This window comes from Sphaeramia orbicularis, chromosome 4, assembly GCF_902148855.1.
Source record: "Sphaeramia orbicularis chromosome 4, fSphaOr1.1, whole genome shotgun sequence".
Classification (NCBI taxonomy): domain Eukaryota; kingdom Metazoa; phylum Chordata; class Actinopteri; order Kurtiformes; family Apogonidae; genus Sphaeramia; species Sphaeramia orbicularis.
The window spans coordinates 21,795,825-21,940,003 of NC_043960.1; the positions used below are offsets into that span (position 1 = coordinate 21,795,825).

The window sequence follows — 144,179 nt, forward strand, 5'->3', positions numbered from 1 at the left end:
TCGGTGTTCTTCCAGCACATTATAAAAACCCATCTGAGATAAATGACAAACTCTGAGTTGCAGCGGCAGGGAGGCTGAGGCTACATCGGCTTATGCTTGAGCGAGCATGTAGGCCATACGCCATGGATGCACCGCACACCCTGAGGTGAGTGGAGAGGAGCATTCATTTTTTCATTTTTTTTTTTTTATATATATACACGTCAAGCAAGCTTCACTGCATCCTTGTGACACAACCCCTGCCTCACGGAGGAGTCAGGCCTGGGCTGAATAAAATAGGCCTTATATCAGCACGGAATATGGTAAACTAAAAAGGTTGTGGAGGTTTTTGGATCGGTATGATATTATCGAAATGGATTGAAATAAGTCTGGATGGCAAATTGGAAATAATTATATAAGATGTTGGAAGATGAAAAATCGTGTACGCAGGTACTATTTGTACCCTACAGCAGATGAGACTTAGCATGAGGTTAAATGAGATGTAAACCAACATGCACTGTGCAAATTAGAGACAGACCTGAATACATACATAACAATGTGTTTTTAATTGGAAAGTGCCTGAAAACTAAGAAAGAAAGCAAAAAAGAAGAAAGAAAGAAGGAAAGCAAAAAAGAAAGAAAGCAAAAAAGAAAGAAAGAGAGAAAGAAAGCAAAAAAGAAGAAAGAAAGCAAAAAAATAAATAGACAGAAAGAAAGACAAAGAAAGAAAGCAAAAAATAAATAAAGGCAGAAAGAAAGACAAAGAAAGAAAGCAAAAAATGAAAGAAAGAAAGAAAGAAAGAAAGAAAGAAAGAAAGAAATGTGTTTTTAATTGGAAGTGCCTGAAAACTAAAAAAGAAAGCAAGAAAGACAGACAGACAGACAGATAGACAGATAGATAGATAGATAGATAGATAGATAGATAGATAGATAGATAGATAGATAGATAGATAGATAGATAGATAGATAGATAGATAGATAGATAGATAGATAGATAGATACTTTATTGATCCCTGGGGGGAAATTCAAGTAAGAAAAGAAAGCAAACAAGAAAGAAAGAAAGAAAGGAAAAAATGAATAAAGAAAGAAAGAAAGAAAGAAAGAAAGAAAGAAAGAAAGAAAGAGGAATGTTAAAGATGCTTTTCCACAGATACAGAATCCCCAGCTTTGACACATGATTGACATATTTGTGATGTCTGTTTTTGTCTGTTGCTAGGTGATGTGACCTATCACATCTCTTGATTGGAATGGGCGATCCAATCCTGTTTCCTTGTTGGAAATCCGTGGTGAGATTAGATGTGAAATTTGAATATGAATGAGGATATCTGGGCTAATTATAACCCCTCATCCTGCTGCCTCGTCAGCACCCGGCGACATTCAATGGAATCAAAAAAACTCCGGGATGGAGAGAAGAAGAGGAGGGAGGAAGAGGAGAGAGGAAGAAAGGAGGAGTCTAGAGATCAATCCCTAGTTTGGGATTATGTGTGCTCAGATAACATCCTACACCCCACCCACCCCTACAGAGATCTACTTCCTTTCAGGGCGAGCGTTTCAAGGCTGCACTGAGTGATTCTTTAACCCGTCAACACACACATACAGTCGATACACACTCAGGCACCTTCACTTATACCATGCACCCCCTGATCCGCATAATGCCGCCGGCCAAGTTTACACCTAGCTCTGCCGCCACGGTCTCCAAATGCGATTAGCGCTTATCTGAAGGAAGACCAAACTACCTTCATCACCGGGTTCATCATCGTCACATACATATTCATGCTGTTCAAATCCCCTCTGGAGTAAAACTAAAGGGATTCAAGCACCTGAGAACATGCGGCGCTTAGCAGAGGAGGAAGGATTCCAGATTTTTCTATTGAGGTCACAGCTCGTTATAAAGGAGGTATTTGAAGAGTTTTGTGCCACAGAGAGATATCAACCACAGTCAGAAAGTGACAGGAATTCTCATACGGTGATTGATTGCACATAATGAGAGCAAGTTATACAGTATTACCTAATAACATGACAAGAAGTGATGTAAAACCCTGTCTGACAACATAATGATCACATGAGAGACTGTGTTATCTATATTTTTGAAACATTTAAGGATGACTTGAAAATTAATACGTTTTTGGAGGCGGCTATCTTCCTGGCAGGGTTTAATAGTTTTCTTTTATAACGCATATTTCCTTTGAATAGTGACTTAAATGACTTTTTTCTGATAAAGTGACAGTTTTATTTTCCGGTACAATTCTGGCAGTTGAAATGTTGCCTTTGTATTTTAACTCATAATTTTACCTGAAAGAGGAAAAGTGCTCTGATTTTGTAAATGACATATGGCGATTTGGTCAATATAAAAACCAGATTAGGTTTTTCTGGTACAACTTCACCTACATAAATACAAATGGGGGTGGGGGTGGGGGGGTTACTGTCAAATACCACATTAGCCTTGATTTTCTGATGCAACAAGATGTTCTAAGCACTCCTGTGTAATTTTTTTTTTAAATTTTCATCCAAATACGTCCCCCCTACCCTGAAAGTTACTTTTTTTAACTCTGAAAATTCATGTTTTTCGCAACTTTCACAGCTTCTCCACTCTATTGTCCAGTGCAATGTATAAATATGATCATGATGGGCCATTTAATGATCTTGTAAGTGCCATATTCTATCGTAAGAGTACTTTATACTATGAAAAGTCTAATGTCAAGGTCATGTTGTAGGTTAAAAGTCACCAAAATGCCTAGTTTTTTTCAAAAATTCATACATTCTGACATTTTATCAAATATGTCCTAAGTTCTCTTCCCTCTGGTTTCCTGGTGGGATCCCCCAAGGCCTTTGGCCCTTTTCAAAGCCACATTAGAGACAAAATATTGCAACATGTACATTCCATTAGAATTTGCCACCATTAGTGTGGCAGGAAGCACAAGCACACATTTTGGCGGGAATCACCAACACTTCATTCATTCATTTTCTGAACCCACTTTATCCTCACTAGGGTCACGGGGGTCACTTGGAGCCTATCCCAGCTACTTATGGGCAAAAGCGGGGTACACCCTGGACATGTCTCCAGTTCATCACAGGGCTGAACATATAGAGAAAAACAATCACTCTGACATTCACACCAATGGGCAATTTATATTAATCAATTAACCTATCAGTGCATGTGTTTGGATGGTGGGAGGAGCCAGAGTATGTGGAGAGAACCCACACAGACACAGGGAGAACATGCAAACTCCACACAGAAAGGTCCCACCCCCATCAACAGGTATTGGAATCGAACCCAGTACCTTCTGTCTGTGAGGCACAACTGTTATCCACTGCACCACCGTGTCGCCCTGGGACATGTTCATGTAAATTGTAAAGCCATGTGAAACTACTACTTGTTATTTTTGACATGTCTATATGGAAAATACATTGTGTAAAGAGTTCTGTTTAATGTGTCTTATTGAATGGAAGTTGTTTGTGGTCAACAGATGTGTTAAGAGGAGAGAACCTGAGCCCAACATTTGGAAGAACCCACATTAACAGCTTAATTCCATGAAATATTCATTTTTGACCATTTGGGTGACCTTTGACCTATAATTTGACCGTGACACTACACCTTTTGTTGTGCAAAGCACTCGTAATACATGACATGTCTCACAAAAAAACATTAAGGGCCCAGCATGAGCATATTGCTACACTGTACTTTATCAAAAGTGAAGAAAGTTTGAAAGTTGCCAAAAAACCCACATTTTCAGGGTTGAAAAAATAATTTTTGGAGTGGGGGGAGGGGAGGGGTTGGGCTTAATTTGAAATTTTTTTTCACATTTTTGTATTCCCAAGACATGGGAGCATTAGAAAATCTGGGATAATGTTGAATCTAAAAAATTTCCTGAAATAACCCCCCCCCCCAAATACAAAAGGATCAGCATTACATTTTATATTAAAGGAGCGATATTTTGCTTTTTTTTAGATGGAATTATACTTTTTGAAACATTTCCCTGTGGTCTACATAAACTGTAAATGCGATGCTTGGGTCTGAATTCTTCATTAGTTCAACTCCACTGGTCTATCTTCAAACCTATTTCTGAGTAATGACACCAGAAAGGTCGTTTTGAGCGCTGGCCCTTTAAATGCAAATGAGACACTTCACACCCTCCTCATTCAACCAACAACTGAACATTTTAAGTAATCGGTTCAAAGTTTGGACATATTTTCAGTATGGACTACAATCGCTGCTGCTGACAAACAATTATGTCGTACTTGGAGAAATGTTCATCGGAAGTCTTGACCTTATATGTGCAAATGTCTTGATGTAACTAGTTATAAAACGTAACGAATTAAGAAGGAATTAAAACGGGTTGTAGAAATCTCTTTGCCACAATGAATATAAAGATAGCTTTGCAGCACCTGGAGGGTTCAAATTCAAACTTTATGAACTATTAGGGTCCAAATACACAAATAAATGTACCAAAGACTAATAAAAATGGGTTTAGCCAAATATGACCCCTTTAACTTCAGCGACCAATGGCATTTACTTTGTTCTATCAGTCTAGGGAGTACTTTTGCAGAAAAATTGACAAGATGTCACATGTATTTTTGTCACAGTGTGCCACAACTGGCTGTTGAAATGTATTGTTTCATAAAAGGTGAGTTTAGTTAAAGGAACACGAGTAAAAGATGTTAACAGTAAATTCAACCCCAGCTGTACAACTGAGTATTGATGTGAATGTTTAGTGACAAATTGCACAAGGGAAATTGATTATTATGATTATTAGAGGAAATAATAAATGTTAGCCTAATAAATGTTGAAATTCAAGCTGAGCTGAAAGGTATATATTTTATGCCCCTTAACCCTTAAAGACCTAGGGAATAATCCTTTCTCTTCATTTAACTTCTCTTAAGTAACCTATCACCATTTATACTGTTACCCATAAAGATGGAATCATTTTTTTTTCAGGCACATTCCTCTTTTTTTCCCAATTTCCTCAGAATCCTCAGTAATCATCTTTGACCGTGTACAATGATTACATACTGAGTCCCAGTCACAGTGAATCTATCAAGAATAAATTATATTGTCACAATAATTTCATGAGAAGAGGTAAAAAATATCTTATTCCAACTTTATGGAAAACAGTGTATTATATTATCTGCATTTTGCATTTTTCAGTGGAATTAAGGTATTTTCAGGTTTAATTTACTGATCATGTACATTTTCATAAAACTCAGAGTAAAGTCAAGGTTATTATTCCAAAACAGAGGAAGCATAAAGAAAAACAAATGACTTTTTCAGCTAAATATATCATTAACAGAATACAAAAACAAACATCTACAACCATTGCCATTTGTCAGGATGCATGGATGCTATTAGTGAATTGATGTCACAGAAGATGATACTTCCACACTGACTACAAAACCTCTAAACGTACAAATGCGTCATATCTGATACCGCTGAAAAGCTGAGAAACTGTATTTTACCTGAACTATTTACTTGTATTGTTAGGACTAGTGGTTCAAAAGTTAGAAAACATTTTAGATCAGTGGATGCTTTTGGTCTGTGGCAGCTGTTTAAGTCACTGAGGGTCAGAACAAGTCAGAAAGTACAGTAGGTAGTAAAAATAAATATTTCCCTCTGCCCTTGATCAGTGTATTGCTCCATTGTTGCGTCTTCCTTTGTCATAGAGTGCTTCTACCCCACTGTAACGAATGTTTCCCATCATCAGCCACATAGGCCTACCTTCAAAACCACGGCCTCAACGGTTTCTTACCGCTTCCACCTCCTTATTCATTTGGTGAACGTGTGTGTGTGTGTGTGTGTGTGTAGCTGTGAAGGCACCGCGCAGCTGTCGAAAACGCAGTCGAAACCTTGATAGCATCGTCACACAGGAAAGAAGCCTGTAAACTCTAGACACTAGCTGGCCCTACTAAAATTACAGAAAGGGAGAAAGAAGGGTTAAGTGCTAATCTGTCTCTTTGTGGATAAAACAGATGTTTAGCAGGCATGGGAACTCTTTAGACCTCTTCGCTGTGGCTTCTTTGTGGAGGTCACAGCATGCCCTTATCCAAAGTTTGTTACCACTACTAATTAGCCAAGTTAGATGCATAGTATGTGTAACCAACTATTCACGCACAGCTTCCAAAAGAAACAATGAAGTTGCAGCCAGAGTCTAGACTTCAGCTTGTCTTGAAGCATCTTTAAAATAGATCTTGGTGGTAAATCTTATATTTCTACCATAATTTGATAAATTCTTCTGTTCTTGGAGTTAAACATATTTTTTGTACAAGAAAATAGCATCAGTAATATCGTAGGTTCATTAAGGTTCTAAATGGAGCCTTTTTTTTCCCCCTCAAAAAACAATCCCTTAGGTACTAGGATAATATTAGTATCATCTAAGGGTCTGAGTATATATCAACCTACAGAACCCTAAATGTTCTATGTAGTGCTTGTGCATGCTTAATAAATGGTGTGAAGATGATGATGTTCCTTGTTCTCAAACTTGGATAGTTTATTTGTGCAGCTTAGCTTTTAACTGACGTGTGTCTGTTGAGATATATGAAAGTGTGCAATGGACAAGTGTATAAATGTTATTTGGAACAGGAGTTAGCAAGCCAGATTTTGAAGCAGGTGGTTATGCCAAAATGAAAATTAATAAAACCTACTCACTGTATAAACAAGTCTAAATTAAATGCTTTCTTCCAAATAAATACCTACTCTGGGATTAGAAAGTATAAACTCAGTAAAATCGTCTATTTTATCTCCAGCGGTCCATGTGGCACCTACTTCCACGGCTCAGTGAGTTTTGAGGCTTTGCATTGTGCATCAGTGTAGAAAGTACAATACAGTTGTTCTACACTGTAAATGAATGTTTGCAGTTCAGTTAAACAACTATGATCAACTGATTCTGCACTCCATAGTACATTTAATAGTTCATCCTTGATATCATTAAACATTAATTCCACATTAATGCCGAAACATGTTTAAGTGTTTTTTAAGATCTATATATGACCATGCCGTGAGAATAAAGGCATTTTAATGCTTAAAGAGAGTGCCTTGGAGTTTTGTTCCTGTTTGTCATTAATTCCACATTATTCAAGCCTCAGAAAGTCAAGGAGTTGAAGAAAAAACAAGAGACAGCTATAAAGAGTGAGTGAGGAGTGAGTTCACATATAATTAATACCAGCTTTCGGCAAACATCAGACATGTGCCCAACCATTTGGATATTCACTAATTCATATTCAAGCATCCAGCACAGGCACACTATGGTGCCGTTTGCTTTGCAGCGTAGCCTCAGGTGAATTTTACCTTTTATAGATGTTTTGTGGATCTAGCTATTAGTCCTTTAAAATAAAAACACTTTAGACAAATATCTGTCGAGTGAGGGTGCATGTAACTGTAATTATCAAATGTAAAGCTTTGTGAGCCAAAAGACCTTTATCACCAGCATTTGATTGTTCCATGTCTATATTTCCTGGTACTGATAATATGCAAATATATGCTATAGTATTCTGTAAATACTGCTGCTGGTTTCATGGTGTTTTTCATTTAAGTACATAGTGAAAATGTCCTTCTGAGCCAAAGTCATCCTGACTTCTATGAAAGTTTTAATATTTTTTCCCAGGGCAATACAGATGCATATCTGTCTAAATCTAGTTTAGCAATCAGCTTATCTAATATGCTGCAAGTGAACTTTGTTCATACACCGCATGTTTTATCCCTGTCCCCACCACCAGACCCCTCCCTGTTCTCTCGGTTCCCTTGCTCCACTCCTTTCATCACTCCACATCCACAGGGGAGATGTAAAGCTTTTGGAGTAAATCAGGGCTTTCTCCTTCATAAACGCCTGTGCAATTAACTTAGCTCTTTCTCCCACTGATTTACGGTGGCCATGTTGGAGACTGGAGTCAGCCAGGCCCTCTGGGTTTGAAAAGAGAGGGCTAGTTGGATAACTTCCTTCTAGCTCATGCTCATTCCCTCCCTCTCTCTCTCTCTCTCTCTCTCTCTCTCTCTCTCTCTCTCTCTCTCTCTCATACACACACACACACACACACACACACACACACACCAACAGCACTCTCTTTTATCCACAGACACAGTATGCACACACAGGCTCATTCACATCTGCTTTTCTGAAAAGAAAATGATGAGTGAAAAGGAAGAAAAAAAAAGCAGTGAGTGACACGATGAGGCATGATGGCAGAAAAGTGGTTGATTGGAGGCAGCAGCTCACATTCGTCTGATATCAGCCGTCTTACAAATGGGAAAATTCAAAGATATAATGCATGAGAAGTTGTGACTTAACATTCTATTTTTTTTTTTTTTTTTTTACCATAAATATACAACAGTTAAAAGTTATTTACAGTGAAGGATTCTGTCTGGTCAGTTTGCACTTGAAACTTAAACCCTTTCAAATGCCAAACTGCCAAACTGCTCGCGCTACAATGTGCCATATGTGAGTGATGTTACATACTATTTGGAAAAAACAACCACGTCTCCCTCCAAGTGGTTTGAACAAGTTGGAAAATCAGGATTTAATGGCTGAACCAGAATTTTCCCACACATGCAGACCTGGCCCCTCCCTATGACAAAACAACAGACTTCCAGAAACTTTGTGTGTCGTTGTTTCTATGAAAATCTCACTGTGACTATGAAATACCATCACAGGTCTTGACAAAACACAACTTGTTCGCAGTAAATGTGTAGAAATACATGCTTGGATTTAAATTGCTGCGTCTAATTGAATGAATGCTGCACAACATGTCCACCATAGACAAAAACGACACCTACAGTTTTAGTGGTACTTTCTGTATCTGGGCATTCAAGGCTTCATTTTTGCTTATGCTTGAGACTTTGTTTCATGAAAACCCAACAAGCAACCATATTCATAGTTGTTTTTGTACACTGTAAAACATGTATGCACTAAGTAAGAATTCATAATGTGGAAAAATATAAAAGGAATAAAAATATAACAGATGGGTGCTTCTATGAAACTGGGATCATTTTGACAGCTTTTTAGACCCAGTAATAAAAGGCAAATTAAAACATATTTCCCCCCAGGATGTACCTAATGATGACCTCAGATAAATACAAAAAAATATATGTACTCTTGCTGTGAGCCATTCCAAAATTAATGATTTTTTAAATAAAATATTGGGGCCAAAAATAGGACCAAAATTGGGACAGGAAAAGCTACCTAGGTGTCAGTGCATTTTATCTTGAAAACATGGCTGTAAATGGTCTTATATACCTCTATAAATAAAGACACTGTGCTAAATTTGATGATCCTAGTGGTTTTTCTAATCCAGACATGCAGGTTTTTCATGAATCAGCAGACTCATTCCAGGTTTCGCGTGTAACCCATCGTGTCCACTTACATTACATGCGGAACCTGCCCATTTAAACACATATAAATTGCGAGTGATTTTGCAACAGCGGTCATTTTTGTGAAACACTCAGCCTTACCTAACTGGTTCAATTCCCAAAATGTACCTGGGAGAGAATAAAAAAGATATTCAAAAAACGAGTAGTGCGTAATTTTCATGTCCTTTTTACCATGTTACATGTGGATCCATGTATAAAAATAATATAAAAATGTGTTTTATCTGAAAAATAGTTTCTCTTTCATCTCAGTAAATGTTTATTTTTAAAATAGACCCAAAGTGCTTCCAATGTTGCTTCATTACATTAGTCTACATCTGGTTTGAATTTTTTGCTCCCATGTCCTGTTTTTAGGGACCAGTTTCATAGAAGCACCCAATAAGGGGATGGACAGCCTAAATTCCACATAAAAATCCTTCATTGAGCGTTAACTTTAAAAAATCTGTTGTCAAAATATTGAAGCTGAGGGGCTCACTCAGTGTAAGTTGCTTTGGGAATGTATCAAATATAAGTTAATATTTTTCTTAGTGTTTGATCTTCTCATCCACATGCAAATGTTTGCATGTAGATGGTTTGTAAATGGAGAGATTAGACAAGTATCACACTTTTGCACATATCTGTTATGGTTTTTTTTATTATGAACCTGCACCTGAAATGTCAAATCGAGGTGTATTAAATCAGTGTATGACCTGGAGTAGATCAAGGTCAGCTCAGATACCTTTGGGAAATAGACCACATCAGTGTTGTGGTGAAACCCACACAGTGTAAAGAATACACTTCAACAACCCGAACTGACACTGAAGGTACCTTGAGTTTATAACTTAACTTGTTGCTGCTGACCTTCATGACAGAACAAAGCCTCTGGGTCTGATATGTCCAGTATTATCCACAGTGCCCACAGTTGGAACTCCCCCACAAGCAACGGTTTATGTAAGCATTTGTACCAGTTCATAATTGTTTTTGTATTCGTGCACCGATGTAGATATTTGCAGGGCATCAATCTCATAGTCTTAATCATTTAAATTTTGGAATAGAAGTAAAACTGCCAAAATAGGAGCCTGCTTTCACTGTGACTTCAAAGCAGCTACCTCAAAATAACCACTGAAATTATACTGTAATATTAACTCTGGTGGAGTTATGTTTGGAAAACTAAAACACAATATCTTGCGCCTTTTTGTACTAGAATTAACAGCTTTGTGTTTTATAGCTGTCATAGAAGCCCTGCCTTTGCTTTTTGCATGTCTCCACAGGCTGCAGATGTTTCCAAACAAATTTGCAGTGTGAGACTAGAAAGCCACTAATCCTATACATTTCCCAAGGCTGAGACAGACCTATGGGCATTAACTTGCTGTCTTTGCCAGTTCTGCGAACATCAGAGGAGTTTCAGTTGACAAGAAGGTGAGCAGACAATGACAGATTTTTCATTCTGCACTCAGTACGTCTTTAAAGGCAGTTTTCCGCTCAAATCCTTTGAGTTCTGCTTTTAGACAGGCTTCTAAATTTAGCATGGAAACATCCATGATTTGAATTATTCCAAAACTGGCCTATAAGGTTCAACTCTCACATCCTTCCAGGGCTTTGTAGATTCAACCACAGATCTCCCAGTTTCTCATATTATGACTCCCAAAATGTCTCAGATTCTATTTGTGACTCTGTCTATTTGCTTAAATGCATTTCAGACATATATTCCAAGGCCCCTCCCAAAACCTACCCACATTTCTGAGCCCTCTGCACCCCAAATACACACACACACACACACACACAGTCACACACACATGCCCCTGCAAAACCCTGGCCCTGCCCTTGTCTGCTCGCTGCCTCACTGCACACTGGCTCCATTCTTCCAGGCCACGGATTGAGAAGGGCTGATGTGTCTGTGTGTATTAATGTGTGTGTTTAAGTACAGTATAAGTGTATTGGTGCATGAGAGTACTGGGAAGCTATAGTGTATATGGGTGCTTCATGCATCAAAGACTACATTTTGCGTGTTCTGTGTTTTTGTGGCAGGCTAATGTGCACATGTGTGTTGCATGTGATAGCAAGGGATAGACACCTACAGAGACAGACAGATATAGCATGTTAGGATGTGCACAGGAGTACTCAGACAGATGACCCTGCATGATTCCTAAACTCCTATCTGCCATTTCTGCAGCCAGGACCCCCCCCCCCCCACCACCACCCAAACCCTCCCCCCGATGGTCACACTAGTACACAGTGTTCTCACGGAGGTTGGTCCGTCATCATAGTAGAGGAGGTCAAAATGGATGTGACTGTTCAGGGTCACATTTGAGAAATAGCCTAATAATTACACGGGACATCACTTTTATTAGTTGTGAGGTGATCTGTGTTCAGATGGATGGGTAGAAATTTTCTTATGTAACTTTAAAATGACATGATTTTACAGTATACAGCATTGATAAACACAAATGCAACTTTTTTTCATATTTATATCCGATCACTAGTGATAAAAAATATAGGAAAAGCAACATTTATTAGCACAGGGTTCATTATAGAAAAGTAATGCAACATTTTTACTCTTCAAACTCCTATTTCTGTGTCTCTCATCTACTTATTTCGCTTTTGACTAGTTAGTTGAATGACAACACACTGTTACAGGGCCAAAACTTTATTTGACAGTGTAAACTAAATGGAGTTTCTGTTGAAGTGTTGCCCTACATGTTTTGCACTTGAGTTTTGCAGATTTCCAATGAAACAGATCCAGTATCCCACGAAAAGTGCAGCAACGGGAGCCTTTTTCCTGTTGACTGTGCATGTGGGTCATATGGGTCATGGTAGACACAACCTGCTTATTACATTCCGCAGTTGCATGCAGTTGTTTGACAAATCTAGTGGCTGTTCCCGAGGTTGTTATATTGTTCTATGTAGTGACAAAACAGAGCAAACTGGGTTTTATCCTCTTGTACAGTGCATGTTGGGAAGAGGCGATCAGGGTGATGGGGTTTTAACAAAGCTGTTGTTACGTCTAATCTAACTTTAACTGTGTACCTTCAAGCAACATATGACTTTCATCACAAATTTTTTTTCAAATTTGTAAAACCCAAGTGACAGCCTAATGACGCGTTTACACTACATGGAACTGGCTCGACTCGATTTGGGTACCAGGTACTATACCTGGAAACCATTTCAATTACAGAATACTACCGACTTTACAGTACCTGGACGTCATAGTGATGTGGTGCGTTACTTCCTTGTTGTCTGCTCAGAGAGTTGCTGAAAAACTCGCTCGTTGCATGTTGTCTCGTCAAGCTCAAGCTGAATTTTTACGACAGCCACCAAAGACTGAATCTCCTCAACTGACCATGGTGTAGTTTTACGGGCTGTCATCATGTGGATTAACCTACCGCTATATTTACTGGCAACTTCCGCATCTGTTTTTTGTAAAAGAAAAGACAACTCTCTGACCAATCAGTGGTCTGCAGTCTTTACACATCACGTTTTAGTATCTATTTCCCAGTCTTGGAACCTCAGCGGCGGTGATCCCAAAAAACTAGTACCGGGTACCAGATTCCAGGTCCTTTTTCATAATGGAAACGCAAAAAGCCTGAGTTGAGTCGAGCCGGTATCACGTGGTGGAAATGTGGCATAATTATTATTAATTAATTAGTCTTTCCATGCTTACACGCCTGAATCACTTCCATCACGGTGAATAACTTTGAAGATGACTCCATCATAAACACAGTCTGCTTGTTTACATGACAAACCAAAACGTCACTCGGGCCTTTTCGGAAATTTTGTCGTGTAGTGTATTGCGGGAAGCGAAAGCGGTTTCTCACAGATTCAGCAAGAAAACAAGCCAGATCACTACAAAGTAAAATTACACAGTCCACCAGGGTTGTTTTAAACAATAAGTATAGTTGGTGGAGGGCGGTAAAGGTGGCATTTGGGTTCAGCGCTCAGGAAGAGAGTGAAATTGCTGCTGCGTGGAATTCCCATTCCCACACTGCACTTTACGACAAAATTTCTGAAAAGGCCAGAGTGTCGTTTCAGTTTGTTATGTAAACAAGCAGACTGTGTTTATGATGGAGTCATCTGAAGTTGTTCACTGTGAGGGAAGTGATTCAGGTGCATAAGCACAGAAAGACTAATGTATTAGTGATAATTAGGATGTCACTCGGGTTTTACAAATATAAAAAACAATTTGTGATGAAAGTCATACGGTGCATTAAACTTAATATTTATTTATTTATTAACCTTATTTAGTTCTCATTAAAAACCTTAGTTATATTTTCCTACAACACACGCCACTTCTATGCTGCTATGGGTTGTATCATGGGGCAGGTACCAATACTATATATAGAAGAATAGTCAGGTTTTGGTGGTGGTTAATTGTTTTTCATGCTTTTTATATTAATAAGATTCAAGAGGTGAGAAAGACAAAATAAAAACTCTGTATGGTGTGTTTTTTTTTAGTGAATGGGATTAAATACAAATTTGGCAACAGATTTTGACTGCTTAATGACATGGCCACCTAAGTAAATTAGTGGCACCAATATGAAAGAACACAGTCCGGCGTGGCAGCAGGTTGTGAAACCTTGAACCAGAAAGCTTCATTTTGCTTTCCACTTCTTGCACCACGTGGGCACTAAATCACAGAGACAGAAACATAACAGCAGCTTACCTTTGTGTCAGCCCAAGGCACTGAGCTCTTTCTCCCTGCCTACATCTTCACTTTGTAGCCCTTGCCAAACACTGTCACCCCAAATCTCCTTCTAACCTGCCTCCTTATGGCAGCAGTGCTCAGAAGGCGACTGCAGTGGCATGGCGGAGCCACACGGCACCATCTGCTTCAGTATGGCACGTGGTGGAAGAGAGGGATGGGCTTTCTCCCAACCTCATACTCTTTTTCCTCCACTACATTCTTCTAAAAATTCTTCATCCTGTGTCCCATAGATCACCCCTTTCTATATCTACCACCAACCCCAGTCCACACACACACCCCCCCCCCGGAATAAAAATCCTCCTGATAATTTTCAAGGGATGAAGAGTCCCTCTACGTTGGGATTTATGAGCTCCTGTGGTAACTATGGCAACCATGGGCAACTTTGTATTTGAGGAGGGGAATCAGGGGAGTGGGAGGGGTGTTTGGGTGGGGAGGGTAGTAGCAAGATGTGTGTTGGGGGATCTTGCTGAGAGAGAAGAGGCATTGTTGTATTGGTATTCAGGGTGTCAGCAAACCAGAGTAATTGCTGGGTTTTTATAAAAAGGGACGAGGTAAAAGCTTGTCTGGGGGGTGCGACTCTCTAAATACTCCCAGCGCACGGAAGGAATAAACGCTCACTCTGTTTACACGGCCTGTTGACTAGTCGACTCAGAAATTATTTGTAATTTTTCTACAGGCACAAAACTGATTGAAGGGTCAATTCAATTTGTCTGGAGGCAAAATGAGACATGACATGGCATCTTTTTCGGTCCCCTTTTTCCTTTACACTCCGGACCACCACAACACACTTTCAGGTGCAGAGATGCAAGTTAGTCAGCCTCACACAATCACCCTATGCTAACACCACAGTATCATATGCCACATGTAAATCCTGGAAACATAATGTATGTGATCTGTTTGCTGTCTCTCTGACTGTGTATCTGCAGCTCACTCCAGGATGTATATATCTGCTTTCAGCTTCTTATCAGCAGCTCACAGTGTTCCCTGTAAAGCACAGACTCAACCACTATAGAGACATATTCGCATTGAAAAGAGAGGGAGAGAGAAAGAGAGATAGAGAGGAACTGAGAAAGTAAGAGAGAGAGAGCGAGGGGGGGATGGAAAAAAAAAAAAAAAAAAAAAAAACTCCTGACACCTCAGACTCCACTTCACAGCCAGTGAAGGAAGAAAGTGAGCAAGCCGCTAAGCCTTCCCTCCCTGCAGCCGCCTGCAAGGTGGAGATATTACCGTTCACATTTGGACAGATGCAAGGATCCCACTGTGGTGTGTGTGTTTGTGTGTGTATATATATATATGTGTGTGTGTGTGTGCAAGGTTAAGGTCTTTACTGATGCAGAGATTTTCATAAGCAGTAAACATGAGTCAATTTATACTCACAATTTAAGACAAAGGTGAGTTTAGCTTTGACTTTAAGATACACTATTTGCGAAAATGTCCATTGTCTTTAACTTTGGGAAGCATGTCAAAATCCACGCGGTTGTGGTTGAGGTAACTGCTTGTATGTACTCCCGGGCGAATTGGATGCTCGCTGAGAACAGTGGACGGATGCTGGGTTTTATGTATCCCAAATGGTCAATTTAGGGACGCCTGTAAATGGTTTTGTTATGGTCATATTTCTAAATGCACAGCAGGATTACTTCTGAGTGTAATCTTTGAAAGGATTTATGATTGAGCTGCTAGGGGGAAAGAAAACAAACATATTCTAAGAGACAGTGACCCTGATGAGTCTAATACTGTGTACTTAGAGAACAGTGAGACAATAATAGCATGATCAAACATGACATGATCTCATTGCCCTCCGAATGTCAACTGCTGGTAGCAAATATTCAAGACCACGTACTCAGCGAGTGGCTGAGCAGTAGGAAAAAACAAATCTTTGCTCTGTGTAAATGGCTGCAAAAGCCTGTAAAATAAACACCCAAAAATAAAAACAGCTCCAGTCAGCATATGAACTGACACAAAATGGATAACTAGGAGGAAGTCTGAGTGACTTGTCGAAACCCTCGTCTCATGTCTTATGCACTTTCATGTTGCATTATATTTAATTATAGATCATACCGGGGTAGCCCTTAACAGGGTCTGCTTGCCTCACAGGTACAAACAGTTGAATAATTCAGTAGTCAGCGTGTAGGATAGGATGTGGTGTGAGTGCAGTCAGAGAATAAGCGTACTGTTATTCAAGCCTTCGCTCCATCTTACTACAAGACAAAATACAAATTCATAAAGGTTAAATTACAGATTTTTACAAGCTTGTGGAGGCATGAACCAGTGAGGGTGTCTTTCAGGTATCCAGTATAAATATACTAATGTTAAACTTGAGCTGTTTTATTTTTAATGGCAGAACTAGAATCAGTCACCACACAGAACAAGCTATGAGGCATTAGACCATGTCCACATATTTAATATTTAGTCTGCGTGGTTTGAGAATGACAGTTGAATTTTTTAGCTGAAGCCATTTGGTGTTTTATCTCACATACACAATAACTTCAGCATAAAGCAAGTTTTGTTTTTTGTTTTTTTTATATAATTCAGTTTAGCTGTGGCCTCTGACCTGAAAGTAATGGAAAACCAGGTGGGACACAGGAGTGATTAAATCCTTTCATTTGCTTCATGAATCCTGTTTGTGTGCTTTTGCATGGGCAGAGCTCAGAATATTTTGTAACAATTTGTCTAAAATTTTATGCGCGGTATGAAAACATCATGATAGAACATATACAGCGCGTACAGCATAAAGGCCCAGTTTTTTCCTCTGCACAAGCTGACATAGTAAAAACCCAGTCAACACTGTACTTTTGTGTTAAATAACTTCATAGTACAGGCACTATTTGAAAAAAAAAAAAAAATACAGTTAAGGCATGATATCAGAATAAAGAGGATGCTTGTAGTAGCAATTCAATGTTTCCAGCTGCTGTCTCAGCTGACAGTGTTGAAAGAAATCTTTGGATACACAGCAGGAGTCTGGAGCAGTGGGAATGCTTTGAGTTAAAAAAAAAAAAAAAAAAGAGAGAAAGAAAAACTTTGGAATTTGGGCCATCATCTTTCCCAATAATACTGCTCGTCTCTTCAAGCTGCAGAGACAGTGGAGGCGTTGCATTGTCTTCACATACTATGGTATGTGAAATGAAGCTCCACTACAGGTGTTTAAATCAAGGTCAGACATCAATACTTGAATCGATACCACAGGAAGTCTTCAAAATGTTGACACCCTGAGCTTTTTCTGTTTATTCACACATAATTAAATAAAATATGTGTCAAATAAGAAAAGAGAAAACTCTGAATCGGGACACATCAGAGCGGTATATTTAGTTCTGAGCCTGATTTGAATACGTTTGAATGTTGTCTTTAAATGGATATTTAAATTTGGCTGGGTTTGTCCTCCAGTAAACTCCACACAAAGACAAATAATTTATATATCAAACTGGATTTTAACAGATATATTATCCTGTGAAAATAGAGATTATGAGATAGGGATTATGCACAGGCAGCTAACTGAAAGACGTGGAGATATGGGATTGTGGGGGTGGAGTGACAGATAGAGAAAGAAGAAAGAGAGAGAGAGAGAGAGAGGAGTGGATGCAATGAACAGGAAGCATCCGGAATGAATTCCCAGAGATGGCCACGCATGGCTGGGCTGAACTGGCCTGGATCCGGGAGGTGGAGGCTGTGGTGGATGGGTGGGTGGGTGGAGGGGTTTAGAGGCTCTTGCATGTCCAGCTGGACAGAAGGAGAGAGACAGAAAGACGACCGAGAGAGGGAAAAAGAGAGAGAGAGGCCCCCGGGTGCTGACAGGTGTAGCCCTCCACTCCAGCTGAGGCCTCACAGCTGACCTGGATCTCTGGATATTTCTCTCCATGTCTCTGTGTATGTCACTCTCTTTCTCTACCTCACTTTTCCCTTGTCAAAACACATGCTTGAACTCTGACTTGTCACAAACACGACAAGCTTTGCACGCTCCGCTTTTTTTTTCTTCATTTTTGTCATTAGACTGCATATGGAGACCAACCTGGCTGCAACAGAATTGATGGTATTAATTAAGCACTAGCTGTCTTTATTTGTCAAAAGATATGCAATAAAAACATGCAGATAAAAACGGTATTTACATGTCAGCAAGTGCTCCTCTAGAAGTCAGTGAGCAAATGTGTTTCCCAGGTAGATCAAACAAACTGTTTCCCCAAGTATGCAAAATAATGTATTAATGTGTCAGTGTTTCAGAGTTAAACTTTCACACCTACTTCATGATAGGCAGGGACAACATTTTCCATGTCGCGTTAAAGGAGCTATATATAGTATTTCTACTTTCAGATTTAAAAAAACTAGAAAAGCACTTGGAGAGCACAGACCTCCGCCAAGGCAGACCCCCCACCTACCTACCCAATCACCACCAAAATTTAATCATTTGCTAATTGTGCCAGTATCAACATTTGCTGAAAATTTCATCCAAATCCATCCATAATTGTTTGAGATCTTGCTAACAGTCAAATAAACAGACAAACAAACCTCAATGAAAACATAACCTCTGCTGTTCCTTGGCTGAGGTATAAATGACATTACATTATCATTGTGTTTAGCATTGAGAGTACCGACGTACTTTCAAAGAAGCCAATGTATAGTAGAGTTATGAACTGAATCTATTCATACTGATATTCCGGGGATTTATGTGACCTGTAGAGGGAGTAGTGAGCCACTCTGCAGGTCTCCCACGATGAAGAAAGCAAACACCAAAGGCCATTTGACCAAACTGTCAGAAAGTGATGAGATAAGATAAGAACCATTAAAATACTTTTATAGTCAAAGAAAAGGACAACATGATAAACGCTAGAAACACTGTGGTTATTCTCACCACTGGACACACCTTTAAATCAAAAGAAAGGAATTTGATGCTGAAATCACAGCGTTTCTTCTATACAGGTGAGTTTGATTATGAGGCTTATGAAGGTATAAAGATATTATGGGATGTTATTTCTATGCTTGCCACTTGCTGATCCACATTTCATGCTAAATTGCAACAGTTTTGACCTCTGACCTTGATTTTGGTCAACTGACCGATCAGTGGACTCTGCCCTAGCACGGTCCTCATCCAATCCTACATTAGCAACCGTTACTAGGGAGAAGAACCTGCAACAAACAATTAGTATTGAGCAAGATAGTGAAGTGGCGAGTCTATGGAATCTATAATTCCAACAGCAGATATTCTGAAGGTTTGGAAGGAGGTGTTCTCTTCCACCTGTTCCCAAAGCCTAAAACTCAACCTCTGCGGATTAAACATTGTGGCAGACCCCACTATCAACCTCTTTGAACCATGTTACTTACAGCTAGCGTAGTGGCTACCAATTAGCTTATCATCCTTAGCTTAGCTAGTATTTATTGCCATTTGTACTATAATGAGGGACTGATCTGATGAAATCATGTTGTACGTCATGCTAGTTCTTATGGCATTTGGCATGCAATACATATGCATTTTCAACCTTTTGCGTGTTTTCAACGCCATTTGATCGCATGTCAATTTTTGCCAAGACCTCCTGTTCACGTTACCCTAACCCTCAGCGCGTGGTATTAGACGCGGCGTGAACATACATGCGGAAAGCTTATAATACATACAGATAACACATCAATTTAAAGTGGTGGGTCTCTCATGGAGTCATGATATCATGTTATCTAATGAGGATGCTACAGCTTTTCAATTAGAACAAACATAATTATGATTTACAGAAAATCTTACCCAGCAGTGCAAGAGCATGACTGGTCCAGAAGGGTTTGCTGATTGCATTTGATACACAAATCATGGGGCTTCTCCTGTTTTGATTAGGACCTGTATGCTTTTGCCTTGATCAGAGTTATGTCCCCATCCTTTCTGAAACTGATGTTGTGGATGTAGCTCTCGACAGCATATTGCAGTTGCTTCTCTCTCAATCTTGATGAAATCTTGGAGCTATTACTCCTAAAAGCATCACTGACACTTAGATACAGAAGAAACAGCTGCCCAAGCCATGACAATCAACTTTCATGGGAGTTTCAGAGAACGTGCAACAATAAATAAGAATTGTGGATTTCAATGACTAGTTCATTAACGTTCCTCTATAGAATGCATGGTTTAGTTTTAAGATACGTCATTATTTCACAGAGTGGCAGACATTTTTTTTCATCAATGCGTTGCAATTTCAATGTAAATCTGTGGAGAGATTATGAAAGCTTGGCCCCGCTGATCGGTTGATTGCAAACAGATCTTTAGTGCAGCTATTGACACAGAAAACAGAAGGGATTTGTAGTTTTACTGTGGCCGTTTTCTGCCAAAAAACAGAGTTAGGCTATCAGGGTTAAAATGTAAAGTATTTGCTAATACACCTGTGTGGAGATTACAAGTTACACTGTTTTTTGATAAAATAACTGAGTTTTTATTTGAAGAAAACTTGAAATTACCATAGTACATGTAACTTTATACTTTATTCAGTGAGTGATACAGTCTGTGGACAAAGTGTTGATTCGTAGGTGGTTTTGGTCCCGCCTTCCCCCTGCTGTTGAGAGTTTGAAATATCAATACTACATATAACTCCTTTAAAGGTCCAGCTTTCAAGTCAAAACCAATTTTTTTTTTTTTTTTTTTTTTTTAGTCTCTGCATCTGGCCCCAGACAGGGTGAGTCCAAACCAAACAGGGTCCAGCTCTCCACAGCTGACTCCACAGCACAGAACAAAATGTTAATTATCTACGTAATTTCCTCTCTGAGGATCTGGAATATGGAGGTTTCTGTGAATCACCTCACATTGTTTGACTCTAAAGTTTCCTGCCATTTCTTCTTCCACCTACTCCCTCTGTCTTCTTCCTCTAACATCAGGTCTTTGTCCAAAAAACAATGACTCATGCTTTTTTTTTTTTTTTTTTTAATCTGTCTGTCCATGTATGAATTTCTGTGTAAACAATTTAGATTTAATGGTTCCACTGTGTGATCATTGTATCTGAGTTCTGATGACCTGAGTCAAAACTTTTCAGTGGCAGTTCTTTATAAATACGAATATGTTGTAGACAGCAGTAAATGAAGTGCATGTGTGTAGAGTTTTGTACCAAGGGTTTAACAAATTTGATTTAAGTGTGAAAACGGGGAAAGTATTTAATAATTAATAACATTTTTTTTTTGGTGGATGAAGTTTGGTTTGGAATTTTTAGTGAGAGTGGTGATTAGCAGTTTTTCTGCATCAGAATATAAAAAAAAAGTCTGAATGTGAATGAGTCGTGAGTTACTCGGCCAATGATGAAAACTACCGACTTTGATCAAAGCTTCAGAAAGTGACAAGATGCAAAGCGAATGACTGAGAAATAACTTTTAGTGTCACAGAAAGTGACAAAATGATAAAAGCTGGAACCGCTGTTGATGTTGAAATAAAAAAAGAATTAAAAGAACAAAGTTTGATCCTGAAACAGTGGCGTTTCTTCTGTACAGGTGAATCTGATCATGAAGCTTATGAAAATATGACGTTACTTTATGTTGTTATTATGTTTACTAAGTTTGCTGTTTAATGATCCATGATTCTGACTAAACTGTGACAGTTCTGACTTTGTTTGGATGATTGAAAACAGATCTTTAGAGCAGCCATCAAGCTAGCTAACACAAACTGCATAAAAAAGAAAGTGATTTGTGGTTTCACTGTGACTGTTTACTGTCTAAAAACAAAGCTAAGCTAACAGAGCTATAATGTAAATAATCAGAAGATGATCAGCACATGAAGATTATAAGACACAGTAACCACGTTTACACAGACATCCCGGGAAAAAAGGTGAGATGTGATCCCACCTTTTTGCCGCCATTGACCAATTTACACAACCAAGCCAAAGGAGTAACAGAGGTGAGACAGCCTAAACTTTTACACAGCGGACCTACGTTCCAGAATCAAAAGGGTGGTGACACAGTGCAGCATAGAGTGTGATGTATAACTTGCGAATCGGAAATACCCACAGCATAGTGGTGTTGCTAACCTCTCCAGTCGGCCTGTCTTTCACCATTCCACACGTTAGCATGGATAGAGTCCTCCTCGCGAATCTCGGCATCTCCCCAGTTTGATATCTTTGCGGTTGTGTTGATATGTTTATTTACTGTACATGCTCATTTTTTAAATCCCCCTGGTGCGGGGGTTACGTCATCAAAACGTCACACCTTGGTTGCGCAACAAGAGGTGTTCCTTTTTATATATATATATATTTTATATATTTTTTCCGGAATCAAGATTCCACCTTCATCACGGCTCTGTTATGACCTCTAAAGGCATTACAAAGCCGTGACAGAAGTGGGAAAAAAAAAAAAAATCCCACCATTTCATTTACACAGACGTTCCGGAATAAAGGTGAAATATTCCCATAACAGAAATGCTGTGTAGAAGGGGCTAATCTTACTTTGACCGACTGTCAAAATAAGTGGCTATGAGTTTCTGTGTGAGGAAGCAAACTTAATGATATCAACAAACAGACGTGAGTAAACAATGAGGTTTATATTTTTATTGAGTGACACAGTCTGTAGATATATAGCATTGATTTGCTGGTTTTGGTAATCTTAAATGTGTTCTGGTATGTGACTTTCCCCTGGAATTGAGAGATTGAAATACTAATACTACATATAACCCCCTTCAGCAGAACATGGAATATTATTGTAGATAATCCATTTATCAAGTCAGGAGTAGTTTTTTGTTTACCTGCTTTACTAGTTTCAGCTACTTCCTGTAGCCTTCATTAGAAGTGTCACAATGATGAACTACCCATCTTGATAAATGAATTATCTACAATAACTGTATGTGGAAGACAGTGTGAAACTATACAGAACATGGAATATTGTTTAAGCCGTTGAGAAAAACTGTGATATCCTCTTAAACTAAGACTGGACAAAACAAATTCTGGCTGTGACGGGATTCCATTTGTGGCCACTGTAGGGGAGGATGATGCAACTTCACTAAATGTCACTTAATATCCCACACTGAAACTTTAATCACAGTAATACACTGTTTCACTTCCAAAAGCATATTATTTTTGGGCAGATATTACTGCAACAAATCTAAACCATCACTAGTGCAGTTTTGAAATGTAATAAATCCTGATTCACAGTTGTTTTAATCTACTAAATCTAACGCTAAATCTAATCTTTCAATAACACATGTGGAATTTTAACAGTAATTAGAACTTAATGTTTCAGGCACTGAGAGCAATTTCCATATGAATGTAAATGCATAGTTTGGATCTCCCTGTCAACATGATGAAAGGAAACATAGACATTTTAAATGCTTATACTGTGAAGCCTACGGTGACCCTTGAACTTACTCTCAGTAAAAACGCTCAAGATTTGCTGGTTTCAGTCTTTCACAAACTCCAAACCACACTTCTCTTAAATTCTCCTGCTTCCTACCACAAAGAGAAAAGACCATCACCAGTCAACTTTTCTCTCTTTGGTTTTACTATGGGAATAAACATGCTGTGACTTCAAAACTCTGACAGTCTGAAAGACTCAACAATATTTCACAAAGACTGACTTGCATCACTGTTTTTTAGTGGTTAAAAAGAATGCAGTATATAAAAATGTCCCAGTGGTGTGGTGTCAATTGTATATGGTTAATAATTAAACATGATTCATTGATGTTAAACTGAAATAAACTCTGGTCAAACAGACTGCCTTATAATATATAAGGCATGAAAAAAGCCAATGCACCTCATCTTGTGCACTGTTATACTGCATACGCTATAAATAATATAATGAATATATGTAAAGAACCCTTCCATCAGCGCATTGCTAAAAGACTTTTTTTTTTTTTTTTTGCCAATTAGTGCTTCTATCATCATCCAGACCTTCTTGTCATGCACTGTTATTTAAAACATCAACCCGATTAAAAGTAGACCAGAATTAATTTAATTTGCCTCACTGGCTTGTTGCGTGAGGTGACTCTTAACATGATGAGTAAATGAGTATTCCAATATGACAAGTTACAATGATAAGGTCAGTGCTGTTGAACAAAGAGAGAATATTTTCTGTCATTGGACAAAAGACTAGATTACACTCATGTTAAATAAACAATGAATTAGAGTGAATGAAATAGAACAGATTGATTTGCTGTTAGCGGCGCAGCAATTAATCTTACACTGCAAATGAGGGTAGAGGGAAAAAAAAACATATAAAGACTGAAAAAATACAATGAGAACCATTGTTAAAGGAGCATTGTTTTATGTCATTGTCAAATGCAGTAAGTGTAATGAACTGCACTTATTACACACTTTGTCTTTTTCTGCCTAACAAGGGCTTTACACGTTGTTGTCTTGTCACTTCCTTGAAAAAAAAAGTGTCAATCAGCAAACTGGACAATTTCATTTATATGCTGTGCAGGTTTTTGCAAGAATATCAACATTCAAATGAGGCAGATAAGCCCACTGGGGGAATGCCTTTCAGTTGAACACAATTTTATTTTAAGGATATTCATGGTGTCAGGGTTCAGTTTAGATTAGATGCAACCAGATAACTTTAATTAGATAATTGGATAACGCAGACATTTCTGCAGAATTCTCTCATTTCTTTGTCATGTTTATTTTTTTGTTGAACCATTTAATATTCTGAGAGCAAAGGCAATCCTTGTGAGGAAAAATATCTGTTTACACTTCTGTGAACATTTGGCACCAAACTGAGCAACTTCCAATACTTACAGGACAGGCATTTTGTCTTAGCTGTGATATTTGACTATTTGGATAAACATGCAAGTGCGTGTATCCATGCATCCTCCCACCCCACCCACCCACACACACTCGCATCCCCTACACTCAGCTTCTTTCTCAACACACGCATCCATCCAACCACATACACACGTACAGTACACTCATGTGGATATTATCAGTGGTGCTCAGCTGAGGCTCCAGGCCTGTCCGGTCCCCACGGCGTAGCGGTGACCAGGGGAGGAAGAGCTTATCTCAGCCCCAGGCCCCTCCCACGGCCCCATGCCTTGGCTCCAGGAGCTGGGAGGCAGATGCCATGCAGGTCCCCAGTGTGGCATGTTTCTGTGGCCAAAGCGTATTGCGTTTAATGCTTAAGGGACTGGCTTTTGAACCAGACAGTCCATCTTTTGTGTGTGTGTGCGTGTTTGTGTTCGGGTAAATGTGTGTGTTTGTGCCGGCCACACAGCAGATGGAGGTAAAGGTTTTCAGTATGACCAACTCCCCCTAGCCCACCTGGACTTCATCAGAGCATTTGGTACTCGTGCACACGGATGACACACATACAATCTCACCAACAGTTACACACAGACTTAATAATACATTAGAATGAGTTATAGCAGGCTTTGTGTTACTCTTGGAATATTTGCCTCTATTAAATTTATGAGTAAAAGTGGAATGTGATGTGAAGATGGAGATGGAGATGACAACAGAGATATAGTGCTGGAGAAAACCACAAGAGAACCCTGTAAAGTTAAGAACTGATTTAAGAACTTGGTAAAATAATAATAATTCTCTTAGCTGCTAAAAAAGTCAGCCACTTCCTCGTATTCACGTCAATGTTCTCAAGAGACAAGCTGCACCATCATCTCCATTCATTAGGAACAATTTCTTCATTGAAATGGAGAGTATTTCATAAAACGACAAAGGCAGGGACAGGTGTTTTTGGATTGCACAGCTGAAAAACTCTTTATGAGTTTTAAAAAGATGAGGTTAACAGCTTTGAAAAGCTCCTTTCGTCTCAGTGAATTATGCTAAGTATTCACAAAACATCGGTCTAAATATAGGACTGGAACGCGCTGCAGATTAGCTCGCGCAGTGATGGGTCTATAAGACGGCGGCGCAGAGCTGTCTTCCCTCCTTGACTGGCACGGCTTTGAACCCTCAAATTCATGGCGCAGTGGATAAATATCTGCATGTGTGTATCTGTATATTAGCCTGTCGGTGTGTCTTCCTACATGAACCAAAGGTGAATGGTTTGGAGGAAATCCTATGTGTTCAGATGTTTAGTTGAAATCGCTGATGTGTAAGGCATACAGGGCACTGCGGTGGAATACAAATGGCATTGGCGGATTTTATTTTAGAGCTAGAGCGCCTTCCTCTTGGCTGTTTAAAGGTATTAAAGAAAGACTGACATTTTGACTCTCGGGGCTAACTATATCATGCAGGCTTGAAGCCCCCGAAAACAGTGAATGGTTAGACTTGCTCAAGTCCTTTTTCAGTAAAGAAACCCAAGCTCTAATATTGGAGTCTTGCTTTGATGTGTAATCACACATGCGCATGTCTACCACTAACACAGGCACAATACATTTGCTGAGATAAAGTGACTGCAGTGTATGACCCATTTTGCAGAGGCAGGGTTTTGCTTTCATAACGATGGGGTGTGAGTGAGCGCATAACCAGTATCTTACACCGGGATGATGCAGCACGACAGGCTTTTAAATCTTGAAAAGGAAGCGCTGGGCTGGTTTCTGGTAAAAATGCTACTGTCACACGTCCAGTCATAATGCCGTTAGCCATACTCCCCCAGGGTGACAGGCAAGCTAGTACTGAAAGTATGCGCAAGTGGCGAAAAAAAGGGGAAGCATTATCTTGAGTCAAAAAAATGCAAAAATCTCGTAGGGAGCGTATTGTGGAATATATTTCATGTTACTTAAGTGAGGTGACAAACCTCGAAACCCCTGAACATGCTCCTCAAGCAGCTAATAATCATTGTTTCATGGTGTTGGAGAAGCAAAGCAGAGATAATGTTTTGTGTCGAGATAACGCGTTGCGTTATTCCTGCCGCCTCCTGTTAACGCATGAGACAAATGGAATGGGCGCATCGCCTTGGAGCCATCCAAATGAGGGTGTCTGCTGTGAAGTGAAGTGAAGTGAAGGAGGAGGAGGAGGAGGACGGAAGGAGGGAGGGAGGGGGGCAAGTGCCACAAAAATCAGGGAGCGGCTGCTCGACCCTTGCGGCGCATCACGGCAGCAGTCAAGTGAATGTGAAAACAAGAGAAAGCTTTGCGGAATATTGATTTAATGCCGCAGCCTGAGCTGAGGAAGATGCGCGCTCCAGATTACATGCGCTCTATTTCCCACCCATACAGAACCTTGAGTTCCTCTGCCTCCACACTCCAGAGAACCACAAAGAGACAACGAAAGGATGTTCTTTTTATGTGTTGTTTCCCTGTGTGAAGTCCAACTGTGTAAATGTGCAAATATAAAACAGGCTCGAACTGAATAAATAAGTCAAACCGATCATGCCCCATTATTCTATACACACTGAAGATAATATCAAGGGATCTTCTGACTGTACCCCCCCACCACAGTACCTATAGGTTGGATTCCTTCCTTTTAATTAGCTCCCTGTCTCCTAAATAATGAATTAGTTGCGGCACTTATTAGAATAAAAAACTGAAGGTTTTTGATCCTAATGAGGTAGGTTGGTTGGTTTCAGTCTTTCCAAAACATGATGCGTATGGACATGAACTCACAAATGAATCATGTTTATAGCTTTTTGTTTAAACTACAAGGTTATTATATTTATTCTTGCCAATGTCATGCATATATTATGCCATGTTTTTAAAAAATCTCTGTATATTTGTCACTTTCTGTCATTTATAGTGTTGAAATACCAGTGGCGATAACATCCTTTTCTTTACATTTGAACCATGTATTTAATAAAAACTTACTAGTGCCGTTAGCCTGCATCGCTTTACTGTGAAGCAAATCTGATCATTTCTGTGGAAATGATTAAATTATTTTAGCGGAAATGATCAGATTCGGTCTTACATAAGCCTCAGATTTAATGATGTATGTATAGCATTGTTTCAAGTGTAACCCCTTTGTACTTTTTTGCATAACATCTCTGTGCTACAATGAACAATGAAACAAATGATGCTAGTGATGTAAAAGCAAACCACAAAAAAAAAAAAAAAAAAAAAAAAAAAAGTTACACATTCATTTTATGGAAAGACGATGGACAATATATGTTCATGTATGAGCTAGGTTTACTCTTGCATGACAATACCTTGAATAAAATTTTTTTGGATAATATGTGTTATTGTCAATTTAAGACTGACAATAAACTTGGTTGGTATGTAGACTCACCATGCATGGTCACTGGTTCCTGTGTGTTCACATAGCCAAACAAGAGAATGTGTGCATTTGAGCTCACTGCCCTCCATGTAACTCTGTGCGTCGATGACAAAAAACAGAAGATCTTTGGAACAATTTGTTACTTAATGCCCCCCCCCATTCACCCTCCCACCCACTCACCCCCCCTCCGGCTGCTGAAAATTATGAACAGTGAGCCGCACACATTCTTGCGCACAGCCAAGTGAGGAGGCGCCTCCGCTCCCGTCCTGGGCCAATGACACACAGAGCAGCCTTATCATACTTATCCTCTCCTGGCCAATGGCGCACCTCTCCCCGGCTCACATGACGCCTTTCTGTGCGCTCCTTCTCCTCTCAGCGCTCAATCCCGGCGAGTGCAGGCATCACTGAAGACTTGACACCGGCGGAATCGGACGTCCAAGCGTCTCCAAGGCAGAATGTCCAAGGTGTTATCTTCTGCAATAACTTTATCTCCATCAGATGAAGCTGGCCAAAGCTGTCCGTGACAGTGTCTGTGCGCCGTCCGGAGGAACAGACTTTTTCCACGGCTCTAAATGACCGGAGAGGCGCAGGGGCGAGACAATAACGCCCAGAAGTTATTGAAATGAATCGTAAGTGTGCGTTGTTATATTTTCCTTTACTAATCTTTTATTCTACTTGAAGATAAAGAAAGTAGTAGTTATGTTTACTATCTATTATGTTAGTCGTGGTAAGTTTTAAATGTATAACTGCATGTCTCACTTTTCATTTTTTTCTTTTCTTTTTTTTTTTTTTTTTTTAACTCTGTTTTTGTTTTTATTCTGGAAGAAAATGAAACCTTTTAACACGCTTTTATAAATTGCATATTTTCCTAATTCTAATGTCTAATAGGATACGCGCTCAAGTTATTATTATTTTTTTACTGTCGACATTCTTTGTGCGTAATCTCTGAATTGTGAATGTGTGGCTGTGTCCACGCAGCGCCATAGCATGAAATATAGATTAAAAAGCACAGGGTAAACCCGCTGACCCCAGGAAGGCAGGCTGTGCAACCGGTCCACACGGCTCAATGAGGACAATTAAGGAGGGGGGCAAGGGAGGGGAAAAAAAAAAAAAAAAAAAGAGCTCTTGAAGCCACTGAAAGAGAACTGCACTTTACTCAAACCAGACAGGGTGGATCTTCAATAAACTTATGTGTCAATTTCATTATAAAATAACCTCTCTTAAGTATAAAATTCTACAATAAGAGACTTTAACTGAGTATTTTTTTTTTTTGAACAAAATACCCATTTATGTCAAATTCAAGTGATTTTGACAGACACACCATGAGGTCATGTCACTCACTGAACCCTTTTATTGATTGGGAATTAGGGGGTAGTGGAGTCAGAGGGGTGCAAAATTTATGTACTTTACAGAGCTGAAGCAAAAAAAAAAAAAAAAAAAATAGGTGCACTCTGATTTTCCATGATTTCTGCACAATCAGAGGGGACAAGCAGGGGACCGAGGCCATTTGATGTTTTGAAAGGCTTCAGATGGCTTTAATTAGGACCTATAAAATCTGTCTGCCCCATTCTCTGAGGCGGCGCTCTGCTCTGGAGAAGGGAGGGGAATTGACTCTCTCTCTCTCTCACACACACACACAAAAAGAAAAAGCAAGCCGACACAGAAAGTCACTTCGGCAAAGGATGGTCTAATCAAATTTTTATAACCCATCTTTTTTTTTTCTTCTACTCGTTGCACCCTCCCTTGCCTCCCACCCTCCCTTCCTTGATGCTGATGGTATGTAGGCAGCCCTCCTATTCCCTCTTTGTCTGTCTGGTGTGTTATCTACACTCACCCCCCCCCTACACACATACACACACACCACCCCATGCACCCCCCAATTCCTCGCACCACCCTCACCCTAACTACCACCTACAGTCAGCCCGACCCCAGACACCTGAAGGCTAGACATAATGATCAAGAGAACTTCCAGTCTGTCTGGAACATAGCCAGTTGTTTCAGGTTTTCTTTTTCTTCTTCTATCTTTTCTTTCTTTTTTTTTTTTTTTGTCCTCCTGCTGGTCTGCCTGTGCTTCTTCCACTGTCTTCCAGCCACAATGAAGACACGCTATGTTGTTTGTGAGTTGTCCCTTGAATGTGTGTGTGTGTGTGTGTGGTACGAGGGGTGCAGTTCTGCTGCTACTGCTGCCGCTGTGTAGCCTGTATGGATCTCAGATAGAGTGTGGGTGACTCACACAGCTGCAATACACACACACTCATGGGGAAACATCAAAGACTTCTTCTCTGGTGTATGTGTGTGAGACAAATTTCAGCTGTTCTTGCGAGTGTTAGCAAAAATATAAGTATAATATGATGCCTGGAAGTGTTTCGTATATATTTTTTTCCCCCCATTTTCATTAAACACCTGAAGTTAATGTGTTGCACTACTTGGCTCTTTTTTCAAGCGTTACGTTAATTACACTGTAGGATCGGTGTTACTATATTTTTCTGAGGTGCACCTTCATGTTTTAAGCCTTAGATTTAGCCTCTTTTAAGTTTTTCCAATACGATGGCATTCAACCTTCTTCTCACAATTGATTAAGGTAAATAAAGCTCCTTAATGCTGTACGGTACATAAAAAGGTCTGAGGTCTTTTAAGATACAAAACTGAACCGAGGGAATCATCCCAGCTTGAAGATTAAAGTGTTACCTCCAGCCATAAATAGCGTTTATAATTTGGGCCCATAGACATTGTGTGTCGCACTTAGACTGCGATGGTGGGCGTCTTTCGGTTGAGGCTTAATATACGCTGGCTTATGAAGTCGTGTAAATGGAAATATAGAATACTAATTAAATGGTGGGAGTTGGTGAAAATGGTTCAATACGTGGTGTTTCCTTGACAAAAATTTTAAGTGATTTCCTTTTGAGGAATATACGACTTTGTTTTATGTGTGTTGGTTAGGGATTACATCATTTTGCTGCTCCTGGCTTTAGCTAGATAATAACCTAGCCGTCTTTATAGAAAATGGCTGATTAGACTCGGGTCTTTGTTTGACATATTTTCTTGACAAGAGTAAGGAAATGAAAACAAGTGGTGTTGTCGTGTGGTGTCATTCTTGTATTACTTGTCAAACTATTTCATTTTTTAATTTTAAAATCGGAAAAAAAAGTGGCCTTATTTTGTTAAACTTGTTTGTTTGATTAGACGTCATGCCCTGCCGGAATTGGCCTCCATCTGTATCCAGAAACATGTAATGATGCCTTGATGTTCTGAGGAGCAAGTGTTGAAAATTTGCACAGAGGTACAGTCAAAATCCTGCCACTTGTTTGTGTGTGTTTTCTGAAAGCTGACTGCTTGTATCATGGCATCAAGGAGATTGAGGATGTCTCTTCCCCTGCCACCACCACCCTTTGAAGAGGGAAGTAATAAAAAGCTCAATGGGTGCAACAAGCTGTTCTTCCCTCCTACACTTTGAGGCTTTCTACCTGGAGATGAATAGGAGGCCCCTCCATAACGAAGGGGGAGAAGAGAACATTTTATTGAAGGCTGAGGATGTGGGGGGATGCGCCATAGTTTACAGACACTTGGTGTGAAATAGTCCAGTTGTACCAGTCCTGGAAATTTCTACTGTGGAAAAAAAAAAAAAAAAGTTGGGTGAAGCCACAATCTTAAAAAACAAACACAAAAACTCCCCAGACGTGCTAACCTGCTAACATATTTGACTGTAATTGATGTAAATCTCTAAAGGTTTATCCAGGTCAGAAGGGTGTGATGCAAACACTGCCAAACAGTCTTGTTAAATCCTGCTTGAAGTAAAATACTGTCTTCATTGCGTGATAATACAACATCCATGATAATGACGTTGGGCAATCACAAAGCTGCAGATTAGGATTTTCGGTAACCAGATTTATGCGTGAAGGAGTGAAGTCATGGTCAGGAATGTAAATGGCGGAGTCATTCAATTACCACTGTGCCCTTTCCTGGGAAAAGTCCCCAGCCGTGAAGAGGTTAATTGTTTTTGAATCTCCATCCGAGGGAAGAAAAAGGGTGAACGGGAGGGATAATTGAGCAGCTGATAGTTGAGTGGGTTATGGATTACTGCGCCTTTCCAAAGGAGAAAAGAAAAGGAGGTGAACGAGAGAGTAAGGAGAGGAGGAAAGGGAAGGGAAGGAAGGGGTGTGAAAGACTCATGTTGTGTGATGCAGCCGCAGGGGTTGTCTGGTTCTCTTAGGAAGACGGAGAACTCCAATCCTGTTTAGCCCATGAGGTGACCCTTGACCCCTTGCATGCTCCTCCCTGCTCCAGGTGCAAGCCCTCACTGCTGGGAGCTTACACGCAGACATTCAGTACTAGCTAATTTTTCACACACTCTGCAAGCCATGGGGGGAAACTCTGTATGAAAATTCTTTTCATATACTCGCCCCCTCCTCCTCTCCCCTTCATATCCAACATGCCATTCCATTGTCAAAGGTTAAAGATCCAAGCCTGCTTGTCGGGGTAAGGATGTGTTATGATAATACTGGGCCTCTTTTGTATTTTTCTTCCTCTGAAATATTTTTTTGCACCAAGAAAATGGATGACTGTCTTTTAACAGGGGGGGAAAAAGATGATCTGACATGGTGCACTAATCACAGGAGTGTTAATCAGAGAGATGTCATGTATAATTACTACAGTGTTTGATAACACTACAGCAAACCACCTCAGGCCATTAGCGAAAGTTTCCTGATGCTATTAATGGGCGCTAATAAAATTCAAGAAAACCCGGATGGAACGAACCCTCTGCATGGCCCACTGATTAAAGCACTGTAAGGTTAATGAACCAATTTACATACTTTCTGCTGCCATCTGGGTGGAGTGACGAGGCAGATGCTCCCTACTCTGTGCCGTGGAGTTGCGCTGTTCGACATGAAGGAATGTGTCAGGTCCTTAGAGGTCGATAAGCAAATTTAATCTTGAGCTTGTGGTCAAAAAAGAGGTACTGCTTAATGGTTTTGTCAAAATAAGCTTAGATTATGTAGCTCTTCACTGTTTTTAAATGTATTTAATAGGAATGTGCCAATGGGCCGATACTAATACAGATACCGATACTGTCACCCTTATCGATACTGATACCAATATTTAAAATGGAAATTTGGCCAATAGTTGATGCAGGTGCTCATACTATATTCTGTATAATGTGTTTACATCCCATTTTGTGCCAGGAAAACAAAGAAATTTCCACTTTTATGTGACTTTTAGCATTTAACTACATTATGTTTGAATGAGCACAAATTAATCCAAACATTAATAAAACAGACTTTTATATGAACATGACTTACAAATATCTGACACTGTGATTCATGAATTAATATCTTAAATATTAGTAGCTGTATGTAACGATGTCAGTGTTCTGGCAATATAACATTGAATCCCTAGTATTTGTCTCCATTTTTAAAAAAAAAACTGAATGAATGTAATGTTTTGGGTTTTTTTGTGTGTGTGTTAATATTGTTGTGATTACAGGTGATTGATTTTGGCTACTGCTGACACACCTTAGCTACTGTGACTTGCCCTCATTAAAAAGGTGATCAAGAGGTTGTGTTTTCTCTGCCTCAGGTGATGAAAAAGTCGACAGGGATGATCCATAAAATTCACTGATGATAGCGGAGAAGGAATAATGGATTAGTGTATGTCCACCTCTGTGCCAGCCTCATCTGGGTGATCACATTACAAATAGAGCATTTTGAAGCGGTCTTTTAGCTGAGGAACAAAATGAGGTCTGTCAGCGATCAATAAAGCAGTGTGAAAGCAGAGGCATACACTTAAAAAAATCAAAGGCTCTGGCTGGCATGGCCATAATCTCGCTCCGTCTGCTGGAATCAGATAAGGGAGTGGGGCCTTGCAGAAAAGGTTGTTCGGCCCCGGGGCAGCTTGACGTGATGGATATCCCTCTTGCTGGCACCAAATGCGGCCTGATTTCATCTGCAAATGAGGAAACCAAAATGTTTCTGCTTCTTTCTGGTTCCTCTCTGATATTATGCTTTTTGGAAGAGCAGCCGAAGGGATACATGGGTAAAGGGGAGCGTAATCTATAATCCTCGCAGTGTGTATGTGGAGAAAACACACAGCTATTTTACTAACCCCTCTGTTGTCCTCAATGGATGGTGGCTTTTACCTCATGCTTCACTTACATGATTTAAAGAAAATAAAATCACCCCGGTTTTGGTTTGACAATGTGTCAGAGCTGGTGCGAGTGTTCGTCTCAGATTAGCTCTTTGTGCCATGGGGAAAGCGGAAAGACGGGGTGGGGGGTCAGGGATGGGGGAACAATACCGCTGCAATCCCTGTTGAAAGAAATCATTTGCACAATTTTATGAAAGTGGTATTTGTCCGGTTGGATGGTTCTATCAAAGCCTAACAGCTACGGTGGAACGTGATTTAAATGACGGGGTGAAGTACAAAGCTGGAAAGTTGTCGGGTTAGAGTCATTTCTCAGCTGAATGCTCTTCAGGTAAATGCAGATAATGTGCTCTGCAGTTTTTCTTTCTCTTTCTTAAAGAAGTCTCCGTTTTACAGACAGCTCTGAGCTGACACCAGCTCTGCCAGAGCTTCTTTTCACTGAGCTAAGCTTGTACAACATTTATGTGGTGAAGATGAAAAGACATCATGGCTGCACTTTATGCCTGTAAATTCATCCCTGAAAAAGCGGTTTAGAAACGCTCTTGTTCTTAAAGTACTGTCAGGTCTCTCCTAATTTTTTTGCCTCAGTACTACTTTGTAAATCATGCCTTAATAGAGTTCCAGTGCAGGAAATTCTGACTTTTAATAAATACTCAAGGCCAATGGTAAGAGTTAGCCCCATGTATTTTTTCCCATGTAGATAATAGAAGAACGTTTCCTTTTACCCATCTCTTTTGTTGTTCTTTTCAGTTTCAGAACCCCCTACAGTATTTTGTTGTCTCAATTTTTTCCGAACCATTTATGCTCGGCAACTTCCGAAGGATGAACCAAACATATTCTCAGTTTTATGGCCGATGAGGGACCATTGGGCATAATGAAGTTCTGTTTCCCAGCATGAATTTGGGAGGCTCATGATTACAAATGCTCCTCTCATTGTCTCCCATCATCTCCTGCCTAATTGAAGACAATATAAAGAGACAATGGGGTCTCGCTCATCATTCTGCATCAATGGCATGCTCTATGGAACGTGCCAGTCTGTTAAAAGCATGATGTTGGTGGTGGGAGGGGGGTATATGGATACTTGAACGCACTCAAGCTTGTTTAATTTGGACCAAGAAGATGGACAATTAAACTACAGGTCCCGGGGGGGCTTTTCATTTTTGGTCAACTTCCCCACTTCATGGCCTCCCGCCCTTGTAAACGCTCCTGGATGTGTCTGGGTCATGCGTTAGGGGGTAGAGTGGGGTTTGTAGGCGGGAAGGGATTGGGCGGGGGTGTGTCTCTGGAGGGGTTGTCTCAGATGATTAGGACAGCCAAGAGGGGAGAGTCCCTCAGTGCCTGGCCTCCTTCACCTCCCTAATATGCTCTGAATAAGTCCCCCTCCGCTCTGCGTTTGTTGAGGGTTTGGCAGGAGGGGTGGGATTATGTCTGGCCATGGTTTAGGAGTGTTTGTCATCTGCCCCCTCGAGGCGTGCACCGACTCCTTTGTCTGAGCGTCAGGCGTTGGTACAATGTCAAATAACACAATGTTCCTGTATCCAATCAGGGCATCTCGGGTGAGGAGCTGACATAGGATTTCATGTCTGGATTTTTCTTTTCTTTTTTTTTTTTTTCCTCAAACTTATGCAAGAATTGAGAGACAATAAAGGCAATTAATTGTGTGCACCCCAACAGTAGTTTCCTGTAGAATTTAGACTTTTTTTCCCCAGTAAGTGCATGCTTAAATACTTAAAAAAAACAAAAACAAAAAAAAAAAACAAACACACAACCACTTTTAGTTACAATCTGTACTTTTATCATTTCTATAGATGACTTGACGTAGATGTGCACCACATGAGGGTTTTCTCAGAAATATAATCAGATAGATACACAGAGTGTGCATGACTAAACAACAGATTTTAGTATGACTCACAATCTAATCAAGATCTTGGCCATTTTCTACTGATGTGTAGCAGCTGTACATAAAAGATATCCATCAAAGAAGAGGAAGTGATGCTCATTTGTCTATAGATGCATCAATAAATCAGAGTAAAGTGCAACAACAGCTTGCATCTTCTCCATTGCATAAGTACTAGGAAGACAAATCAATCTTTTTTTTCCTAATGTGAACAATGAAACATTACAAGATTGTTTCCCAGTTACATTTAAGCCAGAATATTAGTGAAGAACATACACAATGCAGTCTGATGTGCAGAATGCTAATAAATAAAGCAGTCCTCTACATGAAGGTGAATTGTAATTTACAGAATGTGCACATCATTTTTAGCTAAACAACCCCAGACCTTCAGTAAACAAAATTGGCAATTTTTCAAGAGCAGTAGTGTAGTTGAATTTACCTTGAATAAATGGTTCATACTTGCTAGTCATATGTCCTCTTCCCCGAATTCCTTCTTTTTTTTTTTTTTTTTGAAAGTTAGCATTTTCTCCACAGTGGCCAATAAGTCATATGGCCATTTGGAACACCAGGAAATTACACACATTCCTTTTTCTCTGTAACAAAATGAACCCAAATCTTGTCTTCTACTGTTTGTGCAGAGTTATGTCCTGAATTTCCAGATTTGTTACTTACCTCGGATATGGAAAGAAAATGATCTATGGTGTTAGTTTTACTGAGTTTGTAAGACAGTTAATCAAAATCCAACTTGTAATACAGTGGAACTTGTTTTTGAGGGTTCTTATAAGCCAGCAAAAGTAATTATGTAACTAAATGCGCTATCATGGATGAGACAGCATATAACTTTTTGTGATTTTTTTTTTAGGTTTGATCTCTACAATCATAGTTATTTTGTCATATCCTCCTGAGACCCAGCAATGCATTTTTGTCCTCTGTAGGGGACAAAAGTTTGACAGTTTTACGTAAAAAATGCTGTCCATTGCAAAAGACATTCCAATAAAAACTAACTAAATAAATAAGAATAATTTTAAAAAATGATCTGAAAAAACTGTTGCATTACGCAGTTTCCAATCAAGACAATTGTTTAATGTAAAAAAGCTAAACATTTTCACTTTCCTGGGTCTCAGGAGGATATGGGTGAAGTTTAACATACTGCTAATTTGGACTCAAAAACATGCTAATAACTAATTGTCCCACATACGTTTGTAACAATATACAGAGCATATAATGTGTATTCTCAGAGATATTCTTCTTACTTTGTGGATGACATGATCACATATCCCGGGTAGATGAAATTTTAAAGCAACCAAACTATTTTTGATCATCTTAGCCTTTACATGATCTGAAGACAGGCGGGTTTAGGTGTTTCTCTTTAAGCTCCAGAGTCTAATTAATTGACAGAAAATGTTTCAAACCGTTATCGCCTCATAAGTGTATTTGATCTGACATGTCTGCTTTTGGAAGGATCTTTTTTTTATAGCATCTAAGTATCATCCGTTTTATTTGTCTGTACCTCGAGGTGTATTAAAACCATTTTCATGAAGATTTAGAGAAAAAAAAGCCCTTGAGATGGTTTTTATAGCTGTGTTTAAAAAACTGTAGATAGACACATCAGTGGCTGTTTATGTGTGTTGGGGTGAGACAGCAAGTAATTATAGTTGTGTGTAAATGAGTTCTTCTGTATGCGGGTGGAAGTCTCATCTGACCAACAGAAATGTGTTCTTTGAAGTTTATTTTAGCTCAGTGTTACATTGTAGAAGAAGGCGAATATTTGTGGTGTTAAAGCTCCATTGTTGGTGTGATTTTGGCAGATATTAAATGCTTCCAAAATTAGTTGCACCACTTCCTACAAACACGAGGTGATGGAATTTAATTGAATTCGGTTTTTACGCGCAAGCACAAATTTAAATACCCGAATTGTTTTTCGCTTTCTTCTTTCTCTTTATGGATTTGTGTACGTGGTTGTGGAAGGTCAGGGTTTATACAATGGTAAATTTACCAGTCTATGCAAATATTCCATCAAATATATTCCGACTTTTGTCTGGTGATACACGAAGGCGCATCCTGTACGAATGATCTCTGTGTGGGCAGGAAGCCTTGAAGGTTTGCATCATGTCTGCCACGTTCTCCCTGAGGGCATTCTAGCCTCCTTACATGCAGAAATACACACACACTCACTCACGCAAGCTACCGTTTTTCCTCACAGCGCGGCAGGAGTCTGTCTTCATCTGTCCTATTGATTAATGAAGCAGGCACAGCGGGGTGTCCGAGAGAGGCAGGAGTCTAGATCAAGGCTACGAGCTGCATCATTGCCAGTCACACGAATGCACGCACACACGTGTACATACGCGCGCTCTGCTCTCACATTTACAGACACATTCGCATTCACACATACTTCTTTGTCATGTTCTCTCTGTGTCTGTCACAGCAGACACCGGCAGCCATGACACACAAGTGTACACGCATACTGAAAGACATGACCCACACAGCAGTGCTGACACTCACATGTTGTCATAGCTCTCAAATACGCCATATCACACTCACACACTCAAAATGAATTAGCATGGCTTGGCTGTGGGGGCTCCAAAGCTGGAAAGGCGTTTCTATAAACATAATGTTTGTAGATTAGTTGGGGTTAATGATCCGATTGCCTCGAAGCAGCCATGGCGTCTATGTGTGTGTGTGTGTGTGTGTGTGTGTGTGTGTGCGCACATGTGTGTTTTTGGCTAAAGGGAAAATTCACTGCTCTACTGTGCTGTCTCTCATTTCCACATGAGACATGCCCCAGGCACCATTACAAGAGCAGTATTTATGCTATTAGGGAACTGGGTTCGCCACGCTAGCAGTGGTACCAGAACGAAACAGCTAAAATTATGTCTTGACTAACCTCAATGGGCAGGTCCAGTATTTTCTTTGCATAAATGAGAAATTACGAGTTGTGTACTTTAAGGCTATTTTTATAAGCCCTCTGTTGGAAGATCACACACATTATTTCAATGCCGTGTAGATGTAAAAACTGAGGAGTACAGTGTTTGTTCTCTGAAATAAAAATCCAGAGTCAGACAGCCCCCCCACCCACCCATCTTTACTTTGGTGTGTAAAATTAGATTCCAAGTTCAAACCAGAAATAGTCCTCTGCAGAACTTTCAGTCAGCTTGAGTCGGTGGGTTCAGTTAGGGTGTAGTCCCTTCAAACATACCTCCCTCTTCCCCGCAAACACACCTCTCACGAAATTCTGAATGAAAAAGTGCTAGAATGAATGAGTTTCAAAGATTATCGGACTGAAAAAAATGACCCCAGACCCTCATTTTTTTTCCCTCTAAGTGCCCCCCCTCACATCCTTCAAGATTTTTTTTTTCTCCTTGTTTCCCCTCCTTCCATCCTTCATTCCCTCCCTTCCTCTCCTCCCGCGTTCCTGTTGAGGCATGCTTGCGTCCCCGCCAACCAACATCGACGGGGGCCGGGCGAGAGGGCAAGAGGAGAGGAGGGGAGGAGAACAAACAAAGGAGTACTGTTGCTTGCCTTTGCTGGGGTTTTGGGGAGGGTCGACACCAGGCTGGAGGGGTGTGGGTGGCGGTGGGGAAGGGGAAGGGTGGTTAGGGAGATGTACAGATGGAGAGAGAGTGTGACTGAGGAGGTTTATCATTAAGAATAGCGATTATAAATGAATGGGAGGGGAGCATGGGTGCCTCTTCTGTTCACAGTCATAAAGAGGACAGGCAGTACCAGTCATTTTTTCACATGCACCCAGACACACACTTGGCACACTCTGCCATTAGCGTGAGTCTGTATGCGAGTGTGAGACATAGGGGAGGGATGGGGATGGCGCATTGTTTCCTGGCTATTGTACAATATTTGCTTAACCCTCACACTTTATCTGTGCAGCTGTACGCAACAAATGAGATGCCGAAAAGTGTGTATGCGTGGCGACTTTCACAGCTGTTAACAATTTCATCAGTACACTGTAAGAGAACCCCCCCCCCCCCAAAAAAAAATAAAAAAAATAAAAAACACACCCATATGTGTACACATGCGCCCTGTCATTTATTAAAGATTATAACTGTGATAAAATCATAGTCAAGTTTCAAGTCAAACTATATGTCCTCGTCAATGCAAATATAACGGACGCAGAAACACGCCAACATATCTATACAAAATCTAAACAATAATACCACTAGAAACACAATCACCATCAAATGGGTCTTAACCACTCGTACCTTTCCATGAACCTCATTCCTTATTACATTGAGCAATCCAGGTTTGATCTGCAAATACAACACTGGAATATTTTTCTCTGGTTATCTATAGATTCCTGAGAGTTTCACAGTTTTGCAAAAATATTGACTCAACACTGTGACAAAATACTACTTTAACATTCACATAAGCACATAGGTCTTCACCTGAAGGAACTGGTAATCACTCCCACATCATTTTATATCTGTGTGCCAGCTGAGTATGAGTCACAAGGATTAGTGAACTTTATTGGCAATAACTGAAATATCACAAGGCCCAACTCTGTGTGTTTAATGTATTTATTTGTCTTTATAGAAATCCACTTTTGTGAAGGACTGCTACAAACCTGTCATTTCCCATTTCAGTTTCCTGTTAGTTCACCTCCCTTAATTTTGCTTCTCTGTTACAGGTCATGAAAGGAGACGGTAAACTAGTAATAGCAGCTTTAGCCTTCAAGGAAGGGAAGCAACAAACCCCAAGAGTGGAACACAACGAAGCAAAAGACAAGAGTGATGAAAGAGGTAGGAGAGCTGGGTTTGCCCCCGGGGTTATACATTGTCTTGTGTGTTTCTGTGTGTCCTCTGTTGCCCTTCCACCTGGCTGCCTGAGTCAGATGTACACCTTGAGTGGTTTTGATATTTGCATGTGTGTCTATGTGTGTTTTTATGTGTTTTTGTGTTTATTTTTGTGTCCCTGGCATCCAGCCACAACTGCCAGGTGAACAAAGTATTATCCTGTCTGAGTCACCTGCCACATCCCCAGCCTCTCTATTGTATTTAGTGCTCCATCTTTTTTTCTTTTTTTCCATGTAGAAGAGGAGCCTACCTGTAGAGGTGGATGATATAGCTAAGATTTTCTATCATGGTATATGTAATTTTATGCCACTGTAATAAAATACAGTTGCGGAAAAAATTATTAGACCACCCCTTGTTTTCTTCAATTTCTTAGTCATTTTAATGCCTGGTACAACTAAAGGTACATTTGTTTGGACAAATATAATGAGAACAACAAAAATAGCTCATTAAAGTTTTATTTAAAAGCTAATATCGAGTTGAGTTGAGTTTATTTATTTGTCATTGTAAAAAAAAACAAGTTACAATGAAATTAAGGGTTGCTCTCCTTCAGTGTAGGCACAGTGAATAAAAAAATACATATACAGATTTTGATATCTAGCCACTTCCCATGTTTTCTTGATAATAACCAAAATCACTTCAGTTCTTACACCAATATCTATGGCGTTGTACTGCCAAAAACAGTGCTTTTAGGCATTCCATGTTTTCTTTTCTGTCTGTTTTAGTCACATGATACACACAGGAGTTAGTACTTGATTGCATAACCATTGTTTTTCATGACTTTTGATGGTCTAATAATTTTTTCCACCACTGTATATCCATATGGGCGATTGTTCTGTAAAGTCATACTTCATCACATATGACAATCTTCATTTTTCATATGGATGGAACCTCCATTTAAAACAGCTGCTTCACATGAGGCAACATGTGAGTTGAGTTCATGTCAAGTCTAGCCTCAGGAGAAAGGAGGCCAGTATGGTTTAACATGTTAAGCAGTCCTGCTCTCCTGATCATGTGAGGTAGCTGGATTGATGAGATTACAAAAGTATACAAGATTCCATAATACAAAACAATACCAGTCTTCACCAATAGATACATTTCTACCATCATTCAGTATGTACTGCCATACCATCTAACCCTACCCACCACCATTTTTAATTTCTATGCATGTTTTTTTTTTTTTTTTTTTTTTTTTATAATGAGGATTTTTCACATGACGAGTCGAAAGGGTGTTAACAATTTAATTTCTGCTTTAAGTATGTGGTGTTGGTGAATGTCACACTGCATATATCAAATATCATACTAAGTTATAATTAAATCCGTGCAGATTAGAGTACTAGATTAGTAAGAACATTGCAATCGCTCTGTCCCAATTTTCTCAAAGATTCAGTGCTTTGATCTATTGTTCAGTCACAAATGCGTAACATTGGATTGCAGTATACATGGACATACATAGTCAAGAAATTATTAATGTCCCATTTTACTGCATCTATATCGTTTTCCACCACAGGCTCCATTTCTACCATAAATATTCTTTTCTTTCTTGAGAACCCAAGTATGTTGCTTTTTTCAGAAATGATAAAACTTTTTCAAAAAGTCAGGCAGGCAGAGAGAGAGAGAGAGAGAAAGAGAGAGGGAGAATAAGAGTAAGAAAAGCATTACCTTGGAGAACAGTATCACCACAAGGCAAAACACAGGAGTGAGACTGGGAGAGGAGCCACCTTATTGTCTTAACTGTGTTTCAGCAGCTCTCAAAGCAGGCAGTCACTTTTTCTCTCTGTGAGGCTAAAAACAGCAGTAAACCCTTTTTTTTGCCATGCAGGCACACACAAAAATGGGTTCTACCACAGTTAAAAGAAGAGGCAAAAAAAGGGGAAAAAAATACCATCCATATACAGATTACTATAGCAGCATTTTATCAAAGCTTTTTTTTCAATCCAAGGTTTCATACATTTTGGCTAACATTTTCCAGCACACTTCCTGTAGGAGATGCATGTTCTCCCACATTTTCTTTATTTCCTCCAACATTCTTTCTTCAGTTAAAAAGCTACAGCATCAACTATAGAATAGGTTTTAACATGAGGTTAAATCACTATTATGGAACAGTCACTGGCATCGAAGCGGACTCTTTATATAATATTGTCTTAAATTACATTCATAATAAACAGTTCAGTTTTAGTTAGTTTTAATTTAAGCACTTAACATATTAGGGCCAAAAAATTACAGTATTATTCAGAGAGAAATCCAATGGTGACTCATTGGTTAGCACTTTAGCCTCATAAGAGAGAAGGTTCTAAGTAGAGCTGCACAATATATTGTATGAGCATCGAAATTGCAATGTACACGTGCGTAATAGCCACATCGCAAGTCCTGCAATGTAGAAAGCAAATGAAGTCAACGTGTTCTCATCTCATTTCAAAGCTACCTGATAAACACTGCACGCCACGATCCACCAATCACAATCATTGTTAATCAGTTCGGAGTGAGTCGCTGGTAACAATATTGAAAAATGAGCAACAAACACGAGAAAATCACAGTAAATGAAGACTTGGTGCTAAAAGAAAAGCAATGTCAGTTATCTGGAATTATTTCAGCTACAAGAAGGATGATATTAAAACACGTGTTCTGTGTCGATAGTGCCTTGCACTTGTTGCCACAACAAGAGGTAACACAACTAATTGGTTTGAACATTTACATTATTTACATCATTTAGCTATTATATACTCCTGAGTATTTTTTCATATCGCAATATATATCGCAGGGTTAAAAAAAATTGCAATGTCAGTTTTTTTCAATGTCGTGCAGCCCTAGTTCTCAGTTGAATTTCCGCCTGTGTGTTTGCATGTTTGCATGTCCTCCCAATGTCATACAGGTTTCCTCCAGTTTCTCCATTATCAGGAACATATATACTAGGTGAATTCTCCTATCAGCACTTCTAACCAAGGCTTGTATTTTACTAGTTTTGGTCCCGGTGTACTAGGATGGGTCAGATGTGGACAACGACAATAAAGTCAACTAAATAAATCACCTTGGAGCAAACACTCTGTGACAATGGCAAGGAATGACTCACTTTAATGGAACAAACGTCTGACAGAACCAGGCTCAGGGTGGGCAGCCATCTGCCTGGACTGGTTGGGTTGAGAGGAAAGAGAAAAGTGTACACCCCAACAAACAACACTTATTAGATTGGATGGTCAGTAAATGCACGTCAGAAACGTACAGTTCTAGACAGAGAAAAGCAAATGGTGTTACTGATATAGTTATTATATGTAATGGTGCCCATAGATGGACACCTTGGTCAATAGGCTGTAAAACACTAGTACAGGAATAAACATGTCAGGTCCACTTCACTAATGCTGCCTTTCCACTCATGGTATGAGCTCAGTTCTCCTTGGGTTTACTTGATTTAGTTTTGGCACCAGTAGATTACATTTTCACTTCAGGTGTAATAGTCCATCAGTGTCGCTGGTTGTCATAGTGACATTGTGTTCAGCCTGACTGCAGTTACAACCAAAGCAACTACAGTGGTAGTTGAGGAAACTTAACAATTTCATTCTTTTAAGCTGTTTAGATAATTTAGTTTGATGTTTTTTGGAGAATCCCTGCGAGCTTAGTTTAACATCGCATCATGATGCCACGTATGTACTTGACTGTGATCATCATGATTTTATGTCACATTTAACATCACTTTGGTTCACTCAGTGAAGGAGATACTAGGAATTGTATTTGTTGTGCTACGTGCTCGGTTTGAGTTGAGCTGATACCATGAGTGGAAAATAACACATAGCATTACTCAAAAGCAACTGTCTGAACTTGTGACTCAGCTGTAGACATAATACTTACTGCTGTACCCATAATGCCATTCCGAATGTCCTTTTCTCTCCCGGCTTGAAAAAACTCTCTGAAGAGTGCTTTCTGTATGAACCGTAGCTGGGAATCACATTGTGCAGAATACAGAATAAATTCAATTCAACTCATTTCTGTTCAGCTCATTTCATATCAACCTATTCCAGTCGAACTATATTCTCTCCTCTTGCCCTTTGTATCTCGCGCTCTCTCTCGCTCTCACTGATTCTAAGTCAGTTTGGCCCTGGCAATCTTCTGTCTTTTCTCACATTTTCACCTCGGTTCTTCTTCTCAAGAATGACCCATAGGCTCACAGTCACAGCCTCCATTTCTCCAGTTAAGTCACATTCACCTCCTCTCTTTACATCATTGTATATCCTTTTTTCACCACTTACAGATGTTTGGGGGACTCTGCTTAGACTGCAAATGCACAGTCCAATCTTTCCGGTTTCCTTCAGCAACAAGAAACATAATTTTCACCCTTTTTAAATGGAAAAGAAAAATAGTTAATAATTACAGAGCTGAGGAACCCTGCACAGGAATTGTTAAGAATAATAAAAAAAAAGCTCCAATATTGTTCAACAATAATTGTTTGAATTATTAGTCTTTCAAAACTGGAAGTGGTGTTGAACTTCCTTTCTTCTCTCATCGTTCTTTTGATGGATGACCATTATATCAATTGGGATTTGTTTGAGTCACAAGTTCCACAGCTACACACAAGCCTATTGTTTTAGGAACTGGTCAAATGATGGAAGTGTAGTCTGGGTAAGAAAGAGAGGAAAAAGGTGGAGGATGTTGTAAGCATGCATCCAGACATGCCAGTGCCCTTTCTTCTCCCTCTTTTCCTCTCGAGTGTGTCTGTCCCTTGCTTTGGTCGAAGAAGGTCTTTCAGGAGCAGCCAAGTTTATCTAAGCTGGCTTTAAAAGCGACAAGAGTCAAGAAGCACAGAGTTTCTCTCTCAGTGTCCATTTTGGTTTACAGCTGCATTGTTGCAAGGCTGAAGCCACAGTTTGTCACCCAGTTTCATATTTCAAGCATCGCATATAGGAAAATGACAGGCAAATGAGTCACTCTGTCAAGTCATATTGATTCAATGCGGGACGCAGGGACAGAGCGAGTAATTGTCACTTTCACACTCATGCGAAATAACCAAGCGAATGATAAGCAATGATTTACAATAGTGACGGGGGCATATTCAGAAGGGGAGGTGCAATGAAAACCTGATGGACAAGTTTCCAAAAACAAAAACTAGGCGTGAAACAGCAGAGTGCTTTCCTATCGAGGCAAAGACACTCATCAACCACCAGAGGATTCAACATTAGTATGAAAGCTTTTATTGTGTTTGATGCAGCAGCAGTCTCACGATGGAAGGATGGATGGATGGACATGAGGGGATAGAAACAGAGAAGTTAAAAGAGGGAAAATAGGTAGTTTGAGGAGATTCTATAGAGAAAATGTGCATGAGAGAATTTATCTGGGAGCTAGAAAGAGAGATAGAACTTGTAAACAGAGAAGTGGGGGTGAGGACCAATGAAGCGATGCCTCTAATGTCTTTATAAGGCCATAAAATACTGTACTTCCTGCTCTCTCTCTAATTGCTGTGAGAGATTCAACCCTACCTGCTTACTAAATCAGGCCTCTAAATCCTTACTGCTTGGCCTTGAGGCTTTCTGTGGGATCACCACGCCAGCAATACAGACTAAACCGAGCATTTTAAGTAGGGTGCACGTCTGAAATATCACTGTTGTTCTTAAACACAACTGTAAAGTTTTACCAAAGATAGAGGAGAAAAAGACCTGCATGCATAAAAAGAGAGAACAAAAAAAAAACACAAAAATAAGCTGTATGTAGGAGGTGTAAAATGTGACATTCATTGAGTTTGTGGGCCCGTCTGAGTAAGTGTGTGAGGGTGAAAGTGTCTGAAACCAGACTAATGTAATTTATATGTATTTAATTGCACATGTAAACACACATTCCGATCTGTCACATCCATATCAACACACAAACTATTTAAGTTGCACACATTGACCCGCAAACCTCTAAAACAGAAGAGGTCATACAGTGAAAAGCAGGAAAATCACTGAAAAGGATTAAAAAAAAAAAGTGAAATCATATAAATTAAAAGCTACCAATAAATGATGAATCAGGTTAAGAAAGAACAAACAAAAATAAAGGAAAGAGAGAAAGGATTTTATGGAGTGAGCAGAAAGCAACCTTTGAATTGGCTGTGCTTCCCAAAGGAGCCGTACGCTGAGCTCTTAAAATTGTGAAAGTAACGCTTGCCACCATTGGAAAAGAAAACATTTTCATTTCATAAACTGCTTGTCTAAGGAACCCTGCCCCAACCTCTAACCCGCAAGTAAGCACAGTAACTTAGGAAAGTCTCAAAGGGAAAGAGTAAAAGGGGGAAAGCGTACAAAGTTACCCTCAACTGCGCTTTAGCAACATGCATATACAGGAATGGGAGAGTTAAAAATCAATTGGCAACTTTGATATCCAATGTCAAAAAGGACGATGGATGCAGCTTTAGAGCGCTGCATGTAGAATTTATAGCCACAACAGAATAGAGATATCTTTTTTAGGTTTACTGGTGGTACATTTAGGCAGGACTGCCAGTAAATTGTCACAAATTAACCGGTAATAGATGTTTGCACATGTAATATTGGTTGTTTTACTATATATCTAGTATTCTTGTTTCTATTGCGCCTCTGAACGTTACTGAAAGCTTGAAACTATTTTTCTATGCCCCTCCGTGGTTTTCCATCTCTTTATTTTACATACAAAATATATTCAGAGTGAATGTTAATTTTGGACTTTGTGATTTTTCTTTCCAACGTGTTCATTTAAATCTTTTGTCAGTGACTTATCCTGAGTTCATGTGCTGTTTTTCCTAACTTTTGCTTATTAGGTCTAGTTCTTTATATTTTGATGGCGAGGGTACAGGGGTGCATTGTGTCTCAACTTGCCACGCTACAGGAGCTGTATAACAGTTCCCTTTTTTGTGCTGGGTTTTTATCAGTGGGTGAGAGAATGAAAAGGAGTCAAAGGCAGCCCCCTAAGCTTTCCATAATGCGTCCCGAGAGGAGACAAAGGCTTGCATTCACTGCTGGGTGTCGATAAGACCTATCATTAGTCTGCCATTGGAGGTATTACCAACACACACAAACACACTTATAGACATAGAGTGCAGTAGGGTTCTTATTCCTGTACCCATTCTCTTTTTCCACATACACATGAATAAATATTCGTATGCGTGCCAGAGAAGTGAAAGAGGCAGCCAGGCTCGACTCGATTCCAATGAAGGCAGAGGAGTGGACCCCCTGCCGTTTTCCCATCACAGCAGAATTCACTCAGCCTCGATGGCAGGGACGTCCACACTCGGCTATACCCTGTCTTTGTGCGATTGTGAATTTCTTTATGTATAGCTGTACCCTTACGTATCTTATGCTGTCACAACGAATTTATGATAGAGTACCACAACCTGAAATTACTGTATATAAATGTTGCACCTCTAATGCACTGTCTGCCATGCTGATTATTGGAATTGATATATATATATAATGATTCATGATATAGGTGTTTTGTTTATTTTTTAATAAAAGCATATTACACCAAAGCTTTTGTACTGGAGTTACTCAAAAATTTGACACCAAGATTAGAGTTTTGCCACAAATTTATATTGGATTGAAATATTAGTTATTTGTATTGATTACTTATCATTATTAGTGTTTAACCTGATTTTTTTTTTTTTATCCAATAAACATTCAGTAAATGTCAGATGCAGCTGTTGTTGCTGCTCTGTTAAACCCACTGCACTATGTGACTGAGTAATGCCACAAGTAATCATAGTATTTTAAAGGTGTTTCAACAGTTTCATATTGGAGTTATTCTAAAATTTGAAACCAAAATTGTAATTTTTACTGCATATGTGTGCTGGTTCAAAATTCCACATATTGGTCTGAATGATTACTAATAGTCAGTACTTCTGTCTTATTTTATACCAGTAAATAATCAGTAAATGACTGTTGCAACCATTGCTCTGTCACACTCACAGATATATCTGAATGGTTAATGTCATAAGTATTAACCTATTAGCATTGAATAGAGAAAAGATGACTTGTTTACTTAATATTCATTATTACTCATAATCTGCTTCATTAAGTGTGAAAATTTACAGTAAACAGTTAAATATTACTGAATTTTACATTCTTAATTTGATTTGATAGCCAGTTTGTAGTGATTTCAATACAGTTTCATGTTGGTATTATTCTAAATCTGACACCAAGATTTACATTTTTACTGCAAATATATATTACTTCTAAATACCGGTTACATTCTCAGCGATACTAATGATAAGTATCAGCAGTATCAGCTGATCATTCATTATTTATAAGGAGGGCCTTTAGGTAAATAAGCTTTTCACATTTTGGAATTGGTTCAAGCTGCATTTACATCTATATGTTTTCATCACTATGAGTGTAGGTTTATTATGATAAAAACACTTTTATTCTTATGCTCGTGCACTGTGATTCTTTTAGAAATGTCTTATAAACCTGAAAAATTAATTGCTTCGAGCACCTCCTGTTTATTTTGTGTGCTATGAAATAAGTGGCGCAGCAGACTAAGTAAATCTAAATGCTGTTAAAAGGATTGTTTACACTACTGTCTTAGAATTAATGTGTTATTGACTTATTGGTGATAAAACGCTATACACAGTACATTTACTTAAGGCAAGAGTGAAATTAGCACGAAGAGGACGGTGGTTGGGTTTCCTATTAGCGCTCTGGTGTGTGGTATGTATGTGTGTGTGCAATACTGAGGGAGGATGACTGCGCTGCTGTCTAGATCCTAAGTAGATGATGGACCGTAGCTCGCGTTCCCACTCCCCCTCATTAGCCGACCCCCTTGAGAATATATGAGGTTACTTACCTTCTCTTGCTCCGAGTTCCCGGCCAAATGCCAAGCGTCTGTACAGGGTCATTACCTCACTGCTTGGAACAAATGGCCTTCGATAGCATCTCAGAACAACAGAAGCAGATTAACTCCTAGCTCCTTTGAGTATAACATATTGAAAACATTAGGAGAGTAGAGGAGGATAGAGCTGATGATCTTTTTTTTTTTTTTTTTTTTTTTTTTTTATAAATGCTTTTGATCCTTTTCCATCTGAAATGAAGTCTTTTGGTTTATGATTCATTTTTGCAGAAGCAGCAGCAGCAGCTTTTGAGTCTGATTTTTTTTTTTTTTTTAAAGGCTTGGAATCTCATTGCACTTCAGCTAAACATCACAGTTGTTTGCCTGAAAACAAAAACCACAGAGAGAGAAGTGGGCACAAGATCAAAGCCCAGGGAGGATTTGTCTGGCAGATATTCGCTGGGGTCTTGCCTGGGTACACACACACTCTCCCTCTCTCCCTTTTTTTTTTTTTTTTTTCATGTCTTTATGTCTCTCGATGTGCATGCCACCAGGTTGCACCCTCACACTGCCAGCCTGAAATTACAGATCATGAAAAAGAACACTGCAGTCACAACAACCTCCTCCCTCGAACAGATGCCTCCTTATTACAACATACGACAGTGTGTGCGCACACATGTTGTCTAGTCCTTCACACTCTTTCATCTAAATGCCTAGCTTTGTGCAGATATTAATATTACTAGTATTTCATCCCATTTCTTTTTGATATGGTAAACTGTTCACCCACTTAATTTTAACATCCTGCAGGTTTTCGTATCAAAAGAACCTCTGTGTGGAACTTTAAAAGTGTGGGATCATTTACAAGACATGGGGTAAAAGAGGAGATAATCCAACAATATACAATATAAAATCAGATTTGCTTTGTAACCTCAGTGAAAGTAACTGTAGTGACTAAGTTTATTTCCATCTAAGGTCAATGTGTTCACCAAAAAGTTCTTTCCATAAGGCTTTTGTGAGGTTTGTGGCCTGTTGGCGGGGGGGTGATGGGGGGTGGGGGGGTGGCTCAGATGTCTGTTTTGAGCAAAAAGACACGCCCAGAGGATGGATATAATTAAGACTAGTGACGTTTCTTTTCTTTTTTTTTTTTTTTTTTTTTTAAAGTAAGGAGGGTGTTTGGGTAACTGCTCTGGGTGGTCTAGCTCTACATGTCTGTACTAGTTTTATTACAAACAGGCACAATATGGTAAGAACACAGACGTACCCTCACAAAGCACAAAGATCATTATATGAAGTATGATTAGACATAAACAATATAGAAATGAAAGAGCTCAGCCATGCCACTTGTTTCCTGGTCTGGTTCCCCTGTTGGTTGTTTGGACGTGGTGCAGCGGATTAGCAAAAAAAAGAAAAAAAAAAAGAAAAACTGACTTGATCAAAGCAGATGGCGGACAATACCTGACATTCACTGGGGTGTGCTTACAAATGACTCCTTTACTTTACAAAGAACAACTGTGGAGCCTGCGCCTTCTGCAATTCATCACAGAACCAACGTTAGTGACTTTTAACATGAGGTTATTATGCAAGTCTTTATCTGGAGCCTTCATTCAGGTATTTTACTGTTTCATGCAAACCTTTATTACTAAGGTACTGAAAAGAAGCCAGATCATCCAAAAGTAAGCTTGTTTTTGTTCGCTGAAAAGAAACCAGATGATTCAAAATAAACTTTTAAAAATCATCCATTCGCAATAAAGACCATAAATGCTTCTGGGATTTTTTTTTTTTTTTTTTTTTTGTGCACGTTTTTAGCTCAAAGAACCTGAGAATAGGTATCTTCTCCTTTTATTCAGTGCTGCTTATTGCTTTTGCTGCATTTTCTTATTACATTTATACCCACAGAGCCACAAATAACCACTCTACGGTGGTTATTCATGAATGACTACTAGAGTTTATTTACTTGACCATTCATGTCTTTTCTTGAAGCCAGCTTTAATCATAAATATTAATATTTATATGACATATGCCTTTTTTAACAGCACACCATGCTTTTAATTTGATTTTATAGATTTTTGTTGCATCTTTTATAAGGCTTGTTGTGCTTTGTGGGAAAGTAACATAAAATGAAAGGCCAGTTAGTTCCACAACAAGGGCTTTTGAAGCAGTCAATCCTGATTAATAGCATCTTCTCGTTAACACATAAACACCCAGTGTACCATCAAACCCTCAAATGTCCATTAATTTGCAGCTTCTTTTTTTCCCATTCGCTTGAATTGGCACATTTAGTTGCCAGAAAGAACACAGATCTTTATTGTTGCATTTTGAATCGAGGGGGCCTAAACACACGGGTGGTCTGAGATTTTTTTTTTTTTTAAATGTAGTGAGGAGCACATGAATTTGTTAATGAGTGTATGAATTGGTGACTGTGCCGAGGCCTTAATGACGGAGGTATCCTCCCAAGTCTCGCCAAGTCTGCTTACTGGAGCAGCAAGAGGGAAATGAGTGGGAGAGAGGAAAAAAAAAAAAACAATGAGAGAAAAAAAAGGACTGGATCGGAGAGGTGAGAGAAAAATTAATATGTATGTGGTGGTTAAAAAAAATAATAGCGAATGTGGAAGAGAAGACCCCACAGAAATGAACACTGACTGAAGGATGCATTTGCTTGGCAAGACAGAAATAGTAAATTGCATGTATGTATTCTGGCAGATGCAGACAATTGAACAGAGGAAAAGTTTAGAGAAAAAAAAAAAAAAAAGAAATGAGGGGAGCACTTCATAGGCGGCATAAAAGGTTTAATTTCTCCTTCGGCTGTGGCAGGCAGCTTTCCTGAGCTGCCCTGTTTCACTGTATTTAACATCAAAGTGAAGTATGAACAATTGAAGCAATTTTTCATCCGGCCAAGGTCAATCATTGTTCTTTCTCTGTGAATGTAGATCCGGCTGAGAGGAATTCAGAGGAGCCATATTTCACTCGCAAGTCTATTTTAGCAAGCCACCTTTCAACAACCTTTAAAGCGCATTTTTGGGGGCATTCGCAGGTAGTTTACTGATTGTACATACAGATTCTTTTCAGGTCCATTTATTACAGCTGTGGTGTTAGTTTTTTTAAGCCGGGGTTTGATCACAGCGTTGACTAGACTGCTTGACTTGCATGTAATATTAAAGAAAGATATAAAAGAGATACGATAATTTCAGCCAATGCATAATAAAAAGTTCAATTTGGCATGCGGCACTGCACACAAATTTATAGTTCGGGATCGGGGTCCTGGATTAAGATCCCAAATTGCACTCCTGATGTTTAACCAAAAATGGAGCTGGTTTGGATATATATAGCATGCATAAACACAGTGCCTGCACTAAGAAGCGCTTGTGCTCGCCACATCTTACTGTGACCAATCTTGAACCGAAGAAGACATACAAAGAACTTCTTGAATCTACAAACAGCATGGTGCTCAAAGAAATCATTAAATCAAAAATGGGTTTAAGTGGCGTAAAAACAACCGTGAGTATGTCTTCCACAGAACTTTAATGTCTTTACTGACCGTAAACGAAGCCAGTGTTTTCTTAGTACATTGTTTGATTCTGAATTTGTCACAATAGGAAACCAAGTGGTGCTTGAATCAAAAAAGAAACACCAGGATGACATAAAAAAAAATAATAGTTATAAGATGTACTACTACAATAAGAAGTGTTTATGAATAGAATTGAAATAATGAATTTTAGGTGCGTATTTCCTGACTCTGAGGTGTATGTTTTAGTATGATAATAATATTTTTTCTATATTTTATACATATATTTTCTATACATAAAAAGTATTTAACAAGCACATGACTGCAAGACCCAAACTGGTTGTAATCATACTCGCTTTGTCTCTTTTTGCTGATGTAGAGCAGTGAAAACACTGAAAGATAGACTGTATACATATTAAAGGGCTTTTCTTTTCATCAGTCATTCCTGGGGTATATTTTTCTGACATATTCTGAAAATAAGTTAAATGTTTGTTGGTTTCCTAATTAGTGGTTGTATACTCAGTATGGTTTTACAAACAAAGTAAATTATGTATAGGTTTATGTAATTTTGGCTACATTAGAGGCCCTCCTACTGGATCGCCAGGTTTGACAGACTTTTTTTTTTTTTTTTTCCTCCCTTTCGAGCTGGTCAACTTAAGATGTTATACTCAGAAATTCTTTTTGATAATATATTCTGTCTCAGCGAACATCACTCCCAGCCTCATCATGCTGTGGGCATGTCAGACACCCGGCTCTATATAATACATTACAGTCAGCGCTGTCATTATCCTGAAATTCTTTATTGTGTTTAGAGTCCCACATAAAAGCACATCAGTGATATTTCAGCTTTATTAGAAGAGACATAATAGACATCACAACACACATCACTGGCGTGCTTTTCAAGATCTGATTTTACACACTACAAAGTGGCTTCAAAGGCTCATTCCATCGCTTTAGTGGGTTTTCTTGCTTTTAACTACCTAGCATCACGTCTTTTTTTTTTTTTTTCTCCTTCTTCTTCTTGTTCTTCTTAAAATGAATCAAGTGTTAATGTACACACGAGACGGTTCCTTGCCATTGTTTCTCGAGACCACCCAAAGTGTTTATATGAACTGGGTTGTGAGTGGGTTTGTTGTACATTGAAAATCATGTGCAAGTTCTTTAGAAGTGCAGTTACAGGGAAGACTTTACTGCTGTTACTCAATTTGTCCGGGCTTTTGGGGAATAAACAAGCACACATTTCCATTGCAAAACATAGAAATGGAACAATATATAAAGAGAGTTGCACCGGTGTAATAAAACACTTTTAATTATAATGACTTATAGTGCATGTGTGTCTGCTTTAAGTGCATGTATGTACATCCTTGTCTGTTTTTGCCACTAGTCACTAATCTATATATGTGTGTGTGTATATGTGACATTTTAGTAATATGGTTTACCAAACAACACCTGAATTTATCTCGTGCTTTCTTCTTCTGTGTTTGTTTCCCTCCCAGGTCCAGACATGAAGGAGGCATGCACACACACATACAACGGCACCTACAGTCTGTCTGCGGTCTACCACCACCCTACCACACACACACACACACACACGCCTGTTTCAGTAAAAACGAGAGACCACCGAGTCAGGAGTCGGGATAATAATGGTGTGAGTGTGAGAAAACAAATTCATTATCCACTGCTGTTTTCACTCTGAATAATTTAAACACATCCAGAATGTCAAGCATCCATTTTGGGATTAAGATAAAATATTATTAGCTTAATATTTTTTTAGTGTTTTAGCAACACAGGATACACTTTATAAATAATTATTTGTGGTGTTTTTATGTGAGAGGGATGTCTTTTATTTAATATGTAAATCCTATTGTCACGTTAAGAGTCGTTTTATGCTGTCATTCATGTTATTTGTCGTGTGTCCGTCCTGGTGCATGTGTTAAAGCCTGCTCTGTCTTTTTCTATTTCACTCGGTCAAAACCAGTCCCCACAAGTTAAGTATAACAGCTGTACCACATATTCCACAAACCCCCATGTTAAAACCCCTAACCCACCCAGTGCCCCTCCCAGGCTTCCCAGCATCCTGCTTCGCCCTCCCTCCGAAAAACATGCGTGGTGAAATTACAGTGTGAGGCAGCATTGTGGGAAACACTTTCCGCCCTCTGACTCTTTTTCAGTCGTCTTATCTTTTTTCTATTTCCACTACTGTTTTCGGTGGGTTTGGGCCGGGTATATTTTTGATGTTCATTAAACTGTCAAACAGCTGCCTGTGTTAATTTGCATCTGCAGTGTCAGTGAGTTCAGCATGAGGTTAACAAGGTATTAGCACAGTCTTAAATATAATCAGCCTCTATGTATTTTCCTTTTTTTTTTTTTTTTTTTTTTTTTCCAGTTACATATAGGGTGACAAAATGTGTTTTATTATAGTATCTGAAGTGCACAGTGCATTTATGAGTGTGTGTGTGCGTTTCATCCACAAATTAACAAACGCTCCGATTATTTTTGCATGGAACATTTCAACCCAAAACAACTGAAGTACACTGGCTAGAAAAAAACTTCAGATTGTGATGTAGAATATACACTTTTTCCCGTAAAGTTGGAATAATTTTGTTGTCAGACACATTTGGCTTTTTATTCATATTTATACACATCAGTAACCACCAGACATTTTCCACTTCATTAAATCTGGCTCTTCAGATGGTTCCAGTCAGGATTCTTTGAAAGTAGGTTCCTGTGTTTCCAGAGAGTTTTAAGTGGAACCATATTAATCATGGATGTGTCAATAACAAAAGGCAGTAATAACGTAATATTTTACACTATTATTTATTTTATTGGAATTTTTTTCCTTTAGGGTTAATTCCCTTTACATTGTCATCTATCCTTATAAAATGCGTCACACACTGTTGCCCATAAAGTTGGAATAATTATGTTTTCAGACACATTTCTCTTTTTATTCCTACTTATACACATCAGTAATCGCCTTGGATCACATGCAATGATTACATACTGAGTCCTAGTTATACTTTATGAAGAATAAATGAAGAATATACAATTATTTCATGTGACAAAGTAAAAATAGTTTATGTCAACTTCATGGGCAATTGTGTAATTTGAAGAAAAAGCAGATTTAGGCTTTATTTCAGTATTTTAATGCTGTAATAACACTGCAACAGTGCAAAAATTTGACAGCATAACCCTTCAGTAACTGAAAGGCAAGATAAATAATAGGAAAATAATTGTATCATTGCAGCATCATTCACAGAGCAACATCATGCCTTGGTTTTTTGTAGTGCAGGTTAACAGACAGGACCGCCCTCATAGTATAACTGTGTTACTAACCAGCTGTAATGGCACACTCCATCAGTTCAGCTTTGACTGCGTGGGGCTATAGCTTGGTTAACAGTCGGCACCGGTGCAGCATGAAAGTGTGTGTGCTGGCTATTAAAGCACTTGAGAAACAGAGAGGAGAAAGGACTTGCACTGCTAATGGATGTGACTATTGATGTTCCCATTTAGCAGCACACTGTAAACGATAGGGCAATGATTGTGTTGAAGACAGAAGGAGGTGGAAGAGGAGTGGAGAGCGGTTTGGCTTGGTGATGATAATGACAAGGAAGGTTATTATTTGGCGCCCTGCAGAGTCTGTCTCTGCTTTGTGCATACGAGTGTGTGTGTGTGTGTGTGTGTGTGTGTGTGTGTGTGTGTGTGTAAGAAAGAGAGGCACTCTTCCTCATCTCTCTTGCTCTTGTCGCTATCAGCTATTATTCACTTTTCACTTTTTCTCTCCAGTCCTGCACCTCTTTTATGACATTACTCTCTCCTGCTTGTCTACATCCAGTCGTATCCATCTCTCTTTCACATCCACCTGTTTTCTCAGTTGCTCCCATTTTTTTTTTTTTTTTTTTTTTTTTTTTACACCACTGTAATCTTTTGTAATAGCACAGAACAATAGAAAAGAAGTAGGAAAATTGTTACTTCTTCAGATGGTTTTAGGGTAGCATGTTGCCCTTGAAATATTGATTCACCCACTAGTGCGTGTGTGTGTGTGTGTGTGTGTGTGTGTGTGTGTGTATTTTTCCCAGCTGTGTTGAGCTGTGTGGGTGTGTGTGTTTGTCCTGTCAGTTCCAATCAGTGTGTATATGATAAATATGAATACAGTCAGGCTGCTCACAGGTTTGGCAGGAGACCACCTCCAGCTGGACTCAGACCCCCACTCAAGTGTGTCTGTGCGTGTTTTGTGAGCGGGGTTGTACATGTCAGCCTGTATCTGTCAGCGCCTTGACAACCTTAGGATGAAATTACGAAAAATATACAACATAATACGCTGCTTGGCACACCATGCACACAAAGCTTTGCAACACAAAGGAAAGAATAGTTTTAGTATTGATCAACCCAGGGGGGGCATGGAACCCCACACACTCTGCTTACAGACGTACAACAAAAGCAACACAGATAATATTATAATCAGATGATTTGAAATTTGATGAATTCTTGCAAACTTGCAGAGTTGTTTTAATGGACATGCAATCCTGTCACCCCTTAGTTCAGGGGTGTCAAACTCATTTTGATTCAGGGGCCATATTTAGCCCAATTTGATCTCAAATGGGCCAGACCAGTAAAATAATGACTTAATAACCTATAAATAATGACAAATCCAAGTTTTTCATTTGTTATAGTACAACAAAACCCCCAATTGAATTATGAAAATATTACATTTTACAAAAAAGCTGTGAATAACTTGAAAAAACAGAAATTTCATTTGAAAAATTAGTGCAATTTTAACAATATTATGCCTCCACTTATTATTTATACATGCACATTACACACAATGTTACATAAACGTTTGGTAACAGGCAGAATATTGTAAAAATTGCACATTTCGGGTTGTTCATCTTTGTTTTTATTTCTGTATTTATTTGCATTTTACTGTGAAGAAATAGTTTTGTAAATGTAAATATTTTCACAGTGTAATGTTATTTTTTTCACTTAAATTTTTTCCACATAATTTTTCACAAAGAAAATTTGTAGTTGTCATTATTTATGGGTTATTGTGTTGTTATTTTTACTGGAGATCACATTGGTCTGTATGTGGACCCTGAACCAAAATGATTTTTGACAATCTTCACTATTCAGGTAAATTTTTGCACTTTCATCCCGCGGGCTGGAATGGAACCTTTGGCGGGCCAGATTTGGCCCCCGTGCCGCATGTTTGACACCTTTGCCTTAGTGCAACTCCCATATTTTTCTTAAACTAAACTTGTCAGTCCTTGAGAAGATTAGACGATGGATAGTCTGGAAGTTTGTTAATAAGCATCCCATATTAAAATCCATCTATCATTCTCTGTGTGTGTGTGTGTGTTTGTGTGTGTCTGTAATTGCAGGTCAGCGGAGACAGAAGGAGACGCCATTCCAGCTGTGAGGAGATGGAATAAGTCGACGCACATACAAACAGACCTGGAAGGGGCGTGAGCAGGTGAGCATTAAGTCAGGCAGCTAAACAGATCACGTCGCGGTATGATATCTGCAGACAGGCAGACAGAGGAGACCGGTCTGTACCTGCAGGCAGAGAGCAACAACTCACAGCACCACTGCCAGGAATTTCCTCCCCCTCCTAAGAGAGAGAAACAGAGAGAGAGAGAGAGAGAGAGAGAGAGGAGGGGTGAGGGACTGAAGGTGAGAGACCAAGATAAACTGGGGTTTTTACTGATGCCTTTTTATGCAAACCAGATTGCAAAGATTAATCTGACTGAAACTGGATGGTAATTTTTGCATGTATTCCAATTTTTTTTTTTTTTGGGTGGGGGGGTGATAACTAATAATGGAGTTCAGCATTCAGGTTTATGTTTATTCAGTCATCCATAATACCAAATGGAGTTGCATTAACAAGCGAAATAACATCAATTTGTATCGAAACTTTGCCTCAAAATGAATTGTATTATTAGATAAAGTAAATAACAGGCTTACTGCTTTCAAAGAATATTTAATATCAGTTATGAATAAAGCATGCCAACCTAATTTCTCCTTTCAAATGTTTTCTTTCCCCTCCGTTTGGTAGTGTACATAATTTACAATGTGTTATTTTTAGTTCATTTGTTGTTTTCCTCCAGTGGCACTTTGGGTTTCATCCTTTAGAAGTGTTGTTTTTCTTCTTTATGACAACTAGATGTCTTTTAAAACAGAAAAAAAAGCATTTTTCTTTTCATATTATCAGTTTCTAGCTTCGTTATGCCTACATTTATCTCCTAAATAACAATGTAAAGTTATACTCAAGCGACTCTCACTGGTTTCGTATGTCATTTAGGGTGGGAACAAGATAACCTAAAGTAGAAATCACACAAAAACTTAGCATAAACTGTTCTAGTTGGCTACATTTGAGCCTAGTAATCTCCCTTAACCTCAAATGATGATTTTCAATTGGGGAAAAAGAAAGGAAACGGCGCATTCACACGCTGCGGAGATATCGGTTGCAGATGGCTCTTTTGTTATTTTGGAGTAATTTGATATCCTCTCCAACGATCTATCTTTCTGGAATTACTGGGGTGTTTTGACACTAACTGTGAAACTGAATGTATCTGTTACACAAACTTGTTCTTCTAGTTTGCTTTTGTGGTCACTCAGACGAGGATATTTTACATTGTTTCATCCATGTTCTGCACCGCTTATGCATTTTTAATCACTAGTACCTTCTTTTATATTTTATTATGTTACTTTATTTGTACGTTGGTCCGGTAACAAACACGCTTCCTTTCTCATACATCTAACCTTGTCTTTTAGAAACTTATTAAACAGATCGGCCTTGTTCCACGGCCAAGTTCTTTCGGCACAATTTATATTTAGTTTACAAACACGCCACCTGAAATTTTTACAAGTCACAACTCCCCCCTACACAAGCAACCGCCCGCACTTATCTAAAAATGATTCAGTGGTTAAATGTCAGAGCTGTCGGTGCCATTAAGGCCAGCTTGTTTGAAGGAAGGACACCCTTGCCTGGCCTCTCCCTCCTCCTTCCTCTGTCTCTTCTGGTTCCTCTTGCTCAATCCCCTTTCTTCCTCCTCACTCCCGTCAGCTCTCTCATCATCCACCACCCCCACACCACCACCACCACCCCACCCACGCTGCCTGGTTTGAGGGCTGATGTGCAGACCTTGTCATTCAGATTAGGGCCACATTGTCAGCTCAGGGCTCTTCTCTCTCTAGTTGCATGTCCTGGATCTTTCTTCCTACTGTCACCCTCATCCTGCGGCCAAAGAAGACCTTATAAAGCAACATTCCTTCTCATCCACTTCTGTCAATTCCAACACTGTCACTCAAATCACTTTTCAGTAGAGTGGAGAGGCTGAGTTAGCAGTGTCCCTTGCAGCAAGGACTGTGCTTTTTGGTCAGAGTTGGGTGACGCATCAGCTTGATTGAGTTTATTTTTTTCTTTGTTTTTTTTTTTTTTTTGCTCTTGCTTCAAACTGACAACTTTCTCTGGATAATATTTTACCTGAGAAGACCACGTAGAACCAGATCTCCGGTTCTGGAGAGACGACAAACAGCGCAATCTTAACCATCAGACACGTCAAGCACACATCTTTAGAAATTTGAAAGTAGGAGATTCCTGCTTGATAGCTTCCCGAGAAAGGTGCTATTGTTAAGCTTTGAAATAAATACTTGGCAGATGAGAAACACACCACAAAATCTTAGTCACTCCTCATCCAGACCTGTAAAAACATCCCAATACTGTGTGTATCATCCAGCCACATCGTGACTCACTGCCACAGCTTTATTGTCACATCAGATATCGTTGCGGCTGCAATTCTGTGGCACTTGATTTTTGTGCCTGTAACAAACCTGTTTTTCTGTCACTGAACAGCGATGATTCAGCACTGTGTAATAAAACATGGTGGACAGTTTCTTTACTGGTAGTAGACACAATGCAGAAACAGTGCCACATCATAACGAAACAACAGATGCTATTCATCCGGGTGAGAAGACGTGAGTTTCAGACCCGGTGTCTGCTTTACCCTCCAGCATGCATATATAGCCCTAGAGACAGGCTCTTATGAGGCCACTGTGCTTCAATACAGCATATGATGACTAGCTGCAACCTCCACCCAGGTGCAGTGTTTACTAAAACCTGCTATGAGTCAGGAGTTTCAAGATGACTTCCCCCCCTTCTAACTGTTACGTGCGGTTAAATAAAATGTGTTCTCACTGACTGACGCTGTCTTTGGCGTCATAATGATCATGTGTCATGGAAGTTAATAGGGTAGAAAGCACCTGGTTCATCATGATGCTACGAAGTGGGACAAAGCCACATCTGCTTCATTTGAATAAGGACTAACAGAGAGGAAAACACAGGGGGATTGTTTTTTTTGTTTTTTTCTATATTGTATATTTTTTGTATCTTGCTTGTTTTTTCTTATTGGCTAAAATTTGCTTAGAGCTCTTATTTATGTCTTTGTGCATAAGAAATCAATATAAGTGAATCCCCAAAGGAACTTTGTGTTGGTAAATGCAAGTTATGCAAATTTACAGGATTTCAGTTCTGTTGTAACATGTTGATGGTCATATGAACTATGTTTTCAGCTCAAAAATGTCCAGTTTCATCACAATTAATGCTAGATTTTCATGTCACAAATGGCCAAGTTATATTTTAACTGACTTTACCTGAAAAACAAATATTCTATTCTTTTAGATTCCCCATTTTTTCTTACAAGATTATATACTATATATCATGTGTTATTTTTACAGGTTGCAATATGGAGTATGGTGCTGATCCATCCTGCTTATGTTACGCTAATACATACATTAAGAATGTCAAACATCACTTTTTAAATCAACAGTTTTCTAATAATAAGCATTTTTATAAAGAAATAACAATTCTATATTGTTATTTACTCTTTAGAATGATGATAAATTATACAATAAATAATTCTGATCCTAGTTTTTGCACAGGGATCATTTGTGGAAACGGTGACATGGCTGCCGAGCATCAGTATGATGGGATCTGTAACAACCATGTCACATCCGTCCACTGCCACATTTTGTATTTTTGTTAAGCTGTTATTGTTTTAGATCCACAATACTAACATTTATGAATAAGAGGAGAATTAGCAATAGTAAGTATATAAGTTTATTACTAATAAAGTACTGGTACTGACCAGATCATCATGGGTAATGTCATGTCCGTCCACCAGCAAAAGTTTTCACATACTCGTGCTATTCAAAATCCAATATTTCTGAAAATATAGCTTCCGCTGTCAAATACTATCAGTAGTCTGTGCACAAATGGATTAGCATTATTTCAACACAGTTCTATGCATTTCTTACACTTTTTTTTTTTGACAAAAATGGCCACTCATTTGACCCCCTAAGTAAATTTTAGCCGTTTTACATTATGTGAACAGCCATTACCCACTGTACAGAATGCAGAAAAAAAAAAAACAACCTTTATTCATTCTTTATCTTAATCTGAGGATGTAATATCCGTTAAATTTTGACCACTAATCTAAATGTAATAATAATTATACATTTAATTTTGTGGAGCCGATTAGCTGAAATGAAGATGACTCAGCCACTGCATGTAAAAACACATTTCCTACCCTCTCAGAAAAGGATATAGTGAAAGATGGAGAGAGTAAGAAGCCTCTTCACCCACACAGAGGACTCACTCCTCTGCATCTCTAAGCAGACTGTCATCCCTGGTCACCATCAGGTCCATGTTCGCCCCAGTGAACATTCAACGCTGTCGGTGAGTTTGAGCTAAATTGAAAAAACCATCGACCGTTGATTGTACCCTGTGGCTGTCCTGTGTCACCCGGAGTCTTAAAGAAGAAAGAACAAGATGTAAAACATACAGAAACATTCACACATGCATGGTATTGGTGTTAAGATTTTATTTAAAAATGCTTGAAGAGAACTGCATCCGTCCCCTGCAAAGAAATCCCCGGATTGGAGACAATTCCTTCAGCTTTCACAGCAAAGGTCACAATCAACATTCATTGCTGTCGGTGGGTTTAACTGTGTGGAAGAGCTCACTGAACGATGAATGCAACTGTGTCCCAGATTTCATCCGACCGTCACAAGAAATAGCGTCATGATATGCTGATGATGGCATTATTCATTTCTTCGCCCGTCTCCTTCTCTTGCCTCCCACCAACAACATGCACACACAGGCGGTGTGAACTGACAGGAAGTTCAGATTGCATCTCGTCTCGATCATACCGGCTGGGGTGGAGGGCTTCGAGTCTGGCTACTGCAGCATGGGAAGGACAAAATGATTAAAAAAAAAAAAGTGGAAAATATGACCTTTTGAGGAGAAATGAACACATACATGTACTTGCAAATACTAAATGTCTGTCTAATGTTAATCATTTTGTAATAAATGTTGAAATAAATAATGAACTCTCATTCATGTTTTACATCTAACAACTAAGATATTTTAATTCTATTTTTTTTGTTGTTTTATCAAATAAACATTTCCAGTCAATGTTGTGAGTCTTTCATGTCTTTTATTTGGTGATGTAAAAGCAGAGAGGCTTTAAGAAAAAAAACAAAACAATGACCTTCAATATTACTAGTAATTGCTCTTTTCATCACCTCCACTTTTTTTTTTTTAAACCATTTTTTACTTTGTTGTTAAAGCTGCTTTTTCTTCCTAATTCAAAATCAAGATAAATGTCCTGACAGTTATATTAAATGCTTGAGAATTATTTTGTCTTTAAGGATTAGTCATTTAAGAAGCAACAGATTAGTGGCTAAGTCATATACATGTCTAGTAAATCCAGTACAGTTTTGACAAACCTGCGCACACCAACCTAACATCCAGCTAACAGTGTAGTTAAAATTTAAAGAACAGATGAGGAATCATTTCAACTCTGCACAGTCTTTCACTGTTAATCATACTCCTTTTTTTTTGCCTGGGTTCATCTAGTTTTCACACTACACCATTTAAGTCAATCAGTTCCAGTTTAATAGTGTTTCTTTTGATAATAAAATGTAAAATAGGGCATGTAATTAAAATAAGATTTTACTGGAAGAGAATTAAGAGACAGAAAGGTATCCAGAATATTTTTTTGATAAACTCAGTAAATTTGTATAAGTTAAATGTATGCAATGCCAATATGGCACCTCTTCCAATATGTGTATGTGCCCACTGTATAAGGGTACTACAAATGCAAATAATCCCCACATTGTAGTTTTTCCTCCACTTTTATGCCACTGTTTGAGTAGGTAGTTATGTAAATGATACATTTGCACATCAATGAAAAAACAGCCTTATATAATTAGGTACTGTCCCACCTAATCAGAACCTGTTTATTATTTCAATGAAGAACAGTGCTGCTTTTGTGCCATAACAGCTCTTTGACCAGTAAAGATAAAGCACCCATGCTGTGGGGACAAACCCTTTTAGTTTCATTTACGTAACATGTCATAATCTCCATTTTTCCAACAAAACACCACAACAGAAATGTAAAAGCAAAGACATCCCTATTTTTAAACAGTCAAGGTTGCGCATTTATTATGTAAATATGAGTAAGTTATTAATGTCAAACTGATGACGTGTATGAGCTGCAGTGAATTAATGCCATGCTTAGGTCACCAAGCCATGTGGTTGACATTAAACAAGAGCAGAGGCGTTGATTTATACCAAAATATTCAAGAGAAAATATAAGCAGATGTACAAAAGGAAAGAAAAAATGCCTTTCTTTTCATCTAAGATTGAGGTAACAGGAACTACTGGTAAAATAAATAAAATAGAAAAACATATCAGTTCCTCACTGCCTGAATTGAAGTTGATGTATTATGTAAGTTATTGAGCAAAATAAATGCTTGTGAGCAGGAGACACGAAATTAAGTGGTAGATGAATCCTGCATGAAATGAACAGGATTCATAACTTCCACTGTCCACTAGGGGGACACCAAAGAACAGGACATGAGACAAAAAAACTCATCCAGCTCAGGTTTATTTTCTGGGTGTTTTTTTTTTTGGTACAGTTACATAATACAAAGTACAATGCAGTGGCAGAAGAAATCGAAAGTCAGAATAAAAAAACAAAATCAACACTATGAATTTACAAGAACATGAAAAATCTCAAGTAATGCTATTTTCACAATGTTTTAAAAATACTTCAGTGGATCTTGTTTTCAGTCTCCAATATCAAAATACATCAAAATTACCTGAAGGGTCTGGAGGGAATAAAAAAATATAATTTCTAAGAAAATACAGTGATTAGTATTAATTCATTTTTTGTGATGTAAAAAGTACAGTGTAGCTTCTTGAGCATTATTTACGAAGTACCTTGAGACACGGTTTGGATTTGCAGGAGTGGTCATTATTTTTGTAGAACATTGGGTGAGTTTGTGAAAGACATTATCAGCAGGAAAATGCTCAATTAAGGACAATTAAGGATTTGTCTGACCAATCTCCAATAGATATCTGATGTATAACAAAATTATGACAACAGCCCAGGAGTATTCAGTGTAAATAATCAACATTGAATCAACAGAAATTAATGTAGCTGCACGTTTTATACATAACTTAGGACTTAATCAACAGTACAAAACAAAACTGAGATGGAAATCCAACCATGTAAACAAACTATCACAATAGCATTAGCTTTACAGTCTGCTACGCTATGTTGATATACTCAATTACTTTAACAAAAATAAGTAAAGGCTTTTTTTTTAAAAAACAAATTTCAGCTTTCTTTTAAGCTAAGAAAACATGTTTCGAGTTGCTCAAAAGAGGTGAGCCACCAGCAACATGTTTATGCTGCACAAGACTAACAAAATGGGTTTATGAATTAAGTTGAAAACTAAATCTGTAGTGCTACTGATAAACTAAGTGTGATGTAGTATTTGTTTCCTGTTGACTTGATTTCCACATCATGCTCTTAATTAGACTTCTCTTTCTGTGATGGAAAACCTCACATGCTAATATGTGATACTACAGATTTTGCAGAGTCGTTTAAGATTCACCTGAGAAGATTAAAAACAATGTGATAATGAAGTAAAGACTGACAGAAAAAGATGCAAAACTGAAATCTTACCAAAATGAAGAATAAGAAAGATGCTGCTATCTGGCGTTGCTATGGTGCTACAGTTCATAGGGACAGAGCAGTGAAACTGAAATACATAGTAATCAGTGAGATCCTGACATTGTCCCAAAGACATTTCTGTTTTTTCAAAAGCGTTTCATCTAAGGATTGCGTTGCAGCATGACTAAGTGGTTTTTTTCCCCTCTACATCAGTTGAGTTGCAGTTCATTTTGCCGTCCTTCTTTATTGCCTGATGTCTGCTGGTCTGAGCTGTCTCTCACCCTCAGCCAGGAAGATCTGCATGGCCTTGTAGAGCAGATGGACGCCCAGCTCCCTCTTCCTCTTCAGCTGCCAGTTAGACACAACACCATAGAAATCCCCTCGCTTCTGATTTGTGAGCTTCTTCAACCCTGGGACGCGATTGAAAAATAAAAGTGGTTACTAACAAGCTTGTTGAAAATGAAATTTTACTCATTATTCTGCCACATTAACATGTCCAACCTTGTTATGCAAATCGGTTAAAATACATACAATGAATTATTAGAAAAGCTGTGCCTTGCAGTTCTGTCACACACCTAGAAAACTTTAAATGCCGTTTTAATACATGAACACCTTATAAAATGCAGTAATAGGTCAAGAATATTAATGATATTATAAATACTTAGATGTCTTTTTGTAACATTAAAATTGTCAGTAACCGAAAAGTAAAAGAAACCAAGAAAATAAATTACACCTCCCCTGAATTTACCTTTTCATGTATTCTGATTAAAAAAAAATATTTTATTCCACTTTTATGGGCAACAGTATGTTAACAAGTTAGAGAGAAAATCCCACCATGAACATTTTCTTTGAATCCTGTCACACTGACTGAGCTATGACATTTGCTAATCATCCAATTTGGTGGTCTTTAGAAGTCCCTTAAATTGCTCTTGACATATGACCTGTTTTAGCCATTTTGATATTTAATATTCTTAAGATAAGGCAGATACCCCATACGTTTAATTTTATCTGAGTCATGATAATAGTCCAAAAACAGTCAGTTCTCAGCTACAAGGGACTTTGTCTTCACGACTTCTAAATGCCATGTTATGCACTTAATGCGAGCAATAATTAGTCGATAATTTACATTAAATAAGCCTTGACATTTAAGACACCGACACAAAGGTGACTGGTTTTCAAACTGACTTCTTTAGTAGATTAGATCTCTGTTACAGCGGTGATAATTGGAGGAAGAGCTCCAATTGTACTCACCGATTGCTTCCACCATGCTGGCCTCTCTGGTGTAAGCCTCCACTGGAATGACATTTTGGAAACAATGCAGAGAAATGACACCCTGCTCTGCATTCCACACCTGAAGAATGTGCTGCACTTTGGGACACAGTTTCTAACACGGAAACAACAGGAACCTTGTTTTATATTCATGCTGCAGATCATATTTTAATCAAAATTTGATTGCTGATCAGTGATCTACATATGCCGTCTTACCTTTGCAGTCTTGTCTCCCTTGTAGTACTCTAAAGCCTCATATAGGTGACTATATGGGCGGGACCGTTTCCCTTTGCCCACATAAAATATGGAATGAATAAATGTCTGGAAACACTCCTGAGGAGTCATTGTCTGACTGCGGAATGGAAGATTTTTTGTCACCCTGAAAAATGAAGAAAACACTTTATGACGACTGATGACAGTTCATAATCAGCAACGAACACGAACTAGAATATAAATTAGACGCGTCCACTATCCTTACATCATAAACAGGGTTCCTACAGGTTTTTACAAGTTAAATTTAAGACTTTTCAAGACTACTAAGTACAGAATTTAATCTCCATTTCACAGGCTATTTCACAGCCATACAGGCAGTAATTCGTGGCTCCTAGAATTTAGGAAAACTTGTGTCAACCAAGTAGAGAATGATCTTTTCTCCAACCAGGCATTATTAAATTTGCATTTCCCCATGCTCGCTCATTGCTTGCTGTTCTTTAAAGTTCCCAAAGTCAGCTTTCTCGGGAGACTACCGGCTGCACATGTATTGGGCTGAATGTTCTGTGATTATTTCTCACCGGGGGCTGCAAAGTTAGCGATAATTGGTTCCTAATTTCAATATAAATTCTCAGGTTGGAACGGGTGGAACTCAGTCGACTAACGTTACATTCTTTGCAGCTTGTTCATTTCCCAGACACATTTAAGCACAATACAGCCCACAAGTGTATGGCAACATAACTTAAGACTTACCATATCAAATGTAATACCTTTGAAAGACTTTAAGGCATTAAATGCAGATTTGTAACCGATCATTTCTCTAAATTTGTAGCAACCTACAAGTGATGACAACCTTTAGTGTATTTAATTAGTGGCCTTGACCTTTGACCACCAAAATCGTTTCAGTTCATCCTCAAATCCAAGTGAGCGTCTGTGCCATGTTTTGCGACAATCTCTCAGGCCCTTCCTAAGACACTGTGGGCACTGACAGACACACCTTAGACAGTCCTAAAGACGCATTATGGATGCACTGAATTAATCATAAATCAGCATATGTGATGACAGACCTCGGGTCCAGCAGGAGGTAGTTGAAGCTAGACTTGATAATGCCTTCCCTCCATTTTCTGTTCTGATCTGGTTGGTCAAACTGTTCGCACAAAGCCTGTTCGTCAGCCTGGCAACTCGGCAGCTCAAAGGTCTGCAGGGCGCGGCACAGTTCTGGACTGTAAGCCGAATCTACAGAATTAAAAGATAGAGACAAATAAGAAATGTTAGCTGTGGTTATAACATGGAAAATAATACCAAACTAACAGTTATTCTAGTAGTTATTTAATAGTCACATTACAAGTCAGGGGTTTTTATCCAATCCGCTCACCTGTTTGAGTCTGATCTGTCAGTTTCTGGAGTCGTGGTCCTTGGGTCTTCGACTCCTGCAACAGGCGGCACAGCCTTCGCATGTAGGTGGGCCTGGTGCGGCTGCTGATCGGGCCAGGGCTCTCCCCCAGCTCCTTTAATTTCAGCCTCAACTCCCTGTCAGTCAGCCCTTTTGTTTCTGGGAACATTCTGACTTCATCATCATTTTCCTCCTTTTGTAGCACTGTCTGGGGTATCTGGTTTTCCTTTTCTTTGTTATTCATCACGTCAGTCTGCATAGACCGCCAGTCATAGAGGATTGTCTCCTCGCTGCTGGTAGTACTCAAACTAGAGCTGAGTGATGTGTTAGCAGTAGGTGGGATGTGGATCTCTATAAGCTTGTGGCCCTGCTCCGTATCAGTGTAGAGATACTCTACTGGCTCATCCAGATCCTGAATGTGTGGACGCCCCCCAGGAGTGTAAGAAAGGTTAGCCAGGTGCTGTGGCCTACGACAGCTTGACAACCGGCTCATGCTGTACCTGGGTGTGCATCCGGTGCCTGGGGTGCAGGGCAGATCAGAGGAGTCTTCCCTTGACCGTCTTGGAGAAAAGTAAGAGGAGCTGGATGAAGATGACACAGACTCAGGCTGAGAGCTACAGTCCTCAGTGATCCAGACATCGTCCTGACTGTTCATTTGATTTTTACAAGAAAAAACATTCACATCACCCTTTGTTGTTGCCTCATCTGTACTTGTCAGATCATCAGTAAGAAAATCCCTGTCTTCAGTGGAATCCCTGCCTTTTATAGCCAGGGCAATGTCTGCAAGGTTTCTTTCATATGCATCCACTGTTGTGTCAGGGTTTTTCTCCAGTATGACTGTGTCAGATAAAGTCTGTGATTCAACAGCAGGGTCAGTCCCACTCTTGGGCAGGATCAGAGTATCAGCTTGGCTAAAGCTAACACTGTAATCAGCTCCCAAGGTGCTGGACTGTGTGTCCTGTGATTCAGCAGGTAAGCAGTCCCCCCCTGTGCTACTCCCTAAATAGGATGCTTTATGATGATTCACATGTGGAGAATTATAAAAGTTCTCACTGTTTTGAGACCTGGGTGTCTGCCGCCAAGTCCTAACTGGCGTAGGCAGGGTCTCCTCAAAGAGAGAAGTGACAAAGATGCTTTCTGGGGTTCTGCTGGTTCTCAGTGAACACCGACTCAACCTTGAGCGTGTCCTTCCTGTTACAAAAGGACTTGGTGTGAAAGAAAGGTCAAAGTCTTGTTTGAAGTCATCAGCCAGTGGGGTGTCTGCCACTGTCTTTGTAGCCACCTCATCAACATGACTGCAACCCTCAACTGCATCATTAGTTTGGTGTTTTATTTCAGATAAGGCCAGTTTATCGAAAATACTAGGCAAATTTTGTTCATTTTCAAGTTTTAAATCTGTCTGTGGTCGAACACTTTGACAATTACCATCCTGCCTCTCAGCTACAGAATCAGCACCTGTGGAAATCCCAATTTCTCTGTCCGATTTAGTACCAACAGTCCCCTCTTCTACAACAGGGAGTAAGGTTTGTTTGCAGTTTGTAGAGACATCCAAGGCACTTGTATAATGGTCACTGTCACAGCTACTGTAATGACTACTTGTAGTTCCACTGCTACTGCTGCCTCCACAGTAACGTCCTGGCTGTTCAGGCATATTCACTTGAACGTCCTTTAAATTTTCATTCTCTTTTTCATCATCACTCTCTTCCAAAGCACAGTGACTGATGACGGTTTTCTCCAGTTCCTCCTCAGTGCTCTCACTGCTCTCCCGACAAAAAACATAAACATGATCTGGTGATGTGACATCAATTCCTTGCCTGTGTAAAACAGTTGCCATGCGCTCTGAATCCAGGAAATTTGAGTATTCAGACAGTTCAAAAGGTAACCCACTGGGGCTGCCATCAACAGGTGGCTGCTGTTTGGGGTGTTCAGGACTAAATACAGGGAAATACTCATCCACATCTCTGAAGCTGACACTTTTCCGACTTGCTAGCCTGGAGTGAAGTGCTGGAAGAGTGTCTCTTCTGGAGGGGGAGATTTGGTTATCACTTGTCGCAGCATTTGACGTTGATGGCAACACACCATCATCAGCAAACAAATCATGCTCCTTGAGAATTGGCAATCCACCTGTAGGTCCCACTGCAGACATGCGGGTGCTTGATAGCATAGAGGGACCATCAGCCCAATTGCTCCAGTCCTGGCTGGGATGCCCTTTGGAGTCCATATCAGAAAGCCTGTGTGATGCGGGCCATCCATTCATGTTAGACAGATTGAAAAATGAAGAGTGTCTTGTACTGCTCAACGGGGCATCGCCAAAGTCACTAATGACAGATGACTGGGAACTGAAGCTAAATTCTGATTCTGGGTAGCTGGATATGTCTGTCTGATCTGAATACACAGCTGAGGAATGAAAAAAAGACATAAATTAACACAGTTCCTAACAATATAAAAACTTGCCAATTCCCTCACAAATCTGAAAACATGTAATCTGATCTTGAGGTTTTAGATCTTTGCGTGTTTCTTCCAGATCTGGAAAATGACTATTTGGCTCAGCCTTTAGATTTTCAAGTTTTTGAATACAAGAGACATTAGATGGTAATTAAAAACATTTTAACTGGAGATAAATATATGGTTATCTAATCAAAAAGAGAGAAGATAATTTAAAGATATCACTTGTTGGCGTGGGATCAGTGATAGGACAATCTGGTGTGAGCCAGTTATGTTTACTCAGAAAACGCTTAATCAACAAACAAGAGGACAAGACATAAGCAAACTCACAATATTGAAACTGAGGCAGGTCATCATCCTCTGTGTCACCTGAACTGGCCTGATTCTCCTGAAGAAGCTGAGCACATTTTCTGTTCTCCTGTTGTTCTGCAAGCTGTCCTGGTGTATTCCCTTCCTGCAGAAAAAAACGATAAAACACAAGGTCTCTAGCATGAATCAAGACATCAAACAGTGACATTATAAGATACTTTCTGCTGGTTGTGGTAAAGAGCCACTGGGAAAACATGTGTGTATATGTATATTGAATTTATTCTTGTTCAGCCTTGTACATTATCTTTAAGGTTGGGGTTCCCTCCATTCATCAAGAGCACTTTCAAATTCTGGTAACATCCCCACACTGCAGCAATATGAAGAGGGGTAAGACCCTCTGATGACCTGGGAGAAATACAACAGAACAAAAGAGTGTCAGTAAAACACAATTTAATTATACTTAAGAATATTTAAACATTTAAGAACATTTCAGAATGTGCAAATAGTCAGTAAATAAGGTCCCGTCGGAATGGGTTCCGGCACTCCCATGACCCTCAAAAGGAATAAGTGGGTTAGAAATGATGTATGGATGGATGGATATGGTCCAGCTACCAATTTCATTTTATCTTGTTATTGACTATACCTGACATTTGGGTCAGCTCCATGTTGAAGCAGCAATTTCAAGCAGCGTGTGTTTTTCTCAGTCTCTTTGCCAACAGCCAAGTGAATTGCTGCCACCCCTTTACTGCCGACCATGTCAGAACGTGCACCTTGTGAAAGAAGCAGCTGCACAGATCTGCAGAGGGCGAAAGATGCAATACATTAATGCAGTATGTATATAAACAGACACAAAAGATGAGAAAGCACTCATTAGTTTGCAGTAATGTTATAATTAGTAATTGCTTACACAATTTCCATGTAGGTTTTCTTAAATGAATAAATTAAATGATCTAGTCGACCTATACACTCTTAAAATAATGTTCAAAGCTAAAAAATAACCTCATGTCAAAAGCAATACAGGAAATGTTCAAAATTTCCTGAATTCAACATTCAACATGATCTTATAGGGACTGACATATTCACAAAGAAAACATTTAGAACAAATATTATGAAATCCTGTATGTCTGTCAGAGGAGTAAATCTGTGGAACAGCTACACAGATCCTTTGAAAATATGTACCTCTCTCACACCTTAAAAAAAAAAAAGTATAAATATGACTCTTAATAGATATATGAACTTCACGTCTTAAGTTTGTTTGCAACATTTAATATTTATTTCAGCATTCATACTTTTTTCATTGTCAGTGTGAATATGTTGTGTTTGTCAAAGTTGAAGATGTGCTGTAAGACAATGTATAAAGGGCAGGCAAAATAAGCAGAAAGCTTCAGCCTACTCCTTTTAAGTCTGACTGTATAAATAATTTAATTAGTAAAGTATGTAAAATGAATTTTGGTTTCATGGTGATTGGTGGATCTATGGATTATGGATGTGCAAACTGTGTTTGTCTTTCAGACTGATATAAAACAGTAACAAAAAAACAATAAAGTACTATTATTGTCATCGTGTACATTGTGAAGCCTTACAGTTTATCTGCAGTTTAACGAAAATACCAACTCCAACATTAACATCTCGCATTAAAAACTGTAGCGTAAATGAACAGCAAGTTGTCAGTTACACCATAAAAATTAAATTACTACTTTTGAGTGGGTGGGGGGTTGAACTGCAAAACAGTGTTAAATAATTGTTTTTCAGTTCATGAAGGGTGCAACTGTCAATATTTAAGCAAAGTGACAGTCTGAATGGTAAACAAAGCAATAACAGTGACCAACAACACACGGAATCCTGGTGACTTTGAAATGAACTAAGATCATATATAATCATTGTTATTTCATTTATTTGTTAATATTGATTGTGAGAGTTAAAACCCGAAACAGTGGCTACATAGCGTGTCTCTACAAATACATATCAGAGGACCCACCATCAGGACCAGAGTTTTTAAGATCTTGTAACATCTTAACAAAGGGCATGTCTGGGCAAAACACTGGGGACGACGGCTGCTGTTACCTGGGATCTCCATCTTTCACAGCTTTGCAGAGCTGACTTTCGAGCCTCTTCGGCTTTCGATCCATGATCAAGGTAATCCGAGCATATATTATCTGCAACCGCTCATCATCATCTTCAGAATTAGCCCATTGCTTGTCCTTCGATCAAGCTATCGATGAAAGGTAACTTAGCTAACTAAGCTAATAGCGGTTAAAAAGCTGCAGCACATGCTTCTGGTGAACCGGTAATTTAATCAGTACTTTTACTACTTTCTCCATCCCTTTGATACCTAAGGTAGTGCTATGTTTTCAAACCCTAAAAATAAAAATAATCTTCATTTTCAGAGAACGTATTTCGATTAAACTTCCCTCCAAACAAACAAACCCTCCCCTTTGTTGGTGGCAGCCGGAAGTTCCGCCCCGTGCTAGCTGCTATTGGTCGATCCTCCCAAATTAACCAATCAGAGGACACTTCAGAAATCAGCGTTACTGCTAATAATGCCAGTCTGTTTAAACCTTTGGCTCATATTATTGTGTAAGTGACATCTGTGGTCATCTGCAGCACAATGAAATTAATACTTTTATAATGTAAAATAACCGCATAAATAGTTAAAATTAGTTTAGTTATTTGTGCTTCAATCTCCTAGTAAGATGTTTGTGTTTGGGAAATTACAAGCCAAAAACAAATACCCACATATTCAATAGATATTATTTGTGTACATGTTTAAAGTGAAAGAGTTCCAATAATGTATCGATAGAAATATCATAAAAGGCAATGCACCTGACCCTTTCAATACTACATTTAGTACAATACATCACAAATAAGAACAGCAAAAAGAAATCAGGAACTTTAGTGCAGATGTGGTTGAGCAGCAAAACTGTCTGAGAAGAAACTTTACAGTTTAGTCAATATGTTCACAGTATCCAATGGCTTCAAATACCATCTTACAATAGGATCACCGGTACTTCCACATGAAATTCTGAAATGTAAAATGATTGACAATATATGTCTTTAATTTATTTCAAAATAACAAAATCATTTTTCATATAAATAAAGTGAGCAATAGAAGGTATGGTTCTATGCATAATAACAGTTAACTTCCACATCTTAACAAATAAATCACATAAAATGGCAGGGATCTCAGTTGTGCGACTATGCCACTCTAAAGGCGTACAGAAAGTGCAGCATACAAATATTAAAATTTTCATCTTAAATGTCAGATGGAATACATATTCAAAGGATTCAAAAACATTCCTTGAAAGCTGTCACATTAGGCTCAGACAGAGCAGAGGGAAAGAAGAAGAAGGGCCATCAGAAGCAGGAGCAGACTAGGGTGAATGGATGATGCATGGTTGGGCGGGGGGAGTTTACATTCATTGTAAGGCTCTATACAAGCAGCATATGCCATGACGTGGGCGATGTAACTTTGCTCTTGGACTCCATGGAAAAGATGTGACATGGGTCCTTTGGCAAAGATGGCTACATCCTCAATGCCATGGGTCTCTGAATCAAGTGGGACCGGTGTCTGCTGACGGTAGTCATTGCCAGCTGAAGGAGAAGACAGAGGAGTCATTAGACAAGATTATATGGCCATAGACAGAAAAATGCAACACATTAAATGGCATTCCCATAGTAAGTTTATGCAGGGACTTGTAACTAAAGATTCTGTCACATTTAAATTACACTGTATTGCTGGACAGTACAGACTACTGTACAATATGTATCTCATTACACCACTAGATGGAGCTACTATATCAATGTATCAGAAATGTCATCCTACACTCACATGAAATAGTCTCATTCACATCTGGACGAGATCCATTGACCATCTTGAATCCCGGTCCATTTCCATACACAGCAGTGGTAAAGCGCTTATTGTCCTCAGCTACTGACCTAGAAATACCTGTAAATCACAAAAGAAATGTTTGTACATTTGTTGAAATGTGAAAAAAATATTTGTAGATTCAAAGATTCAAAGATTCGTTATTGTCAAACACTAGATGCACAGGACATACAGGAACTTCAGATACCATTTCTCTCTCACCTTGCTATTAAATGCCATGCAATAAATCAAATATATTTACAATAACAGCGGTAGTGAAATACAATAATGGTTATGAGGTGAGGACATGCATAATGGAGCAAAATAGCAGCAGATATGACAATAATGCAATGTGTACTAAGTGCAGAAGACAGTCAGCAGCAGATGTGAGAAATATCACAGACTGTAAGTCTACTGAATCTACTGAGTCTACTGACTACGATTAAAAACTCACCGTCTCTTATCGGCTTTAAAGATATGCATATACTTTACCTAAAACAGGGTTTCCTCTGGCTGCATGTCCACCAAAGGCAAAGACATGGGAGTGGTCAGCAGTGACCACAGTCAGGGTGTCTAGCTCACTAGTGAGTTCAGATGCTCGTCCAATGGCTCGATCAAACTCAACAGCCTCATAGAGAGCTCTTTTAGCCCTTGTTCCATGATGGCCATGGTCAATTCTCCCCCTTAAAGTCCAAAGGCATAAGATTTTTAAGTATTACATCCAATAATACTGAATTGCTTTGAAATGTCTTTTTCATAGTTTCATTCAAAAGTATGTGAAATTAAAACCACTTGAATGTCATTGCGATTTATTATTTCATGCATATACAGTTTTCAAAGTAAAATGACCTCATCCTTTTTTGGTGTGTCCACAAAACTCATATATTTGTGTAGTTAACTGAATAATTACTTTAATCAATTATATTTTCCTCAGACTAGTTTTGAGTTAAGTTAATGGTGTGAAAATGAACATTTTCAATCATATTTTAGATCAGATTCAATACTAAGTGAATAGTTACTGCATGACAGAGACACCCAGAAAACTATTAACACTTATCTTCCACAAAGAGGAAAAATCCTTTGGGGTTCTTCTGTAGAATCTTGATGGCTTTTTCCATCATCTCTGTGAGGGATGGGTCTGTAGCTGGATTACGCTCCAACTCGTAGTGACAGTCTTTGGGCTCAAAAAGACCTAAATACATAATTAAATTCTGAAATGTTCCCGTTCACTTAAAACAGTGCCTATAAAAGCAGCTAATACTACTAATTGAGACTCTGTAGATTCAATGTATAAATCGTACATAAAACGGAAACAGAGCTGTTTTATTGTTTTACTTAACTTGATAAAAGTTAGTTACATTTTTAAAGTGTTACATTTACATCAATTATTACAATAATTTCACAGAATTGTCCTTCAATAGCACAGTCATGAGAATAACAATAGACTCTTAGATTACATAAAGGTTGAATAAATAAATAAATGAATGAATGAGTAATAACATGTTCTTCTTACCCAGCAGAAAATCTGTTCTTCTGGGATTGACAGCATCAAAATCAGCTTTGTTCCAAACATATTTAGCATTCTGTAGGCATGGAGAAGGAGAACAGTATGGGAAACTTCTTTGTCATGCTTTCATCTTCCTTAATAGGTTGCTTTCAACTTTGAATGGCGAAGCAGGGTGAAAATAGCAGTTATATCTGAAACTGATACACACACGTATATACATGTAATTTACCTTTTTATTCTTTAGCCACTCTACCACAAGATTTTGTCCGTCATCTCGGTCTCCTGTGTATTTTGGATACTCGGGGTCTTGCATGGTTCTAGGAAACATGTATTGACGGCCTCCACCAAGAATGACCTGGATTTGGGGAAAAACAATGCTGTGTCATGTCCACATTCTGCACTTATTGTCTTTTATCTAGTGAAATATACAGTTATGGTCAAAATGATTAGCCCCTGTCATGGAATATATGAAATCTCTTGGATTTTCAAAAGAACTGACAAAAACCTGAAGTGATTGTAGCGCAACATTTTCACCAGAACCAGGACAATGTCTTGATGATGATATTTCAGTGACGTCCTATGTTGAAATAAGGAGAAACCAGGCAAATTTTCTTGCCCTAAAATAATTAATAGCAGTGCAAACTGTCCGATTCAGAATTGACAGTATCTGCAGTGGTGAAAAAAAGTTTTTGAACACCTCATGCATTTGTGATATATTAAGAATCTCTTAAAGTTAATTGAACTCTGCCAAGTATCGTTCCATTCTCCATTCTCCAAACCCCATGCTCCCTTCTGTACATTCTCTGCTCTATCAAAGCCAAAACTGGATGTTTCAGTGAGATACTGCCCCCTGAAAAACATCCAGGGCGTGACATGTTGAAACTGTCAAGAATTTAGTTTTGTTATTTTTTCCTTGTTAACAATAAACAAAAATAATAATGATAATAATAATAACTGGCATTTGTTTGTGTCTGTCTGATGCAGCCACACCTTTTTAAACATAAGATTTTTCCGCAAATATTTCATGATAATGTTTGAGATTGTGTAAAATTTTAAGGGTGTCTGAGAACTTTTTTTCCCCTATTGCATGTCGGTACATATCTCTGGAGGAATCTGAAAGCCTGACTGACAGCAGACTACTTCAAGTTATCCTTCAAAATGTCAGTGCATTCTTCTTTCATGTACCTGAAAATAGTTGCCTGTGCCTTGAGCAGGACAACAGCACAAAATCATTATCTTCCCCTCACCATGTTTAACTGTGGGAACTGTTGTTATGGTTGAAAATCTCTCCCTTTTTCCACCAAACAAAAGCAGCATCCATTCAGCCTAACAGCTCTGGGTTTTGTCTCATCAGACCAAAGGGCAGACTTCTAAAAAGACATCTCCATGTTTCAAATGGCCACAGATGAGGGCAAACTTCAGTCTGGCTTTGATGTGCTGCTGTGTCAACAACAGAATTTTTTTTGTTGTACCATGTTTTATCACAATTAGGAGTCCTCACAACAGTCTTTGAAACATCAGGAGCAGAAAAGGCCAGTTCAGCTATGATAACCTTCACAGAGATGTGATTGTTTTGGATATTTCTGCTGCTTTTCCTTCCTAAAGTCTTTGCTATCATACACTTCTGACTATGTTCAGTTTTATTTATAAGAGACTGTTTGTCTTTGTTTTATGAGATAATACAAGAACAGCTGTTCTAGACACAGCGAGAAGATTGAAAATGACATGAGAGGATTGGGAAAATATTGTATATCTTTGCGGCTAGTTATTTTGGGGCTAATAACAATGAATATCATAATAAATACCCTTATTTCAGTTACATACATCTATCTCTGTGTTGTGAACCAGCTGGTAAGCGATGTCACGGCAGCCATCCTGGACTGCTTCGGGAGGCAGGTCAGAATCGGCGTACCAGTTTCTGTTAGCGCTGTGGGCATAGGAGGCAGCGGGAGAGGCATGCTGGACACGGGTTGTAGTAACAATTCCCACGGATTTCCCTGAAATACATAAAGCACTGTGGTCATTTCTTACATCACAGAGTAGGTATTTCCATCGCCTGCATCCCTAAACTGGTAAAGATTCAGTGTGTGATCTTTAGTGACATCTAGAGGTGAAGTTACAGATTGCAACCAATTGAGGTACTTTCCTCACTCTCCCCTTTGAGGGCTTACCAAACACCCATGCAAAAGCCATGGTATATTTTGTAAACTCTTAACGTTTTAGATACAGGGTCGAAAGTGAGCGAAGAGCAAGAGCTACTGTGGAAATGAGCTGGACTTGGGAAAAGAGACCTGCTCCCTCTGTATGTATGAATAGTTCATTCTAAGTAAAACCAAGTGATTTCTATTTTAAAGTATTTTGATTCTGATTATACACAAATTAAAACACATGCCATTTAAACCCCCTTTAAATCTTACCCACTGGACCTTTAATAACAGACGTACTAAGTCATATATAAATTCCATTTCACATGACAGAAACAGAAATTATGAGTCACAGCATCAACACCAGGTCTTTTACAAACATATTAACATGTTTTCCAATCCAGAAAAGACGTAGCCTATTATACGTCCATAATTATACTGTTCAGTCTGAGTAAGTCTATAAACATGGTCATACAGTGTCAGTGAAGACAGAAGTCAAAGTGTAAATAAATTACAAACCACTGAAAAACTCTGAAGAAGGTAGCCTACCTGCTTGCTTGGCACGGTGTAAAATGGACGTGACTTCATTTCCATAAGAGCTGCTACAGTTGTAGCGTTTGGTGGCAGCAGTGACACCCACAGTTCCATAGTTGGCCTTTACACCACATAAGTATGCTGTGGCTGTGCCAGCACTGTCTGGCATCTGCTGGTCCACATTATAAGTCTGCAATAGCCAAAGATGGTCACATATAAATATCAATACATACAGTACATACATATTTTCATACATATATACACATATCTTTGACCTTGAATATTGTATATCATGTAAATGGGATATGCATTTGTTGACATTTTGTAATATTTAAATACATCAAATGCAAATGTTGCATGAATTTTTCCAGTTTTACTGTAGATTTATTGTTGAATTGTAGACCTTTTTGCTTCATATCAAACTGACTGGTTGACATATTGTTTTTAATGCTTGCAAATTCATATTAATAATTCTAAATTTAAGATTAACATTACAATATCTTTTAGTGCCCTAACAGGAAAATTTAGTCTTGGGCATTAGTGCCATGTTGTAGCTGCAATGGTAAACACATATCATACATTTATCATACCATACATATGCAGCAACTGTATCCTTCTTTTTTAGTTAGATTTTACTTGAAAACACTCTTTATTTGTTTGTTATAATGGACTGACCTTAGAGAGGGCTAGATAAGGAAAGGTATCCATGACCAAACTTGTCTCTTCTCCAGAATATCCTGCCATTTGGCCTTTGAGGATTCGGGCAGCAGTTATTGTTGGTACTCCCATACCTAGAAGCAGGTGGAAACACACCTGAATGTTAGGTAACATCACATACAACGCTACTATTGTGCTCTGTGAACCTCATAAGCCTCAGCTGATGTGAGATTCTTGAGGGGGATGAAAGACATTTGAGTTATTTGGTATTTTATGTGGGTTGAGTTTGATGTACAATAAAACCTGTATTGAGGAAAGTATTTCTTAGCTGTTTGAACTTTCACAAATAATAGAATAAAAATTTAGATTAAAATTAAATCAAAAGAATAAATAAATAAAATAAAATAAACATGTAGTCACCATCAACTGTATGGTTGCATACAGAACCTTATACAGAACAGAACTTGAAGCCAAAGATATTTATTTTTTTCTCACACAGGTAGTGGCACTGAGTTGTTCTGGCCAAGAATCAACACCTGCAATTTTGTTGTCATTTATGAGGTGATTAAACGTTACTGTTCAAACCTAAATGCTGATAAGCTCCTATATCTGCTGCCATCAGCATGTGCATGACTGTAATTTTTAACCAAAAATCCATAAATGTTTAAAAAAAAAAAAAAAAAAAAAAAAATTCAAATGTGTGTTTTAGAGACTTTGAAGCTTTCTGATGTAACACAATGGAGTTCTTGAGTTTACACTAAATTCTTTGTCTGAGTTAAACAAACCACAATAATGATCCCTTTCATTTTCAAGCCTCATTTGGTGTCTGCTTACCTGAAAAGAATGGAACAAACTAAAGGAGGAAATGTGTTGCAATTCAAAGAAACCACTTCAATATTGGGAAAGATCCTTTGGTCAGACTTACCGTCCCCCAAGAAGAGGATGGTGTTCTTGGCCTGGTGCAGATTGGGCTGAACATTCAGGGCAGCGTGCAGAGCCTGCCTTCCTTTGTTGTTCCAGTAACTTGCATGGAGCTCCTCAGCTGTATGAGTGAAAAATGCACAATTTACCAAGTTACCATTCAGTGACTGGCTATTCGATGTAGTCTAAGTTTACAGTATGTCATTTATGCGATCGAATCTTTGTACTTACACTAAAAGGAGAATAAACTTACACTTGTAGAACAGCGACATTAATGATAAATAATACACAAAGTCATAAATATCCAGCAAAATGGTCATATTAATCATTCAAACAGAATTATATGATTAAAGAAAAGATTTGTGTAACAATAGATTTTTAAGAATATAATATATTGCTGATGATGTCATGATGTCGGTCTTTCGCTCTAGAAATCCAGTTGTATTATTCCGATATTGCAATAAAAAAACATTATTTAACAGATAACAACAAAATGTAGCAGACACTTACATGAATAAGACACTGTCCACCGAACTGAAATGAAAACCAGTAATCCAGTTAAAATTAGTTTATGTGTGTTGGCCATGGTGTTGACTGTTTGTGAGCGCAGTTACGTTTTTCCCCACATTTTATAGCTGCAGTCAAAGAGTAAAGGGCACATGGAGGAGCTTTTCAACGTGAGCAAGAGGTTGTATACAACTAATACACTTAGAACAGGAGCAAAGACTGTTATATATGTCGCCATCTGAGCAAACACAACACACTTCCTCATGGTTATTCAACATGTAATGGATGTGACTGAAGTTGAAAGTACATCATTTGTGGTAAACTAGCAAAATTTCACTCTAAGCAAATTTAATTCCAAATGATGGAACACTGCAGATTAAACTGACTAATCATTAATCCTAATGGCAGACTAATTAATTTATTATCTTTTCTCTAATCTGGCTCACCTACAATGAAAAAAAAAAAAATGCTGATATGAAATAAATGTGATGGTAAGAAGCAGTTACTGTTTTGCAATTTGCAGCAGAGTCCAATCTGTTTTTTTACTTAGATCCTTTTCTAACAAACTGCTGTGTTTATGTTGAATAATGATTAATTCTGAGATTCTGAGTTTAATTCTCAGGTTGATCTGAATATAGTGTTTTTCAGAAATGTGGTTATAAAACCTCACTGATGGCCTTGTATTTCACTTAAATGTGAACTATATTATCACTATATTATTAATGACATTATCATATCAGTGATAATTTGATACTGTTAAAGGTTGTTCATGGGACTGATCCTTGATCCTGTTTGTCCACCATGTATAAAGGAATATTTTTCTTGTATTTTAATGTGTCTAATTTCTTTTGTGGATGCCTTATAATATGAATAGTGTTTGCTGTGAGTAAACATCATACATTTGTACTTACAGGCTATGGCATAGTTGTGCCAATAACTGATTTGACCAAATAAAATTCTGCAAACCACAGACATGGCTTTGCTTCAATAAAATTCTTAAATTGTGCATAGGTGCAGAAAGCTCTGATTCTTTTTTTCCCCTCAAACTTAGTGAGGTCAAATAGGGTATTTGGTTTCCCAAAAACACTCCAAGAAAAACTGTAATATCAGCATATTTCCAGGAAACTAAGGAGCCATAAAACAGTATTACCTGAAGAAACTGTTGATCTGAAAGAACTGAACTGGAGAATGTATTCATTAAGAAACTGGATTTTTTTAATCCTTTATACCAGTAACATTTGCAAAAACACAGTAGAAAAATACATTGACAATATTTGCTTGCAAAATACATTCAGGTAATCCAAATCCAAATAGATAACATATTAAAGGACAGAAAATCTGATAGAAAACAGATTTACTATTTGGAGAAAATGAGGTCATGATAGCAACATCCACGATTTTCATGGTACATGTTTTATGTTCCTGAAAAACCCAGAATGAGTTACTGCATCTTCTTTGAAAAGTCTTATAAGGTTGGTTGGTGCTTCCACTTTGCATGACACAATAGCTGCTCATCCAGGTTTCTGTTGGCATCCAGTCATGTATGTAAACCCACGCAATGGTCATAATGTACAACAACAGTGTGTGTGCTGTGTGAATGTCCGAAAACTGAGCCATGAGGCCTTAACCTGTTTCCTTGTTTCAAGTTATTCTTAGTCAAGGTTAATGTGTAAATAGGAATTTCAACTTCTTGTTTACACTTGATGGCTGCTTGATAGAAGTACCTGTAACTTAAGAAAAGGAATGGAAAAAATATAACTAGCTGCTAGCATTAGCTGGTTAGTGCAAGGTACTAGTCATGTTTCTAGTAAGTACTGATCACTTCAATACCAATCATCATTATGAAACTTGCATGTGTGCAAACATGCAATCCTGGCCTTACAACAAGCAGGTACTGCATGCATGTAACAATTCATATTTTGCACACATGCCTGGTTGAAAAGCTTTTTCCCTGTTGAATGTGTGTGTATGTATTGTACAAATGTTTAGTGCATTTGTGGGTCTGTATTGCTGAATACATACAATGCAAGTATGTGTGTTTTTGTGTACGTCATCTGAACAGCCAAAAGAGAATAACTGTGCCTAACAGCGGGCTCGAGGATATGCTCACACTCCTGGCTGAGTTGTGGGTGTGAGCTTGAGAAGGACAGTTTTTGTATGGCTCCAAGCAGGCAGCATAGGCCATGACATGTGCCACATAGTTCTGCTCTTTCACTCCATGGAACAGGTGTGCCATTGGGCCTTTGGCGTAGATGGCCACATCCTCCCCACCATGGGTTTCAGCATCCAGTGGGACAGCAGCCTGCTGCATATACTCCTCATCATCTGGAAAGGAACAAGTGGAGTGAGAAATATGCTATTATATTGTCAGTGCTCTGTATTTTTTTTAAAGAATTAACTTTATTTGGCATGGGGTCCACTGACAGTCAAAAGGGTTTGACATTGTTCCAAATAGCCAAACTTAGCATCTTTGTTGTGAAATTTTTTGTACATGAACATGCTTGTATTTCATAAGCCCCTTTTACACAGCACTTCTGTTACGGGGATATTTTGCCTTTATTCCGAAACAACGTCTGTGTAAACGAAATGATGGGATCATTTGGTCCCACCTTTATCGCAGCTCTGTAATGCCTCTGGAAGTCGTAACAGAACTGTGATAAAGGTGGAATCATGATGAACGCTGTGTAAAAGGAACACCTCTTGTTCTGCAGCCAAGGTGTCGATTTGAGGACGTATTGGTGTGCGATCCCTGCGCAGGGGGGATTTAAAAATGAGCATGGGTCGTGTACAGTCAACAAACATATCAACATGACCAGAAAGATTTCAAACTGGGGAGACACTGAGATCCGCCAGCAGTTGACACTTTGGGTGGAGGACTCTATCCATGCTAACATGACTCTGGAGAGGTTAGCAACACCACTATGGTTGGGGTATTTCCAACATGGAAGCTATACGTCACATTATACAGTGCGTCACCGCCCTTTTGATTCCAGAACACAGGTGCTCTGTGTAAAAGTCTGGCCTGTCTCACCTCTGTTACTCCTTTGGCTTGGCTGTGGAAATTGGTCAATGGTGGAAAAAAGGTGGGATCACCATCTCACCTTTTTTCCGGGATCTGTGAGTAAAAGTGCCTACAATAACTGTATAATACTGTTAAGTATCCATCCATCAGACAAACAGTACTGTGGAAAAGTCTAAGGCCAACATGTTTGCTGGTTTCGAAAAGTTATAATGACCACACATGCATTTCTCAGTCTCTGTATTAACATACAAGTTGGACATACGGGAAGTATGTAGAGCAGTAAAAACAAAAGTTTCAGGGAAAAAAGAACTTCTACAAAACAAAATATTATTAGTAGTGATATTTAGTGTGACCTCCCTTTACACTTAACGTGCCTTTAATCCTTTTGCTCAGACTCTATTAGATTTGTTGCATTAAATATCTGATGTTTTATACCAGGTTTCATTCAACACATATCAGATGTTTCTGTTTGTGCTGCTTCTTGTCATGGGATCAGGGGTCACACTAGTGATTTCAACCTTTACAAACAATTTCATTCAGTTTTTAGTGTGTCTTTTTGTAATATGTAAAGAAAAGAGAAAGAGAAATCAATGTGTATGCTCATTTGAACCCTGAAAAACATCAAACCTGGAGGTGGCCTAAGACTTTTACACACTACTCTGTAAATTAATAGTTAATGTTAGTCAACATATACCAGCAGTAGACAACTTAGACAATCCTGAAATCTTTTGTGTATCAGAATATTGGGTTGGTGTAAATCTCAGCTTAGTTGCAGCAATTATCTTCTCTTCTTCCTTTTCATTTACCGTAAGAGATGCACCATGAGAGGTGGAGCTTTGAAATCACCAGTTAAGCATATGTGTTACATGCATTTTGATCTTTGTCAGCAAAAAACTGTCTTCTCCAGACACAACATTACAACTGGTATTTGTATGAACATTGACCTTCAGCATTGCAGCGAAAGAAAGCTTAAGGGTAGTTGGTAGTTAGAAGCTTTTTAGCCTCACTGTCACGTTAAGTATAAACCATGCCAGTGCACATCTTTGGATAGTTTTAAGATTACACTTGCCCCTCAGATGTGTCTGTGGTGTTTGGAAATATTTCTGTAATCAACATAATTAAACTTAATTATGCCATTACAGAACCCAAAAATGTAAATCTCTTTGATAACATTCAAAGGCTAAATTGCCTAAAGATGAACATTTGCTCTTCACAAATGCATAAATATTGCTTGAAAACTTGAAAATGCTCTGTGAAAAACTAAAAACTTCACACTCCCGCTCCGGCTGCAATTTGTGGCTAAAGCATACAAAACATCTGTGAAAAAGCTTCCTTCTTCTACATTCATAGCCTTCGCTTGAATATACAGCACACATTGCCTAAAACTTCTGGATACCTGCAGTGTTATAGTGTAATAAATCCCTCCCCTGTAATTACATGTTTCGCTGTGGTGCCAGGTGGGTTTAGTGTGTTCTTCTAAGACCTGACTACTGTCTCCAAAAACACAGAGTGACGCCATTTCATTCAAAAAGACTAAACTGGGGGCTTGTAAAAGGAAATTCGTGCCAGGATAGAGATATTTCCACCTTTAAGTATACACACTCATGCAATGACTAATGCCAATGGTGCAGAACAGGAGGAGGAGGAACTGGATCATTGCTGTCCAGTGTTCCAAAAAGAAACATAAATGGCTTTTTTTTTTTAAAAACACAGTTACATGAACTCAGTGAAGTCGGAACACAAAACACCATAAATGTTATTTAATTGTGTCACGATTCCCCTGTTTTCACTGTCTTTTCTCAGCACATCTTTCCCTCTGCAGTTTTCCTACTTTAACCCTTTAACCCCTGATGTGTCTGAGGTGCTCATTCTGCAAGTGTGATTTGTTTTAAGTATTCATAAAAATTCAACTGTTTGCTCAATCAGACAAAAATCAAAACGTGCTGATAGAATAGACCTTGTTCTTCCCGTAGACATTTGAGCATGCTCAGTACACTCCACGCCACCTGTGCAGTGGAGGGCAAAACACAGAGCAAGTAAGTGAAACCGACTCACTATAAAAAATAGACGATTTAGAATTTTTTTTTTTTTTAACACCATTCTCTTTGGGTTTTTTTTGTTTTTACTGCTGTTTGTTGTGCTGTGGTGATTTTTTTTGCTACTGTGTTTTTACCGAGTTTTGACCATGTAACTGCTTTTTGGAGTTCAACCAGGTGCAAAAAAGCAGCTGGACTGATTTAGAAAAAAAGAGCCCCAAAACAAAAACTACTGGGCCAAAATTCAAATACTGGTTGTTGTGCAGTGTGTTTCAGTTCACAGTTCATGTTCAACATCCTAAATCTTTTATTGATGTACATTCTGAGCGCATTATTTAGTAAAAATCTGTCAAACTTCAATTCCCTTCTTTGTCTTTTTCTGTTATTTCACCCTGTTTTGATCCTAAAACACACACATACACATACAAGAACATACTTAAAGCAGCTTTTATGACACTTCTACAAATTCACAACAGCTCGTTTCATTGAAAGAATTTCTCAGGGGTTAAAGGGTTAAGGAAATTCTGCCACTCACCTGTGGTTTCCCTCTCCTATCTCAGTCTCCATCATTTTCACCTGTTGTCCATTCTGTATGAATACACTCACCTCACTAACCTTCACTTTCCTCCTAGACTGTAAAGTGCAGTTCCTCAGCTGTGAGTCAATCCTGTCTTTTCTTGTGTTTTCCAAATGTTTTATTCTGCTAGTGGACTGTTTTTGGACTTATGGCCCCTTGGACACCCCAGCTTTTCTGCAAACTCACCTACCTGCCTGTAAGCCTTTCTATAATCTCTTCAACTGCCTGTGCTAGCCTCTGCGTCTGCATTTTCCCTGCTCTCCAGACTCACACCATAACATTATCGGTCTTTGGGAGAAAAACACTGGCATGACTCAGCCATAACCACATCAATTCACACTGTCTGTATGCACATCAACACAGACGAGTGCCACATCTGAAAGGCATTAGTATGTTCTTACAGTAATCCACCATTGTGATGTTCCCTCTGGTTCCGTTTATATGAACGTAACCCGGGCCGTTGGCATACAGGATGCTGGTAAAAGGCATTCTGTCATCAGCCTTCTTTGGTGCCAGACCTAAACGACAAAAAATAATGGAAAAGATGAAAAGTATTGGACGCACTGTATAATTTCACTTGTATGCAAAAATAAATCACAGGTTTGAAAGTAATTTATGAAACAGAAAACCCAAAACTTTGACTAAAAGTCTTTAAATGTTTATCAAATTACTCTGTGTGATATGTTTACTACTTCCATTATTTGATATATAACGTGAGCAATACCAAAGATTGGATTCCCTCGGGGTGTGTTGCCACCAAAGGTGAAGACATGAGAGTGGTCTGCAGTGACTACGGTGAGCGTATCGGATTCTTTGGTTAGCTGTGCGGCACGTTGTATAGCTCCGTCAAACATCACAGCCTCCGTTAGTGCCAGTTTGGCGATGCCATCATGATGTCCATGATCAATTCTCCCTCGTAATTAAAGATCACAAAAGAATCAGATCAGAACTATGCTAATATATGTTGATGATTTTAATAAAGGCTATTGTACGAGGGGTGACTGAAAAGTTTTGAGCCTAATGTGGAAAGGATTAAGATATGAAGACCAAATTTGGTCCATGAAATCTTTTACATATCTTAATCCTATCCACTAAATTTCTTGGTCATAGCAATCTTTCTCCCTGTTTTACAGGTCCCTGAACTTTCTGTATCAAGTGTTTCCTGAAAAATGGACAAACTTGAGTATTGGGCTGATTTGTGACGATGGATGAGACTTGGGTCCATCACTATCAGCCTGAGACCAAGGAGCAGTCAAAATAATGGAAACATCCCATGTCACCAACCCCAAAGAAGGCAAAGGTTGTACGCATATTTGATGACAGTCCGATACTCAAGTTTGTCCATTTTTCAGGAAACACTTGATACAGAAAGTTCAGGGACCTGTAAAACAGGGAGAAAGATTGCTGTGACCAAGAAATTTAGTGGATAAGATTAAGATACGAGGGCTGTTCAATAAGTTCATGGCCTCACCCAGAAATACTGGTTGTTATAATACAGGATGTTACATTCTTTCGTGATGGGATAGTGATGCTTGAACATCGATGGACCAAGTGCATTGCTGTAAATGGAGATTATGTTGAAAAATAAAATATAAATTATCAGTCTGTGTTGTTCTGTTCTGGGTGAGGCCATGAACTTATTGAACGGCCCTCGTATGTGAAAGATTTCATGGATCAAATTTGGTCTTCATATCTTAATCCTTTCCATGTTAGGCCTAAAACTTTTCAGTCGCCCCTCATATTGTATTGTATTTTATACTATTGTATTTGATTCTGTTCTGTTCTATTCTATTCTATATGTTGATGATTTTATAATTTACAGCACTGATATTACTGAATGGTACTCATCTTCCACAAACAGAAAGTATCCTTTTGGATTTTTGCTGAGGATCTGAATGGCTTTTTCCGTCATCTCCACAATAGACGGGTCACGGGTAATGTTCCGGAAAACCTCAAATCTCATGTCCTTTGGCTCAAACAGACCTGAAACCATTCAAAAGCAGAGGTAAATGCACCATAAAACGTAACAGGAATGACCCTATAAATCACAAATTGACATTTGAATGGTTAAGTAATCATCCCTCTCAGATAATGGACGCCATGCAGTCAGATAATAGTCAGTAATTACACTTTTTATTATTAATGTATATCTGGGAAAGGTTGGTGGCAGACATACAGTATAACAATATCAATAAAACTCAATAAGCAGGTAGCTTCAAGTGCTTCCAAATGGAACTTATTCTTTTTTTTCTGACCTGTTATTCTTACTTTATTTAAGTGGAATTAGGGGCAGGTTCTATCAGTTACGGTAAAGCATACATTCACTCAAATAAATCACTGAAGACCGTAACAGCTGCATTTGTAACACCTAAGAACGTGCTTTTCCTCTTTTATTGCCACACAACCTCAAATTTACAGTCTCATGACTATTTGACACGGCTGTAAAGATGAAAGGTGACCTTTGTGGAATCTTCTGGTTTTAATCACCTGAGAAGGTTTCGTAACTAAGATAAGAAGTTCACCTGGCAGCACCTGAGTAACACGTAGCTATAACTGTTGTGGTGGTGATTACTTACTGGTACACATTAGGGTGTTTTTGTGTGTTTACTCTACACATACAACCAGTTTATGATCTTTCGCTCTTTCTACAAACAGATATGTGTGTGTGTTTTATACCTCTGTGTACCCACCCATAAGCCGATCTGTAGTACGAACATCTATCTCATCAAACTCCTTCCTGTGCCAAACATAGTGTGATTTCTTGTTCTGAAACATAAACCAAAAGAACCATCAATAATTTGTGTCATACAATATTCATCAATACTTACCAGAAATGTAAAATAATCCTACTGGTTTGGCCTGAAGCCACACATCAATGAGGTTCTTCCTGTCTTTTCGGTCCCCCTTGCGAGAGTTGGAGGTGGGGTACTCAGGATCGGGGGTGCCTTTGGGCGTCATGTACATCCTCCCTCCACCCAGAATCACCTTCAGGAAAGAATCACAGAGAGTAAGACACCATACACCACCATAGAACACTACTGCGACTGCTCAACATCTCTATACTTATATTAATACTCATCTGTCCTTCATTCTTCTGTCTTGCACTATCTTGATGAAATGTTGTAACCTTTTAACTAGATCAAGGTTGAACCACACCCAATGTAAAATATTGGAGAAGTCATACATAATCAAATCATATAATTCTGAGTAATATACTGTAGGAGAATTTATCTTTCAATTGGTCCTTATCAACCTTTAAACAAACCGTTAGTAGTAATAGTAGAGTCACTGAAAAACCTTCTGTGTGGCAGTGATAAAAGGACTTACAATGCAAAGTTTTAATAACACTGTCTTAAATCAATCTTTTAACTCAAGTTACGTGTTATTTGCGCATACATCAATGTCGACGTTGGAGACCAGTTGGGTGGCAATGTCGATGCAGCCCTGTCGGCGGGCGTTAGAGGGAAGATCGGCGTCGCTGTACCAGCTCCGGCTGACCGAATGGGCGTAGGCAGCGGCTGGAGAGGCGTGCTGAACACGGGTGGTAGTCACTATGCCTACAGATTTACCTGAACAACACAAACACACAATCGACCTTTACAAGGCAAGTTCACAAGGTGCAAAACAGTGGCTGAGGTCAGTGGGACAAAGAGGTATCACAGCAAGGTTTTATGGAATTCATTTTGACTGGTTATTTGCTATTATTACTGCAAATAACTACTGCTAAAATGGTTAAAATTATAATTTTTGTCACTTTTCCTTGTAAAATGTTCATTAAAAGCATGTTTGGACTATGTCACTTCATAATTTTATAGACATACGAAAATAAAAATTGTCTCATTTCTACAATATCTATCTACATCTATTATAACTTCAGGAATTCTGCTATCTTGCAGCTGTCATATGGATGAACAAAACACCTCCTGGAAAACATGACTTATTTTCTACACCTAATCAATAATGTATTGAAAAACTATTTGTGATAATAGATATAAATAGACTTTACTCAAAAAACATAATATAATCACAGTGTCAGAAGTGAATACTGGTCAGTGTGAAATCAATAAATTAGGTGTTCTGGACATTGAACTATAATTAGAGAAGTAGCAGGGAATAATCTTATCAGATAATTATTTTATTTCTCATATTAAATCTTAAAGCAGATAGCCTCTGGTCAGTGCATATCTTGAGATAAGAACCCAGTCCTCCCACTATATATCACACCCACACTGAGGCAGGACATTTGGTGATTTACCTTTTGCTTTTGCACGTCGTAGTACCGAGTAGACCTCATTACCAAAGGTGGTGTTACATTCGTAGGCCACCGCCATGGCACTGAGTCCAACTGTCTTAGCGTTAGCCTTTACTCCACAGTGGTAGGCTGTTGCTGTGCTAGCGCTGTCTGCTACCTGCTTATCAACACTGTAGGTCTGTGAAGTAGAAAAACAGATTAAGAGTTATATAAGCACAGATGATGCAAACACATAGTACTATTATAGTAATATTCATCACCACCTTTATTGTTTTAGCACCTGTGCTGAGCATAGATCACTAGTCAGTAAAATGGGAGGTTTTCTGATGGTGGTATGACTCAGTCATGATCATTGTTACCACTGGATTTGTAGTGTTTTATTTCTTTTTTTTTTTTTTTTAATTTATTACATATGAGTCATTTCAAAGTCATTACTGTTTATACTTAATGAATGTGGACACAAATAATCTGTGAATCCTCCGGGAAAAGTAAAGGTTTCTTGAGCAAAGAATGCAGGAATTTTGTCAGGATATTTTAAATGTGACTAGTAGTTCACTTTTTCACCACACTGAAACTCATTTAGAGTTTGTTTTAAGTCTTAAAATCATGCTCAACAACAAATATTTGTGGGGTAAACCACAGTATAGTATGAGGCACGATGCATGTTAGAAGCAAGAAAAATGAACACACAACACTAACGAGAAAAGCACTCGGAGTGCGCAGACCTCCGCCAAGACAGATCTGCCTCCCGTGCGTGCGTGTTTGCAAGCCCCCCCACCCCCCACCCCCCCCAATCGCTGCCAAAATTTAATCATTTCTTCCTTGTGCCAGTATCAACATTTCCTGAAAATTTCATGCAAATCCGTCCAAAACTTTTTGAGTTATCTTGCCAACAAACAAACAAACAAACAAACAAACAAACAAACATGCACGCACGCAAACACACAAAGCAAAGTGATCACAATACCTCCTGGTGGAGGTAATAAACACTGCAAAAATCAAAATCTTACCAAGTGTATTTTTCTCATTTCTTGTCAAAATATCTCATCACACTTAAAATAAGACATAATCACCTAAAGAGTAATTTTTCAGTGAGATATAAGAACTTATTTTTAAACAATAGATCTTGAAAATCTTATTTCAAGAAATCTTACGAAGATAATTTTCACTTGTTCCATTGGCAGATTTTTTTTGCTTTATTCAAGATTTATTTATTTTTGCTTAATTCAAGCAAAGAAATCTTTCAGTGGAACAAGTGAAAATTATTATTACAAGTTACTCTTTAGGTGATTATGTCTTAATTTTAAGTATGATGAGAGATTTTGACTAGAAATGACAAAAATGCACCTCGTAAAATTTAGATTTTTGCAGTGAAGTCTTCAACACATCTACATCTCTCTCTCTCTCTCTGTCTTGATTTGTTAATTTTTTTTAATCCTTTCTCTTCAACATTGTACCAATTTTGACACAAATCCTTACATACATTACTGGCACTAACAGCACCAAGAGATTTAACACCTAGTGATATTCTACTGATAGCACAGATATCAGTGTTGAAAGTGTGTGTGAGAGAGAGACTCAGAGGTCATTGAGTCCAGCAGTGTTCATGTTTAGATACTATAAATCTACAAACGTGTGACTGAACTCAGGTGTGATATTGTTGCATAAACTCAGAGCCTAGAGGACAGCAGCAACACAACAGCAACTATGGGGTTAAAAAACAGATGACATAATATGTGAACAATAAGGTTAATGTGCATGTATGCAGGCTATATAGAAACGATGCACCTGTACAGTGCCCCTGTTGTTTAAAATGTCTCCTTTTTGATTGAAAAGGTTGGGTTTAGTCACTGTAGTGGTCACAGAAAGTTGATGGTAGTGTCATTTTGATGAATTGTGCATACATTCAGGTTGTGTGATTGATGGTCTTATGTTGTCACCTTTGACAGGGCCACATATGGAAAAGTGTCCATAGCCAGCATCGTCTCCTCTCCGGACCCGCCCTCCATCTGACCTCGCAGAATTCGGGCTGCAGACACTGTGGACACGCCCATTCCTGCAAATGATTGACAGGCGGACATGCTCAATCTTTATACTCTACATCTTTTACACAGTTATGATTAATTTACTCAACCAACCCTTTTTTTTTTTTGCAGTTTGGTGAACTTCTGCATGTATTTACTTGTGAGACTCAGCCTTTCTAATTCCTCGTCAACTGTAATACTGATATTTTTCTGTACGTTTAGGGCTCTCATCCACATGTAAATGGAGGTTTAGGTCACAAAATGAAGTGAAGTATTGTATTGGGTGTGATTGTGTGCATCCATGCAGACAGGGAAAACTAAGAGATTGGAAAATGAGGGTATCACATTTAATTTTGAACATGTCTGTTGTTGCTTTGTGTAATGAACCTGCACCTGAAACATCAAATCTAGGTGTAAAAATCAGTTTATGATCTGCAGGAGATCCATGTCAGCACAGATACCTTTCAGAGATGGACCGGACTGGCCTTATGATGAAATACACAAACTATAAATAATGCACTTTGACAATCCAAACCAATACATAACATTTGTAACTTTATTTGTCATTTCTGCTCATCTTCATGACAGATTACAGCCTTTGCCCAGACTAATGAAAAACAAAAAAACAAACAAACAAAAAAAAAAACAGAGGAAAATATCTGTCAAATGTGTATAAAATATCCATGTTTTTTAAATTATACGCAGTCATGCTACTGACTTGTTGCCAGTTAAACTAAATGTTCATCCAGTTTTGTTTTTGTTTTTTTTTTTGCATTTGGGGTTGTGCAGTGATATGTGTAATAGAATATATTCCCATTTTGCTCTTGGAAGTGTTGTTCTGCCCAATGTTTACACATGAAGATCTTATAATGCATAAAGCTACCATTCATATCACCAGTATTTTGAAAAGCTCATACTATAACTGTCATATTCAGGGGAAAAAATATCCTGTGAATCCCTGAGTCAACACAGTCAAACTATGTCAAGGCCATTAACATCAGCTGAACCCACAAATGGACGAGGCATTTAAGGCAGTGGTTTTCTAGGAAAAACACATTCTCAAACAAAATCATCTCACTGTACCATAACACTGACTCTTGCAGGCAAATATTCAGACCACTACAGACCACACTATGGTCACTATTCAACATGCTTAAAATAACCCATAAATATGTAAATACATGTCATTTTAAGAACCTGTTTTATTTCTTCCTTGTTGATCTATTAGTGGATTTCACCCAAAAGATCATGTTCAAGGATTGCACATAACTCTCCCTTAAACGTCAGAACCATAAAAATGAGAACAGCCTTACTGGAGAGACGCACAAAGAAAACTTAACTCTGACCACCCAGAAATCTAAGTAATTTGAAGCAGAAATTCTAGTAGTTAAAAGGAAATCTGTGCCCTTATGCAATTCCCTTTACAAAACGCTGCTTTCATGTTTCACCAACTGTAAATATACCATGCATGCAACAAATAATGTGAAAAATGTTTTAGTGAAATTTGATCCAGATGAACATTGTTCTCTGCCAAACTCATGCTTTTGAGAGACAGCACAGTGTCTGTAGGCCCTACTACCGCACTAAAACTCACATCTGGAGATGACATGTCAGATGTTATGGTGGAAGACTCCCCCACACTCATTTTTACTTAATTTTCACCACAGCTCCTGAGTTCCTAAAAATATAATAGAATGTTCAGCATGATTTTACACCAAAATAACAAAATAGGTTGTATTAGAGCCACAGAAAAGGCCACTTATGATGGAGAGTCATTGAAAAGTTATTTTTGTGGATAAAAGAAACAATACTGACAGCGATAGTAAAAGACAAAAAGTTAACTTTGGCAGTTGCAGCACCAGTGCCACATTAAATGTGTTGTAATTCTAGCTGTCATTATAATTGCATGTAATTTATTCTGCTTAACCCATAAACACCCAGTGGTACTTTTGTGGCAGTTCCCATATACATTTTTCACAATTTTTAACCTTTCTTAAGTGATTTATCAATATTTATTCTTATATTATGCTCTGTATTTTGTATTCTTACATGAAAGTCAGGTATTTTCTGATATTTAATTTACTGATCATGTAGATGTTCATAAAACCTCAAATTAATATTCGAGGGTTTTTATATCAAAAACAGAGAAAATGGAAGAAAAAGTGACTTTTTCAGTAAAATATATCATTAACTGAACATCCAAGTGTCTTCATCCACTGTCATTGATCAAATTTCATGGGTTTTACTGCTGAATCAATGTTGTAGAAGATGACAGTGTTTCCACGTTCACTATAGAGCCTCTGGACACCCAAATGGGTCATGTCTGATGACCATGAAATGATGACAAACTGCATTTTACACCAATTATTTACATGGATTGATGGGATTAGTGGGTCAACAGTGATTTCACTTTTTATATCAGAAAATGATTTTGGTTGCCAGTGGATGTTTGGGTCTTTATGGGTTAAATAGGCTCAGGACAATGCTATTTTCATTGTGTTTCTCTCATGAAAATAGTCTAAAAAATATAACAATAATCATTTTGCAGAAATCCAAACCAATCCTTTGTAGCCTGTGGTGGAAAAAGCTGTCAGCAGAGAACTCAAAATACAAAGGTCTTTCGTTTGAGTTTATTGCTTCCTGCAAGAAGGACCCCACCGAATGAGAGCTGAATATAGGAGATAGTGAGTGAGAATGGAGCAGCAACCCTTACATACACAAGAGGATAGGACAATGACATAATTCTTAAAAGAACAAGAGCAAGATTACGGTCTTAGTCAGCTGACAGGTGGTCAGCTGTCATGAGATAACCATGGGGTCTCAGGGAGGGGGTTAGGACAAGATCAGAGGCTCTTTCACATGGAGGAAAACATAGGTCTATGTTCTCTATGTTCTATGTTCTATATACAGCCACTGTTGTGCTTTGATAACAGAGAATGTACTGTGCAATTCGATAAATAGATATAAACAGTGTAAGATGTTTTGTACTATGTGACAGGAAGGTTTGAAGTTAGATAATAATTACACAAGTTATTATAATTTTGCCAGTATAAGCCTACCTTTTGACTGTTCACAGTTCAAAACCACAAAGCAAGTCAATGTTTCCTGTAAAGTTTTCATAATGTTAACATGATCCTACCGTCACCAAGGAACAGGATGATGTTTTTGGCTCGGTGCTCACGGGGGCGGAGTTTCAATGCAGCATCCAGTGTTGCACGGGCCTGAGCATCCCAATAAGCCGGCTCCTTCTCACGCTCATACAAATCTGCTTATTTGAAGACACACACCAAAAAAATAAATGAAAAAAAAATGTGTGTGTGGATGAATAAATGGTAGATTTCAGATATTTTAGATGTTGAATGTCCAATGTGTTATGACGTGTGGGATATTTACATGATAATATGTGGATGTCTAGTGTTTCCATGCATGGGATGGTAAAATTCAGGTACAGAGAAGCTTCAAGAGAATTGAAAGGATTTTCTGTGTGTGCACGTAAATTCATGCAACTCCCTTTGACTTTCTTTGACAGCTTGAAAGGTTTTAGCCTTGGGTTAGAGAGTTTTCTCCCGAGGTGTCAAAATGACAAAAACAGAGAAAAAGACTCTTAGGTTTCTGTCTGTTCATGCCCGCTGAGAAGCTCTCATTGAAGGAAGTCAAAGATCAACATTCTTCTGTCCATGAACCAAAACAACGGAAAGATAAACAGTGCATCCCGCAGTGTGCACAAACAGGTAGAACCAGGCAAATATATACTTAAACACACCTTGTACATCAGCACTAACACAAACTCTCCATTACACCTACACACCTGAATTTGTACTCACAGACTCAATTTGTGAAAGTTCTTACGCAGCACAGTCTATTTTAACCAACACACACTCAACCTTTCCCATACTGAGGTTACCTGCTTGAGTCTCTCTGCGCGTCCATTTGTCTGCCCACAAAATGCTACTAATATCCCAGCCACAGGGAGCAATAATAGCCCTGTTGTCTCCTCACCTTGGCTCTCCATAGAAACCCAATCCACCGCCAGCATGATGGGGCCCAGAAGGATGAGCAGGAGACTGGGGGCCCTTCGCTGTGGTGTCTGCATCTTTAATCCAAGCAACCTGGAGGCTGAAGAAAGTGTGTGTGGCTGCTAAGACCTCCGGCCCTGCCTTTTTAAAGCCCTGCTGGGTGTGTTGTAAGGAAGGGCCAACGCCAGCTCATAGGCTTAGAGTCACAAAAAAGGGAAGAGAAAATGTGGGAGAAGGAGGAAGAGCAGGGAGAGTGAGCAAGGGAGAGAAATGAAAGAGAGAGCAAAGACCACACAAGAGCAATGTGCCATCACAGCCCCTCTACTCACTTTGATTCCTGAAAACGCACCACCCCTGTTTTATTGTTTTAAAAGGTTGCTTTAATTTAGTTTTTTTTCTTTTCTTCTCGCCCCTTCCCCCATTCTGAAGTGAGATACAAATTGAATGGCCCTTTGAAGTGGTAAATGTATAATGGGTCTTTTTTTTACGCAGCAGTTCCTTTAACAGTGAGTGAAAAAAAGCTACCCAATTTGTGTTGGCATCCATCACGATACAAATCATAACCATTTCTCTTTCCATTTCTCTACCCCCATCCCCTCCAAAAACAGTCCAAGGGAAGAAATGGAATGAGGTCCAACCTATTCTTGAGAATATCATGATTGAGTCTTGATGTGCTCTGCTTTTCATGTGAGGAAAATGGTCATATTTCCATATCCCCTCGCTGAATTTTTGCATTTAAAAGACCCCAATATTTTCGTCTTTTCACCAAGTCAACTTGGATGTTTTTTCGTGGGAAGTGTAGCGAGGTTAGCATTTTTCTTCTGTGAGGTAGTGGAGACTGCCTGCAGAATGAAAATGTCTCTCTTCGACTAAAACACAACAGTTAATGTGTGAAATGAGGTGAGTTGGGCCAACTTTGTTCCACCCAGCCAGAGGAATCAAATTCCCTGCGTACGGCTCTTGCCTTGTGAACCCGCAAGGCTGAATCTCGTTACAATGCAGAGCTCTGGAAGACCTTTGCTTTCTGCCAACCGCTCACCCGTTGCCAAAAGGGGTTTGCAGTTAGTCACATGTGCCTAATCAAGACTGCAATAAAATCATAGCAGCAATCTGACTAAAGAGGCCTCACATGATGTAGCCCAAACCACATGAACTGGAAATACTACCGGCAAAGTGCAGGAGCGGGATAACGTGTGGAGGCATGTCTGTCTGTCCATTTGTTATGGGTTTGCCCCTGAGAGAAAGTCGAGCTCATGTTGGGAAAGTCAAATTAGCTTCCTGCAAGACAAGTGTAAACACCTTATGGCTGTTTTAGGTCTACATGTGGATCATCCATCCACTGAAAGGTACTTAGGCACTTTTTGTTGGTTGATTATATGGTGAGCTCCAATGTTCGTGGGAAGGCGGCGAACTCATGGGAATTTAAATGACTTATGAAAACAAAGCAATGCATAGCAACAATTAAAGAAATCTACTTAAAATTGATATTTTACATCCAGTTTAGGAATAAAATATACATTTTGAGTTCAATCCCTAACATCCAGCATCCAGTAAAGTTGTGCAACTTGTTTCTCACATACTTTGTTGATATTTTACTCCATACTACTAATTCCAAGGAGTAGACACAGCAAAACACATTTTATTCCCTGAGATATTTAATGCCTACATGCAACTTGTAAATAAATAAAGCATATCATGCAGGAGAAATGGATGATATATCTGCGGGTAAATATTTTTCACTATCAATATTGACATAATGAAGCAGAGGAAGCTGTACAGGACGCTTCTTCATTATCAAGTGGTGTGTTTTAACATTTTTTTGTGCTTGATTACAGTTCTCAGATAACCAGGGAACAGATTGGTAAAAAAAAAATTTGCATTGTCTACTCAATGGGATGTGGTTACAATCTGCCAGGTGCCTTAGCATTCAGACATTTTACTGTGGATATACTGTATTGCAGTGACTTGTAATTATGTGTTTGATGAGGCAAGAAATCAGAAGAAATGACACATAAGAAGACAGCATTAAAACATATTTTTGATCAGAATCTAGAAGAGGATGGGAAGGGTTCTGATGATTCTTTTTGAAAATCTATCTTATGTTTATTGCAAGGCATATAATGTGATGTAACAGTGATGCAAAGAAGTGTTGAAATCATATTCATGATCTGTACATATTCTTCAGGTTTACCCTAATCTTTGTAATGTGTCCTGCTGGGTATCAATAAGGGTAAACAGCTCAAAATGATACCAAAATCTTCAACTGGATTTCTTAATTAAAATGATGTGTGAAGATCCTAAAATATTTGTGTTTAATCTTTGTATAGAAGTGTAACCAGGTTTTACAAATACATACACATCATCCTGCAAACATATAAACATACTCCCTCTTTCCAGCATCTGGATCCTGAGTCAGATTCCCCTAAAAGTAAATTACAAATGTTACACTCCCCTCTGCTCGCGTCTTTTCCCCTTTCAACATACCGGCCTCCTTTAACCTATAGAGCCTGTAAATTACAGTGGTTAGCCAGATTTTGTATCTAGATTACAACTCAAGGAAGGAAATGTTTAGGTTCAGGTTGTCAAAGTGAGGATATACAGCACATGTGGGTGGTTCGAGACCACACAGCCATGATTTCAAAGAAAGGAAGAGTTTAATCTTTTTTTCTGTTCGAAAACATGGATTTTTAAAGGAGTTTTTGAAAGGATAAAGATAGAGGAAGGAGGTTTTGGGGCGAAGATACTAATGATGAAAGTTGTAAATGCTTGAGTTGGTATGTTAACAAAGGGCGAGTGTCAGACATCTAATAGAAGAAGAAAGGGTAGAGACAGACAGCCTAAAAAATCTAGAGGAGAATAAAAACAGAGACAGCACTGGTGGAACAATTAAGCTCAGCAATGATGTCTGTGATCTATTTTGGCCTCATGAAAAATATGTCCCCCTTCCTTTGTGGAGTGACATCCACCAGACAGATGAAGAATATATCTAGATCAATTTAAGGACGTACCATAAATGATGTAACGCCTTTTATGTGAGGCACTGAAGACTGAGATCCCATCTCAGAGCGCTTGGAAGGGCCAGTCATAAAAGGTTTTATTGCTGGCATGCAACTCTGTTGGGGTACAATTAGAAGTGAAGTACCAAGAGACACACGTCCTGGCTCACAACAGCTCACAGCAGCTACACCAAGAGATTGCTACCTCGACATCAAACAGACAGCTTTGAGAAGTGGACCCTCTTAGTTTTTAATTGGACTCATAAAGGAAATATGAAGCTTATTCTAATTAGGCTTTAGCAAGCATGTGTTTGTGTCTGTGTAAACGATAAGAGAAGGTCAACATTAGAGAGACAAACATGAAAATGTGAGCATGGAAAAACTTTAAAGGACAGCTTGTCCACAGGAGACAATGTGTCCATGTTTGTGTGTATCTGTCTGTGTCTATGTACGTGTCCGTATTTGGATATAAATGCCAGGCTCTCTGTGATGTGTGTTGTAATTGTTCATAGTTTGTTATGTCTGACTTCAGATGTTATGACATGGAAAATAGTAAATTGCACAAAAACCCATTTTCAGACTTATAGCTGCAGTTTTACTGTGCGCATGCATTGAAAATTATATTACATTTGACATGATGTCATTAAAAAAATGCTTTCATGGGCACAGGGCGACCACATCAAATCTTTGCTTATGGCTGTTGGCTTACTAACCTTCGCCCATTTCTGTCTCTCTCTGGACAACATCACAAATATTAAAATTAAACTCACCTGCATGGCTCCATCCAGTGGAGAGAAGAAAGCTTAGAAACAGTATCATCCTGACTTTGAGCCTTAAAATGTCTTCATCTAACAGACTTATTTGTTGTCTCAACAATATTCTGGTTCTTTATACTTTCTCTTCTGTCTTTTCCTCTTCTTCTGCTTCTCTTGAGTGTTTAGATGCCTGGTAATTACAATCTGCTTCTCATACGCTACCTCCTTCTGCAGCTATGGTTGGCAAAGTTTTACACCTCCAAGGTATCCAGAGATGTAATAAATGACTGATGGAAAACAAAAAGTTATTTCCCTCCTGCCATTACCATTTTGTTGACTTGGCTTGCTGCTTTCTTAGAAGCAGGGGCAGAATAAAGGGAAGGAAACACTTACTTGGACACACATCTGCACCACCAGCATCACTCACCTTTATACCAGTTTGCGTCAGAAATATCCATCAAATCAGAGAGCAGGCCCATTTCCCTCCCCACACCATCTTTTTTTTTTCATCCCTTAACAATGCATTGAATCAAAGTGTTTCTTTCTCCCTGTCTTTTGTGGACACATGCCTGTCAGCTGCAGGTTTGCACTTTCTAGATTTCAGCAGAAAATGTCTAAATTGCTGTCAGGGGAGTCAAAAGGGTTGAAGGAATTCAGGACAATAAACTAGGTGGTGCTCCACATTAAAAATAACTGTGAAAATGAACTGGAACAGATTAATTGAATGTTGATGGGAAGCAGTGGGAAAAGAGAAGCTGTATATCTAGAGAGATCCATCTGTATTCAAGGAGGTTGGATGTGGGGTGGGAGAAAACAAGAGTTTTAATAAACATACAGCAGCTACCTACGGTGTACCTGTCTCACCTTCCCTGCTTCCAACTCAGCTAAGCACTCTGCTTACCCTAGATCTCCTTCACATCAAAGAGCCCTCATTACAGAAGCCATCACACATGCACAGAATGATTCAGGGAGCGAGGAAGAGAAAGCCAGGAGGGAGAAAAGAAGGGAGGGAAGAGGGGGTTGAGGGAAAGCAACCATGCTTCTGCTGCATACAGAGGCATCACTCAAAACAAATCAATTCCAGCTTCCTTTTTCCTCACCTGTTAAGACCTTGGAAATGAACAGGTAGAAGAAAAATAAAACACCAAGCATAAGAAAAATCTGCAAGCAGGTCAAAAAAATTAAATAAAAGCCAAGAACATGAATGTTAATGAATTGATTCTATCAGTGTGGTGGAATAAAATGAAGTAAGAGACTTGCTCATTCCTACTGATGGGTTTTCCTTTCCCCTTCTGACAGGTTGCCATAGGCAGTTCCTCTTCCCTGCATGGCCACCCAGGCGTGATGCTCATGCCTGTGGGAGGAACGCTGTGTCAGGGTGGGAGGTCAGAAGGGACTGCAACTGGCGCTTGAGGTCAGACGCAAGTTTATTTTCCCTGAGTCCAGACAGACCTCTATCCAAAAACATCCTCCACTACATCCTCAGTGTTGTCCAGGTGCTGACCAGACAGAGGAGAACATGAGATGGACTCCATCTTTCATTCAACGAGTTTGTTGCAGGTCATTTGCAATTTGGTCACTTTAGCTCACGGACTCATGCATGGATTACCAAGAAGGCATGCGGCTGGCATTTCTTGAGGACCACAGTGGACCACCCAGGGGACTGCATGTACTAATACACAAATGTATAATTCACAGGGTTGTAAGTATCTTATAAGCTTCATCAGTGACCTGTAAATAATAAAACTATGTTCTTTGCCTCTGGCATAATTGCAGTTTTCCCATCCACTTTTCTGCATAATCACTGAAATAACATTTTCAGTGACTCTGATTTTCATTCAGTAAGGGGCATGGTGGCTCAGTGGTTGGCACTGTTGCCTTACATTTTATGTTGCGTTTCCCCTATGTGGTACCCGCTCGACTCGACTTGGCCTTTTTGCGTTTCAATTACATAAAAGAACCTGGAATCTGGTACCTGGTAATACAGGGTGGGGAAGCAAAATTTACAATGAACATTTAGTTGTTTTTTCTCAGCAGGCACTACATCAATTGTTTTGAAACCAAACATATATTGATGTCATAATCATACCTAACACTATTATCCATACCTTTTCAGAAACTTTAGCCCATATGAGTAATCTGGAAAGCAAACGTCAAAGAGTGTGTGATTTGCTGAATGCCCTCGTCACACCAAAGGAGATTTCAAAAATAGTTGGAGTGTCCATAAAGACTGTTTAGAATGGAAAGAAGAGAATGACTATGAGCAAAACTATTAGGAGAAAGTCTGGAAGATACTATTAAAGAAGAATGGGAGAAGTTGTCACCCGAATATTTGAGGAACACTTGCGCAAGTTTCAGGAAGCGTGTGAAGGCAGTTATTGAGAAAGAAGGAGGACACATAGAATAAAAACATTTTCTTGTGGCAAATAAATTCTCATGACTTTCAATAAACTAATTGGTCATACACTGTCTTTCAATCCCTGCCTCAAAATATTGTAAATTTTGATTCCCCACCCTGTAGTTCTTTGGTATCTGCTCCGCCAAGGTTCCAAAACGGGAGAAGTGACACCACAAACGTGACATGTAAACACTACAGACCACTGATTGGTCAGAGAGTTGTCTCTGCGTCATTGCATCATCACCCATGATTTTAAAAATAGGACCAATGGCCCTGTAGCTTACCGGCCAAATTATTGTATCAATCCACTTCCTATGTCTTATAATGGGAAAATTTTTCAAAGTCGCACCAAATCCAGAATCAGATCCAGATCCAAATAATTTCAATACCTTGTGTTGACATCATCATACAGAAGCTGCAGAGCCCATGTTAAATTTTCCGTAAGTTCCTGGATCCAGAAGAAGATCCTGTTCAGCATGTGGCCATTATGTTTTGGTCATCTCCCCATCATGGCTGTACTGCAGAAATTTGAACTTGATATCATTTGTATTTACTGAGTTATTGCATCAATCCACTTCCTATCTCTTATAATGGGGAAATTTTTCAGAGTCGCATCAAATCCAGAATCAGATCCGGATCCAAATAATTTCACTAACTTTTGTTGACATCATCATAAAGAAGCTGTATACCAAGTTTGAAGTCAACTGGAATTGTAGTTTCGGAGAAGAAGTCGATTGAAAGTTTTAAAATGGACAACAGATGATGACGACAGACGCCGCCGCTGGACGACGCATGACGACAATAGCTTATGGCCTATCTGCCGGTACACTAAAAACAGATTTGGAGGTTTACAGTAAATATACCGGTAGGTTAATCTACATGATGACAGCCTGCAAGACGACACCGTAGTCAGTCAAAAGGTTTCAGACATTTCTGTCTTTGGTGGACGACGAAAAAATTCAGCATGAACTGAACACTCAGCTCCACACGCAATGAGCGAGTTTATCAGCAACTCTCTGAGCAGACATCACAGAAGTTACGCGCCACGTCGCCATGACATCAAGGTACTCTAAAGTCAGTGGTATCCTGTAATGGAAATGGTCTCCAGGAATAGTACCTGGTACCTGAGTCAAGTTGAATTGAGCCGGTTCCATGTAGTGGAAACACGGCAATAACCTTTTGAGTTTGATCCCAGGATGCACCAGGGCCTTTCTTTGAGGAAGTTGCATGTTCTCTCCCTGTCATTCCCTCGGCACCAAAAATAGGTTTGTTGGGTTAATTCTGCTGTTAGTGCCAAGGGATTGGTTAACATCTTGACTTTATAAAAGTTCAGTAGATGGGTCAATTGCATTAAAATGTTTAATCAGATTATTCATGATGATGGAATAATCTGTGTTAACATGTGAATTTTGACAGCCCTACTTTATACACGTTGAAATTTGTCACAAGGATCATAGAAGGGACTTTACTTGCTGTCTTTGAAGTATAGGCCTACCCACAATCCAACACCAACTGCACCTCCTCTTTGACTATAGCTTGCTCATTGGTATATGTAATGTTCAAAGGTGAAGTGAAGTCATTCACTTTCTATTTATATAATATATGCAGTTAATATTCATGTACTTCACATGGTTAACTTACAAAGTACCTGCATTCTGAACTGCATACACATTTGTACCTACATGTACAACTGATGTTTATATCGACTGTGTGATCTCTTTCTTGGTAACTCTTGAATCTGCTTCTGGGTTTCACATGCATTGACCTCACTATGATTCTCAGGATTCTGACTGGTTATTCAGTAATTAATCCTGATTGATTATAAAGTGACCTTGGAGTCAGGACTTGGGATGTAAATGAGTAAGGCTGTAAGTTAATGAGTCAGCAGTGAACGTGTAGCATCTGAAGTTGAAAATTTGTTTACTACTCATAGTTAATTCATCTCCTTTCTGGTTATTCTGTTTTATCAAGAGGAACTCACCACCACCTACTCAAGGTACATATTACAGTATACAAAAGGCACATGATTTATTAGAATATGAATGAATGTACCAGTTGCAGTGAGCAGAGTAAAGAGTTTACCTATTTAAGGACCATATTTAGCTTCAGTCCCATCTTGCACAATTATTACAATGACAGTGAGGACTCACTCTGACCACCCGCCTGCACTGCGCATGTCTTATTTTTATCCTCTCAACTCAATTGGAACCTCATAGGAGGTGAATGTCTGTTAGGAAAAAGTCATACCTAAACATGATTCATGCTTGTGACAAAGACTTAATTAATGCATCAGTTATTAATCTAGTTTGGCCTTGAGCATTAGAGTTGAATACAAGTTGTTCTTTCTTATCAGCGGTTGTACGCTGTAAAAGTTTTATAAGAAACATTTTGAACTAAGTTCATTTCGGGGACATCACCTCAGTTGGAGAAGGTGATGAATCAAAAACGAGAATTATTAAAGAAACTCAGTCACAAGTCTCTTGTTCTTAGAGGTTAGTCTCTTACAGTAATCTGTTGTTTGAGCATTATTATGTTGTTTTTCTCAAAGTTGGGCAACAGCTCCAACATTTGATCTCATTAGTTGTGTAAGCAAGGGTTTGTTGTCCCTGAGGGAGTATTTATCTGTCAAGTCATGTCCCAGCAGTGTCAATACAAACGGTAATATTGAAAAAAAAAATCCTTTACAGGCTTCCAAATTCAGCTTGAGTCAAAAACAAATATTCCACAAACTGGATGGAAGCATGACATTTTGACATTCATTCTCATCAATCAATTTTTTTTTTTTTACAAAGTTGAGGTTTCTCATGTGAACCAAAAAAGAAAAACTGTTATGACTGTGCAGTGACTCATAAAGACTGCAGAAAACATGAGAAAGACACCACATTGTATGATCTGTATTTATTACAGTTATTATGACGTGTAAGATGTATAACCAACTCAATGAGTCATATGGTCACAGATGTAAAAAGACAATTTCAAAAAAAAAAAAAAAAAAAACACTGTTATTTTGTGGTACTGTCAACACATCTCTCATCAGAAGGCAGAGTGCAAGACAGATACAACGGGTGAAGTTCAGATAAGGATGAAAGAAAAGCCGCAGTACCATAGCAACTGAAGTTTTAGCACAGTCTTGTCATTTTCAGAGACCTTTTTGTCAGATCATTCACAAATGTACAAAAGTTTGTGAAACAGCCTGTCATCAGCTACTACTTCAGGGAAAAGGCCTGTGATTTTTTTTCCCACTACATCTATTTTTGGTGGATATGCATAAAACATTAGAACAAAGATGATCACAGATGATTATTTAGTGAGCTTCCTAGAAAACCAAAATTCAGTTGGCCTGATGTCTTTTTCAGTTCCTAAGACATTTAACAGACTCAAGAACGAGAGCTTCCCCTGATCATTACACGGGGTGGGTTATTTTTTATTTTTGTAAAATTCTGGTTGAGCTTGGATGAACTCCTACCTTACCTCTGCCGTTCAACTTCAATGTATCTGAAGAGAATTTCACTTGAAGGGTGTCATTTGTTTGCAATTAGTTGACAAATTGGAGCTGTCAAGAGGGTTTGACATCCAAAGGTCATTCATTCATTCACTCATTTATTTGTTTTGAGCAGAAGAAAAAATTTAACATTTTTTGTGTATAAGGAACTAATATCTGAGCAAGTACATTCATAAATAAAGATGATCAAGACAAAATAGCAATTGCCATGTACACTAGTAATAACAAAATAAATTCAATATGTACTGCTCAAAAAGGAATGGGAAGAAGAAAACTTATTAAATCCCACCCCCATCTCACATTCATACTATGTAATACATTACTTTTGCTTCCTTCGTGACATAGTAACATCTGTTTAGAGTCCTAATAATGTAAATAACAGATAAAAAAACAGATTAAGAAAATTGATGTATATTACACATCTAAATTTTTTTTTTTTTTATTTTACCAGGAAAAAAGATCCCACTGAGATTAAGAACCTCTTTTCCAAGGGAGTCCTGACCAAGAGGCAGCATGAAATACAACACATAGTTACAACATACAGTTACATCATACAGTCACAACATACAATAATTTACAGGACAAGTCAACCTATAAAAAACAAGTGCAAGTGATTGAGTTATTCTCTAGCACTTTGAGTTTGGATTTAAAAGCATTCAAGGAGATCAATTCAGTCAGTTTCCACTCTTTTAGCAAACATATTCCATGTGCAAGGAGCAGAGTAGACAAATGCCCTTTTACCCAGCTCTGTACGGGCGAATGGCACAAAGAGGAACAAATGCTCATTCGATCACAGACAATAAGAATCAACACTTCTTCTAAATGATAGTCTGCATAACTTACAGTACAATATATTTCAACAATAATCACATACCAACAATGGTAATGGAAGTGGAACATACCAACATGGTAAACAATGACAAGCCCATACCAACAAAGGTAAGAAAAACCCAAGGATGAAATGGTCCAGCAATTAACAATAAGCCCCGCCCTCCCCATACTGAGACCAGACCATCCGTTTGTAAAGAGCTTTAAAACTGTGGATAGGTCATCAGAACTCCTAGTGTCATTATACTAAAACACATACCGATTAGCTTGATGTTACTATTATTACATCTAAGATGCTGGAGAGCTGGAATAAAGAGTCTTTATCAAAGCCTTTTTTTAACTGGAATCCTGTGGCTTTAACAAATAAAATGTGATAAACCTATATACATGAATGAACAAGGATAAACTTTGTCACATGGAATTCAGTTATTTGACAGAAATCTGTATTAGGGAAAACACAAGCCATACAAATCACATTTATGAAAAGACATCTGGAATAGCAACTCAAACAGTATTGAGGTGAATGTAATTTGATATATACAGAACTGTAAATTACCAGCCAGAGAGGAGTCCCTCATCCTTAGCAGACTGGTGGTATGCATTTCTTCCACTGTGGTGGTGTTACTTGACAGACCAGTGAGTAATGTAACTGTGTTTTTAACTTTCTTTGTATTGTGCAGTTCTCTGTCTGGATTTTAAGCCTCCATCCTAAGGAAAAACACTGTGCTGTTTTCATTTTCCTATATATTCTTTCTTTATTCTCTTGACTATGGCTGTAAGAGATACTTAGTCCCAGTCTATTTTGCACCTTCCAGTGGCTGAAAATGGAATTTACACTAAGGTTTCTGTACAGACTAAAGCACAACAAACAGCTTTACATACTTTAGATTTGCTAAAAACCTTCCCCTGAGTGCTGCTGCTGCTGCTGCTGCTGCAAAAAAAAAAAATCACTCATAAATGGCTTCAACTTGATCCACCGGTGCTGGAGGACTGGATGAAAATTGTTGATGAAATTCACAAAATGGAGAGATTAACATTTAAGCTGAGGCTGCAAGCTGAACATTACATAATAAGATGAGACAAAAGGATTAGTTTCTTTAAATAAATTAAAGTGTGGTTTGTCTCATAGTCCTGTGAAATGCTATATAAACTGCTGCTCTAAAAAATAATTTGGTAACTTGATTGCTATTTCATAACTGTTACCTCAAGTATCATTACTATTAGATTGTGACTATTATCTGTAGCCGATTGTTGTTTGTTATGTTCTGTATGACAAAATGATAAATAACTAATAAAAACTAAGTGTAAAAAAAAAACCTTTCCCTTGAGGCAATGACTAAAATGCAGATAACACAAGCTCCATTTTAACTATTGTTGCCTTATAAAATAGACAGTGCAGCTTCAGAAGTTTGTTGGAAAGGCATGTAAAAAACGTTTGTCAGAACAAGATTCTGTAATGGTACATTTTTTAAACTGAAAGTCTGTGTGAAAACAGAAAGTAGGTCGCAACACAACTGAAAAAAAAAAAAGAAAAGAAAACCTGCACTTTAAATGAAACAAGAACAAAAGCTTTGTTGAAACAGAACATCCTCCTACAAGGCAGTGACAAACACAATCAAATATCCCTCCATCACTAATGTGTTTAAAGTCTTGTGGGAACAGTCTGGTCAAATATCTCTTGCCAATCTTGTCAAAATGTCAATAAAACCAAAAATGAATTGCAATTTCTGAAGAGATTACGTGTGATTGTTGATAACTGAATTACAGTACAACACCAGAAAGACTTGGGACTTCAGTCAGTACTATTACACACGTTCTACTTCAGGCAGTACAATTACACATTCTACTTCAGTCGATAGTATTACACACACTGTACTTCAGTCAGTAGCATTACATACATTGTACTTCAGTCAGTAGTATTACACACACTGTACTTTAGTCAGTAGTATTACACACATTGTACTTCAGTCGGTAGTATTACACACACTGTACTTTAGTCAGTAGTATTACACACATTGTACTTCAGTCGGTAGTATTACACACACTGTACTTTAGTCAGTAGTATTACACACATTGTACTTCAGTCGGTAGTACTACACACACTGTATTTCAGTCAGTAATATTACACATATTGTACTTCAGTCAGTAATATTACACACATTGTACTTCAGTCAGTAGCATGACACACATTGTACTTCAGTCGATAGTATTACACACATTGTACTTCAGTCGGTAGTATTACACACATTGTACTTCAGTCAGTAATATTACACACATTGTACTTCAGTCAGTAATATTACACACATTGTACTTCAGTTGGTAGTATTACACACAATGTACTTCAGTCAGTAGCATGACACACATTGTACTTCAGTCGATAGTATTACACACATTGTACTTCAGTCGGTAGTATTACACACAATGTACTTCAGTCAGTAGTATTACACACAATGTACTTCAGTCAGTAGTATGACACACATTGTACTTCAGTCGGTAGTATTACACACAGTGTACTTCAGTCAGTAGTATTACACACATTGTACTTCAGTCAGTAGTATTACACACACTGTACTTCAGTCAGTAGTATTACACACATTGTACTTCAGTCAGCAGTATTACACACATTCTACTTCAGTCAGTAGTATTACACACATTGTACTTCAGTCGGTAGTATTACACACAGTGTACTTCAGTCAGTAGTATTACACACATTGTACTTCAGTCAGCAGTATTACACACATTCTACTTCAGTCGGTAGTATTACACACACTGTACTTTACTATTTTTAAATATTTGACATATATTATAGTAGTATTATAGTGGTGTAGTATATAGTGGTATTACATACATTCTACTTCATTCAGGTTTGGAGGTGTTTGAAGAAGTTTACAATTCATTTTACTGGGAAATTTTCTGTGAAAAAAGCTGAAAATTTTTAAAAGTATGGAAATGAGGACAAAGCGGGTTCGGAAGATGAATGAATGAATAAAAAGCCAGAGATAAGAAAAGTCTGAATAATAATATTCTTAATGTGCAGAAGATTTTGGTGTTTGAAAAGTTTTAATAGCTTTGTAGAGGGAGTAACGAACTGAAAAGGCTGAGCGGTTACAGAAGGCTTTTATTTTATGACACTTCACAAACCCTGGTATGTGATCCACCGTTCATAAGTTCAGAGGTCAAATCAATCACAAATACAGAGGACATGTTTACAAGGGTCTCAGCTGACTCTAAAGATGTGTTGAGTTGGAGGTGATCAAAGTTCTCCTGCTGAGACGGTATTTCAGAGCCATGGTTATGTTGTTATTACTGCCCATCATCGTCATCTGATTAATGTGTAATGTGTAGCACTGTCAACATGACCACATGTTATAAAATGAAAAGTGAACACAGTCACTTATGGAGACTCCGCTCTCTTAACTTTAAACACCTAGAATTATTTTTGTGGCAACTTTCAAATGAATGTATCTACATTGTACTTGTTGTAAGTGTTTTATCACCTTTAAATATAACATTGTCCTCTGCATTTGACATTTTTCAGTGAAAAGCACATATTTTTTTACCTCCACCACAGACAGTTATGTTTTCATTGGGGTTTGTTTGTTTGTTTGTTTGTCTGTCTGTTAGCAAGATAACTCAAAAAGTTACATACGGATTTTGATGAAATTTTCAGGAAATGTTGATACTGGCACAAGAAACAAATTAGTAAATTTTGGTGGTGACCAGGGGATGGGGGTTGTTTGTTAGCAAGATAACTCAAAAAGTTATGGAGGTATTTTGATGAAATTTTCAGGAAATGTTGATGCTGGCACAGGGAAAAAATGGTGGTGATCGGGGGGGACTGATCTGCCTTGGCGGAGGTCTGTGCTCTCCGACTGCTTTTCTAGTTGTATATTTAACGTACTGATTACACTGGTCAACAACAAATTTATTGTTTAAGTTTTTTGAGCTGATTGAGGATAATTTTGGTGTGCTGAATCCAAAAATCACATTAATTTTGCCCAATCAGGTCAACTTTCTGAACTATGCTACATATTGGCTTTTTAACATTTTTGCTTACATTTATGGGCATTTTCACATCATATGATACAAAATTCTTTCATATTTCTTGCAATAAACGAGTTCTGAAGATTTTACTTTTGCCGATTTATGATTAATGGTTTTTTAATATTACAGGTGAATGAAATGGCTTCGACTAGAAGATCTTGCAAAAATAAGCCTGACATATTCTGCTACATCTGCGGTGAATACACCATTGTACCTAACAGGAATCCTGTTAGAAAATTATTTTTTTTCTCTTAAAACCTATTTTGGGTGAGAACTATACAAAAAAATCAACTGATAAAGTCACAAAAATGTAATCAATTTTGTGAGAAGATCAAATTTTTCAAAATCAAATTAGCAAAAAAACCTGATCTGACTGAGAAAAACAGATGTCATTTTTGGATTTAGCGTTGCAAAATGGTCCTAATTCAGTTGAAAAAACCTAGACAACTTGTAAAAAACATTTTTTTGTAACCCAGTGTTATTATAGCTTAAAACAGAGCTCTGATTTTTTTTTCAACAAAATATATCATTAACTGCACATACAAACAAGCATCTACAACCATTGTCATTTATCAGACTACATGGGTTTTACGTGTGAATCAGTGTTGCAGATGATGACAGTGTTTCAATGTTCACTATGGAGCCTGTGAGCGTCCAAATGGGCCATATCCAATGCAAGTAAAAAGCCAAAAAACTGCATTTTACCTGAATTATTTCAATGTATTGATAGGATTAGTGGTTCAAAAGTTATTAAACCTCTTAAATCAGTTTTGGTAGCCAGCGGTTGTTGAGGTCTGTGAGGGAAGTCTAGATGAAAGTCGCTGAAATGCAAATCACGATATTTGAGGATTTAGTTTAAGATTAGAGTTAACTCACCGTGAAATTCATAGAGCCGAATTGTCCTCTCAATGCAATGAATGTATGTGTGTGTGTGTGTGTGTGTGTGTGTGTGTGTGTGTCGCAGTCACAGACATTATGATGAGAGCATGTCTGGGGGCCCCACATCTGCCGACATTTTCCATCTGCCGGTCTGACTCTGACTGCCTTCAATTAACCCTTAGCAAAAACCACAGCTGGGTTTATTGATGGAAGCAATCAGACACGGGGCAAGTATTATTTAGTTTTTTATGGATGGAATTTTATAGACATTATCTGACGGTCTACATTTTCTCCATTATATCTCTCTCTGCACCAAAGCTTGGAACACACAAATAAACATGTAATTTAAAAAATACAACGGGTATGCTAATGATACGTTACGTTCACATGTCAGAGTCTGATATCCAGATAATGATTCTGACAACTGGTGGAAAATACTGGCTCAATGATCGGAAGAAAGCTATGTTTTATGGTGGAGGGACGAACCATGACTATGATAAAGGACACTGTGCTGAATTTAGGTCATCCTCTTTACCATATTCTAACCAACAAAAGAAATAGCTGCAGTTGACTTCTCACCTCCCCATAACCCTTCACCCCCACTGCTATCAGACTATACATCACCTTATTTGATGACAGATAAACTTATAGTGGACAACTGGTTTGACTTTACTCACTATGTATAAGATTATTTTAAACATAATATTCTAATTGCTTGGTTTATTTTTATGTAATTGCCATAGATCTGGAATATTCACTGACTCTTCCACTGTCAAAAAGAAAGACTGTAAATAACTAGAAGATGGAGGCAGAGATTTGTGATTTGGGTGACATTACATGTTCTTCTTGGAGTCAGAAGTGACCATATTTGGACAAAATGGGTAGAATTATAGGAGCCCATGGGGTCACAGGCAGAGGTGTCAAAAGTATTCGCATTCATTACTCAAGTAGAGGTACAGATACTAGGGTTTAAAAAAGACTTCTGTAGAAGTTAAAGTATGAACTCAAGCTTTTTACTCAAGTATAAGTGTAAAAGTACTAGTTTCAAAACTACTTAAAGTGTAAAAGTAAATGCAAGGGGAAAAAATGCCATTAGGACAGAAGCTTAGGCGATGCCACAGGGGCCTATAGTGCACTACCCCACCTCCCCAAAAAAGAGTTTTCTAAAAACCATTATAATGTTATATTGAAATGTTAATGCTGAAACATTTGGGATGCACTAAACTACCTGTTTCAGCTGCATATATGCCCATTGAAAATGAACATATTTTAGTACGATGCAAATGTATTAAAGTATCATATATGTGTACTACTGAGCATTAACATGTGTTTCATGGAGCGGAAGATATGATGACTAGTTGAATATAAGTGTTAAAAACTCCACTTCCTGGTTGGGGAGGGGCAGGACCTTGCCTCACCTATCAGGCCACACCCAACCATTTAAGAGGAAGGACCAGGCCCAGACCATGCTCTTTCCCCTTTGTTAGACTGAGAGCATGCGGCCTGGAGAAGACAAAGACTTAAATGCATAGACTGGATGGATGCATACCTTGAGTGAGTTATATTTTGTTATCGTTAATTGAATATCTTTGGATATGTTTGGAATAGTTTTTGTAATAGTTATTGTTTCCCTTTGTTTAAGCTTAAAATCATCCTACCCATGTCATCCTATCCAAATCATCCTACCCATGTCATCACCAGAACTGTTCACTTGTATATAATCTACCTGAAGAGAGAATAAAGCATTTCAACGCAATCCCTGACCACTTATCATATCTGACCGTATGCCAGTGAAGAAGTTCTAATTATAACAACACAAATCAGCCCTTTTCATCAACCTTATAGTTTTTTATAATAAGTACTGGAATGGTGCAAAAAGTCAGGTGCGATGGATTGTGTACAAACCAACAGGGTGTCAGAATGGTGTATGTTTATACTTCTCATCCAACCACAATCAAATTCACTCTATCCGGATGGCGCAATTTATCTGGATTTTTTTCTTTTATTTGAACAATGACAACAATGAAAACAAGCCAAAATGAAATACGAGTAACAAAGCTATTTTTAAAATGTAAGGAGTAGAAAATACAGAGAATTGTAAAGAGTACACGTAAGAAGTCAGCTGAAAAATAATTACTCCAGTAAAATATAGATAACCAAAATTTCTACTTAAGTAGTTAAGTATTTGTACTTTGTTACTAGACACCTCTGGTCAGAGGTGAACTAACGCTAAACACAAGCTTACTGATTTTATCAAGTATTATCTAACAACATCATTTTTCAATCCTGTTGGTGGCACCTGTTAATCACAAGTACAGTACAGTTGCCTCAGGGAGGAAAATGTGATTTATTAAATAATCAGAAAATCCTAGAGTCTGACTCAGCAGGTTGGTGATCTGTCATACTGATCTGCCAGTCAAAGTCCAACATGGCAGACATCATAGCTTCTATTTGTCCTGAGATCTGATTAATGGAGCAATAATTATGGGTCCAAATAGAGAGACTGGTTATGATAGCGTATGTTTAGTAAGAAGTTCAATATAAGTCTATGTGAGCCAGGGTATTTTGGAGCCAACCCCACTGGCCGTCAGCTGTAATGCAAGTTTAAGATACTTATGTGGCTTCATTATGGACCAGAGCATGCATCTTCTGAAAGTACAAGTGACTTTTTTCTAGTTGCATCTATTATGTCATTTTAATCTTTTTACATCACTTAAAAAATTTTCAACTTGTATATTTTATATCATTTTTTGTATGGCTACATATAGCATACAACTGAGAACCTTCCACTGAATTTTACACTGTAGTGGGGTTAACATGTCTAATCACTTGCAGAAACATTTGACTTCTATTTCAATTAGGAAAATTAATTTACATTCCATATTATTTCACAAATAAAAAACATAAAAATAGATAAGAGACCGTTAAATTTATGCTTCATAGCCGGATTTTTAGCTGTTTCTGAAATAGTATATTTGTTTACACAGGATAATTCCAGTAAATTGCTGCCCCGGACTCCAGTCCGGTAGAGGGCGGTATTGCACTGAGGATAAATGAAGGATTAAAGTGGCGGAACTAAAGACACACTAGTGTCTTAGCAAATGTTTCTGACCGGCGGTATTTTGAGTAAGGACTCATAGCTGTTCTGTTGCTTCGCGCTCTCCGGCAACGATTTTACGCCGTTTAAGTTGATTTTAACAAACCACAATGGCTGTTCCAGGTATGTATAAGTTTTTTTTTAATTCACATATTTACATTTTTAGTTTAGCTGCTGAGGACGCATATTGTAGAACTGGCATTACAGCATGAGTGCTAACTTTAACATTAGCAAAACTTAGGACAGAGATGAAATCTACTCGATAAAATAATCACTATGCAGTTAATCGAGTAAGATTAGTTTCATATACAGCGAACAAAAGAGTAACTAGTGTATTAATGAAAGAAGCATGTCAATGAAAACTTAATAGATTCTCTAAATACCGAGTGAGAGTTAGCTTTTCGCAGCTATTTTTATTTTTTACTTTAAATACTGAATCTACTATTATATTGCAGGTCCAAATAAGGACAACATCAGGGCTGGATGCAAGAAATGTGGATATCGTAAGTAATTTCTTATCACCAGTTCCAAACTTTCAGCCACAGACAAAGCAGGTGCAATGTTGTTTGCATATTTATAACATATATCTGTGCTTATCCATACTCTTTGTGTATGTTGCTAATAGAAAAAACAAGCACAAACATGTTCAGTATATGAGGAAAAATACTTATAACACTATAACACACTGACGTCTCTATCTATCTATCTATCTATCTATCTATCTATCTATCTATCTATCTATCTATCTATCTATCTATCTATCGTTATTTCTAAAAAATTGTCATGACCACACAAACGGATGACAACATCTGACTGAAATATACATTGTCTTTACTTAAACAACTGTGTATACCATATATGACTGGAAAAACACATTCGCAGTGAATATCACAAGAAGTAAACAAGTTACATTTGGAGTATTGTTGAGAAAAAAAGGTCTCTGGAGGAATAATTTTGGGAGGGCATAAATTAGGCTTTTTTTTTTTGTTACAGTTTCAGAAAGAACAACTTCAGTTAATTGAATTAATTTGTTATATTAAACCAGCTCTGTGACAAAAGTTAAATCCTGTACTTCACCATCAATGTTTACTGATGTGCTGTGGTCTGCCATTCTTTCAGCGGGCCATTTGACATTTGAGTGCCGAAATTTTGTCAGAGTTGACCCCCAGAAGGATATTGTTCTGGATGTAAGCAGCACCAGCACTGAGGAGAGCGAAGATGACGTGCCTGCTCCACATAGTGAGAAAATGGGACGAGGTGGCCAACGTTGTAGAGGTCAGACCAGATTCCATAGCCCTCTTCTCAAATGTTTATTTTTCAGCTCCTCAACTATTCAATGTCTGGTTGTGACCCAGAAGTCAAACTCAGCATTCCATCATGAAGTATGTCTCATTGCACTTTAACAAAGATCGAAGACCAGAGAGGCTGGCCAGAGGAGGTATGATCCGGGATATTCAGGGGTCATATCCTGAAAATGAAAGTTGTCTTGAATCTGATGTTGTATTAGTAATTTAAAATAATCAAATGGCAGATCAAACTTCTGTGTGTTTAAGAAAAAACATTCATCATCATACATCACCTAGTTATAGATTATACCGTATTTGAATTGAATTAAAAAGTTAACCATAGGTTTACATAACCACTGATATGTCAGATCATAAAACAGAGCAGTACATAATAACAATGGTAATAATAACAATAGTAATAATAATACTCATGAGAGAACTAATATTTATTCAACAGCTTCACCTGCTGGTGGAAACTTGGTATTTTTTTATCATGAGGACCATTTTATTTGAATCACAGGGTGTATTCAGACCTACTTCATTTGGTCAGAGTTCATTTCCCCAAAAAGTCCAGACTTTTTTTTAGGTGGGAATACAAACGTGAACTCTGATTCGAACCAAACAAGCGGAGGTGGTCTCGGTCCATTTCCAAATGGACTCACTTTTGGTGTGAATATCACTGGCCTCAAGCCAAAACAAACCAAGGAATGATTTGCCTTTTTGTGCTTGACAAGCCACCGTAGCCACGAGGCATTGTGGGTAATCAACAAAACTGGAAGCAGCCAGAGCCATGGACAGATGTGGAGCAATTAGGAGATTGAATGTCTCATTGACATTTGGTCCTACTGCATGTAGGACCTCCATGTTTGTTTTCATCAACACCTGCTGTCTCTGATTCACCCCACCCCTGACTTTTCTGTCCAATACCAGCGCAGTTCGTCACATGCATGTTTCTGTTTACAAATTTTAGTCCACTAGCAAAAAGTGCAATGAGAATGCGATCTGACCCAAAAGAAAAAATAAAGTCCGCATTTGATCTGAACCAAATAAGTGGACCAAAGGACTTTCCAGGTGTGAATACACCCATTGTGTATATGGATTGTATGTATAAGAAAAGCAGCAAAGGTATCAGTGCAGTGTTATTGTTTGTCATTATGTGTTTATGTACCTTAACTTTATGAATGGCTAAATATGTCGTGGCTGTTGTGTCTGCAACTTTTTAGGTGTACGTGATGATGACAGTGACCGAAAAGGGAGACACAAACGTAAGAGGAGCAAAGACAGAAAATCAAGAAAGAGGTAGTTTTTGCCACTTCAGTCCATTCCCTGATTCTTATCTTTTTTCATACTATGACCAAAAGGAACATATGTGTTAAAATTATAATAAAAGCACTATAGAAAATTGTGTGAATGTTTTTTTTTTTTATTAATATATTACATAGAGTCTGACTTTGTGATGATCTTTGATAATCTCATTTGCATTTTTTCACTCACCTAGATCCCCTTCATTGTCGAGTGATGAGGAGAAGAAAAAGAAGAAGAAGAAGAAGAAACACAGCAGATCCAGCTCTTCATCTGAGGAAGATGAAAGAAAAAAGAAAAAGAAACTGAAAAGGAGTAAAAAGCACAAAAAAGAGCTTGGGAAGCATCACAAGAAGAAACAGAAGAGGAAACCTGAGTCCTCATCCTCCAGCTCCTCTGAATCCTCAGACAGTGATTGAGCAGTTGAAGGCTCAGAATATTTACTTCCAGGTTTTTTACTGTACTGTATTGGTTTCAAAAAAAGCTGCAGGTGTCACATGCCAAGACAAATGTTTATTGAACTCAAATAACTGTAAAACAAGTGAACACTGCTGTTACAGGGTTCAACACAGGCACCAAACATATGTTCTTGTATTCCTCTGAGACATTATGGTGACATTCACAGACATTCGCAGCTCAGCAATTATGTTTTCCTTTTTTTCTTTACCTCATCAGTACATATGGGGTGGGACAATATGAAAAATGAAAATGTTTTCACAATATTTTTTTCCTATTGACTGTCAAATGTAGTTTGGTAAAGCTGTATCCTGGTGATTAGTAAAAAAAAAAATTAGAATATTAACATGAAAAAACATTTTCATACTCTAAGTGTACCAACTGACATCCTGTGTATTTTAACAAAAATACACTTAGATGGTGCTTTGAGAACATTCATTCATTTTCCATAGCTGCTTAATACTTTGGTTGGTCAAGGGGGGACTGGAGCCTATCTTGCCTATTTCTGTTAGATCAATCTTCACTGTAAACCAGTGTCCAAAGGTTTCCAATCCTGCTCTGAGATTGTCTTATTGCCCAACCACGAATCAGGATCATTAAACTCAATTTTGGCAGGACCTCAATATGTGTACCCAGGGTGATAGCTCTAAAAACTGTGTAGATGCTGCCCTTTTGTTTTTCTGATTTGTCTTTTTATAAACAAATTTGCTTTGTTGTTTTCTAATGGATTTCTACACCCTTAACAAACATTTTAAGGTCAAATGTGGACGCAGAACATGATCCCTCTGCCCTAAACCTTTGTACGGCTAAGGATATTGGACAAGTGTCACAGTGACTGGTACCTGTGATTCTTTCCTACCATAAATCTTTTGGAACCACCAGAATGACTGTGACAGTTAATTTATTAGGTAGCATCAATTTTATTTTAAATTATTATATGTTTCTAATGTATTTTTTAGCCAAATGATGTTGCAAAACGCCCTAAGGCACCAGATATCGAGGTTGTTCCTAACTTGTGATGATCTTGACATAACTTTTTCTTCAGTTTTAATTCCCCAGTATTTCTTTATGCGTGACTGGTTTTTTTTTATAATAAAGTATGTATATTTGTATTAAATGTTAATCTGTTTCAACTTTTAGAGCACCTCTTACATGGTAATGGACCATGTTTCCTGAAGAGGGCAGCAACACACCTCAAATGTGTAAAAACCCAAATGAAATGTTATTACAGAATAGTAGACAAAGGTTCATATCACAAGAAACTGGAGGATTAAGATAAAAAAAAGACAAAAATCGTCAGTTGAAATCATACTGTGAAATTTCTATCTAAAGCATCATGTATATAATGTAAATTCACCCATTTATTTACAACTTTATATTGAGCTCTATTTTAATTCATTGTGATATGACCATAAATTCAGTACTATAACCTACATGTGAACACAAAAACAGGTTCACATTTTATGTGAATTGGAGAAATGTTTCAACATTATGTTAAATCAAAACAATGGGAATTTCATGAGTAATTTAAAAGATAAAACAAATGGTGTTAATATGTGTAGAGAAGAGACGGTAATCTATCTAGTCCTGATCCATACTTACTCCATCTAGTGGCCATGGGGTGAATATTCAGACACATTCAGAGTTCAATCCCCTCAGGTTGCTGCAATTATCTGTACTGATAACAGACAGAGAACTATGAGAGTGTTACTCAACTGCCTGGCACTTGTTAGAGTCGCCAAATAATCACAATTCTCTGAAAGTTGCTGAGTAAAAACACACCTTGGCTCTGTGTCAAACATCAATCTCACTTGTAAGAATCCATCTCTCCAGGGAACATAATGAACAGAAGGAGTGTTGTTTGTCACGTCCTCACAGGGGATCGAGTCCAAGAAGATCTATATAAACAAAGATGTTGGCATAACTATGACACTGTATTCTGCATGTGATGTAGAACACACAACAGATTTATAGTAAACTACAGTAGCATATTATTAAAAATGTATTTGTTTCACTCATTCTGCATCATCCTGGAAAAATCACTGCCCACTTGGATGTGAAACTGTAAAAAGTTTCTTACAAGCCATGGGTTTTTGGAAGCCCTTGTGCTTTGTTCGATCTGGGCTATGTGACAGGTGTTTAGAATAGCACCATTAATTTCACTTTGCCTCAGGGAAGGAGATATCTTCTTAAACATCTGCAACATCCTGACAGCTACATGCATGACTGCTGCTCAGAGCCAGCATTGTGACAAGGCATATCCTGCTACTTTTTTATTTTTGGGGTTTGGAGGGCACATTCCTCAGATCTGTCATAAAAAAAAAAAAAAAAGCGCTAGATTTAGTTGCTCCTGACAGCTTAGCAGACATATTCAGATAGTCAATACAATTTCTGGGAATGGGGAATATGTAACGTATAGATACATTATCTGTCCTTTGGGAGCAGCCATCATGGAGATTATTTTGGACTTTGACGTGATGTCCTCACTTTCAGAATGGATATTTTGGAGGAAAAAAAGTAGTAAAAAGGGACAAAGAGATCGGTGCAAAAAGCATTAATGCTAATTAAGCAGCAAAGACGGCTCTAAATTGTAAAAAAGGATATGTGAATAATGTTTTGCATCATTACAATAGTCGTTTTTATGTGATTTTCAACACATTAAATCATGTATGTATTAATATACTTATATGCAGCTGATGTAAAGTATTGACTAAAGAAAGTTTGGGAGTGGGGAACTTCATAATTGTCCAGATGGTAGGAGGACAACTCAATTCAAAGGAGAAAATGAAGTCGAAGGAGTGCTGCCATGTGCAGCCGCATTGAGGAAACCATATGCTGTTTGTATAAGACAACTAGGTTTTTCTCTTTTCATCAGCTCATTGACTTTTATTGAGCCTGTTGGGCTGCATAGAGAAGCAGGGAGCAAATGGGACTCCACTGAGCCATTTAAATGAAAATGAGACGGTCAAAGTCATCTATTAGAGAGTTTAGCTGCAGAAGAATGGCGATTCAGCCACTCCGCAAGTGTCTTCAAGGCATGGATCTCAAAGTTAGAGGAAATCCGTTAGCAAAATGGCTGACCAGAATGACTCTACCATCACATTAAACGATCTCCCATTAACATCAGGTATGTTTTCCAGTTTGTTTATACAACTTCAGTAGTTCACTTTTAGTCTTGTGTGGGCAGTCAAGTAGCTTTTGCACCGATGTCTGTTTTTAACCTTTCTTTGGGATTTGAGCACACATGATCTTTTTTTCCAGCAACGCCCTGCTTCACATTCACACAGTTACATTCATCCAACCTGGGAGCGGCCCAGTGCAACCACAGTCTCCTACTGAAGCCAGTGCACAGCTTCACTGGAGATACAGTTAAATGCTCAGCTCAAAGGCACCTCAGTGGTAGAGCTGTTAAAGAAGGATAAAGCATTACTCATTCTGTTTTACTGTTTGCCCAGCGAATTCAAACCAGCAACCTTCTGGTCATGCGCCTGCTTCTCTTAACCTTAAGGCCACCACCGCTACACAGCAAAGCATAATATCTTCCCAGAAATAAAAATGAAAATCCCTTATGCTGCACTTCGGTGGGAACAACCCAAGCTGAGAGATGGCGCCGGTTTTGCGTCTGTAACCACTGTTGAAATATTATTTCAGAGGCAAGCCGTCCCCGCATCTTGGAGCACGGTGAGCAGAGCGCTTGAAAAACGCATTAGGGCCAAGGGGCAAGTTGGAGGCTATACATTTGCTACCAATTTAGTTCCTGCATCTTAGATTTCGTCCCCCTCTTCCTCTCCTGGAACTGAAACCAGGCCTAATGTAGTAAATGACCTCTAGGATAAATAGACAGCAGGCTACATGACCCCAGCCATCAAAAACGGAGGCTGTAATAAATACTACATAGCTTTACAGGAAGCGTGTTCGACATTCTCCCAAAACCTGCAGGGAAAGAAAACGAGGGGGCGAATGGGGTGAGTCTCTGTTCACCGCGCTCTCTTTGGTCAAAATCTTTTTTCCTGAGATCTGTTATTACCGGCCTAGTTCCTGGGTTCCCATTCAGAGTGGAGCTTGTTCATATAAACCTTGAGGTTTTGAGGCATCGCTGGACTGACTGGGTGGCTTTCACCAGGGAATTAGCACAGGGTCGCATTGGATCATGATCAGTAGGCCCTCAACGGCTAACCTGTGTTGGACTGGGCTGACTGTGGAGGTGGTGGTGGTGAAGACAAGTTTCCTGGCTCTGTAGTATGGGCCAGAAAGGATGTGCAGGCCCTGATGCTGTAAATCACAGATCCTTCTAATGCTTCTACTTACCTCTCAACCTCTAAATCATTTTATTCAACCACTATTTTCCAGATTAGTCCTGATGGGGCTGGGATTTTATACAGTAGCTTCCCTCATATCCTGCACAATATGAAGACAGAAGTAAAGATATCTAAATAGTCTCAGATCAAAGATGGCATACTGTATATCAGTAACATTATATTCATGTTTGGAACTGTTATTGCAACTTAACAGGATTATAATATAGGTTTTTAGTAATCTTAGCCAAAAACGAGTGGGTGATATAAATGTAATAATTTACATCTTCATGCTTGAAAAAAATCCATTTAACTGGATGAAACAGAGTGTGATGGTGAGGCTATACATAGAAAGTAGCTTATGTAGCAGCCTGATGTACAATTTAATGATTTTTTAAATTGCTTTTACATGAATGCATCACAGTGGATGTCATCTGCATGTTCATTTTGTATCTTTAACATCTTCCTTTTCTCAAGTATTTTCTCACCCAGATTTATTACAGAGTATGTTTTCAATGTGTTAGTCACTATATTTCTAGTACCAGGTTTTTATATACTATCAAGTGGCTGCAATTCTTGTAAATTATCATGAGAGTAGAGATTTTGGTTAAAAATTGTGTGACACAAAAACTGACTTCTCCATTAATTTTACTGTTCCTCCATTCAATGTTTTGTAACCAAAGAAAATTAAACTTTCAACTTTTAACAGGGAAGTAAATTTAGCAATCCATCATTGACTACGCTCATCTTGTATTGGATAATATGAATGATTTGTACATTCTTCAACATTTGCAAACACATACAGTCCCAGAAACATCAAGTCATCAAAAACAATGGTTATGCAGTCAAGTACTATCTCCTGTGTGTATCATGTGACTAAAACAGACAAAAAAGAAAACATGGAATGCCTAAAAGCACTGTTTTTGTCAGTACAATGCCATAGATATTGATGTAAGAACTCAAGTGATGTTGGTTATTATCAAGAAAGCATGGAAAATGGCTAGATATCAGCTGTTAAATTAAACTATTATGAGGTATGTTTGTTGTTATCATTATATTTGTCCAAACAAATGTACCTTTAGTTGTACCAGGCATTAAAATGAACAACAAACTGAAGAAAACAAGGGTGGTCTAATCATTTTTTCCACGGCTGTAGTTAACTTATGGTCCTCTTAACCCAATCCAATCTTTCCACGGAGGTCCAGAAGGTGGCAGGAGTGCCACTGCTGACAAGTCACAAGAAAAAAAAAAAGAAGTAACTCAGTGTACCCACCCAACAGCTTCAGCACCACGCAGCCTTTCCTCTCTCCTTCTCGATGACGATAGATGTTTTACATGTCCCCAACATCAGACACATGTGGCTTTTTCAAAGACGAACAACATGGTGTCATCTCTGCACTCGGCACATCTGCTCACTCTTACTCTCGTTTTAGTGTTCTTTCCATTCCACATTTATATGGAAAGTGTTGTGTGCCTTTGTTCTGTGGGGGGTTGCTGTCCCTTTGTTTGAAGAAGACATCAAACAGAGTCAGAGGGGCACATGATGGCTTGAACATGATCAAGATGGCTATTTTTTGCTCACTTACGTCGTTGTCACTGGCCATTGTTGTCATTCGTCTTTTTTTCTGTTGATGGAAAAGTTAATCGTAAGACACAAAAATCCTGGCACAGATGTCATCACTTTTTTAACAGATGCTGACAAATGTTTTACCAGTCTGTTGGTTAATTCACGTGATGTTTAAGGTGTTAAAGTGCTTTTTTTTTTTTACCACAGAATTATTTGTGGCACATGTCCTACACAGGAAAAGAATGTTTTCTCAAGACGTTTTGACCTTGTTTTCTTTATTTGCTGCAAGTCATGTGACCTTGCAGTATTTCAGCTTTATTTCTGGCCCTAGAAGTCCTCTGGTCACCGAGCAGCTCATCTGGAGCAGCAGCTGGAGGGTTCAGTGCCTTGCTTAGTGGCACCTTAGCTGTGGTTTTAAGTCAGCAGAGCATGTTACTCATTTTCTCCAGACAGTTTCCCAGCTGGTGCAGGGATACAGACCAGAAACCATCTTGTCACAGAGTTGCTTCTCCGTAGCAATTTCTTAATAGTTGGGGTATGAATGCCTTGCTCAAGGCCACCGCAGACCCTTCAGTTTTAAACCAGCAGCCTCTTTGAAGGCATCTGCTTTGCCCATAACTTAGATACAGGTGTTTGGATCAGGGTCAAAATGAAAACATTTAAAGACAAGTTTTGTTTCGGATGCAATAAGATTTCAATATAGCTATAAATTGATATCATGATTTTCTTTACATAGTTTTGACCTTCATAGGCATGCTATTGGCATAAAAGACAAAACGGATAACTTTCCCTCTTTCTCCAATCCAAGAAGAGTGCCCGCTGATGGTGTAATTTCTCAAAATCCAGCATTAACACTGATACTGCAGATATTTGAGCTCTGGTGTTTCTCTGGCAGAAAAAGAGACGAGAATTCACTTCAGTCAAGACAAACATTTAAGACAATGAAAGAAAAAGAGAAATAAAGGCAATTTAACCTTGTGTATTGTATTTATGGTGTCTTTTTTCTTCTGCAAAATCTATCTCTCAATTCTTACAAACTTACAAAAGCATGCCATTACTGTTTCTCAAGTGCAATATCCATAAAAGGCTAAAAGTATGAAAGCCTTTTGCCTCATGGTAGAGTGTCTAGTGATGTCTACATTGTGTGAAGCAGTGTTTTATCATCAAGATTTTCTGCACCAAAATGTTTTTTCTAAGGGATAGTATGTTGCCCATAAACTGCCAAAATGAGCAGACGTCTGTAATTGTTTAGGTGGTCAGCAAGTGTATGTGTGAAAAAAGAGGTGACGAAAGGAAGAGGAAAGCCAATTAGCCTGTGGGAGGAAAAATTAAGTCCTGCGGGGGTGTGTGTATGAATTCAAAGGATCAATTATTCGCTCAGGCCTGTGATGAGCTTAGCTTTCAGTTCTGAACATCAATGCAGCTGAGTAATATGACAATTAATAGAGACATTTTGGGTTAATCACGGTTTGTTTTTCTTTGGAATATCTCATAGAACACCTCTGCTGGAAAACCCTCGTGGTTCACACAATGAACGCAGGGTTTATCTTCAATGAGATGTAGGGTTTTTTTTTTTTTTTTTTTTTTTTAGTAATTTCTCTTTTTCTTTATGGTGTTTTTGTCTTCTCTTTTAGATTCAGGTTTCTCTGTTCCTTGTTCTGTCAGTCCCATTCTTTAAAAATACAATATGTATGTGTTAAAATTTTGTACAAATATTGACTTTGACACAAGGATGAATTAAATAGATTTTGGTAGCCAGGGTTTTTTTTTTGTATCAAGATTTAATATGCCAGTTAAGGAAAAAATTTCACATAAATATTACTATATTATAATGATGAGATTTTCTATTTAGGTTTTAGGGATATTTAGATATATTAACTGCAACCAGAAAGGCTAGTATTTGGGGAAAATGCAGATGTTTACAGATGCAATACAGATGTTTTGGAAATTAATGTAAAAAGTTTAGGTAATATTATTATTGCAGTATTTTGATATCGTTCAACTAAGTCTGTTCACCTTTTGCAAGTTTATACTAAAAACTAACAAGTTTTACATACAATTGCTAAACTAAACAAAATAGCAGCTACTGTGAATGTGTATGGAAATCTTTTTTTTTTTTTTAACTTACTCTCCCTGCGCAGAAACATACTCAAACTCATACCGTTAGCTTAGCTTAGCCTAGTTTAGCATAATCGCTTCATTCCTACGGTCAGACGTAGCCAGGATTTTATAGGTGATTTGTAGTATTTTATGAGTGATTTTGTGAAATTCAATTCTCTCTAATCATTACTTTAGTCCGGTGGGGTCAATATGATCACAAATTGAGGCTCAAATCATGGCGATGTGACTTACTGCAGTAATAAAATCTTGGGAAATAAAAACCAATGCAAAGCTAAAACGGTAATGCAAAGCTAATTTAGCGCATGCATCCCTTCCAACAAAAAGATTTTCCAACTTCCGTCAACACAACAGTCCCAAGATTGTATGAGTGCAGTAAGTCGCGGATCTAAAGAAATAACTAGGGAGAATCGGATTCCAGAAAATCACTTACAAAAGACAACAAATCACCTTTAAAAAACTGGCTACATGCGACCATGGAAATGCAGTGACTATGCTAAGCTAAGCTAACAGAAGGGCTACAAGAACAAGGGAACGTGAGCACTGCAGCGCAAACCCTTTTGTTCACTTATCTACCTCATTAATAACTCATGTAAACCTTTATTCGGGTTTAACATTTCCATGTAAACAGAAAATACTTGAGTTCCGCATTAATTTCTTCTGGAAAAATAAATAAATAAGATTTAAAAAACATCATGTAACGTACCCATAGTGTCAATACATTGCTTTTTCTGAAGAAACACACTAACATCAGTTTTCAGTCTGTGAACTACAATTTTGAAGCCCAAAGATGCACGGCATGACTATAACTATGTTGTTTTTTTTCGAAAAGTAAGTAGGTGGAGTTGGAGAACCGGAGCTTGATGAACTTCGACCATATAGACTACCGTAAACACACAAATAATGGCTACTTCAATTAGTTAGCAGGCTAGCTAACATTATAGCTAACATCAGCTGTTGCACTGAAGTTAGGCCCGTAATAATGAAGAACCAGTAAACTTAATGATAGAATTCTCTAATAGTCTTGTTAGTGTGACTCCTCAAAAAGAACTATTAAAAGGGAAAATATAAGTTTTATTCAGTAAACAAATGCTCTGAATGTTTGATTCAGCAGTTTAGCTAACGCTAGTAAAGCACAAACAGCACAGATGCACTCACCTGTTAATCAAAGCGGCCACTCCCTTAATCATGTAGACCTTTTGATTTGGATAATCTAAACCGGTGAGTTATATCAATATTCACTGAGGGGTAAAATAACTTAATAGCTTTATATGGCGCCATATATGTTTATTTCAGCTGCAGAGTTGGCCATTTTAACATGATGAGTCTGTAGGGACTGACCCTCTTTTGGAGCCGTCCCCCTAGTGGACATTCAATGTACTGCAGATGTTGATACTTCACTTCTCAGCCCACGAGTTTATTTATTTATTTATTTATTTATTTTCTGAAATGCTAGTGTAAATTTAAGTGGAACTCTCACTGACACTAACTTAAACTTACAGTAAACTTGGAGGGATATTATCAATAACAAATTTGGTTGAAAAGAAAAATGACATGATCAGTCAGAAAAGCTCCTCAGAAAATCTCTGCTTACTCTTGCATACCCTGATTGAGGCTTTTGATCAAATAAGAAACAGGAAGGCATAGCACAGCCTTACATTTGCGTTCAATATTTGTGCGAGGTTTCTAATTGCCACTGAATAGCCCTCACCAACCTGTTTTTTAGGTCAGAGTTAGAGTATTGTCATTTTTCATTCATGACTTCAAACGGACCAGTTGTAAAAAAAAAAAAAAAGCTGGTAAGGAGCACAGCCACAGAGACGGTGGTAACCAGAGATGTTTTCTCAGTAATTCCCTTCTGGATTTGGGTATAACCACGCCTGCAGCGCATGGGAAAGGCAGTACAGAGCAAGAATGAGAAAAGGAGAGGGAGAGATAATAAAGATAATAGGAAGAAAAGGGCAGGAAGAATGAACACTAAACTTCTAGAATTAAAATCTGTTATTAAAATGTTGACATTGCTGTATCGTTTCAGGTAATAAAGTTTTGGAAATTGAATGATTTTAGTTTAATAAAAACTGGAAAGTTGTTCACAGATAATTATAGGCTTACTGGTAATACTTGACTATCAAGAAGACATGAAGAGTATTTGTTATGCTTTTTGTGAATTAAAAATATCCACTTGTATTTGCCAAATGTCATGTTTTTCTTCCTCCTCAGTAGTGATTAAAGAGAAAACCACCATGAATTGAACAGGGACCAAAAACCCTTCAGATGATTCAGCTCTCAGCTTCGCTACTTCATGTGTCACCTGTCAGGAAAAGTGAGCGAAAAGAATAACAGAAGTATCAGATTACCAGGAGAAGTGTGCAGAGGTGAAATATATATGTACACACACAAAGAGTTCCTTACTTGACATTCATCTTTGATGGACCTGTGCTAATAGCTGTCACACTATTGCATTAACATGTCAGTGTTTAAGCTTCAGTGTTTATAATGTGCCATTTCAGTTTGAGGGGATTCTGTGGATATACTGGTAATACGTGCATCCTCGCACGTAAATGGCCCATTTAAAAAAAGCAATGTGGTTCACCATTGACAAAATGGTTTCAATAGGAGAACATTGAGGACAGAATGAGGGCTGTGGAACCACGTCAAAGCAGTGAGCAATAAAATTCCATCTGTCTTGAGATGAGCACTATTTGGTTTACATTTATTTTTATATTTTTATTTTTAACCTTTACTCTACTTTATTGTAGTTCTTTGCATGATGACATTCTATATCTTCCCAATTTCCCCCAAGGATCATTAAAGTATTCTGATGAGTTAAACAGATCATGTATTTAATAACATTCTAACCCATAAAGACCCAGTGCTACTTTTGTGTCATTTCCCAAATTAATTTTTCTTTTTATTTATCCTTTCTTAGGTGATTTATCGTCATTTATTGCAACATTACCCTCTGTATTTTTTGTTTCTTCTTTGAAAATCTTTTATTTTGCTACAGTTAATGTACTGATCATGTAGATGTCCATGAAAGCTCAGATTACAGTTGAGGGTTATTATATCAAAAACTGAGATAACTGATGAAAAAGTGACTTTTTGAGCAAAACCATCAATAACTAAACATAAACCCAGTATGTCCATCCATTGTCATTGATCCAACTCCATAGGTTTTACTGGTGAATTAATGTTGTAGAAGATGATTGTGTTTCCATGTTCATTACAGAGCCTCTGAACGTCCAAATGGGTCATATCTGATGACCATGAAAAGATGACAAACTGTATTTTACACCAGTTATTTACATGTATTGATAGGATTAGTGGATCAACAGGTATTAAACATTTACATCAGTAGATGGTTTTGGTCTCCAGTGGATGTTTGAGTCTTTATGGGTTAATTTCATGACCTTCATTTATTTTTGTTGAACGATGTAAATATATAAATACTTTAAAAACTTTATACTTAAATTTTTTATGTTTTTAAGAACGTTTATTTCTACCTGCCTTTTCTCTTGCACTGGTGTGTTGCATATTGCTGCTGTATACTGTTAAAGTTCTCCATGGTGGGATCAATAAAGTCTTATCTTATTATATGGGGTTCTTTAGATTTCGACGGGGAGGAATCACACTAAAATAAATCTATATTCAGTTGAGTTACTAGAACTGTATCTAACAGTCAAAAGTGCATTACAGAGACACGGGGTAAATCAATTTGTGGAGACACAGAGGGGATGGATGCAACAGGATAAATAAAAGTGGAAGTATGAGTCATGGAGGTACTGCGTGAAATTTTTTTTAGTTGAGAGATGAAAGATTCTAAATGACTGGTTTTGAAATACGTTGCCTGTAAAGACATTCGTTGTCTACGTGCATACTTTTCATTGTGTGTTGTTATTTGTGGTTTAATTTCCAGGAACACGAACGTCACATAAAGCACCCACAGAAAGGATGCATTGTGTCGGGTAACACTGTTAGCCTCAGATGACATACGTTTTTTATAAGTGGTTTCTGTTCGACATTTAAGAGGCGGGGGGGCAGGTATTTGTCAGGTCAGTCTGTCTGTACTACAGGAGCTGTACGTTAGCATCAGGTTTGGGAGGTCGTTCATCAGCTCGGGGTGGGCCCGGTGCTGAAAGAGCCAGTGTTGAGCTGCTTTGATTGATCTGTGTAGGAGATTGGTCATGGCCTGGAGAGGGCCTTGTCGTTCTATGCTCCAGCTAAGCCCATTATTTCAGTGGGGGTTTTGAGTAATGCAGCAGTTAAAAATGCTACCCTCTCCCTGGGAAAAGCAGACCTGCACATCCAGTGGTATTTCACTCTATGTCTGGTTGTTTTTCATGTGGTTCTTGTTGATTGTTACATAAGGGTGTTACTGAAAAAATTATGTGTAAACAACTGATGGTTTAGTCTCAAAAACTAGTTGGCTAGAAACAGCGGTATTGAACGAATTGACTTAATTTACCTTAAAAAGTTTATACGTGCTGTAATATTTGTACTTTTAAACAGTACTAAATTACCTGAAATCTCATTGGAGTGTTTAGAATAGAGTCCTTAAGTTATGCCAAATAATTTAATGCATTGGATTGCATGGATAAGAATTGTATCTACAGGGTGTACCATAAGTCTCCATACATAGGAGACATAATACATATGGTTCTAACATGTATTTCTTTATATTTCTTCTTTATAGTTCTTCAGCAGTGGAGGACACGCATTGAAATGTGTTCCCGACAAAATGGCAGTCATATAGAGCATATTATATAAATAAAAATGGTTTATGTCAAGAAACGTTTATTTTTCCCATGTATGGAGACTTATGGGACACCCTGTATTTAATTCAACAGTATAGTGTGCATTTATGTGACCACTAGAGGGAGTAGTGAGGCTCTGCCAATCTTCTATCCTCCCTGCACACTAAACAGGTACAGTGGATGGCTTTATCAATTCTTAATAATGACTCCCATCCTCTATGGGGTGAATTTTATGGAAGTTCCTCTAGATGGAGATTTTTAGTTCCAAGGTAGAGGACAAAGCGTTATAAAAACAGTTTTGTTCCTGTCGCCGTGAATAATCACTTTTCCATTGACACTCAAATTGCGTGAATATAACTTTCGCATGAAAATTCACCAAATGGAAAAACGACAATTTCGCCCAAACTCTCAGTTTTAAATTAAAAGTTTTTGCACTGGGAAGAGGTGGTAGTTCCACTGCAAAACTGCAATGGAACGACCTCTTTCCACAACTAGAGTCAAGTGAATTAAAAAAAAAAAAAAAGGATGTTGACAGATGTTACAACATGGGAAGAAGAGGAGTTTTAAAAGAAACATGGCACGGTATGTGTGGACACACCTGGAAACTAAATCATTTTTAATTTAGTACAGGATAAAGGGGTAATATGTAATAATAATGAATATATCTGTAAATCGGCACGATATTTACGTTTGTTGCCACGTTTATGGAATGACTTCTTGTGTCATCTCGCGATAATAAATAAACAAGTCAAGCTCAGTAAAAAGTAGTGACATTGCGCTTTATTTCTTTCTATTTTATTTTATTTATTTATTCCATTTCTTAGCTCTATTTATTATTGTGACTTTATTTTTTTATTTTATGTTCCTATCCTGGTTTTTATCCCAGAGACTGTTTTTTATTTCCCTTAAGTTTTTTTATTGGGTTTTATTGCATTTTGTTTTTATTTATCTAAATTTTATTTATTTTATCTTATCTTTTTACTTATCCTTGCTGCTATATTGGTGAATGGCAGAACACTGAGCACTTGTTTGTCTTGACACTTGATCAAGTACCTGCCTGTCAGGTTCAATGAGTGTTTTGAAATGGAATGCGAAATACAATCATTTTTTCCACAAAACAAATCTACCCATGGGTATAAATAAAGTACCCTTGAACCTTTCCATAGTGTTGAAAACAAATCCTATTTGACTTGAGTGTTGAGAAAGTGATGAGAAGGGATGAGAACCACTAAGAAACAACTTATAGAGTAAAAAAAAAAAAGTGACAAAGTGATAAAAGTTAGATGCACTCAGTGTTTTCTTTTGTACTTATTTGTGCTTTCGTTTGTCTGTTCTTTTTATTGTTTTTATTTTTTTTTTCTCTACTTTTGTGGGGTCTGTTTTGTTTGTCTGTCTTTTTCCTTTGGGATACTGTTATAATTCTATTTAAAAAAAACTCAATAAAGATTTAAAGGTCCCATATTATGCAAATCTCACTTTGTGACAGTTTTCTTATAGTAGTGTGTGTTGCAGTAGCCTCATTATGAGGTTCGAATTTGAAAACTGTCTGTTTCCTCCCTGCCTTGCTACACCACATTTTGTGAAAATGCCTGCTCAAACGGCCGAGTTTAAATTGGGTCCGCTTATGACGACATAAGCGGATTTAACTCCTCCCCCTGACTGTGCCCCCACCCTGCATGAAAAGGTGAGCCCCGCCCTAGCAAAGTACCTCTTGGACAACAAACATGGCGAAGGCGAGACACGCAAGTTGTAGTGTTGTTGGCTGCACACACCAACACGATAGTTTATTTTTGCTCCCCACTTCCGAGCCTCTCCATAAAAAGTGGCTGGATTCTATCTTTGATGGTCATGTACCAAACAACATTCCCAAACGCTTGTATGTGTGTGCCCGGCATTTCACGGACGAGTGTTTTTTTTAACATGGGCCCATACAGCGCCGGCTTAGCACAAAGACTCCGAATCAAGAAGGACGCAGTACCAACGCTTCGTGACCCAAGTACAAGTGTGGGAGATGTAAGTTCTTATCATTTTTTGTATCTTTACTGCATAACCCTACATTACGGATAAGCTGGTGGTTGATGTGTACGTCTAACGTTAGCATGGCAGCTAACATAGCTCGGTTACTGCTGCTAACGTTTGCGTCCCCGTTAACATGCAAGAGCTGATAATATCAAGAGACATTCAACATAACTACTTTGAACACGAGCCTTTTGTGGTTGGCATCAGTATAGTTAGCATCAAGCTTGTTGTTAGCTGCCTGCATTAGTGGCAGCAGGCGTCTTTCCGTGTCAGGTCCACGAACCCGACACAACACCGCCGTTTTCCGTCGGGGCTCAATCACGCCTCAAGGCAAAGAAAGCCAGTGTTTGGAAAGATGTTCTGTCTGAGTCATGTGTATGATGGCTTCACAGTCAACATTAGCGCGTAGTACCGCTAGCGAAAGCTGCGTCCTCTCCCAGAGAGGGGAGGGGGAGTGGGCGTGGACAGATGCGTTCATTTCATACTCGGAAGCAGGCCCACAAACAGCCTGTTCTGAGGAGGGCTGGTGAGAGTGACTTTTTCGACCACTGAAACTCCAAAAAAAGGATGATTTTGGGGTGAACAAACTTAAATACTATGTTTTTGGGCTTCTGAGACCTATATGACGTGACTGAAAAATAGCATAATACGGGACCTTTGACTTACCAAAAAAAAAAGTTAGATGTCGTTTTCACCACTGGACAAAGCTCAAAATGAAAAAAAAAAAAAAAATGGAGTTTGATGCTGAAAACCCAACATTGACTTTGATTATGTGCCTTATTGAGATATAAATTTATTATGTGAAGTTTTTATTTTTGCTAAGTTACTGTTTATTGATCCATGCTTCAGACTAAACTGTAACAGTTCTGACCTTGTTTGGACGATTCCAAACAGATCTTTAGTGCATCTATTGATAATACAATACGTACAGAAAATAGAGGTGAGTTGTGGTTTTTCTGTGGCTTAAAACAGAGCTAAGCTAACAGCGTTATCATGCAAGCTATCAGCTGAGACAACATTAGGATTTTAAGACACAGCGTTACTTTAACTGACTGTCAAAATAACCAGCTATGAAATTTTGTTTGAAGAAGAAAACTTGATGACATTATAATACAGATGTGTGTAAGCAATGAGATTTATACTTTATTCAGTGAAGGAGTCTGTGGATATATCAGGGTAGAGACTGCGATCTGGTAGGATTGGCGATTCTACCAGTTGAGACTCCGATCGTAGTCTCTACTGGTAGAAACTCCGATCGTAGTCTCTACCGGTAGAAACTCCGATCAGAGTCTCTACCGGTAGAAACTCCGATCCTGCCACTAGAAACTCAGATCGGGTTAGGGTCAGAGACTCTGATCGGAGTTTCTACTGGTAGAATCGCCGATCCTACCAGATCGCAGTCTCTGCCCTGACAGATACATAGTGTTGACTCATGGGTGGTTTTGGTAGTCATAAGTGTGCTCTATTATGTGACTTACTCCAGTTGTTGAGAGTTTGGGATATCAATATCATTATCCTTTTAAGGACTTTGGAAATTTCCCATTTATGTGTCAGAGCCAGTGTTCAGTTTGTATGTTGTGGACTTGTTGATGGAGGAGATATTAATTGCGACCCAAGATTCAAGATCAAAATTTAGTTGTCATTCCATTATATAGAATGCACAGAAACGAAAAACCGTACTCAGGTCCCGGTTGTCAGCAGCATTTAAGTAAAAATAATAATAAAATAATCCCCCATCCATACTCAAACATACAGTCATGGAAAAAAATATTAGACCACCCTTGTTTTCTTCAATTTCTTGTTCATTTTAATGCTTGGTACAACTACAGGTACATTTATTTGGACAACTATAATGGTAACAACAAAAATAGCTCATAAGTGTTTAATTTAAGAGCTGATATCTACAGACATTTTCCATGGTTTTCTTGATAATAACCAAAATTACTTAAGTTCTTACATAAATAGCTATGGCAGTGGTTGCCAACTTTTTCTAGCTCGTGACTCCATTTTTGAACATCACAAATTTCTGGCGACCCCAGACATTCAAAACGGAGAATTTGTTTTGCTAAAATTAATTTGTTTTTGATCATGTAATAGTTTGCTATACAATGTTGCAAATAAATGTTAATTTTAGATGACATTTAGACTACAGGGTGTCCCATAAGTCTCCATACATAGGAGACATAATACATTCCATACATATATGGTTCCAACATGTATTTCTTTATATTTCTTCTTTATAGTTCTTCAGCAGTGGAGGACACGCATTGAAATGTGTTCCCGACAAAATGGCAGTCATATAGAGCATATTATATAAATAAAAATGGGTTATGTCAAGAAACGTTTATTTTTCTTATGAATGGAGACTTATGGGACACCCTGTATATAATGTATATTCTGGACAGAGACAGAAAAGCCAGGTGTAGATTACTGCACAAAGTGAGAATTTTATTTTCCTTGGTCAGGATATGTACAGTCAGTCCAGCTTGGATTTACAAGGCTGACAATTAATACTGAACAAACAATAACTCAAACTGTGACTTATGAAAGAGCTGCAGCATCTGAAACTGACCACAATGAACATTTGAAAGATAAACAGTACCACAGTGCTTCAGTTTCAGCTTCACAGTTTGTCATGTCTTTTATGTATTGGGATTGTCTCTCTCAATTCACCATATATTTTTTATTAGTAAGTTTTGGGTTTTTTAATCAATTACTAGAAATTTCAGGTGACCCCATTTGAATTCCAGGCGACCCCATGTGGGGTCTCAACCCCAAGGTTGAAAAACACTGAGCTATGGCATTGTACTGCCAAAAACAGTGCTTTTAGGCATTCCATGTTTTCTTTTCTGTCTGTTTTAGTCACGGGATACACACAGGAGTTAGCACTTGATTGCATAACCGTTGTTTTTGATGGCTTTTGATGGTCTAATAATTTTTTCTGCGACTGTAGTAGTCAACTGTAATTCACCTTTAACCTTGATGCTGCATTCAATAAAATGGAAGAAGAAAAAGAAGAGGATGCATTGCAAAAACTCTATTGTCCTCATTTATTGTACCAGGTAAAAGCATGTCTTTATGAACCACAATATTGCTGTAAGGCCTCAGTTGTTCAGATGTATTCACCCAGAAAGAGTAATGTCCTCCAAACAGTAATGCCATCTGCTCTGTGTGAGTTTACCATCTGACACAGGGCACATTCAGCGCACATGAATGGAAGGTTGTTGGGTAAAGTGGACAGCTTGCCTTCTAATATACTGTTGCAATGTGTTAACTCTGCAGGCTGTATTCACTGCATTTACATTTGTTTTACTTTCATTGGTGGAATCTATTATTTATGTGATGTCTGATCAAGAATAAGGACTGAGGTGATTGTCCGTTACCATTCTGGTCCTGTCACCATAAAATCATGAACTACACCAGATTATAATGAAGTGTGTGAAAATGGAGAAAAGGGTTGCTGTGTTAAACAGTCGGACTGTGGTAATAAATGGCTGCATGTGTGTAGGTGTGTGTTATTTGCTTCCCATGGTGGTCGCTTTTGCAGAACAGGTCACAGTGCATGTGTCTAATCTGTGATTTTCTGAGTCGGCTTTACTTCTTCTTGGCTGACATTGTGCTGAGCTCTGAGGGTCACTGCCAGAGAAGAGACACTCCCACCCAGCCCATTCCTCCTCAGCTTGACGTTTGCCATTTAGGGCACACTGGATCACAACAAAACTAACAAAAGAAAAACAAAGTAAGTGAATTATATTTTGGAAGTTGATCCAAAAGCAGAATATATTGTTGATTCATCCGGTACGACGTCAGTGTTTGGAAAAGGTCACCGTAATTGAAAACCAAGCCATCAACCTTGAGTTTTTTTTTTCCATTTTCATGTCTTTCCAAAATCAATTTAAACACTTTTAGATTGATGATGTCACTATTCTGACCAAAGCGACAGTTTGATCTCTGAGAGTCAGGCTGCCAACTCAGACGTTAAATAGAATCTCAAACTCAGTGAGGAGCACTCGAATTAAAAGATTAAAACTGTTTCCTTTGGACCTCAGTGCTGATTGATTAAAGTAGATTTCAAAGTAGTTATGTGAGGGAATCATTCCCCTTTGGTGAGACTGAGCAAGTTGAGACCACTGTGTTATTTGGCTACCTTTGACAGAATCTCTGATCTTAGTTTTACTGGTGGGCTATATTGTGACTTTTCATGTAAAACAGTTCAAACAAAGGGTAAATTTAGGAGCCGTCCACAAAGAGACGAGTTTTAGGGTGCACTCACACCTGCCCTGTTTAATTTAATTCTAGTTCAATTGAGGAGGTGTGAATGTGTAGTCGAACTTTGATGTAGATCAAGGAAGTGAACTTTGCTTCACCTAAAAACGTAGATCTCGGTCTGTCTCAAGTGAACCAAATGCAGGAAGCAGACTACCAATACAGGGCATTGTAGGTAAACATATTTGGCAGAAATGAACGTTGCTTTACATTATCCCATAGGTGAGTGTCTTTTTTTTGTTCATTGTTTGTCTTGTCTTCTCCTTCAGCCACCACAGACAATGAGTGGAATACATTATTTAAAGGGGTCATATTTAGGTAGACCCACTTTTATTAGTCTTTGGTACATTTATTTGTGTATCTGGACCCAAATAGTTCATAAAGTTTGAATTTGAACCCTCCAGGTGCTGAAAAGCTATCTTTATATTCATTCCTGCAAAAATCGAGTGGATTTCTACATCCCGTTTTAATTCCTTTAATAATTTGTTCTGTTTTATAACTAGTTATGTCACAGCATTTGCACATATAAGGGCAAGACTTCCGATGAACATTTCTCCGAGTACGCCATAATTGTTTGTCAGCAGCAGTTGTTGTAGTCTGTACTGAAAATATGATCAAACTTTGAGCCAATTACCTAAAATGTTCAGTTGTTGTATTAACAAACACAATTGGCTGAACGGCACAGAGCGGCACATACAACAACCTGGAGGGGGCGGGGCGTGAAGTGGCTCATGTGCATTTAAAGGGCCAGTGCTCAAAACGACCTTTCTCCTGTCATTACTCAAAAAATATTGTTGAAGATGGACCGGTGGAGTTTAATTAATAAAGAATTCAGACCAAAGCATAGCATTTACAGTTTATGTAGACAGGGAAATGTTTTAAAATGCATAATTCCATTTAAAAAAGCAAAATATCACTTCTTTAATAGATTTGGTTTGTTTGACAAAGTGCAGTGTAAAAGCAAACACAGACCAGCTGAATGTTTCAAACCCAAATGAACCAAGTCCCCAATTGTACTGAGTCTACCAGACTGTTAGCCAATGAAAGCGACCTAAGAGTATCCACAAAAGTTTTTTTTAAATTATATTTGTGTGTCATTCACACAGAACCAGGGTTTAGAAAGCCTTAATATGCTCATTTTTGAAACCTCTGAAGTGATGACGCCACAGCTCCACCTCTCCCTTAACCAGCATGCGCATTCATATTCGCTGCCTATTTCTGCTTGTTAAGTTTTTCGCACATGCACAATGTCTTCTTTGTTTTTGGTGTATCTTAGCAGCATTACAGCACCACATAGAGGCCTGGCATATGTGCTATGGCGCTTTTTAATAGTATCCTCTGCATGTTGCATTTTTCAGTGCAAATCAAGTGTTTTCCTATATTTAATTTACTGATCATGTAAATGTTCAGTAAAACTCAGTAAATTCAAAGATTTTTATATCAGAACAGCAGAAACCTGCAGAAAAACTGACATACAAAGAAGCGTCTACAACCACTTCCTTTGTCAAACTACATAGGTTTTATTGGTGAATTAAGATGACTGTGTTTTCGTGTTCCCTATGCAACCTCTGAACATCCAGTGTCATATGTGATAATGACAAAAAGCTGAGAAACTGCAGGGTTAAGTGAACTGAGCTGTGTGTGCCTAAAGTCTGATACAGCTAATATTTATACAACTCAGGAGGACTATTTGCAGCATTAAACTTATTTTAAACCTGTGTCATCTGTATTATTTTCCAATGTGGTCTTATTAACAACCTGCTAACAGGAACAACTGACAAAATCTTCACCAGCAAAACAGACAGGAAGCTCATCCTAACTTTTACGTCCCACCCAAATTGTTATGTCTTGCAAGGTGAGGTAGGTCAAAGTAGAAAATCTTGTTATCTTCCTCTTTCAAAGGGGACAGCTAAGGAAACCTTGGCTGATAAATCAGCGGAAGGATGCCAGGGCAAACTGACGTCAAATGCTGACTGTATCTCCGAACAATGACTTCATCCAAGGGAGGAGATGCTAGACTGCTGCACTGGCACAGCGATCTACGTCACAGGGTCTGATTCATTTTTCATTTAAATGAGGAAATTTGACAGAAATGTAAGGTGCATTTTAAAGAATTATTCTTATTCATCAGCAGGTAAGAGAAACAGGAGGTAAGTATTAAGATGTTTATTTTTCAGGATATTTTAAAGTAGATTTAGGAGAAGGAAAGAGGAACAGGGACAATGGCGACCAAAACCTTCTACTGATGTAACTGTTTAATACCTGTTGATCCACTAATTCTATTAAACCATGTAAATTATTGGTGTAAAATACAGTTTGTCATCTCCATAGTGAATGTGGAAACACCGTCATTTTCTACAACATTGATTCACCAGTAAAACCCATGAAGCTGGATCAATGACAGTGGATGGAGACACTGGGTTTATATTCAGTTAATGATAGATTTGACAAAAGAAGTCACTTTTTCTTCATTTTTTTCTGTTTCTGTTATAACATCCCTCAAATCTATCCTGAGCTTTTATGACCATCTACATGGTCAGTAAATTAAATAAAGGAAAATAGATGATTTTCACTTAAAAAAACAAAATAAAGGAGATAATATTGCAATAAATGGTGATAAATCACTTAAGAAAAGTTAAATATGGAGAAATATGTATTTGGGATCTGCCACAAAAGTAGCACTGGGTCTTTATAGGTTAAAGCAGAAATCCTCTGTTTGTTACCAAAGAAATCCACATAATGATAGTATGAGGACTCTAACATACAAAGACAAAAAACAGCAAAATCCAATCCAATCCATCTTTATTTGTAAAGCACTTTAAAACAACTGCAATGGACCAAAGTACTGTACAGAAAAATAATTAAAACTAAAATAAAAGAATAAAATAGAGTAGATTAAAAGACATAGAACTGTACAAAAAAGAAAACAGTGCTGTACAGAAGACTAAATAAAACCCAAATAACAGAATGAAATACAAGAATAGATAAAAAAAAAAAAAAGAAAAATAGAAAAAAAAAAGATTCATTTTGTTTATTGCCCATCTGCCATTATCATCTTCCTACTCTGCTCCACTCAGAATCTTCTCAAAGCATCACTGAAGGTGAGTTGTAATGTTTTTGCATGGTGAGCTGGTGCTGAAGAACAGCTCCCTCACTGTCCAATGACCACCTCCATGCTGTGACAGTCAGATGCATTGAGATGCATCAGATCACAAAACTGTGTCATCAAAAATGCAACATGCAGAAACTTAAAACTTAAAACATGTGTGATGTGACACATTCTGTTGTTTGTGTTATTTAATCTTTGAAATACTGAGAATACCTGTATAACAGTATAACAGTAAGGATATGGTTTTATGAGATTAAAATGCAGACTGGAAACATATAAGTACACTATATGAGACTGATGCCATGTACATACTAACATGGATATTTTTCTAAACAGATATTTTTTTCCTCCATTTTTTATTTAAAATTCTCTGCACATAACCTTCGTTTCACAAATTATCCCTGGTCACACGATAACTGGTGCAAACATAGCGTTATTTCTGCTGGACATTATACTATGGAAAACACTGGATGTAGTAGATGCAGAGGCTTTAATGTGTCATGAACATGAACAACAATGACTTCTTATGAACTTAAATTACTATAAGTGTTGGTTCAGGTTATCCAAATGTATTTTTTGCATGATGAGGATTTGTGCAAAACACCGGTCTTCTAAGGGTATCTGTGTGAACCTTGATCTACAGCTGGTCATACACAGACATGTACACCTGGATTTGATGTTTCAGGTGCAGATGCATTACACAGAATAGAAAACGTGTACAAAATAGGATGTGATCCCATTATTTTTCAGTCTTTCAGTTTTCACTGTCCACATGGACAAAACCAGTTATTAAAAACCTTTACCTTTACTCTAAATCTTTTTTAAATTTTTGTCATATGTAGAAAAAGGCACAAATGTAGAGTAAAATATCCACTTTGCAACATATTCACATTTTCACGAACATGGCATGAAACTGTATCAGGAAAGTCAGGATGATGTGACAGTGAATGTGACTGTGAAACACCAATAATTATTTCAAGGTGCTCATGTCTTCAGATTAGATTGACTGCCTTAATTTTATTTATTTATTTGTTTTTAATAAATAGAAAAGTGTTTAGGCTCAGCCCATCGTTACTGTTGTTCAGACAGAGCCCTTTCACAAGCATTTGGCCTTTATTTATTTATTCTTTGCACAAGATTGTGCTCTTTAATTACTTTCCTGGATGAGTGTTCCATGATTTTTACTTTCCAAACTCTAACAGGCATGTCTATTAATGTATTCGTATGCTCACAATGAATTTATTGCATCAGTATTTCTCCCACGCTCCTTTAACCTGGTATGAAAGCTGTATCTTTGGTTGAATGAAAGCAAAGAATCAAGGGGACTGCTCATGTTTGTCAGAATTAAGCCATTGCGCATTGTGTCACCGGGAGGAAAAACTGTTCCATCTACTGAATATACTTTGACTAATTCAAAATAAACAAGTGCCTGTTGATTATGTTCTTGGTTGAGGTACTGGTTTTAATAGATTGTATCTGGGATCTTTACATACATAATCCTGCTTTTGAGTTTGGTTTGCTGAGTCAACATTTGTTTTATGTGAACTGATGTGGTTGCAAAGCTCACTCAACATATAACTTGTAAAATCTGAATGTGTGTGTAATATTTTTTTATTTTATTTTTTCTCCCCCCTGGTGTTTTCTCTCTTGTTTTTTTTTTATGTACAGGATCACACAATGCCCTCACTACCTATGTTAACCCTGACCAGCGTCTCTATGCATACAGTAAACCCTCTCTTCTCATTAACATGGGGCCTCTCTTCATTATGAAGTGCACCTCTGTCCAGTTTTCCACCTTCACTGCCAAAGAACAAAGGCCTTTCAATTACTACCCTGCATGGGAAAGTGCACAATTATTTAGGCACAAGCAACATGGTTTTGAGATCTCTCATAGATTTACTTGGAACCTTGACAGCAGCTCTGTATTAGCTCAGCGTATATGACCGTGCTATTTTTCCTTCATTCAAATGTGAGATCTTATAATATTTTCAGATTTTTTTGGATTCATGCTTTCCCCCTTTTTCTCTTTTGGACTCTTCCCATATTTGGCCTTAATCATTGTTCACTTGTCTTTACATGCAATAATTATTGAGAAGAAGTGAGCAAACCGGAGATGACGACCAAGAATTCCATCTTGGATGCGAGATGACACCGATGCCCTTGTGAAATCCCCTTGTGTGATAAGTGATATCGTTGGTTACGTTATGATGACTGCTAAGTCTGACGGATATAGTCATATAGGATTGTACTCATCAAGGGTTCACTGTCTAATTATAGCAGTGTATTACCCTGACTGTCATTTGGAAAACGATGGGTGAATCCAAAATGCTATCTTATCATTAGCAGCCTTAAATTAGCCTGCTAGCTCTTATCTAAACATAAATCCCCACATGTGAAGTCCATGTTAAAGAATGAGAATGCAAGCCTTCCTTTAAGACATCTGCACCGTACCCCAGTGTCCATGCCTGGAGATTATTATTGGAGGTCTCAATTTCTTCTCAACCTCCCAGGGACTCCTTGTAAATCGCAAGGCAAAGGTTTGACTGAATAATTACTGATCCAACATGAGATGAGAGGGAGTAATGATGTCATTTGAGATTAGCTCAAAATTGTTGACTGGGAAGCCTTAACGGACCATTAGGAGCTAGGGAGGGAGGGCTGGAGAAA

At 38.3% G+C, this 144,179-nt stretch overlaps 4 protein-coding genes and 1 long non-coding RNA gene across 6 annotated transcripts; 2 read left to right on the forward strand and 3 right to left on the reverse strand.

The window, feature by feature from the left end:
- The first annotated feature begins 28,432 nt into the window (after positions 1-28,432).
- Positions 28,433-61,329, forward strand: LOC115417484 (uncharacterized). Its single transcript, XR_003935171.1, has 4 exons — positions 28,433-28,667; positions 40,713-40,824; positions 54,631-54,782; positions 58,510-61,329. It is a non-coding gene; the product is annotated as an uncharacterized LOC115417484 (long non-coding RNA).
- A 3,733-nt stretch (positions 61,330-65,062) lies between these two features.
- Positions 65,063-74,191, reverse strand: LOC115418717 (uncharacterized). Its single transcript, XM_030133273.1, has 9 exons — positions 73,844-74,191; positions 72,423-72,575; positions 72,079-72,184; positions 71,801-71,924; positions 69,008-71,422; positions 68,700-68,868; positions 67,639-67,801; positions 67,405-67,537; positions 65,063-66,563 (listed from the first exon to the last, which is right to left on the reverse strand). The coding sequence occupies exons 1-9, from the start codon at positions 73,906-73,908 to the stop codon at positions 66,397-66,399; spliced, it is 3,495 nt and encodes a 1,164-aa protein (XP_029989133.1). The 5' UTR covers positions 73,909-74,191; the 3' UTR covers positions 65,063-66,396.
- Positions 74,192-75,098: 907 nt separating this feature from the next.
- alpi.2 (alkaline phosphatase, intestinal, tandem duplicate 2) lies at positions 75,099-81,996 on the reverse strand. The gene is given in 11 exon segments (XM_030132594.1): positions 75,099-75,370; positions 75,609-75,725; positions 76,137-76,327; positions 76,680-76,836; positions 77,158-77,227; positions 77,381-77,506; positions 78,976-79,148; positions 79,845-80,019; positions 80,505-80,620; positions 81,412-81,528; positions 81,918-81,996. Coding segments are annotated over 11 exon segments (1,590 nt in total). The 5' UTR covers positions 81,994-81,996.
- A 1,153-nt stretch (positions 81,997-83,149) lies between these two features.
- On the reverse strand, positions 83,150-97,986 carry alpi.1 (alkaline phosphatase, intestinal, tandem duplicate 1). 2 transcript variants are annotated; one of them, XM_030131417.1, is made up of 11 exons: positions 97,825-97,986; positions 96,965-97,093; positions 93,742-93,857; positions 91,805-91,979; positions 90,946-91,118; positions 90,400-90,534; positions 90,240-90,315; positions 89,398-89,532; positions 88,274-88,465; positions 87,951-88,067; positions 83,150-84,239 (listed from the first exon to the last, which is right to left on the reverse strand). In XM_030131417.1, the coding sequence occupies exons 1-11, from the start codon at positions 97,916-97,918 to the stop codon at positions 83,965-83,967; spliced, it is 1,617 nt and encodes a 538-aa protein (XP_029987277.1). In that variant the 5' UTR covers positions 97,919-97,986; the 3' UTR covers positions 83,150-83,964. The 2 variants fall into 2 exon arrangements, with proteins under 2 accessions (XP_029987277.1, XP_029987278.1); XM_030131418.1 differs by having other exon boundaries at positions 96,965-97,090; positions 97,825-97,985.
- Positions 97,987-116,335: 18,349 nt separating this feature from the next.
- Positions 116,336-120,669, forward strand: srek1ip1 (SREK1-interacting protein 1). Its single transcript, XM_030133162.1, has 5 exons — positions 116,336-116,463; positions 116,796-116,843; positions 117,460-117,615; positions 118,850-118,925; positions 119,125-120,669. The coding sequence occupies exons 1-5, from the start codon at positions 116,451-116,453 to the stop codon at positions 119,345-119,347; spliced, it is 516 nt and encodes a 171-aa protein (XP_029989022.1). The 5' UTR covers positions 116,336-116,450; the 3' UTR covers positions 119,348-120,669.
- Positions 120,670-144,179: the final 23,510 nt, after the last annotated feature.

Coding starts and splice junctions, on each gene's coding strand:
- alpi.1 (XM_030131417.1), bottom strand. CDS start 97,918: ATGCAGACACCACAGCGAAGGGCCCCCAGTCTCCTGCTCATCCTTCTG. Junction 91,980..93,741: donor CATATGTGGCCCTGTCAAAG/GTGACAACATAA, acceptor TCTACTTCACAG/ACCTACAGTGTTGATAAGCA. Junction 88,466..89,397: donor ATACTTTCTGTTTGTGGAAG/ATGAGTACCATT, acceptor ATCTTTAATTAC/GAGGGAGAATTGATCATGGA.
- srek1ip1 (XM_030133162.1), top strand. Junction 116,844..117,459: donor ATGCAAGAAATGTGGATATC/GTAAGTAATTTC, acceptor CCATTCTTTCAG/CGGGCCATTTGACATTTGAG. Junction 117,616..118,849: donor AGGTGGCCAACGTTGTAGAG/GTCAGACCAGAT, acceptor GCAACTTTTTAG/GTGTACGTGATGATGACAGT.
- LOC115418717 (XM_030133273.1), bottom strand. CDS start 73,908: ATGGATCGAAAGCCGAAGAGGCTCGAAAGTCAGCTCTGCAAAGCTGTG. Junction 71,925..72,078: donor ACCCCAACCTTAAAGATAAT/GTACAAGGCTGA, acceptor TTTTTTCTGCAG/GAAGGGAATACACCAGGACA. Junction 68,869..69,007: donor GACAGATCAGACTCAAACAG/GTGAGCGGATTG, acceptor TTAATTCTGTAG/ATTCGGCTTACAGTCCAGAA.